At 40.8% G+C, this 144,179-nt stretch overlaps 3 protein-coding genes across 6 annotated transcripts; all 3 read right to left on the bottom strand.

Annotated features, from left to right (window-relative positions):
* Window positions 1–87,746: 87,746 nt before the first annotated feature.
* On the bottom strand, window positions 87,747–93,804 carry znf326 (zinc finger protein 326). 3 transcript variants are annotated; one of them, XM_017685617.2, is made up of 15 exons: window positions 93,647–93,804; window positions 93,120–93,423; window positions 92,957–93,035; window positions 92,807–92,853; window positions 92,134–92,221; window positions 91,709–92,051; window positions 91,400–91,565; window positions 91,245–91,261; window positions 91,086–91,131; window positions 90,754–90,832; window positions 89,776–89,923; window positions 89,604–89,694; window positions 88,672–88,802; window positions 88,476–88,571; window positions 87,747–88,393 (listed from the first exon to the last, which is right to left on the bottom strand). In XM_017685617.2, the coding sequence occupies exons 3-15, from the start codon at window positions 93,022–93,024 to the stop codon at window positions 88,289–88,291; spliced, it is 1,425 nt and encodes a 474-aa protein (XP_017541106.2). In that variant the 5' UTR covers window positions 93,025–93,035; window positions 93,120–93,423; window positions 93,647–93,804; the 3' UTR covers window positions 87,747–88,288. The 3 variants fall into 3 exon arrangements, with proteins under 3 accessions (XP_017541106.2, XP_017541105.2, XP_017541108.2); XM_017685616.2 differs by lacking the exon at window positions 93,647–93,804 and having other exon boundaries at window positions 93,120–93,439; XM_017685619.2 differs by lacking the exons at window positions 93,120–93,423; window positions 93,647–93,804 and having other exon boundaries at window positions 92,134–92,219; window positions 92,957–92,985.
* Window positions 93,805–98,156: 4,352 nt separating this feature from the next.
* Window positions 98,157–112,586, bottom strand: lrrc8db (leucine rich repeat containing 8 VRAC subunit Db). Of its 2 annotated transcripts, XM_017685620.2 has the most exons (3): window positions 112,568–112,586; window positions 112,205–112,288; window positions 98,157–103,322 (listed from the first exon to the last, which is right to left on the bottom strand). In XM_017685620.2, exon 3 carries the CDS (start codon window positions 103,318–103,320, stop codon window positions 100,807–100,809), a length of 2,514 nt encoding a protein of 837 aa, XP_017541109.2. In that variant the 5' UTR covers window positions 103,321–103,322; window positions 112,205–112,288; window positions 112,568–112,586; the 3' UTR covers window positions 98,157–100,806. The 2 variants fall into 2 exon arrangements, with proteins under 2 accessions (XP_017541109.2, XP_017541110.2); XM_017685621.2 differs by lacking the exons at window positions 112,205–112,288; window positions 112,568–112,586 and adding an exon at window positions 111,582–112,176.
* A 9,415-nt stretch (window positions 112,587–122,001) lies between these two features.
* On the bottom strand, window positions 122,002–136,085 carry lrrc8c (leucine rich repeat containing 8 VRAC subunit C). Its single transcript, XM_017685630.2, has 3 exons — window positions 135,661–136,085; window positions 132,081–132,222; window positions 122,002–125,816 (listed from the first exon to the last, which is right to left on the bottom strand). The coding sequence occupies exons 2-3, from the start codon at window positions 132,216–132,218 to the stop codon at window positions 123,561–123,563; spliced, it is 2,394 nt and encodes a 797-aa protein (XP_017541119.1). The 5' UTR covers window positions 132,219–132,222; window positions 135,661–136,085; the 3' UTR covers window positions 122,002–123,560.
* Between the last annotated feature and the right edge of the window lie 8,094 nt (window positions 136,086–144,179).

Genomic DNA, 144,179 nt, shown 5'->3' with positions numbered 1-144,179 from the left:
TGTGTAATAAAGTCCTAGACTAAAATATAATTACACTCATAGTTACCATGAACAGAGTAACTTAATCCACATCGTCTCTTAATTTGTGTCTAAAAAAATGTGCTCCTAATCCCACTCAATACATTTATAGCACAAAAATAAGACCAGTGGTCTAAGACAAGAACAAACGATGTAAGAACAAAACTTTAAACATCCCACACAATCAAAAGCCTACAACAGTGCTGTTCTAAACCTTTTTAGTATTTCAAACAAAGCATACACACCGTTTAAATCACTGTACTGCTCCAAAGTACTAAACGTAGCTCATCATCCTGAAGGCACTGCATAGAACGTACTCTATGCAGACCACAGCTGCAACTTTATCATTTGAATTTTTCAGATTAAATCTTTATGCCTCTAAATAAATGACTGAGGCTTAAGCAAGAATTAAGATTTCATTATGAAATAAATATTTATATTTATATTTATATATAAATATATAAAGCTGGGGAATCGGTCCATTTATGCTACTAAATAGCTACATTTGTCCTCTACCTCTTAAAACCAGGCTGTTTCTATTTTTAATTGGGACCACAAGTACAAAATACTCTATGGTGGAATCAGACTGAAATTGGGGTTTACATGCCATAAACGGGGCTTCAGATAGTCTGACAAAAGCAGATTTAGGATAAAGTGTAGGTGTAAAAAGATATGTCTGAAAATAGGTTTAAATGTTAGGGCTTTGAGCAGTATACATATCGATGTTGCTGGAAGAAAAGTTTGTATTTTTAATCCATTTTTTGATGTTTTTCAGTTTTTGACATAGTTTAAAAACGATTTACCCATTACATTGAAACAACCCAAAAAGTCTGGTTCCATTGACTTACATTAAAAGTAAAGTAGTTTTTTCCTTCCCCTCTAAAGTTACCATTTTGGAGATAGGAGGTTTTCATCTGACAACAGTGATATAATCTACAAAGCTGGAGTCAGTACATTACATTGGAATGCCTTGCACTTTAGTTAAACCAGCACCATATTGTTTCAGTATCACGCTGAACAGAACAAAGGATCAGTGCTGCATGGCGGCTACCACAGTCTACCTCTTTTGTAGATGCGGTAAGACTGCATCTCTTCTCTAGTGGCCTTCAACTTAAGTGACCTTGGCTTAGGGTCAGCCACATGATTTTGGTACGCCTCAATAAAATGTCCACCATCAATTATTTAACTCACCAATTGTTGCTCTTGACAAATATCTCCTGAAAAATAAATTATCTGAGGGTGCAGTCGCAGGGGGGAAAGCCTGTCTGGCTGTTGTCAGCTCAGGCTGATGGAGATGGAGGTTTCAGGTGTGTGTTACTACAGGCTACTAAAGCTTTATATTTCCACACAAGTGCAAAGCTTTGCCCCATTTCTACAGGTCCTACTGGATTTTAGAGAAGAAAGACTAGGGTTGTGTTAGAATTTTGGGAAACACCAATGCCCTGGGCACTAGGTCCCTCTGTAAGAAATATGCTGTAGCAGAGTACACCAGGGGGGTTATAGACATGCTATTATATTTAAGATATTGAAGTAGCTATGAGTACGCCATCCAAGTGAACTATAGGCTCTACCATGTCCAGAAACAGATCAGGACTTCATCTAAGGATAAGCAGCCATGTACCTAAACAGCATAGGGTATCATCAGCGCATTTAGCAGTTCATTGGTCAAGAAGCAACACTGGCAACAGAAATCAGGGTTAAAATGAAGTGAAGGCTAAGGACCCATAGATGGCATTGATGGCCTTCGTGATTTGGAGGACATCAACAGCTACAGCTCCTTCTTCCTGCTCTCAAAGCTCATGTTGGTCACGATCCAGGGGGGGAGAGCTGAGGTTTAAAAGGGCTATGCCGGATTTGAAGGCTCATTGCCACAGCAATACTGCTCACTGAGCTGTGACAGGACTGCAGGCAGAGAAATTATGAATTACTGCCCCAGTGACTTGCCTTCATGCCAGCAAAGATCTCTTTACTGCAGCTAAGAGATACACACTATATGTCCAAAATTATTCAGACACCCCTATTAATTAGTGAATTCAGCTCCATAGAAAAGCACTGCTAATAGAAAGGCATGCTCTGGAGCAGCCACACATGAGCCTTAGCCCACCATGCCAAATGTCGAGCATCACAGAGGGGCGTAAACCTGACCTCTCTGGATTGATAGAGGACCACCCAATGCCTTTGGGATGAGTGCCGTTTGTGATCAAGTGATCAAGGACGCATAATTTAACATTAGTACCTGGCCTCAGGAGTTGTCTTCTGGTAGTGGTCTTGTATGTAATTTTTTTTTCTCAAATCTATGTGTGCCATAATTGCTGGCACCCCTAGAAATTCTCATGAATTAAATCTAACTATTCATCTTTTCCCATTCATTTTTTATGTTTTGCAGGTCACCTGAGTTATTATTAACATTTAAATGGTCAGCCATGACTTCCTGTTTCAGTGGAGTATAAATATGAAGTGGCACAAAGCTCAAATTCCCTCACTCATCCACGACTATGAGGAAGGCCAGAGATTACAACAGCAATCTTTGACAAAAGGTTGTTAAGCTGCACAAATCAGGAAATGGCTAAAAGAAAATAGTCGAGCTGTTAAAAATGCCTATTTCCGCTCTCAGGGAAATAAATAAGAAGTCCAAAACAACTGGAGATGTTAAGAATCCGTCAGAAAGAGAACGTGTATCTGTGTTGATCCTGCACAGCATGAAGTGGATGGTACAAGTGGCAAAAGAATCTCCAAGGATCACAGCTGGCGAATAGCAGACATTAGTTAGGCCTTGTGGACAGAATATTTCACAAACTACAGTAAGACGCCACCCACCTGACCACAATTTGTTTGAGAGGGTTGCCGGAAGAAAGCCTCTGCTGTCAAGAAGCAACTAATTCAAGCCCCTATGGTTTGCCAGGTGCTTCTGAATCTTTAATTTAGTCTATAGTCTAAACTTTCGTTTAGACTAATTTTCATCTCTCAGATGAGATGAAAACAGGACTTTTTGCCCTCAAAGCAACAGGGTGGATTTAGTGTAGATACAAAGATAGCCACGCAGAAAAGTACCCCATCCCCACTATGAAAAATGCCGTTGAATCTGTGATGTTGTGAGGCTGTTTTTCTTCCAAAGGCCCTCAACAATTTATTCAGATACAAGGTATCACAGACTTCATTAAGTACCAGAAGAAATAAAATCAAAATATGATTGCTTCAGCCAGAAATCTTAAATTTTCCAGCATCCAAAGGAACCAAAGTACACCTTTAAATAGTTCACTGACCACAGTATCAACATTTTGCCACAGTCATCCCAGTCCCCCAACCTAAACCCCACAGAAAACTTATGGAATGAGCTGAAGAGGAGAGTCCACCAATGTGGTCCCTGGAATCTGATGGATCTGCAGAGATTCTGCAAGGAGAAATAGTGTCAGATCACTTGCCATGTGTTCTCTAATCTCATCAAGCATCACAGGAGAAGACTCAGAGCTGTGTCTTTCAAAGTATTAAATGAAGGGGTGGCAACAATTGTGGCAGATTTGAGAGAGAAAAAAAAAAAAAAAAAAAAATATATATATATATATATATATATATATATATATATATATATATATATACACAGACATATACACACACAGGGTGAGTCAAAAATCACAGGACAGGTTTTATTTTATACATTTTTTATTTTATTATCGACTTTTATCTCTGGGGTCATCTCAAACAAATTGTGTATGCTGAGAAAATCTGCAACAAACACCACCTTCAGCACCACATCGTGGAGGCTTGTGGCAGCATAAAAAATAAAATAAAACAAAACATTGTCCTGTGACTCCTGACTCACTCTTTATGTGTGTGTATATATATATATATATATATATATATATATGAAGTGCATTGTTGTGTCTCTTATTCTCTATTTAATAATTACATGACACATATCAAATTATTTTTTAAAATCCCTTATTTTATATCAAACAATGTTCAGTACAGCACAGAAAATTCATTTCTTTTAGCCAGTAGCCCTTGGGAGTGAAAAAACTCAGAATAGTAGAAAAAATGCTCAGAATAGTTGAATTTACAATGTCAGGTGGTACAACAAACTCAAGTTCAAGGACAAAGGTTTCTACGGTTTTCTAGTTACCTTTTTGATTTGAAATAAGAAAAGTCACGTGACACAATCAATAAGCTTAATGGTGCAGTTTTTAAATCTGAGGAGAGAATAAATACAAAAAAAACCCTGAACTGTCATGATACATATTAATTCTCAAGCAACCATCTGCATTCCCTGAAACCCTGCACACAATTCAACTGCAGCTGAAATGCACTTAACGCATTTCTGATCTTCTGCCTTTGTAGAAGCGCACTGCTTAACACCATGAGGTTATGTCTGTCCATCATGCTAACGAGAATACAGAAGCTCTATTGTGTGTCAGGAAAACAGCAATTTGCTGGTGCTGCTGGTGATGGTGCTGGTTTCCAGTCGCATCATATCACACATTACTCGCGTTGGTTTGCAAAAGCGCCTCAACAGCCACCAGCAATTCCCTGCTCATGTCATCTGCGAATCACAAATCGTAGCTTCTGACGCGAACCGCTGCACAGAAGCCAAGAGCCGAGGGGCTTTCGGCCGAAGCCGGCACCAGACTTAAAAGTGATGCGAAACAGGGTGCAAAGGGGGGCAGAATTTGCCTCCGAGCCTAAGACAGAGAGAGCTTCAATGGTATGAAAAAAAGAAAGGGAGGGAGGGTGTATAAGAGAGTGAAGCAGCATAAAAAGAAAAAAAAGCTAAGGCATGGCCAGCTTCTCCATCATTTCTTTTTAAAAGGTCAGGATTTTTGTAGGTAGAGCAGTGGATGAGTGGAGCGTTGCAGATGCGCTGAACAGCAGGGTATTTTCCGCTGCCATGACCAGCTAAGGAGGACTCCTTTAAAACACATCTGCCAGTAAACATTTTGGCCGAACTCCGGGTCATCTCCCCTGTCTGAGCAAAAGGCAGCCGAGCGTGAACATGTACCTGCACAAGGCCAGGCACCACGTGTCACCAGCTCAACCCGTCCATACCTTCTTATTTTGCTTTCCAGCTCTCAGCTAATCGGCAGGCCGATGTGCAGTCTTTAGCTCCTGTCTGCAGCTCTGCTCTGGTCAAACAGCTCCAGCGAGGCCAAAGAGAAAGAGCTTTTTCTGATGTACTTTCTCAGTACAGCTCTGCTCGTTCAAGTAACGTGTGATTAGGCCCAACTGTGGACTATGTGCAGAAATATTGTTAATATGTATGGATGGATTATATATATATATACAGCTTATGTTATGTAAAAATGTGATGTAAAATTTTTTTTATTTAGTTTATCTGACAAATTATATTTTTAAAAAGTAAGCATGTAAGTACGAATATGTCACACATCTGTCACATTTCATCGTTCATTTGACTAAACAAAAACAAACCTTGTTTTTTAAAAAGCTGACATTCCTTTAGCAGCTGATTTTAATGAGTATAAGGGGCCACTGACAAATTCTTACAGCGCATCGGCAGCGTAATGCTAGAAATAGTCACTTTGATGTTATCAACCCATTTAGTGCACACAGTCCAATAAAGGCAACATGCTGTGAAAAAAACATTTTCTAACAACTAAAGTTAAATTATTAGGATAATAGGACAGAAGTACAGCTAATAACTTAAACCATATTTTGAAGTGTTAAGTAACCCAAGTCTCTCTCAAAGGATTTAGTGATCATTTCACATTTCAGAAAGCTCACTGCAAAATATTCCGCCCCTTTGGGAGCCAAAACAGAGATTTTGATTTCTTTGTTGACAAACCATACAAACGAATCATTCAGAATTTACCGTGAAAAGGCCCTAAACACTCAACAAACACTCAAACTCTCAGCCTTGTGCTGGTTTCAGAAGATGTAGGCTAGTCTAGTCCTCGAATCACTGCTTGTGGCTTTATATAAGTAGTGAAGAGCGAGGAGTAAAAATGCGGCAAACTGATATCCATTATAAATAGAGGTAAATAGTGGATAAATATCCAGTTGAATCTGGTGAAATCATATCGCTGCGTTGAAATCTCAGAGGTCCATTTGGGAAAAGAGAGGAAAATGGAGGCAGAGAGAGAGAGAGAGAGAGAGAGAGGGAGGGAGAGAGAAGGAGAGAAAGCTCTCGGTTCCATCTGAGACTGTGGCTAAGTGCCTCTTTACCTCAGCCATTCACTTGAGAAAAAAGCAAAATGGCCTTTCGGCATTAAGGCTGGGGAAACAAAAATGCCTTCTAAACATTCCAGCATGCCTCCGACAAAGCTAGCAAGATAGCTTGAGAGTACAGCCTGCATGGTACATGTGCACAGGAGGGGAAAAAAAGCATCAAATGCTATTGAGTATGAAAGCTTCCCCTCTTCTCGGGCAGACGTGATAAAGAGGTTGTTCAGGCAGGCTTGGTAAGATTGAGCCAGGCGGGACAGATGTGCACTTGGTGATGAGTACCCCAGTTGAGGATGGTGAAACACCCGTGGGACTCATGCAAACATCTGGAAGGAATTGTCAGTGGGATTGATACGGGAGCCAAACTAATAAAAAATGAATTTATGGCACCACATTGTAAACAACACACAAGCTGACCCAAAGCCCTAAGCCCTCAAAGATAAAGTTTATCTATTTGATAAGTGTGTGTGTGTGTGTGTGTGTGTGTGTGTGTGTGTGTGTGTGTGTGTGTTTATTTGTAATTTATGTTTACAAGCTGAAAAGGACCATTTTCTCCATGTACAGTACTATCCACCATATATTTTATATCTAATCCAAATGCCCATGATGATAATTTACTTGGAGGAATAAGGAAGACGGAAGTGAAAGGTAAAAAAAACGTATTTAAAAATACAGAAATAATGCTCAACCAAAACTGTCACCCTATGATAAAAAGTACTCAAGGCTTTCATCTTAAAGAGATACTCCAAAAAATTAAGCTCCACTCCAACTCCACTTCAAAAAATAAAAAATAAATAAAAAATCCACTGTGAGACGACAACTCGCTGCCATGGGTCTGAAAGGATGTGAAGCTGTCAAGAAGTCATTACTGAAACAAAGACATTGACGAAATAGAAGAAAATGAGCAAATTAAATAAAGAAGCTGAGCTCAACATCACTGAATGTGTTTGGCATTACTTGGATCGTGAGAAGCAGAAAATGCAACCAACGTCCATCACTGAACATCAGACAACTCTGAAAAAATATCCCTGCAAAAAAAAACAAAAAAACAAAGAAAATCTCCAGAAAAGAATGGAAGCTGTAATAAAGGCAAACGACACGCACATTAAAACTGGACAAATATTGTCCTATATGTAGTTATCGAGGCTTATGCGTCATTTTCTGCTTAATTTTTTTCCCCCCTGATGCAGAAAAATGAGTTATTCTATATGCATAGTGTAATTAATCGAATTGTCAGGGGTGTAAATTGAATAAAAACACTATCATTCAGCAACGGAATGGAGAGTAATTACCTAAATTTTGCAAATGAGCTGCTAAGTGCCAAGATGCCATGGCAGATAAGGCTAAAGTGCTACTGCTGAAGCAGACACGACTGTATAGAGTCATCCATTAAACATAAATGCCCCCTAAAGCCACAAAAAGCTTAAATACGTGGGAGGGCTAAGGTCACAAGCTCCAGTGGGGTGGGGGGAATGGAAGATGCTTTTTTGCCCTGCACTCTTTTAATGCGCTGTGGCTCAACTTAAACATTGTTTAGAGCTCAATGCTTGCAGATCGGCCACACAGGGGAGAGCCTGAGGCTATTCCTATAATGAGCTTCAGAAAATGCCACATTTTCATTTTTTATTATGGGACCATTTTAGAGGGAGAAAACGAGAAACGTCTCAAGGGAAGGCATGGCAATCATTTGCACTTCTCAGCACTTAAAGGAATGCCCGATGTTTGTTGTTGTTTTTTTTTTACCTTGCACGTTTTATACATCCAAAAGCCAAATGATAGCTTTCAGAAATGAGATCGTGAGGGCTTGATCAATGCAAGCATAACAGAGAACTTGTTGATGGGCATCCTTCATGCTGTCTTTATATAGTGTTTACTCAGAATGATCTGTGGCAATTTCCTCTGCAGGATTTGGCCTGATCTTCCCTCTTTCTCCACTCATCCTATTGTTATGCTCTTCAGACTAATAAATACAGAGCTTTTTCCACACACATAGACACACATGCACGCAACACCCCTGAGACCTCTTCATTATGTGTCATTAAATGTTTTAAAGTTTGCATAATTGATCCTCCCAATAAGTCCTCATTGATTTATGGCAGTCTCGGTTGGAGAAGGTACTTTAAAAATTCATAGCAGCTGTATGTGTCTCTTCACAATCCATTAGCCTGCTCCCGGACCCCTCAGTCCTCCCATTGATTGACCTTGTACAGGGATTCTCTTAGACTGTGCATTTTTGTATTTGTGTTTTTTTTTTTCCTTTTCATTTTTCCGATAGTGTGGGAAGAGGTAGGTTTCAGCATTTTCCCCAAGCACAGTTTTGATTTTTCTTTCTCTTTTTCTTCTCTCTCTCTCTCTCTCTCTCTCTCTCCCTCTCTCCATCATTCCCAATCCTCCTCTTCCTCCCTCTCCCTATCTGACTAAATTGAAGTCCTTACTCTGAGACGATGAATAAATAAAGCTTGTTCCATAAACAGCTTTCCACTATTATTTAAGCTTCCAGGGACTCTCACTCTGACAGGCTCCTCTCCCTGCCATCAAATTCAAGTGTGTAAATTTTCTAAAAGGCTCTGAATGTTTAATGATGATTTCAGGGAATGATGGAGTAATAGCCGAATAGTGAAGCTATTAGTTTTAATATTTATATTGAGTGCTTTGAATCATTAATGTGACAGGATGTAGAATCAGAGCTGCGGGACATATGTGCTTTACAACTAAACCGCCACTTCATAGAAAATATTTGTTTTTTTTCCAAACATCAGGACCAAACAGTGGAGAATGGGACAAGCCAGCGGGAGGGGTAGGTTATTTTCTGTGATTTGTCAGCTCTTATCATTAATTTTAATACTGGAGGAAAAAAACCAGCCGTGGTTGTAGTACTGCGTACACTCATGAAAAGAGTTTACTAAAACAACCACAACTTCCTTTATTCCAGCACAAAACCCAGACACACAACACACCCTTATGTTTAGCCCAACAGCTTTCTGGACCTAAAGAAGCATGCTAATAATTGTCATAGTATATGTCCAGATATGCTGTTTCTAACACGCATATATTTGCATTAATTGTTAAGGACACTGGGCAAAACATTAAGCTTTAAACATAATTACAGCTCGACAAATATAGAATTCCCGCATTGCTGGCCTTGGTAAAACACATTTTGATCATTTTAATGTAAAAAGAGTGAATATTTTATCAGCTCCAGTGATATAATATTCATTTTTTGCAATAAACAGCACCAGTATGCCATGAAACAGACAAAATGACTAAATGCTTATTGTCATTTTGTGCCAAGCTTCAATATATCGTAGAGAAAAAAGGAACTAATACATCACGTAACCCTTGAAGAAAAATACAGCATATGAGAACTCTTACAGCTGCATGCGAAAGTTTGCGCACTCTAGATATATTAATGCATAGTTACTTTGTATTTAACAAAACTTAAAAACAGGAAACAAAATAGTAACCGTGGTATGTACAAAACTTTGGATACCCTTCCAGTTCTAGTCCCAGAGCTTAAGTAACTCATTAGGACTGGTTAGCAGGTCAAGAATTGTCATAAGATCTCCAAAGCATAATAAACTGTCTGACTCTTCAGACACTCAACAACACGTAGCTGGCTGAGGATCTGAAAATGAAGCTAAATGATGCCAACATCACAGCAATGATGCTACAAAAAGATATCAACTATCAACTGTCTACTGTCTCAAATGTCAATAAGAAATGGAGGTTAAGGTGAACTGTGGACGTCAAGATCTGGAAGACCTAGAAAATTCGGAAACAAGCTGTTGACTGATGAACTAAAAATGGCACACTCTGGCCTCAATCACCAAAGCTGTGTTTGGAGAAAAAAAGCAGCATTTAATGAAAAGAACACTTTGCCACCTGTTAAGGTAGGTGGACCTATATGCTTCGGGGCTATGTGGTAGGCAGGAACGCTGCACATGTAGACAGAAGAACAGACTCCACTGAATATCAGCAAATTCTGAAAGCAAATATTATAGAGTCGGTTAAGAAACTCAAGTCAAATTCTAGAACAGGACAATGATTTTAAAAAATAAATCAATCAATCAATATTAACCATGAACTACTTCAGGAAATGCAAGCTGAAGCTTTTGGAATTGCCTTGACTTGAACATCAGTGAAAACCTGTGGGGAAGATCTTAAACATTGTACATGCAAGATGCACCAAGAATATTGCAGAATTAGAAGCATTCTGTAAGGAAGCATGGATAAAAATTCCTGAAACAACAACAGAAAGACTCCTCAAAATAACATTCCTCATAAACAATAAAACATACCTTAAAATTAACCATGAATTGCCCTGACTTGAACATTTCTGAAGATCTGTGAGCAGATCTTAAACATACTGTGTATGCAAGACATCCCATAAATATTGCAGAACACTTCTGGTTCTAGGAGGAGTGAGAGGAAATCTGTAAAACAACAAGAGAAGGCTCCAAGTAAGCTATGAAATCTGCTTAAGGGGATGGTACTAAGTAGGGTGTCCAAACTTTTGCATATGCCACTATTACAATTTTTACCACTACCACCATTTATTTATTTATTTATGTTTTTTTCAGCTACTCAAATACGAAGTAACCGTGCAATAATTATTTTTTTCAAATAAGAATAAATAAAATAAATAAAAATGTAAACGTTAGTATTACTAATTTTCCTACTGTGGGAGGAACACAGGGCACCCAGAAACAGGGAAAAGATGCAAACTGCACACACCTGGTCATCTGTCCCAGAAACTGAACCCAGGCCCTCCTTGCTGTGAGACAACAGCAGCACCCCCTGTGCTACCCCTGCACGTTGCAGACTGTGGTTTGATCACTTGCCTGGGTCAGTACACTAATACTACCTTTGCCTACCTCTGTAAATGTAAACTATATGTTGCTCTGGATAAGGGTGTCTCAAAAATGTCATACATGTAACAAACAGAGAAAGTAGGGAAAGCGAGTTCCATATAGGAGGGAAGCTTTTAAAAACTTTTTTCATTCTTTATTGAGAAGTGACCTTGTGTGCGTGTTGGGGGTGTGGTAATGGCTGAAAACAGCAATATACATACATATATATATATATATAGGACAGGTCGCCAGTCCATCGCAGGGCAGACAGACAGACACAGACAGTCACTCACACCCGGGGGCAATTTAACACATCCACTTGGCCTGACTGCATGTCTTTGGACTGTGGGAGGAAACCGGAGAACCCGGAGGAAACCCACGCAGACACGGGGAGAACATGTAAACTCCACACAGAGAGGACCCCGGTCACCCGGCCGGGGAATCGAACCCAGGCCCTCCTCGCTATGAGGCAACAGTGCTACCGAAAATGTTCTATTTACTGGCTCCTGTTAAACTATGTTGCAACAAGGTCCCATGGAAAATTTCAGTGGGCTGTTGCAAACTATCCTCTCAGTCCAATTATCACTCACAATTGAAGTTATTAAATTATCAGTTTCTGTAGGTGCAACATAATCATGCTGAAAGTATGATTACAAGATGTCGAGATTGAGACAAAATCAAGACCGTTAGTTTAGAGTCTCAAGACTTCTTACAAACACCACAACACAAGCACACACACGCCAAAGACTCAAAACTCAACTTGAAAATTCTGAATATCTCCTATTTACCATATATGTATAATTCTATACCATGATACTCAGTAAAATCAGCTGAAGTTCAAACTCATGATGCAATTTAGTCTGCCATTAAGGCACTCCTGAAAACGGTAAACACAAATGTCATAAACCTAAGCCATTTCTTTACGTCCACATGTCGAAACTTAACCTGTTCATCCATCTTACAAAAACATTATGCTCTCTTATTTTTATAGCTGCACCCACTATATCATTTCACTTGATCCATCTCACTGTTATACCAATAACAGCGTTTTAATGCAATTCTGAAAACAGATGGGAAGGGGAGGGGGCGTTGACAAAGTAATTAAAGGAAAAAACGAACACACCACTCAACAGAATGACACAGAGTGGTTTCTATTATTCAGACATAGTTGTGGCACATTTTGTTTGTCAGAGCCTTCGGTGTGTTAAAAAGCTGGCACAAAAAGCCTAAAGGCCTGCGCTTTCTCCAGCTCTGTGGAACGCCCGACTTAAAGGCCATCTGACTCTTGTGGGTATCGGATAGTGTGCTCCTCAGGGGCTCAGGCTCTTTCATGCACATTTAGTGCACTTGACTCAACGTGGAGACACTCTTGGATGGAAAAGGCGTGTTTGGAGGACGCGGCTTGGACAATAAAGTGCTGCTCTGCCATTGTTTTTAGCCTCTGCTAAATGTCATCCTCCTCTCCTGAGCCTACCCAACCCACATCAGCCCAAGACCGCGTACACAGGAAGATGCGTCACCAGAAAAGTAGTTATTGTTGTTGTTGTTTTGTTTTTTTCTCTCTCCTGCCTCCCCTCCCTCCACCTAGGATGTGGGGGTAGGGAGCGTAGCACAAATGGAGCTGCTGGTCTGGCTGTCATGTGCACTCTAGCCAGGGCTGAGAGACAGAGCGAGGGATAGAGGGAGACAGCGGGTGAGAGAGAAGGTTGGATGGATTGAGTGCACAGTTTAGGAAGGCAGTGATTCAATCCATTTCTTTCTCTCTCCACTGGGGAGGCCTGAACCCCCACATGAGCTTCACCAGCCTTGCAATACTGTGCACTATGTTTCAGCAGATATATAACGATTTTGTACAATTGATTTTGTCAGGAATGTCCAAATGTGAAGTGAATTTGAGCATTTTCTTGAAATAAAAGTCTGAGGATGCACACAAACTGTCTGTAGTATACATTCTGTAAAGGACTAATATAGGTGCTGTAATATTCATCTTTACTTGCACTCTTCCCTAAAGATCCTGGCACTGGATGGTTCTTTAATGAACCATTTTTGCTAATGAGATGTATGTACCCCCAGACAGTCCAGACCAGTTTCCCAGACTCAGATTAAGCCTAAACCTAAATTAAAATCATTTTCAATGGTGATTCAACATTGGTTCTACAGTTTAGCTAAAAATCTAACAATACTATTAGTTAACTTTGTTTACTGATTATGCTTGCTGGCATTTCCCACCATAACATGACCACATATTTGAAAAAATACAGAATTACTCCAGCAAGAAAATCTTGCTTTGCCTCCTTTTTCAGGACTTTTCTATTCAGGGGACATAAACTTTTTCAACAGTGGAATTCTCCATGACATAAGATTAAATTGCCATGTCAAACATTTTGTAAAGTTTAGGCAGAATAAAATTTATATCAGTACCCAGTCATACTACATGATGATGGCTGTACCTATGAGGACACGGGAGCGCGGACCTCAGTTTCAGAAAGCTTTTTTCACTTTCCTCATTCATGAGATTAAACGTAGAAACGGCGGCATTATGATAACACAGTCTACTCAGGGGTGCAGCCACCGTGTCACAGGCTTACCCAGTCCAAAGGGGACAGAACATTGTTTATGCCACATTTCTGGGATGATGACATTTGTTTTGTTTTCTGTGTGCGCTGTCAGTGTATTATGGTCAATCAAAATCTGCCAAGCTCTCTGTTATTTTCTAAATCCTCCAATCACTGCTTAGCAACCTGTCATGTTTGTGGCCAGCGTTTGGACCTCTGAAGTTTCTGAAGTGTTACGAGATTCAACGCAGAAAAGGTGGTGAGCAGTGAAAGGTTCTCAACTGACCTCAGGACAGCTGTGGTTTGGCCCTAGACTTAACTGCCCACTCTGTTTATCTCTGTATGAGATGCTACGCTGCCCTGAGTGCCAGAGTAACTTTGAATTGATGAGATGCTCAGGTATGCAGCACACATGCTATAGGCGAACATATAACATCACTACACTAAATATATTATAACATATTTTACATATTATTTGCAGCACTCACAACGTTTCAAGCTAAATCATCCTTTCAATATGTATGTTTAACATGTGCTCTTTAGGAAAAGTGTAGAGAGGGGGGGGGGGGGGTTAATGAAATACAATCAATTTGAAGCTTTGAATCATTTGATTCAGACTAATTGTTAATTAAACAAACTTAAACAGGGTAACTGGAGTGAAATGAGTTTGTGGAACAGTAATAGCAGTTCATGGATAGGACAAATCAAAGGAAAAGGGGGAAAAAAGTTATGGATGGGTAAAAAGGAGCAATGAGTTTGTTAAAAAAAAAAAAACTAAAGGAGAAACTTACAGTTGGTGTAATTCTCATATCAATATGAGATATAAGTCACATTTCTGCAAAATGGACATCACTAAAATTCTGATCTTAGCTCTTACGACTAGTAAGTCAGAACGCAGTTTACACGGAAAAACTGACGTCTGACCTCTCGATATCACCAACTTTAACACTCTGACCTCAGAAAACACGACTGTAATATTACTTTAACATTAACATTACATTAATACAGAGCTTGTGTATTTTTGGACCTCTCTTCCATAAACATCCAGTTTTCCACACTTTAATTTTTTGCTTTTTTGTTTGTTTGTTTGTTTTTTTCTTTTTACATAAATAACAATAGTTAGCTGTCTGGCCAACTTATATTTTTAACAATATTTTGATTGTGTTTACATTTCAGCTATGCACATATTGTCGGTTGCCTGGTAACAAATCAACTTCAATCGAGTAGTTTTGGATTTCCTAACTTGAGATGTGATGCTGTAAGATAAAATTCCTAAATTACAAATAGATTTTCTTCTGTTATATGAATTTGCAATTGAAAAATCTTATTTTGATCTTGTTTCTGTAAAGTGAGGTGTCTGTAATGAGGCCCCAGGGCTGCAACCATCACACATTTTCAAATTTTCTATTGACCTACTGTCTTGAACATCCAAATATTCCATAAGAATGATGCATATCAATATTTGTAGCCCTACTAACATTATAATCACTGTTTGTTAATGCTATTAGCATTTCGGTAAACAAATAGTTAAACTGTTGTTAAGCTGTTATGTTTAACAGAATATTCATATTTTTCAGGGGCACTCATGCTTACTTACACACCAGGCCACATTTTACACGCATTATATCAGCATGGCTGCGTAATCAGAGTGCAGGTGCTAGACTGGCTTGCCTGCAGTTCAGACCTGCCTCCCATTGAAAATATGTGTCTTGTTAAGCTCAAAATACAGCAACGACAGCCCTGTATGGTTGCCCTGCTGAACACTTGTATAACAGAAAAATGGCAAGAAAAATCTCTTTCCAAACTGGATCAATTGGTACCTTCAGTCCCCGAATGATTATCATGTGCTGATAAAAGGAATTTTGATGTAACACAGTGATAAACATGCTCCTGTTCCCAGGCATCAATTTTTGGAATGAATATTTATTCACAAATAATAATGAAGCCCATCAGCTAAAACATCACCTATTGCGTTTTTGTACTTTTTCAATTTAATACAGGTCAAACAGAATTTACTACTTACTGCTTCCTTTTTATTTCACACTGGCCCAGCTTTTTTAGAATTGGCTTTGTAGTTTAACAATTTTATGTTTATCAGGCATTAATTGTGCTTGTCCTTATTTAGTTCGCTTTTTTCCTGAGAATATTGGGCCGGGTTTTATAGCTTTCTCCATGGATAGCTTGCTCCTTGGGACTGTGTCCTATTGCATATAACAGTCCGGTCATTAAGGAAGATTAAACTTTCACAGTGAACCTCTAAGACAGCGTTGCTCTGTCAGACACACAATCCAGTGCATGGCTTTAATTTACACAGAGGTGGCGTGACTAGGACAGATGCTGCGTATACACGTGTATAATCACACCACTCTGATTTGTTCCTCAATACATGAGAGGATGTTAACTTGGCCAAAGCAGAGTATTAAAAAGCAGCATTAGAAGGACTTTAGGGGCTTCTGGTAGTGCATGCCCAGGAATGATGATAGATCATATTAGTGTGTGGTACTGAATTGCAGAAGATGAATGAGGAGCATAACGGTTGCCTTTTCCTGGTGTCTGTCTCGTCACTTCTCTTTCTCTCTCCCACATTTTCAGCCTAATTGCTATGGAGGGCCTGCAGTCCACACAGAGACCCCCATACACACATGCAGACGCAAACTCCTTGTTCGGCCTTGCAGAATAAATCTCATCTTTCCCTTGCATGGGGTAGAATTTAAAGAGATGTATTATAATTTTATCACCTCCTGCCCCCCAGAAAGATACCGTGTATGATTCTTGCCCTCAACATGGGATGAAGTCTAATTACATATTCCACAGGGGGTCCCGTGGAGCCATCGACCTGCCGAGACAATTCCGACGCCATCAAAGAGCTTATCCCCTTCTTTGACTTTTTAAGTGGAATGAAGCGGTGAGCGTGGTTCGGCTTATGTATGCAGCACAAAGCATGTTTGGAAATTACACCTCAGATGCCAAATCTTTTACAGTTGGTGAATCCAATTTGATGGGATATGTGTACGGAATGAAATGACTGCACTGTTGCACTGCCCTGAGATACTGCTATTGCTTCCAACTGGAAAAAAAAAAAGAGATGGTGTTCATCCATAGACTAAAACCCAGGCTCACGGAGATAATACAGATCTAAGGCATATACATATGGGCCCTAAGCTTAACACACTACCTAGAATTGAAAAAAATGCTTTTAAATCCTTAAAGTCAACCTGAGTCAAAATGGACATTTTTACCTTGTTAGTTCATTTCCTTGGTTCTATTAAGCACAATCCTGCACGTCAGATCAGTGACGAGACAAAATTCTTGTTTCTCTGTAATCTTTCATTGATGTATAGTGACTGTTGCCCAGCTCTAAACACTTTCTGACGTTTGGCTGCGTCACCGCGTTCCAGTGGCCGAGAAAAAAACGATACTAACCAGTAATATCTTAGCATGGATTCCTTACACCTCCCCCTCCCAACCTGACCATCGCACAAGAGCACACATCACAGCCTCCCAGCTCCGGCTTCAAGCACATGTATGTCGGCAGAAAACTTTCTTTCTTCTCATCACTTTACTTTCTCACTCTTTTTAAACTGGTTGTAAAATTAATCACTTATGAGTTTCTGTTAGCTTACAGAGACGAACTGCGTTCATACTGACTTGTGTGAGCTGGTTCACATATCTGGCAGTATTTCCACTGCTTTCTGAAGGTTTCTGCCATGCTTCAAGGCAGCGAGGCTGTGAGACTGTGAGGCAGCAAGGTGGGTTAAGCTGATGAAGGTGCAATCTCTTGCTCACATGAAAGGTAATTACTCTTGCACATCGGTTTATTTTAACAATAACTTTACTCTTTTTTTCGCTGAAGACCTTTTCTCTTTGCTTTTACAATAAAAGTATAAGAAATGTGGATGCTAAAAGGCTAGCATGCCGCTCGCTACTAAATCTAATTTTCAACAAACAATGAATCGTGTTTCAGAAGCTACAGAAAATCAAAATATTTTACTACAAAATCTGTTTATTTTTATTTTTTGTCCCAGCTTTTCTGCAAAACACATGGATTGTCCTGACTGTCAGAGTCTGACTCCGCGTTCGTTCTGAGACGCCCGTTTTTCAACATTCAAATCCTGAAGATTAAAATCATGTACCACCCACAATGATTTGCTGCCGAGTAGCCCGTTTCACTCAGAAATATGTCACGTTAAGGAAGAACAATGTGTTCTGATTTCCGAATCACATTTACTTGAAATCAGATTAACTTTACAAAAGACTAACAGCACACTCCTCTGGCCCAAATGCAGGAGACACTAGCAACTAAAATAGATAGATAGATAGATAGATAAATAGATAGATAGATAGATAGATAGATAGATAGATAGATAGATAGATAGATAGATGGGCTGATGGATGGATGGATGGATGGATGGACGGACGGACGGACGGACGGACGGACAGAGAGAGAGAGAGAGAGAGAGAGAGAGAGAGAGAGATAGATAGATAGATAGATAGATAGATAGATAGATAGATAGATAGATAGATAGATAGATCTTCTGAAATCTCTTATTAGTTAGTTAAACAAAGAAAAGACTGAACACGCAATGCTTCAATATTAACTGTGTACTTTGTATATTTTTCAACCAAGAAACAAATGAATAGCACAAATCAGTCACATTATCTCTACACATCTCTAGTCATCTCTACACAAGACAATAATAAGTGCTTATCAGTTTGACCTACTCTCTGAATGAGCTTGCATGATCAAAAAATCACAATACATCCAACAGGAAGCCTAATGCATCTTTAATATAGTGTTAGGAATTAGAGTAACAGACTCTTTCGAAAAGCCTCTTTATGGCCAGATAGAGCAGCGGATTAAATGAGTTTGAGGGGCCATTAGCAACTTCTGAGAATGGACTGTCAGCAAAATGCTCGGTTCGATAATATTAAAGTTTACCCTCTTTATGAATTGCCATTGGCATTAAGTTAATGCATATTTAAATGTAAAATTCCTTTGTGTACTTACATTCTGTTTAACCCCTTACATACTATAACCTTTAAGTTAAGAAAAGCTCCATTAGTTTGCATTGAAGTCCCTATAGTTAATGAATAATAAGCCTTAGTATGAAACCAGCCTGGAATGTCAAGGGGTTAAAGTGATTTGTTATTCAAGAAGTCCATTTGGCTGATTCCACTGCGAATATAATCGACAGTGACAGCCCTATGTGGCAGTAATATATGCACTTCTGTAAAGGCGGTGACAAAATAATGCCTGTCACCGTCTTGTTGTCTCCTAAGGGTGGTATATATTAAGATTACCTATAGGAAGCACCATCTCCTGTGACTCTGCTGTGCCTTTCCTATCTCTGGGGTTCCCAATCACCTCTGTGTGTGACAGTGTATGTAAGTGTGTGCTCACAACAGGGACCCTCAACAAACACAGCACTGCTTAAGCAGCGATGTGTAAAGACACCAGAAACCCCCATGTGTCCTACGACACGCACCAGGAGCAACACAGGAAAGGCACTCTACAGCAGTGTTATGCTAAATAATCCCTCAATACAGTAATTACACGCTTTCAAATCACTGTTACAATGAAGCTAATTAGTGTATGGAGACTAACGCAAAACGGAACTGGAGCATGGACTCACTCACTTCAAAGGAAAGCTTGCCTACGTCCTCATCAACAGCAGCATGTGATGCCCAAGTCATTTTGACCTGGCCTGCACAGCAGAATATTTCAGGACAAAAGGAATTATGAACAATAGCAGCACTAATGATTGTTATCAATTATGTGTATGAAACAATGGCCTGGCCCTTGCCTTTTGTCCAACGTCACACTAGTCATAGGGCCATATGCATTTGCATACAATCAAATACAGCCATTTTAGGAACGAAATGTTCTCAGTTAATCTCATTCATATCAGGCAACACATCACATTTGTTAAAATAAGCCTACATATAGGCTTCTGTATGCCTTGATGCCATTAATGTCAAATATTTCTCACATGACTGGTATTACCCAACCTGGACCATTGAGGAGGTGAACCCATGAACCCGCTTAATAAAACATTAGCAAGGCTTTAAAGAAGGAGTCGAGTAGGGGGCTGGGGACAAGTTGTGACGGCAAAGCACCACCATCTCTCTCTCTAAGGCCCCAAGCCTCCCACCCCCTTACTATGACTCCCAGTCACATCACAGGGGGTCTTGGCCGCCTCATTAAAATCAAGCAGGTTTCATGTAAAGACCAGAGGAAGAGGTCCATTCCCTCACTCAAAGCCCGGCAGGCTCAAGGGAGATTCTTCTTTGAGTTTTTGCTGGTGAACGCATACTTGAACATCTTTAGACTGCCAAAATAATGAGTGTTTAATACTATCATGTTCCTAGGCCACAATGCATGAGATCTTGTTTCACACACAAACTCACAAACAGCTGCGTCTGTGCAACAGCAAAACTGAATCTGTCATTGATTTTGGAGCTAAAAATCGAAGTTCATCTGGTTTGATAACTGTGATGTCCTCATTTAGTGGCTGACAAGAGATTAACACACTTCTGTTTAATGAGGACCACGCACACTGCAGATTGGATTATCAAGGATTCACATCCAGTAATTGCTTTCCGAGGCATTCCAGCACACTCATACATCCCTCTTTTTTCCCCCTCTCTCAGCTTCAGAAAAAAAAAAAAAAAACATTCTCCTTTATCCCAGGGCAGAGAATAAATGCACTGAAGATATGCAGCTAAAATGCATAATTGGAGCTTGGCAAAGCATTTATTTATCGAACAATTTATTTTTGATGATATTTTAATAATTCACATGCTAGACTGTTTAAAGAGTGGAGGAAAAGCAAGCTCTTAGGCACATATTCTAAGCTGTCGCGTTTGCTCAGCTGTCTGCCTGTTTGTCGCGTGCATTTCATCTTTTCTCAGTCTTATTTACATTGGGCTTTGGCCGCCTTCCTAGTCATGTAGCAACGCGTCTATGGCTTTGCGGGGACAGAAGAGCTGTCAGTGTGTGGGTGTTGCAGCGTATCTCCAGCGCATGTGTGAGGAAACATCAGGCTGTGACAACCTCACCCTGAGAAGCAGACTCTCTATCTGGAATGGCTGGTGAACATATTTAAAGACTGGTAAATCTAGCCTTTATATCTACTAACCAAGCACTGCAAATTAACACTGACCACAAAACATGCTTCTAATAACCCATGTGATCGATCATTGGTACAAGACACAAACACAAAAAGGTGTTCTGAAAAAAGAGCTAACATGAAGTTAAAGGATTTGTTTACCTTCTCCTATTCAAGGCCATCTCCTGCAAGGGGGCAAAGGCAGAATAGGACTGAGAGAGGGCAATTAAGCTGCACCACACCTGCTGGTCTATGGCTGCAGTTCAAATAGGCCTGTGACACCAGAGAACAGACACGCCAGGCAAGTAGAAGAAGGACCAGACAGAAAAACAGCAACTCATGACAGGAATGAGCATTCAAACATTACAGCATCCTCCGCTCCCTTGGCCAGGCCCGATCACACATGCCCCAGGATGGAAACACCACCAGCCACTCAAACTGCCTGCCACAGAGGGATAATTAGGCACAGGACCACTCTTAGGACTCTCTCCTCTTCAGTATATCTAGCCCTCCGACCAGCTAACTCACCAGCCCTCACTTCCTACCTGTCACCAATTCCCAGGCATGATGAAAAGAGAGAACAGATTAAGAAAAAACAGAATACTGTGAGTGTTTCCATCCAGTTGCAGCACTAATGTCAAAGCAAAACAATGCCAAACTGATATCTGTGAAAACATGTAGACCTAAAGCACAGTGACGTGCAAAAGTCAAGAGGCAACCCTTCATTTATTGATTTCCAGTCAAAAGAGCCATTAAAGATGCACTTTGTAAGGTTTTTGTGGTTAAGTCAGGTGGAAATAAAAAGCCAAAATATGTGCCCATACAGCATGAAAATGAAGCTCTGGCCTTCAGATCTGAAAAAAATCCACAAGTGTTTCTGTCCATCCTTCTATTGTGAAAAGACAATTCAATGGGTCAAGGGAAAGGACAACATTCAAATCAGACAAAAAGACCGTAGGTCTTCTTAGAACAGTGAATTGGCTACCCAGAGCCCAGACATCACCATCATTGAATGTGTTTGGACAACTTGGATCAAATTCAACCAACTTCTAAGACTCAACTTTAAAGGCGTGGACAAACGTCCCTGCAGATTTCTCTGAAAAACTGAAAGTTTCCCTAAAAATGAAAGCTGTAATAAAGGCTGTAAAAAGTGTGGACCAAATAAATACTAAAAGGTACGGTATATTTAGCTGTTGATGCTTCTCTGTAATTGTCTGTTAAATGTCTTTTCTTTTTAATTAAAAAATGATAAATGAATAATGTGTTAACTGCTGCTTCGACTGGAAATGAAATAAATGAAGGTCAGTCTCTTCCTTTTGCACAGTACTGTAAGGCACCGTCCTTTTACAGTCGGCCAATCATTCATCCTATGGGGCGAACTCTGCACTGTAGCCATAGGCCTATAATGACATTACACGACTTACCACAGAGCCTGTGATAAAGAACAAGCAGTATTACCACACACACACACACACACACACACACACACACACACTTTAGCACATTTTAACAATCATAATAACAAATATAGAAATATCTGCCTTAAGCAATGCTGTTATTACTGATAGCAAACACACAATTACACACTGTAAAGCTATGATCACAAATATACTGTGTAGTAACTTTAAAATATACGAATTAATTCAATTGTTATGATTACAAAAGCGTGTCAGATAAAGTGCCAGTTTCCTTTAAAGTCAGGTTTGGCTTGTTAAAGCTTAGTCTGTCACATTTTCGGCTCTTTACTTGCATTTTGGCACAAAATTTCAGCAAGTTAATAAGTTAAAACAATGACTTCACGTAACCTCATCTGCATTTACAGTTTTACAACAACTGAAACATTTAAGGACATTTAAGGTGCACCACCCTTATGGAATTTGTCTACTCTCCTAATGGAGCTTCTGCGCATGGACAGTTGTCATGATGCTGTATTGTTGTGTTTGCAATAACAAATACAACATTATTAAAACTGTTTAGCGTCACGAACGACACAAGTGAAGCAACGGACTGCATCTCCCAGAATCCTCATGACTTTATCGCTTCCTACAAACCCTGATACACACACGGACTTCGTCTCCCAGAATACACAGGGAGATCAGCTGACTTCTGGTTTCCACACACGCTCCTATCAGCCTTCAGAATCACCTGAATTCTAACGTGTAACACCTGTTTCTACGCTCACATGAATCTATCAGTTTAGCTTATAAGCCTTTAACAGGGCTAATAAGGGCTTTAACAGTAGTTATTGTTTCAACTGCAAACAACTGAGCGTTCTTTCTGTTGTATTACCGTGCTTGACTTGTTTTCCTGTTTCTGACTCTGGTTTTTGATTTGCCCTTTGGACTGTTTGCCCTGGATCTCTGTTTTTTTGTGCTCTGACCTGATTTCTGACAGTGACTTTGGATTCCGACTTCATCATTAAAGCCTGCTTGTTTTCCTTTATCCACAATCTTAATTCTGTGAAATCATTACATTTACATTATGAAGATTTCTTTTTAAATAAATCCATATCGAAAATCGGTTAAAATTATTTATACTGTACTTTTAATTCGAATAAATACAAATAAACACAGATACATTACAAAAGAACAAGATTTTTTGGCTTTAAAAACATTATATTTATATATATATATATATATATATATATATATATATATATATATATACACATTTTTTTTATTTATTTTTTTTTTTTTTCATATACCAACAGCCAAAAATTTAACAATTCAGCAATTAATTAGGCAATATATTGTGCATTTTATACACACAAAAAATGTCTTTAGTTACATTTATAATCCCTCAATACCATCTGCTTAGCCAGATGAAGTCCTTGGTAGGCTGGCTGGCTAAGAAAACCTACCGCACAGCCATTTAACTGTGGAGAAATATACTGTAGCATTACTAGTGCGACGAATAAAAGTTCTTAAAAAGTTCTCCCTTCACATCAAGCTAAATCTATGCCTTTTCAGAAAATAAAGTCAGTTCTGCTACCGGTAATGCTGGTCTTAATACTAAACTAGCTTACTAAGACATTTGGGTACTGCCTCCCATGTAGCCTACAGCAAACTTTGGTTTCTAGGTTTGAATGAGTGCTGGCATCTTTATGTAGTTAGTCAGCATCTCTAAATTAGCCTACTGCAGCTTTCTCCCCTTTATGTTGACTCTATATCATGAGGACACTTGATTATGAGCCTGCAAGCAAAATCCAGCTCAATATAATTGCTGTGAATCAGACATGTAGCAGCACTAGATAGTGTCATCTTCCTGAGAAAGCCCTGAGATCATTTCTGCTCAATTACTGTGGAATGTCCTTTGTGGAAAGTATTTACAATACATGTGAGAAATCTGTAAATGAGTGGATATCAACGTTAGATACCTATGCGTGTGCGTTTCAGCAGTTCAGAAGAATATTATCGCATTTCCATATCGTTGCTGTCGGAAGAAAACCTTGTATCTCCATTTTTGGCATTTTTCAGTTTTTGACATAATTTGAAAGTATCTGTTACTCTTTACATTGTTTGTAAATTTTGTGATGAGAGGCCTAAAAGAAATGACCCAAAATGCCATGGGAAAAATTCTGGTTCCCTTGACTTACACTGAAAGTGAAGTATGTTTTTTCCTTCTCCTGTAAAGTTACTATTTTGGAGATACAAAGTTTTCTTCCGACAGCAGCGACATGCATCCTCATAAGTCTATAATGTTAAATGCAGATAATTGTATGTAAATAAGCAAGCACGTTCATTTTCATTTAATGAACAGCTGCAGAATAAACCCTTCCTGAAGTCAAGATATCAGGACCAGATGTGCAGTGTCAGAAAGTCATTATCATAGATGATAGTCTATTAATATTCAGAAAACAATGTGCCCAACATAAATGAGTCATCACCCTGTTTTTTTTCTTTTCTTTTTTTAAGCATCACGTGTCATTCTCCCCAGAAACCTGCCTTAGTTTTATATTTCACTTTTTTGGGCTTTATTGCCACCTATTTTAGTCTAAAATATTTCAACATCATTATGCATGCATCGTACAAGCAAGGGGAGACCTGGTTCTGCTCTGGTTTAAATTACGCCAATACATATGCTTGTTGCAGTGATATGGCATGAATAAAACATGGAGGATTTTCTCTGTGCTCTGGCAATGGAGCACGGCAGTAATATACACTGTATGGCAGAATCAGTGGAGGGCTATGGCACAACAAGAGGGCGTTTTGGCAGATTTACAGATCATCATCTATAATACATTGCAAGTTTTTCAACTATGCACAAAAGCCAGCTGTTCTTTTTATCAGTCAGGCTCTGTGTTGTAAACATGCTGGAAAGCGAGAGGGAGAAGGAGATGGGGGAAAAAATGGAAAAACAAAAAAACATTTTCTGTTATCAACACAATTTTGGAACCAACAACAAAAGGACTTATTCAGTTTCCGAACCACTTGAGCCGAGAAAATGCAGCTTCCATGAGGGCGGATCTATCATTTGGCTAATCCACAGTGGGCTGGTTCTTTCCAAGGCCCGGCCCCGCAGACTTCATCCATCTCCCCCCATAATACACCCCGGCAAACACTGGGTCAACAAGGGAATCCACTCTGGCTGTGTGTGCGCGCAAAAGTGCCGTTTCGGAGGTGTGTTTGAACACAGTCTTGGCGAATTGACAGTTCGCTCTCCCAAGGCAAAGAGAAACAGCTGTGGACATATGGATAGGAGGTGGAGGACGCTCCCGCCACAGACTGCACTGGGAAAAAGAGCCAGAGTAAGGAAAAGTAGGCTTTGGCTGTAGCAGTGATAGCCTGGATGGCTTCCACAAAGCCGGAGCGTTCAACATTTTATGATTGAGAATGTTTAAGAGCTGGACTGATGAAAGCCAGCACTGGGTGCCAGCTCTGATGCTTCAGCACCATGGATAAATGTGAGAGGGAGTGTGTGTGTGCGTGTGTATGCAGGGTGTGGGTGGGTAGGGGTGGGTGTAGGCACCAAGCCATGCTGATCCACCCCTGGGCATCGTTCACACAGGAGTCAAGAGAGAGACAGTGAGACCTGATAAATAAATCAACTTAAAGGCCTGCTGAGGGTTTGAGGCCTATTCCTCTTCATGAACTCCAGTTTTGAGATGGGCCGAGGAGAAGGGGGGGTGTTGGGGGAGCTGAGGGTGGAGCGGAGCTCAGAGAAAAAACGGACTCCTTCACGGCTTGAATCCCAGTAGGCATCAAGGACCAAAGACACCAAGTCTGTGATTCTTTCAAAAAATTAAATTTATTCACTTATCCAAAAGGCCTTGGCTCAAGATCCTCGTCATTTTCTTTAACATCCGAGATAAAAGTGTAAGGACTCTCCCATTGGCTTTCAATCAGCAGCTCTTTGAAAACTCATACTTAATGATTTGAGGTCTTTTAGAACTTACTTTGAGACAACACATTCTGAACTGCCCTTTTTTTCATGTGGAGATGAGAAGAAAGGGGATATCTGAAAACATCAGGGCGCTTTCAATTACCCTCGACTTTAGAGGCAGCGGCGGTTACTTGGACTTAATTGAATGAGACTGACTTTGCTCCAGAAGGTCCCTTTTCCATCTAATGTCCTCTGAAAACTTGTGCTGCTGTTGATAGTTAATCAATACAGATAAGGCATAATAAAAAGAAGTGTTTTGATTACAGGAATTGCAGACAATCGCAACATCACATGCACTGTGCCTTGGCTGGAAAATCAGGATGATGCAATGCCGTGTTGACTCGGGAAGTCTTGGTCTACTTGTTTATCTCTATGTGATCACGCTTAATCCGTGAACCGCCAAACACTTCAATGACAGGTTAAAAATCTTTCATGATCAAAACACTAAGCTGAAAACAACAAAGCAGACCAAATATCGCGAAAAGGAAATGAAAGCAATGAAAAGCTGTGATTCTTTCAATCCTCCTATGCTATTAACTGGCTAATTATAAAAGGTGATGCAATGAATGTACTTGATTCTGATGTGTACATTAATATATTTTAGATACTACATCAACACAATTTTGTGTTTCTGTTCACTTGTTTCATTATATTTTATTCATGTGGTCATGATGTACACATTCAAATTAAATCTAAGTCTAAGCTGACTAGTTTGACTCTGATGTCTAAGTCTGCTACAGTTTGGCGTCTCATCTGTATATGAAATATCTTCTCTGTTCGACAGGACTTGGGTCAAAATGACAATGTCGAAATATAAATCCGTTTTGACTTTGTGACTCAGACAAGAACGTGTGTAGACACTTTTGTGATTAATTCCAACTTCTGGTATTCCTAACAAGAGCGGTATTAAGCAAGGAGCAGGAGGAGGCCACCGTAACAGCATGTGCAGCAGCACAGCAAGCGGAGGTCAGCAAACCCCTTACAAGTGCAGTTCTGTCCAAAATAATGGAGGATGCTTAAAATATTTACACCAAGCTGTTCCAGCTGGGCAACTGGTAATGCCTTATGAGATCTGTCTAGTTATTACGCTATATTGGCGGCACACCGTGTTTTGCTTTGCATTCTCAAGGTGATGACGCCACAAATTGAACTGCGGGACTTCTATAAAAAAACATTTGCTGCTGTTGTATGTGAGAGGGGAGAAAAAATAAGAAAGACCCAGCCCTTCTGTAACACGCTCGCTGGATGCATTTCTAATGCAGCAACAATAGCTAGGCAATAGTTTTTGATTTCTTTAACAGCTGCTAATGTAGTTTCGCCTATGCAAGTGTCCAGGAGCAAGGCGTGAAATGAAACACTGCTTCTGCCTTTCTCTTGACCGTTTTTCTTTCTTCTTCTTTTTTTTTTTCTTTTCACTTGTGTCTGCTACGAAAGTCATTTACATCCCCCTGGGCTGTAAATGGGGGGTTGGGGGATGGGGAGTGTTGGGGAGCTCCTCCACTCATGCCCAAACACTCTTTCTTTATCTGTCCTGTTCTCTCTCTCTGCAACAAAAGCTTTAACCCCAGGTTAGATTTCCGTAAAGTGCTAGATCTCTGGCCCCCTTCCAAGGCCCTATTGTCAGAGGAGCTGCTACCAAACACATAGGAGTGCCTCTTCATCAATGTATTATTAACAAGCATGCTACAGTGTAATGCAGGCAAATGGCCTTCCTCTGAGGATGGACTTAAAAGAGCAGGCCAACAGAATAAGTGTGCAGATCTAAATGATTGTGCCTTCAGTAGCCAGAATAAAGAGGAGTGATCTGTCTTCAGTAGTCAAATATGATGAGTAACAGTCCTTCAAATAAGCCTGATAGAATGTGTATTATATGTCAGATTGCATCATTATGATCTTGCTAAGAACTCTTTGCTTTTACCTGACCCTTTATTCATTTCAGCATCCATGCAATTCCCATCCATAGACCACAGATTCATTCATAGTAGTTGGGTTATCATTCAGATGTTTCACAAAATTTTAGCAAAATTTTTGGGCTCTTAGTCATTCAGTGTAACCAAAGCTGTACTACAGTGGGGGCATTAGCTTAGAAAACCAGCTTAACACTACAGATCCAAACAGGTTTAATTTCAGCTTTCTTTCTCTCCAACACTGGCTGCTCGACTTGACTTCCTCAGGTTTGAGTCATTATCATCGAAACTGAACATGGTTGGCGAACTATATTGAGAATCCATGCCAAGCATAGTTTTTAGGTGATCCATGTCAAACCGTGTCCATATAGAAATGTTTACACTCCATGCTCAGAACCGTACACATGACGTCATCTATGCTCTGCTGCATCAATCACTACAGAGTTCCAAACTCTGGAAGCAACATCAGCACAACATCTGGGCGTCATTTCTGTGGCTGAGCAGCTGCACACAAGCCTAAGATCACTGTGCAATGCCAAGCTTTGGCTGGAGTGGTGTAAAGCACACTTCAACTGGACTCTGGAGTAGTTGAAATGTGTTCGCTGGAGTGATGGCTCATGCTTCACTATCTAGCAGTATGATGGACGAATCTGGGCTTGGCAGAGGCCAGGAGAGCGCTACCAAAATGCATTGTGACAAGAGTAAAGTTTGGTGGAGGAAGGATAAAGGTCTGACACTTTTTTTTACAGGGTTTGGACTTGGCCTCAAAGTTCAATACATGAGCATACAAATATATTTTAGACAATTTTATACTTCCAACTTTGTCAGAAGGCCCTTTCTTGTTCCATATTATAGGTGTGTTGGTCAATTGTTCATATACTTTTTATTGTATAGTCTACAATTAAACAGGGTGGTACAGCTTTTAAACAATGGAATTCCATGATTTTTCCCTGACATAAAGTGAAATTTTCATGCCAAATATTTATCATCGTGCTGGGCTTTGCATCATCTTTTCTGGTGTACTTTTCTGTTCAATATATTTAATAGATGAGAACCAAATGACTGTGAGCGACCTGTCAACTGACATCTGCACCAGGTGTAACACACCAGCAACAGAGAACAGATGTCATTTTGCTCATTACATTAATGTTCGTAATTTTAGAGCTTATGTTTTTGTTTTGACTCCTGCATCATCCAATATTCTCATGTGCAAATATCCATCCATTTCATTTGCAAAGTGTGCCTGAGCATTTCATCAAAGCACATGGTAGTGATTGGGTTGAGACCATTCCCTCTTTCATTACATTTAGTTACATGACACCAAATGCAGGGAGTTACCAATAACAAAGACATATTTATTTAGCCAGTGAAATGAGTTATCTAACTGTATAATATGAATGGGATTAGCTTTACAAGGAGAGAAGAAATAATGTACTTATTAGGCACTGATGTTTCTCAGAGATTTTAATCCTGTCCAGGTCTGCAATGTAAGTAACTTTTAAGGAACGTCTACAATATTTAGGAGATGGATATAGCAAGACACGGTTCAACTTTTGAGTACCCAGATATCAACACTGTGTGTATTTATTGACAGTGACTAAGCAGTAAGTTAACCATTCTTTAATGAAGCTGCAGCACTTGAGGTTTGATTAGCCAGCCATGGCACAGATCGAATGCCGTGACTCGCAGTAAAGAGACGAGATACGCTGGTCTCAGTGTAAGAAGCAGTAGTCGTGTGTTTTTCCCTGTTCATTCAGCTTGTTAATTTGAATGTTACAAAGTTTGCAATGCCCACCTCTGAATGGTACCCCTGGGCTAAATGAGATTTATATTAGTAAACGTTAGTAAAACTATTCTGCATCCAGCTGCATCAGTCCTGGCTCTAGCAGTGTTTTCTGTGATCTTCAGTGTTTTAAATGTGACGATGACTAACTGCAGGTTAACTACGGTTGGCGAAGCGGGTAACACCTCTGCCCTCTATGCTGTAGACTGGGGGTTTCATCCCCTACCTGGGTAAGCACCCTACATTATACCAACAAGAGTCCTTGGGCAAGACTCCAAACTCCACCTTCACCGATATGTGTAAAGCGATCAAGTTGCATGTCGCTCTGGAAAAGAACGTCTGCCAAAAGCTGTTAATGTAAGGTCCAGGAAATTCCTCCCCTTTTACAGTAAATTAGTAAAGACAGAGAAAGGACTAAATCAGACAAATAGAGAAAATAATAAATAAAAAATTTTCAAAATTAACAACCATTTAAGAAGCTGTCACATTTTTATGATCTATTTTGGCTAAAACAGCATCTATACTTAATAAGCTGCAATTCATCCTTGTACACATAACATCCACTTCTGAATGGATTCACACCTCCCTGCCCATCCCTGCCCTAAACTTGTGGCAGCATTTTCATTCCCTGTCTTGTTTTGATTTTCTCTTCTGACCTCCATTTTAGCGTGGACCTTCAGACCCGCCTGATGCCCCTGCTCTGTCCCCTTTATGTATATGCTTTTCTTCTCTCCTCACACATCTAATTGACTTCATGTCTGATCATGTAAAAGATGCTGTTCTCCACCTGCTCCACACTCTAACACCGAATCCTCTAGTGCTCTCACTCCATTAACGAAGAACAGCACTGAAGTTCTGCTCCCTGCTATTATACCAGGGACTGCTAAAATCTCATTTTCAACTCAATTTAACCTGCTATCCCTCAAGGGTGGTGTGATTATAGCAAAATCTCCTCTAAAACACAAATTAAGATAATTTTAGTAATATAACAGGCTTTCATCTCAGAGATGGAGAGATGTAGAGCCAGCCAAAGAAATGTCAATAGTTTTCTGTCTGTAAAAACATCGCCTGAGAGTTGATGTAATTAGAGAAAAATGGCCCAGAATTGTCAATAAACTTAACTGAACTTGACATTTTCAAATAGACTGGACTTTTATGATTGTTTGTTTGTGTCCAGTTGTGTCTGTCTGTCTGCCCTGCGATGGACTGGCGACCTGTCCAGGGTGTTTCCTGCCTTCTGCCCGATGACTGCTAGAAAAGGCCCCCCACCACATGACCCTGAGAGAGAAGCAGCTTAGAAAATGTGTGTGTGTGTGTGTGTGTGTGTGTGTGTTTGATTTGATGCAGAGTGTAAAACGAATTAGCTGTCCTTGGTATAACACACACACACACACACCTTCTAAGCCGCTTCTCCTTCTGGGTCGTGAGGGCCGCTGGAGCCCATTCCCACCTGTCATTGGACGAAAGACTCCTTGGTATAATATAAATATTAAATATTAGAAACAGACTAGAACTTGATTTTAGCAGCAGCTTATCATCTCATCACGATCTCTCAGTGCTATGGTGCTGTTGAGAAACTCAAGCCTGATGTCTCTTGAGTTTTTCATGCGAAGATCTGCTTTCTATTCCCAGCAACTCCTTCATGTCCCACTTACTACAAATCCTCCAAAAGGTGTGTGGATTCAGGATTTTGATTTTTTACTTATTAATGGGGGCTTTAATTCAGGCTTTTCAAGTAGGTATCCCATTTATGTTTAATAATTCAGTAACCTTTATGCAATTAGTTCAAGTGACCTAGATAACTGAGGCTGCAATTCAGTTTTTATAATGAATTATCTTTTCCTCTTCTCCGCTCCACTTCAAGAAATTAAAAATATCTTCTGTCAGAACACCAACTCCATTTCTATGCTCTCTCATTCACAGCACAGCTAATATGTCAGCGTTCGTAAATGTCCTTTCAGTGAGAATGGCCCAATTTAATTGTGAGCGAATACACATGTAAGTATAGACTAACATTTTGTTTCCGCTTATATTGTATTATGACAAAACTGCTATGTGTCCTTCACCCACAGTACATATCAGATTCAAACAGAACACTATGTCAGCACAGCGCAGCACTATGACAATAAGAAACTGCAGGTCCAATGGTGGGTTTAAAACTCCTAAATCCAGCGCCAATTTTGTAGACATTTGTGATGCACAATGGCGCTGGCTGGCAGTGTGTTTGCGGTGTTTCTTTCAAGCTTGCTCAGTTCCATCAGCCACACTGAAACGGCTCATTCATCTGCCATCCAAGCTGATCTTGTCTCTGGCTCTTGCTGTGGGCTCCCCTGAAGCAGATATATAGATCCTCTACAGAAACACTCTGGCTCGGTGTAATGATGCTCCAGTGCCAAGCTCAGTGTTACACTGACAGCCATGTCTGCAGATCGAGCTTATGTAACATAATACTGCTATAGGGCCCGATATGTCCAAGTTCTGCGCATTAGCGCTCACCTCAGTAACTTAGACTTAGGCAAGTAAAAGTACAAACGAGCCTAGCTTAACTGTACAGCACAGAGCGAGCCCACCATTGAAACTAAAGGAGAATTTAAAGAAGCTGTTCAGCAGTGTATGCATAATTAATTGAATCCTAATTTTTGTAAGCAGTCATGCATACTGTGGCTCCCCCAGCTAGTTAATCAGCAGATGCTCTTCATTAAATAAGGCACCAAAGCAGGTTATTTGAATCTTGGCTTACGTACACAATCATAGCCTTCAGAGACATGCTACACACAAGGTGGGGTAGGGTGAGGTGAAGTGGGGTGTTGGCTGGCGGGTGCTGTGGTTCCAGGGTCTCAGCAGGTCTCTGAGCCTGTTCATTCTCACCTCATTCACAGCTCATTCACACCTGCTGAAGCATCTGATTCCCATTAACACTGGGTCATGGTCTCCCTCAGAGCAAGCCGCATCACACCGATGCCCTCAATCTGCATGCAGGACAGCATCTCTGGCACTGTAACACCCAGCCATCACACTCAACAACAGGCCGAGGCATTACTGTAGTCGGAGGCTTTAAACAAATCTGAAACAAAAATGGGAAGCGTATCTGGATTAATGGTACTTAATGTACTTAATTCTGCTGATACGACAGCGATAATATTTGTTCTCAACGTGTTCTCATTTCTTGCAGCATTCACATTATCACGACAACAAGTTTTGCGTATGTCTTGGTCATTCACTTTTAATGGAACAATGGTGGGAAGTAACAAAAGTTCACGTTCATTGACCTGGAAATGCACAATCAAAGATGGTAGGTTATTTTTTGACATCCTGTCACAGAAGAATATCAAAAACGTGTAGTCGGTAATTCAGGTTTTCTTTCTAATCAGTTAAAATGTGTCTGAAATGTTTCCTCTAATGGGTGCTTTGCTGCTTTAAGTGCTGGAAAAGTCAGAATTAGAAAATGTGAAAAAAGCGTACAATGTAAACGTACCCTCAAAGACATAACATGGTCCCTCAGGTCAAACCGGGTACATGAGTTTTAAGAACTACATGAGTTTTATGAACTACATTCACTTTATCAGGGGAAGTGCATATTTGTACCTTTTCATATTTTTTTAGGTAAAACAGAAAACGGAAAGGCTGGGCAGGGTGTATGGAGGTGAATATGGTACGATTACTTTGCCTAAGTAAAGATACTGAAAACATACCACTAAGAGTACCACCACAGCGTTTGTACCCTAACTGGTGTACAGAGAAGCACAGCAAGCGGCTTGCATTTGCCGTGGTAGTGTGAATGCTGCTTAAGACTGCACAGCACCACAGTCATGTCAAAATCTCATGATTTTATTTTTGACACCATCCAAAACACCAGCTGCCTTTTACATAGTGTGAACATTTTGTGACGAAAAGACAGACAGAAATGGAAAAATTATCCCAAATTAAATCTTGTTACATTGACTCACATCACAGTTAAGAAAGCATTTTCCTTCTCCTGTGATGATACCTTTTCAGAAATACAAGATTTTCTTAGGACACAGAGTATGTAAGCCATCGATCTGCGCATGAGCTTACAAATGAGTTTAATATTTAACACTTACTGACGTTTTTAATCAGCCAAACAACCTCAGGTCATGGAAAGTAGCACTGAGCCCTTCTAGGTCAAGTTACTGTCTCAAGCAACACATTGAACAACATGTGTGCATTCTCAGCTTAGCATTAAATTTAGTCTGGCATTCTCTGCCACTTGAGAGACTTTAACGGTGCTTTGTGTAAAGACACTGGGCATGTCAAAAAGAGCCCCATATCTCCTCTGTAAACCGCAACAATGATGTAAAACAATCCCCAGTAATAAAAGCATCAATCAATGTTTTGCCAGCTCTAAAAATGCCTCAGAGAATCTGTGGGGTTCCCCATGGGTTTAGGAGAACACATTCTTTGGTGAACGAACGCGCCACAAATTTCACAGCCGTTCAGCTTGAGCTTGTACAGAAACCCATCATAACAGTGTGGCTGAGAGTGATAATCGCTAAGCGCCATTAGTTGAGAGGTTAAGCAGACAAGAGCGGTCCCTCTCTTCCCAAAGCTATCCCCAAAGGCAACACCACGTCCCAGGGTTCCCTTTGCCTCCTCCGTCTGCAGACTTCAACAGGAGACATCAGAACGCTGCACATCTTTGTGGCATCATCAGTGCAACTTCTCACAATATGTAAATACCATATATAAGCACAAGCTGAGATCTGTGCCTTCATCTATTATACATGAAGAAAGAAAAGAGCATGGAAATGGCTCCCTTTAACTATCAGTGCTGGGGTCTTTGTGCCTGTGACTTCAGATTCTATCCCACCACTCACAGCAGCTCAATGAGCCTCAGTGATGGGTTATTCATGCTAGTTGGTGCTGCATCACTGCACTAGCATCAAGTGGGACAACTAGTGAAACTGCCATGAGCAGTTATCTGTCTTTCATTGTTTCATTCATTCAATTACATTTGATTATTTGACATGATCACATCAAATACATTTAACACAAGCTGTAATTTAATTTTTGCAGCTACACTCTACAGCCAATCCAGCTAGAATTCAGCTATTCTAACCTCTTACGATCTCAGGCTTACTACAAACTAATTATTCAGTACCTACAGGGACATCAATGCAAACTGGTTGAGCTATTTTTATGTTATAGAAATGTGTAGTAGACTTTGCCATAGCCATTTCAGGGGTTAAGATGCTGACACACACGTTCAATGACTTACATACAGGTTGTATATCTCCATAGAAAAGCACTGCCAACAGAATGGGATGCTGCAGCAGCCACACATGCCCAATGCCAAGCGTCAACCAGGGCGGTATAAAGCTCCTCTGCATGTGGGGGGACTATATATTACTTTAAGTGGAGAATGCGACATAATCCAGGACTAGGCTTAACCCCTGTCTGAGAAACAGATCCATAGTATATATGTTTTAAAATGCCTACATATACACTGTCAACAATGACAGCTCATCAGCATCATTACTTGAAGCATGAACTGGTTTATTACCATTAAGCAAGAGTAATTACTCATATTTTAAATGACATGTCATTAGAGTATTATTTATTATTATTTATTATTATGAATAACACAGCCTTTCTTAATGGATGCTCATCCATCTATTAAGTTGGGAAAAAGCAATTACAACCTACTTACACTGCATCAAACTTGTCATGAGCCTATGTCATCAAGACATGTCAGTGAGCTTTTGTCACTTTTGAGAAAAGGGAATTAAACCTAATCAGATCATTCACCGCATATGAACAGCTGAAACACCCAAAAAATACTCTTATACTTTCATTATAGTCCATGTGATGTAGGCTATACAGGAATCTTACGCCAGCCGAGGATAATTGAGACACTGGTATTTGATGTTCTAACAGCCAGGGACAAAAGCATGGCTGTCTGCATGAAGTCACAATCAAAGGTTTTTTCATGTAGATGCGGCTTTGTCTAGAGCTGTGAGATCAATGACAGCTCAATTACCTTTAGACGACGACTGCTGGTGATGTTAATTATCAAGGGTTAACGCACATTCACAGGCTCATTGCAACATACTGTGACGCCTCAAATTTTCTGTACATCACATGGACAGAAACTGAGCTCTTTTCCCTCGATCCGCAAGCACTTGCGCTAAACACTGTGAAAAGCCAAATGCACAGATGCTTCTCATGGTGTATAAGTGTACCAAATCTATGATTTAGCTGGCAACGTCCCGACTCATCCCCCTGATTTTCTATGAAGACGCAAACTTCCTCAAGCACAGTGCTGCACTAGAGCTTTAATCAGGCCTGTAATTTTGGTCTGAACCCAAATACAACCTGAGAATTTTGTCAGAGCTCAACCTGGAAGCAGAGCATTGTGTTTTTAGCCCAAAAACAACCCACCCCCAACACAGATCTGTCAAAACCTGACCTGCAAAGAATCCTCCAAAACAATTAGACTGAAACTGACCCCAAGCCGCCCATCATCATCCAAAAAACAAATAAAATCTGACGGAACAGCACCAGTTGCTGTCCTGCAACAGTAACAGCCATTGTTAAATCTTGGATAAATAAAAGAGTTTAAAATATAAATATAAAGACTGATAACATTATCAGCTGTCCAAAATGGTTTACATTCTGATTTTTACCTTCAAATTTATTCACAAAGCAAAAAATCCCAACAAATCACAAAGTATAAATAATATTTTCCATAATTAGCTGTTCTCATGCTCCGTGGTGCTGATATAGCAAGATGTTCGCGTTTACCTGTTTAATCCTAAAATTTCTTTACCTAGAACACGTGACATACAACACACTAGACACACAACAGGTGTATCTTTGGCCAAATTCTATGTCCTTGTGGCTTCACTTACCTGTACAATTTGCAGTTTTTTTTCTGCCCATCTATTTTCTAGGCCTCAGTGCTACATTCTGCCAACAACACAAGGGGCTGACTGCAACATGTCAGGCTGAAAAACTGTTTTAAGACATTAAAAGCAGGAAGAAAAATAAAGTCAGGACTGAATCTAATGCCATGGTGAAATGCAAGATAAAAATCTGTTTCAAATAGGAGGTGGGCTGTGAGAACCTGCACATGAAGCTTGAACCCAACCAGAGCCTGACACATATCTGCAAAAAAAGATGCCCAACCTCAATGGGACAGAGAAATATTTTAAGCTTTATTCCACTCTAATGAGAAAGACATTCCAGAAATATGTATTTTCATATGATATTGTTGGTGAGACACGGCTCTCCCTAGCAGAAAGGACTTTTTTATCAGTTAATTGGTTTGATGAGTTCTGTTAGAGCCGGGATCCACTAAAATATGCGGGACGGGGCATCGTACTGACCGCAGGATAGGACACCACTGACATAGAACACATAAGCTTCTGTAAGACACACTATGTGGAGACAAAGTATAATGGCTGGTACTTTGTTCTGAAAAGTGCTGAGGACAAAGACAGAAAAAAGAGGAGATGGTAATCCTGCTGTACACACATACAGTACAATCCATTTGTTTATGTGTTTATTTATGTAAATACCGAGGAAGGGCTGCACTGGAGATAGGCTGACCCCACATCTGAGAGGGTCTGCATTTAATTCCTAGATCCCCATTGCAGTAGCTGATTGATTACAGTACACCAAGCCTTACAGCACATTTGCTCTAGGATGCAGAACCTCTCACTCATTACTGATGACTCTTCTTCAGATATGTGGCTATGAACACAGACTGATTAACTAAATATAAATATAAATAACCATGAATATTTGATCTATGCTCATGTTGAGATGATGCTCATCAGACAGTGAATGTTACCTGCAAGAGCTTAGCTTAAAGTGGTTCCCCTGCAAAAATATTGCTCATTCTAGTTCACTGAGCCCCCCAGCTGCCCTATAGACCCAAACGAACCTGGTGTCACGCATTAAAAGCCGCTTTTGTAGGAACTTTTATGTCCTGTGTCTGTGTGGCCTTTATCTTTTAGCCAGTCAAATTCCTCATTGGTTTATAAATTTATAGCAATATTAAAAGTAACTTTTAAGTAAACTCAGAGCAGACGCGGCGGCTGCACGCGCAACGCTGCCTTGCTCATTTACAAGCTACCGCTAACTCGCTACATTAGCCACTACCAAGCCAAGACAAATTGGCGGTTACCAAACGAGAAGAGACGAGACTTACAGCTCATTATCTGAGACTAGTTAGAGTTCAGGCCGCCTCGAACACATAAAGAAACTATTCTCGGTCTGTATTAACCTGCCTCATCATGGAACCGCGCAGCGCTACGTAGCTAGCATTAGCTATCCTGACTAAACTAGCTGAACCCAACCGCAGGCCACGAGCAGCTGACGTCAGGGCTGCCAGCCCGGGTCTACTCCGGCGCGCTCAGCCTCTCTTCAGAGCGACCCAGGGATCAACCGCGGACGTTTTCTGTTCCTCCCCAGCGCTCCAGCTTCCACGGAGTAGAAACACTCTGGATGGGCAGCGGTTTACTTTCCTGCCAGTAGCCACGTTTACATGCAGCCCGATAATCCGTTAATAATCCGACTAACAGCGCAATCGGAATAGAATACACCGATGTAAACACCTCAATCCGAATAGCCTAGTCCGATTGAGGCCATTCGGAATACAATTTCTATCCGATTGAAAGAGGTGGGTAAACCTCTAAATAATCCGTTAAATATTAGAATAATAGCCGTGTAAACGCCTGAATACGATCTAAATAATGTGTTAAATATTAGAATAATAGCCGTGTAAACGCCTGAATCCGATCTAAATAATGTGTTAAATATTAGAATAATAGCCGTGTAAATGCCTGAATCCGATCTAAATAATCAGTTAAATATTAGAACAATAGCAGTGTAAACGCCTGAATCCGATCTAAATAATGTGTTAAATATTAGAATAATAGCCGTGTAAACGCCTGAATCCGATCTAAATAATGTGTTAAATATTAGAATAATAGCCGTGTAAATGCCTGAATCCGATCTAAATAATCAGTTAAATATTAGAATAATAGCCGTGTAAACGCCTGAATCCGATCTAAATAATGTGTTAAATATTAGAATAATAGCCGTGTAAACGCCTGAATCCGATCTAAATAATGTGTTAAATATTAGAATAATAGCCGTGTAAACGCCTGAATCCGATCTAAATAATCAGTTAAATATTAGAATAATAGCCGTGTAAACGCCTGAATCCGATCTAAAATATCAGTTAAATATTAGAATAATAGCCGTGTAAACGCCTGAATCCGATCTAAAATATCAGTTAAATATTAGAATAATAGCCGTGTAAACGCCTGAATCCGATCTAAAATATCTGTTAAATATTAGAATAATAGCCGTGTAAACGCCTGAATCCGATCTAAAATATCAGTTAAATATTAGAATAATAGCCGTGTAAACGCCTGAATCCGATCTAAATAATGTGTTAAATATTAGAATAATAGCCGTGTAAATGCCTGAATCCGATCTAAATAATCAGTTAAATATTAGAATAATAGCCGTGTAAACGCCTGAATCCGATCTAAATAATGTGTTAAATATTAGAATAATAGCCATGTAAACGCCTGAATCCGATCTAAAATATCAGTTAAATATTAGAATAATAGCTGTGTAAACGCCTGAATCCGATCTAAAATATCAGTTAAATATTAGAATAATAGCCGTGTAAACGCCTGAATCCGATCTAAATAATCAGTTAAATATTAGAATAATAGCTGTGTAAACGCCTGAATCTGATCTAAATAATCAGTTAAATATTAGAATAATAGCCGTGTAAACGCCTGAATCCGATCTAAATAATCAGTTAAATATTAGAATAATAGCTGTGTAAACGCCTGAATCCGATCTAAAATATCAGTTAAATATTAGAATAATAGCCGTGTAAACGCCTGAATCCGATCTAAATAATCAGTTAAATATTAGAATAATAGCTGTGTAAACGCCTGAATCTGATCTAAATAATCAGTTAAATATTAGAATAATAGCCGTGTAAACGCCTGAATCCGATCTAAATAATCAGTTAAATATTAGAATAATAGCCGTGTAAACGCCTGAATCCGATCTAAAATATCTGTTAAATATTAGAATAATAGCCGTGTAAACGCCTGAATCCGATCTAAAATATCTGTTAAATATTAGAATAATAGCCGTGTAAACGCCTGAATCCGATCTAAAATATCTGTTAAATATTAGAATAATAGCCGTGTAAACGCCTGAATCCGATCTAAAATATCTGTTAAATATTAGAATAATAGCAGTGTAAACGCCTGAATCCGATGCGCGTCATTTCGCATCGGATTACTTGTATTGAGCATGTAAACAAAGATTGTCATCAGATTGCTGAGCGGAGTGAGAATAAACACCTCGGTCTGAATCTGAAATCCGATTGTTTTCAATTGATAAAAAACTTTGCATGTAAACACAGCCAGTGAAGGAGAGCGCGCTAGCTAGTCAGCCACTGCCGGTGCTTGTGTGTTGTAGCTCAGTGGGGGCGGGGCTGGTATCCATAGCAACAGTACATCAACTTCAGGCCCGTAAAAATACAGCAACTCCTGCTATGCGCGAGCTGACCGCAGGGCGCCCGAGTGTCAGAGAGCGGAGAAAGTCTTTACCAGAGGCGGACGAAGGACACAAACCATGTACCTGAGTTAAAGTAGAGACCCCCAGGGGAAAATATCACTCCAGTAAAAGTAGAAGTCCTTACTCTAGACCTCAACTCGAGTAAAAGTACTAAAGTATTTACCTTCAAATGTACTTAAGTATAAAGTAAAAGTACTAAAAGAGTAATTCTGGCTCTGATGTCCTGTTATCATTTTTATAACCAGACTGGCTTCATGAACTCATTTCAGGTGAAAGTCCTCCAGCGTCTCTCTTGGTAAACCAGTCTTTTAATAGAACGTCATTAATTAGTGACGCTGACGTCTATTAAAATGATCAGAAGCACAAAACACTGAAGGTAAACAGTTTCCATCAGGGAGAACCGAGTGGCTCTGAAATCACTTTTTACACACAAGCACAGTTTCAGTTTCAGATTTATTTACAACTTAGTTCCAAGTTTAAGTTGAATAAAAACTGGCTTTAAACTCAGGATCACAGATGAGCTCCTTTACTATGTTGATCTGTAGGCGTCTGTTCATAAACATAAACCAGCCCAAGCTCATTTACTATAAAATGAAATGGTGTTTGTAGAAATTCAGAAAAAAGCCGCGTCAGTCTCGACTGCATATGTGGACATATTTCTATATTGTGCTCTATTTACACAAAGTTAGGTTAGTTCATCATTTATGTTGAACAGACTCTCCCAAAGTTTTACGCTGCTGCGCTGACGTTGAACCGCGTGCTGCACTGGGTCGGTATGACCAACAGGTCAAAACCAGCTCTAAACAAAGTGACCGCTGGGCCCTGATTGGTGCTCTGGCTTTACGCTTCTTTCGTTTTGACATGTTACGTTTTTATACACACAGAAACCAAAAGGAACGACAGATTTCTCAAAATGTAGGAGGAAAAAGTCGGATATTAGACTCTGAAATGTAGTGGAGTGAAAGGAAAAAGTGGAGAAACTTCAGTACAGATACACCAAAAATACTAAAGTATAGAAACAAATTACATTTACTCAGTTACTGTCCACCTCTGGTCTTTACTAACCGCGCAGCAAACAGACGAGAACTGAAGGAAAATGAAAAGGTAGTTAAATAACAAGACTTGCTTAAAAACAGGCTGTTCTTACATTTTCACTGGGTAGCTTTTGGCCTATACCAACAACACACTTTTAACTGTGAAAACAGGATCAGTGTGCAAACTAGTACTCAACAAGTAATTAAGGAAATACATAAATAAATCTTCTTCTTCTTCTTTCGGCTGCTCCCTTTAGGGTCGCCACAGCGGATCATCTGCCTCCATCTTGCCCCATCTACTGCCTCCTCTACTTTCACACCAACCATCTCCATGTCCACCTTCACTACATCCATAAACCTTCTCTGAGGTCTACCTCTTCTCCTTCTACCCGGCAGCTCCATCTCCAACATTCTTTGCCCAATATATCCACTATTCCTCCTCAACACATGTCCAAACCAAATAAATAAATACATATATGAAGGGAAAAACACCAATAGGACCCCCAAACCACCCACCTTTGTCCCTGTCATAAGAGTAGCATGACCAGTACGAGAAAAAGAATGAGTTTCAAAATTTGATTCATTTGCGGCAACAAATTACCTCAGATCATTTGAGTACACTGAACTTTTCAAGCTTGGGGGGCTACGGCAAGGCTGGGGTACTGGAAGGCCACGTTCCTGTACAGTTTAATGATTCTTCTGCTCAGACACGCCTGATTCAACTCATTAGTTAATTGCCAGGTTCAGAAGTATTAGATAAGGCAAATCTCCAAACTGTGCTGAGCTCTAAACTCAGTTGCCCTCCTGTGGGCTTACCTAACAGTCTGGCCATAATCATCAAGGTATCAGTATAAAGGTGAGGAAAGACTGGCTGGGCCTGCTTTTCCTCTGCATGGTTGTAATGCTGTTTTACCCTGTTTTTCAGACAGGCTTCTGCTGTTATGTACCATATTTTGTCCCCACTTTTATTTGAAATGCCTCATTCTGTACCCACTTCAGCAAGTGGTTGGGGCAAAATATGAATAATTAATAATTGAGAAAAAAAACTACGGCATTTCAGAAAGTGGTCAGAACCTGACCCCAGTGTCCCTATCATAAATGACCCCTGTGTAAAATATAAGGGCACACTGGACTCCCATACTGCAGTCTTGTAATGTTACACTGACATACACTATTAAGCACCTGCACTCAAGCTATACAAAAGCTGCACAGTGCAGTTAAAATGCAGCCTGACATTTTTCCTGTGCTGCAAGTCTTGTTTAAGCAGCAGTCAGGTTGCTTAGTGCGGTCGGTATAATATCAGTAAGCAGAAGGCAGTATGAGGTTTTGTTCACAGCCTTCGTCCCGGTGAGGAGAATCATCAGGCTGTGTGTGAATGACAGGGTCGCGCACCCAGCCTTTTGCTGAATTAAGAGAGGATCGCCTCTGACGAGGCGCAATATTGAAATCCCCATTTGCATATGTGCGGGGATATTAAGAGGGATCAGCTTTAGGCAGCAAGACACAACAAGCGGAGTGAACGGAGCAGCATGGTTTAATATCACAAATTACTCCCAGGGAGTGACCCCTTCACTTGGAGCTTGATTAGAGAGCCTTAATTAGGAAGGATTCCCAACTCTCTCACCCGTCACTGGCTTGTTCTCCCTCTGTCTCTCTCCCTCACTCTCGCAGAGCTGGGAGTTTAGTCGCTGATTCAATATTTACCCTGCACTCCTGTGCTTGTACGAGTCAGGGGTGGGGGGGCGGTGGGGGGGGGGGCAGCAGGAGGGGGAGGGTGGAAAAATAAAATTAATCATAAAACCTGGTCTCCTCACGCAGGTGCAAACCAATTAACAAGCTGGCATTTAGAGCCGTTTTAATTAATATTTTGTCACAGATGAAATCGGATGTCTGACGTGTTTAAACGTTTTCTTGAGGAATAATCAAATAGTGAATTTTGTTCACATGGCTGAGGAAGATCACTGTCCACACGAGGCCTCCTTTCCTGTTCCTCAGGTAAAAATGGGGCCATATCATTGAAAACCCAATTTTTCATTTTTAAAAAAAAAAAATTTTTAAATAGGAGAGTTTGTTAACATCCTTAAAGTTTCAAAACGTACCATTGCCTTCACACTCCATACAATCTATATGAGGTAAGATGAAAAAACAGCTCATTTTGAATTCTTCATGGTTATGATGTCGCTTATCATTTACACCTTACTGCCCATTCACTCTCCAGCAGTTTAGCCCACTCATTCAGTGATAAGAAGTGTTGCTTCTGCAGATAGTCTGTACCAGACATATTGGAGTGGAAGATGTGGGAGCATCATCACAGCCTTCCAAAGGTTCCAGGCTTCCGAACAGTGTGTCTGAATTTATTTTCTCTGACATCCCTGAACATTTCAGTTCAAACTTAACAGCTCGTTCCATAGGCTATATTTCAACGTGGGCTGCATGTTGAACAAGATAAAACACAGATGCAGCCAGTTAGAACAGAGATCATTTACATCAGTCTTACATGCCCAGTAACAAAACAGCCTGTTTCAGGCTAACGGATAAAGAGAGGTTAGAAAATGGTCAAGAGAAAATGAATGATACATATAACTAGTGTTGTGGTCAAGATCACTAGAGGCGTGCCTGAATCAAGACCAAGATCTGAACACATCAAGTCCATGTCAAGACCACGACTTTCTAGTAGCTGAGTCAGAGTCAAGACCGAGACAAGATCTGGGCCAACATTTCTTTTTTCAGAATATAAAAAGGGCAGGGGAAAGGGGAAAATGAAATGTGTTTGTAGTTTATGGTACATTTATTATCATTAGTAAAATCTAATATAAAATATTATTAATTATTATGTTATAGCTTTAGTCCAACTTTGTAATTCTCGGAAGTCATATAATGGAAAATGGCTTTTCCCTGCCCCTTTTTCTCTAAAACTGATTCAGACTCATCAACTAAAGTCAACAGAATACAAACCAAACAACACACATCCATTTTTATTATTATGAAAACTTAGTCATAATAACATTCCGATCTGCCCTCAGGAGATGTTTGAAACCGATGTTTGGAACCAATGAACTGCAAAAAACAAATAATATCCGGTTAAGCCTTTATGGAAGGAATCAATTGGATGCTCAACCAGCCGTAAAGAGATTATATTAAAATGTGTAGAGAAAGGACCGTTTGATTCTCTTTGAAAATAGTGTTGATATTCAAATAATAGGAAAAAGTTTAGTTTCCAGTTACCTCAGAAGGAGGCACTGCACTCGAGTCCTCCCAACCCCAAGCCTGAGATAAAATCGAGTCAAAATAATGACAAGACCGAGACTCACAGCCAGCGCTGAATACTACCACACTACGTAAAACCTCCTATACATTATAAAGTAACGATATGGCTTTGTTTATATGCTTTACGTCACCTAAAAGCCACTTCACTCTTCTCGGACTAGATGCTCACGTTGGTCAAATGATTTTGTAGGCCCCTCTGCTCATTCAGGCCCTCAGCAGCCAAAGAGAAATCATACGCAAACGTGTGACCTGCAAGGAGGAGGGCCTACGCTGTGTCTTTTTTCACCTGCTGCATCTCTCTGGGGTCAAAGGTCAACTGTCACAGGGCCCAAGCAAGCTCCCCCAGGGCCATGCTGCCTGGAGAACTTCTCTTGAAGCCGAGACGCCTCTGCCCGGTTTCACAGCACAGCCCCAAACTGCCCCGGGGCATGAATGCATTTCTGTATTTATGGGGCCGCTGTTCCTGGGCTGGACACACAAGCCGCAATCCCCATCTCAGGAAGCCTCACTACTCCCTTTAGAAAGGAAACCACTGGGGTGCGCCCTCACAAGCCAGAGCATTATCAACATCCTGACCATCCGTGATAAACCCATCCTAAATATTGATAGGCGAGAAAAATATTCCTTCTGTGAGTCGGTCTCTCTCTACGCTTCATTATTTAGTAATGAGAGAAGCTTTAGGACAGCTATCTGCTGCTCATTGAGTCTTCTGGGGTTGGTGGGTGAGTGAGGTTTGCCACAGAAAAGCCACAAACGCTTCTCCCCCACTGTTAACCAGTAGTTCCACAAGAGGCTGCAGTGTCCACTCATCCGAAAAGAGGCTTAAGGCCCTATGATGAGGTCTCTGCTCCTGTCCCACTGCAGAGTTGAATCCATGCCTTAGCGTTTACAGTCAGTGAGCAGGTAGACCAGCCCTAGCATGAATAATGCACTAATTCTGCGATCTACTTACTCGAGACTAAGACTGTTTGCTCAATCCACGCTTGGAAACGTGGCGAAGAAAAACATATTAGCGAAAAATAAATGTCAGTAAGCGCTACGAAAGGCTGGCTAGGTGTGTTTCAGGCAAATTGGTTGTAATGAGTCAAGAGCCGGTGCTGGTTCACATATATTAAAACAGCAATCATTAGAGCGTTTGGGCTCAGGCTAATCCCGGTAATGACACGCTGGCGCCGCTGGGAATAAGAGAGGCAGCCCCAGATGTCAGGCTGTGGCTCGGCTCTCTCTTCCTCTCTTCCTCCCTCCACTCCTCCATCCCCCCCCCCCACTCTCTCCATTCCTCTCCCATGCAGCAGGGATTCTCCTGCACGGAGCAGCCACTTCAAATGCAAACGAGGGGACGCAATCACAGCAGACTACTAATGAGAATCACAGGAGAGAGAGAGAGAGAGAGAGAGGGTGAGAGAAGGAGGGAGGGGAGAGAGATGAATAAATAAAAAAAAAGAAGATCTGAACTGTAGATAAGAAACGGCAGCAGGAGCCCTGATGTCCCCAATTAGAAGAGATGTCACCCCCTGTCTGCTGTGCTGTACGAAAACCCTCGCTCCGTATTCTCCATCACACGGCTCCAACACTGTTAACATTTTAATGTCCTGGGCGTGCATGGGAACACTAATTACTTGGCCATTTGGCTGACTCCTGAATCCTCCAAATGGAAATCTGATCTCAGGCTTAGGAGAGTTACATTAAAAAATAATAAGTCATATTTACTGAACTAGCCAGTAGTCGCAGTCACGATTCAAGCAATTCACTCGCCTTACTGACTGTTAGGAACTGTTGCCATAAAAGGAAATGATTGTGTGAATTTTAACAAGGACATGATCCCTGGATTGTTTCCCTTTCTCCTCCGCTAACTCTTTTCTTCTAGCCTGCCCATCTAAAACCCACTGTTTTAGAGAGGCCATGGCACATTTAGATTTCATTACAGGTGCTTTAAATCTATGCAAATCCTCCCATTCCAGTCTTAACAGGCGAATCCAATCATTTAGAACAATCTCCCAAAACCATTTCAGCCAACATTAAAATTTATGGTCAGTTCTTTTTCTTTTTTTCTTTTTTGAAAAAGCATATCTGTGTCTGATAAAATCCAATCATCCTCAGCCATTTGCTTTCTCACTCCCTTTCTTTCCCTCGCCACCCTCTTGTTCTTTGTGACTCCTAGCCAGGAATAAAACATCTTGTTCTTCAGGAGGCCGCCTTGGCTGTGGCTCATAGGAAATTGCACAGAAATGAACATTCTTTGGTTTCACTGACTCCAAATTGACAACTTTCATCTCACGGACACCTCGGGCTGGTGCACTGTTCTGAGGGAGAAGTGAACCCAAAAACAAAAGGGTAAACCCATTTTGTTGTGCCTCTGTGTGTGAGCAGGCTAGAGATGTGCTGGCTTTTGGTAGCAATAACAGAAGAGGAAGCCTCAGATAAAGAGGAGAGATTATTTTTTTCTCTCCCCCCCGCACGCGGAGGCCGGAGCTGTGTGCGAGACGGAGGAGAAAGGGAGTGAATGTAATGGTTGAATTACCGCGTTCGGCCATGTATTATTAATGTTAACGTGATCAAGGCAGGTGGACGAGCCCAGGAGAGATATTGCTGCCTAATGAACACGGTGCGCTCTTCCTCGGCGGACGAGGCCTTGGCAGCTGTTACTGTTTCAGCGCGAGGTGTTAGCCGCTGCGCCCCACTACACCCCTATTTAATTTACAAATAATCTACAGCCGCTCATAATTGACACTGTTCTTCCAGCAGGGCCGGTGTCAGCACAGTGGTCATGCCTGCCTGCATTTTAAATTAAGAGGTAAAGGTGTTTGGTGGCCCCGAGATAATTGGCATGGTTTAAAATACCCATGAGACTGCCTTCTATAATAAACAAAATGGCCTAATATTTTGATACTGTGTTTTTGTTTATTTTAACACAAAATTTGGCTCTCTTTTGTCTGAAAGTCTCACGTTAAAATATTTACAGTCTCCTGTATATAATGGAAAGGAAAAAACGTTTACAGGTTGTAATTTCTCTTGAGATATGTTTGTTTGTCTGTCTAGGTTTATTTCTATCTCTCTATTTCTCTATCTCTCTATCTATCTATCCATACATTTATATGTTCGTTAAAAACATTTCAGTCCGTTTCGTTCCAGAGCAGGTCACATTCCTGTAGCGACCCGCAGAGAAAAGCATTTAGTGGGCACATAGAATGTGCACCAGCCACCTTATAAAGTGCTTGCACCTGTACAAAGGTATAAGATCCAGTCAAATAGTGTCAAAGACACCGGCCCCTTTTGAACTGAAGGCTTCCTCTGGAGCTTTGGCACTGTGCATTTTAGATGATGCCATCACTAAAAGGTTGGACCTCACACTGGGTGAGAGCGGAAAACAGGGGCCCCGAAGTTTACTCCGTCCTGTTAAGGAGCCGAAGACGCAAGAACTTTGGCCTGCTCAATAATTGATGCGTGGGCCGTGCACTATTTATAAAGCGTAAAAGGTATCTGTGAAAAAGTGCAGCGCAGCATCCTTTGTCACGGCCATGCACAAATGTTTAATATGAGCCTCCTCACACTACCTGCAGCAACTTACAGCAGCTTACATCATTGTTTTGGCTGTGTTAGAAACACACACACACTCACACACATCCTGGCAAGCGCGCACACACAAAGCCAAGACAGAAAGGCAAAGGGGTGTGTGTCCAGCACACTTCCATCTAGACTACATTTAGCCTAATAATGGCTATGAACACTTGAAACTGAGTTGCTCTGGCTGAGATGGGCCCTGTCTGTCTGCTTCTATATTTCCGCCAAAGGTCCAGAAGAGTGTGTTTTCAGGTCACATACTGCCCCCTAGTGCACAGAGAGGTAATTACAGGAGTAAATCTGTGCTTCTCACTGGGCCGTATGGCCGGGCTACCCTGAGGGAAATAGAGCCTTGATGGAGAGCTATCATGGCTTAAAGAAAACAAGGAAAAGGATGAGATGCCGCATCCTGCAGTCCAAACACAGTTTTGAAAAACGGTTTAAAATGAGCAAGAATGGACAGCTAATATTGTAGCACTCTTGTTGGCTCATCAAAGGGGAAGCAGGCCCAGTTTTCTGTTTGCCAGTATGTTCATGTGCATGTATGCGTATGTCTACCCCATTGTCCTTTTATGTGCGTCTGTAGATAAAAGCAAGCATTTATCACCGTTCATCAGAGAGCTTGTCAGTACTCCGAGTCTTAATTGCTTTACTTAAAGTTATTAGCATTCTGCCGCTGTAAGGTAATCAAACAGCGCTTGACACATTAAAGAAATAAAACACTCCTCAAGTGAGCTCAGTAAAAGAACAGCTGATCAAAAAAACAGCTTTCACGCACCTTCATCAGACTGTGTCTTTGAAATCGCTTCTTTCATTCATAACTTTAGTAAAATCCCACCGTGAGCGGAGTGCACAGAGGTGCAGGTAGGGAAATTTGACCGAAATCTCTCTCTCTCTGTCCTCCTCGATTTTCTAGCAGAGCTGCCGTTCATTAGCCTGTGTTTGCGGCTACTGATGCGCAAGGTGGAAAGGCGAATAGGTTGCTGGTTTAATAGGCAGCTCAGGCTATGTTTACCTGCAACATCTCCATACTGATGAGGAAGAGGACACTGGGTGTGATGTATAAGGTGAGGAGAGAGAGAGAAAGAAAGAGAGAACCTTACCTACATCCTGTCAAGCACATATACACTCCCACTCATGTTGATTTTCTCAGGCAGGTCTGACTGGGGTTAATCTAGTCCTCACAGCGTAGGTGAATCTGCAAAAGGTAGATTTGAGGCCTTGGCAGAGTAAAAGAAAGGAGGCCTCAACCTTATAGAACCACATCCGCACAGATAAAAGCCGGAAAAGGTGCTACTCTTCCACTTTTATGGAGTACTACGAATCCACACTTATTTATGGTCTTTCGGATTGAGAAAAACATTGGACTGGATTTTAGAGAGATAATGGAGTGTGAACCAGGTAATGTACTGCGATTGGTTTATTTGTAACTTCATTCACATAGAACCATAGAGTGAAACGAAATAGTGTGTCTTCAGGGCTTAAGAACCAAATATAACATGACAAGACACAGTACAAGACACAAGACAAGTATTCTAATAAGTATTCTAATAAGTATTCTAATTCATGATAGATTTAGAGCATACAATACAGTAATCTTTTGTATTAGCCAAGAAACAGCTCATAATCCTCCAGCCACTAGTTTCTATCAAATGTACTGTATTGCATCAGGTATAAAAACCAATTCTTCCAAGCGAAGAGGAGAGTAATTACAAGATCTTAGTGAATATCAGGTCAAACCACAACAGTTGAACTGCTCTGTTGCTGCCCGACTGATCATACATTGTTAAAAACCAAAATCAATGCCTTACCTTTGACAGGAATTAGAATGATTTGCAGTCAAGTCTCAAGCAGAGAGAGCGAGAAATCAAACAGACACCCTCGTTCACACAAACACACGGAGGATGAACTTATTATCTGCTCCACACGCACGCACACAATTCTGCCAACAAACGAAATGTCAGTTGATCCCTGTCATTATCTGACAATAAAAAGAAAATATGAAATATGGCAGGCAGGCTATAATGAATCGATGGCAGATTCAAGACAGATTTAAAGAAAGTGCAGCGAGCAACCTCTAATGTGTTACACTGCATCTGTTCTGTTGTTTGCACAATAGCTATGTTGATATTTACTTGCTTTTGCTCATGTTTTGTACCGACATGCCATGTAACCGGTGCATCTATTCCCCAGCTAAAGCAATTTTTACAAACACACTAGCTTGTGAATAAAACAGGCTTGTTTCTCCAGTCTGGTTCAGTCTATTATTCAAGGGCCTCTCCATTGCTTATGTATTGCGCGAGCTCAGTACCACAAATATCACAATATCACACATCCTTTGTCTGTTGGCCTGAGCAGATACAGCCGATACCAGCAATAAAAAGGCAGCGGAATACAGAAACTCCAATTGTCTGGGCTGCTCACAGGAATGATCCGACAGACGCAATGCAATCTTGATGTGATAACCAAAAAGTTAACTTTCTCAAGCAGCAGGATTAGTGTGTCAGGGCTTGGTGGGTGTGTGTGTGTGTGTGTGTGTGTGTTTACCGTGTGAACAGTCTATGAGGACTATGGAAGCATCAGCTGGAGGCTGTTTTGATCACACAGGTGAAGCGGCCTGCAGTGTCAATGTCAGAGCAAAGCTAACACCACCAAAACTGGCCGGAAAGAAAAAAGTTGAAAATATTAATTGTTTCTGCCTCACTAGATCTTGTGAGTAGTAAAAAAAATGCTCCAGGTTCAAATATTTGACAGGTTTGACAGGAATAATGAATCGGGGGATATATGTGCAATTAATTTGAATGAACGAATAAATATTTTAATTAATTATATACAGACAAATCACAGTTTTTTCCTTTACTTTTTAATGGATGCAACAGTCAAATAAACGTAGATCTTTTCACGTCTGTTCTGTGTTTACACAAATGAATAGCCATGGGAAAATAGTCAAATCCAAGTTGAAATCCATGGTCCAGATCTTGGTGAACTTGTTTGTCCTGTTATTTCTATCCCAACCAAAATGTACCGACAATTGCATAACCTGAACACTATACAGCCCTTCTCAAAAGATCTTCTAAGACTGTGGCAAATACAAGTCAAATGGAGTTAAGGAAAAGCTGAGGTTTCTTCTCCTTCCAATCTAACAGCCTATGAATTCCCATCTCTGCCTTCCATGTCCTGTGACAAAGTTTTCACAGTCCTCCCCACAACCCCATCTCCTCACTGTTCCTCAGTCCATATCAGTCCTACCACAGTTAAAAATGGGGGAGGGCTGGCCTCCTAGCTCCAGACAGAAGCTGCACAGCACTCCAGCCAAAGTTCTCAGAGTCACAGGCAATGAAAACATGTTAACTGCATTGTACAATACATCTGCGCCTAGCTGATTTAAACCAACAGCTACAACTGACACAGAGAAACAGCCCAAAACACAGTTAACGGATATGGTGTAGATTCTAGCAGATGTTTTGCTGTAAATCTAAAGCCTTTGGTGTTGCTGAACTAAAAAACTGGCCTGCGTGGTGTATCAATTTCTAACTTAGGCTTTCAGATTGGATTTATGTATCTCCAAAATTGTAATTTACAGGAGACGTTTTTTGGCCCATTCTTCATGAAACGTTCACAGAATCTAAAGAGCAGCTTCTGTGCTCAAATTAAAGCAAAACTAAAAAGAAATGAAGATATTTGGTTTGCTATAACTAAATTCTGCATGGTAACCGAGAAATTTCTACCATTCAGTTCCTAACAGAGATGTCAAAAAAGTCAAATTATGCCTTTGTCATTTCTCAGTGACTTGACTAGACAAGGCTGATCTAGGAGATCTTTTTTTCCCCAACCTGTACAGTAACCACATGCACAAATGAGAATTTTATTTTTATGTCTTTTGCACAACACGGTGTGTGGTAGAAGTTAAAGCTGTCAAAAACACCAGCAGATCAGCAAAGTCCACATTTGAGAAATCAGTCTACTAGTGAAAATTAGCAACAAAACACATGCGCTGTTACTTTTCATGAATCTTTCCATCATCATATTCCATCGTCGTGATATGACAAGAATCATGTCGACTAGAAGAGTGTAACGTAGTACCACACAACTAATAATTCTCCAGCAGCCTCTTTCTCTCAAATGTACTGTATTGCATCAGGTGTAAACAACATTTCTGCATGATATATAGAATTGTATGATATTAAATGGTAGAGAAAAGCAGTAGTTCAGATTGTGAATTGTATGGGTCCCTGATAGCAATGCAAATTAAAAGACCTGACACTTGTGGCACTTACCCAGTGCTACTTACTCGACATTGCTTATGTCAAGTGACTTTCCTGAAAGGGACTATATGCTACATTTCCCCCCTGAGGTCTACTTATGTCATTTGTGTGGATTTATGTACCAAAAACAGTCTTTTTTTTTTTTTTTTACAGGACCATTTCCAACCTCTCTTTATCCTTTAGAATTAAATACGCTGATTTTGTTACCATTAGAAGCAGATAAGAAAAATGAGCTCTGTTCTGATTGGCCGGCCTGTATTGTACTTCACTCTACTTCAGAAAGCAGAGCTGAAACACTCCTTATAACTTCAGTGGCCTAAGAACTGCTTGAAGCCTAAATGGAAGTATGTTTTTGGTGACATCAGTATGTTTCGAAATTGGAATAATGTTCCCAGACTGTATCAAACTCTTTTTTGTCAAATAGGAAGAGGATTCAGTTTCCCATGATATGGGCCTTTAACATCTATGAGTGTATAAATGCATAAGGTTTATATAAATACACATATATTGTTGTCGCCTGAATAGGAAAAAGGAATCAATCCTCAGCAACTCATGCTGAGTTACATTTGCCTCCATTTGCATTTTTCTTCTTGGGAACTGTTCTTTCATGCTAGGCCTGCATGTAATAAAGCCGTGCTTTACAAGACATGAGGAGGGGAGTCACTGTAAAGGAGGAGGGGGGGGGGGGGGGGGGGGGGTCTCCTCAGGTCTGTGCCACTCATTGCCCGGCTCTATTATCTTTTGGTGCACGGCGCAGCGTGCAGAAAGCTTCCACAACAGCCAGGACATGCCTAGTAATTGCTCTTCTTATCGAAACAAAAACAGGTAAAGAGATCCAAAACCCCCTAAAGACATCCCAACGCAAGCTGTTTAGCTCACTGCGACTTTTGTACACAAGCAGCAGAGAGGTTCCCCTCTGTTCAGGGGCAGGGTCGTCACAGAGACGGGGGGCTGTCTCCAACAAAACAGCTAATGCAGCTCGTAAAATCACCCTCCAATGTCTCCGCACTTCCCTCCCTAATCAATATCAAGAGCAACAGCAAAAAGGCAAAGGCGAGGGGCTGAGGTGGGGTGCAGGAAGGGAAGGGTGGGCGTGTGGTGGGGGGGGGGGGGGTGGTTCGAAGGAAAAGCAAACAAATGTGTGTTCTGTGGGGGGAGAGAATTAGCGCGCTATGTGGCTCCTATTCTCACCTGTCGTTATCCGCTTCAGCTCCTAATGAGCGCGCCTCTATTCCCGGTCACATCACATTTGTTTTATACGAGTCCCTTTGAACAGCTGGGAGATATTGAGCCCTCTTTGATCATGGAATCTTTCTGAATTCAAAAATAAGAAATGAGCATCTCCCTCCCTCTCTCCCTTTCTCTCTGTCTCTCTCTCTCTCTCTTGCTTAGCAGTCTCCTTCATTTCTCTGAATACTTTGTTTGTTTGTTTACCACACAAGGCCCACTGCCAGAATTTGCTGGAAAAGAGAGAGAGAGAGTGGGGGGGGGGATTAAATAAAGAAAGAAAGATAAAAAGGGAAATAAAGGAAGAAAGAAGGCTCAGGAGCCTTGCCGAAGCGGCAGCGTGGGTTGTGTAAATTTTCTTCATTAATGCTTATAAATTTAACAAAGAAAAAGAGACAGCTGGAAGAAAAAAAATAAAAGTGGAACATTGCCACAAGACGTTGTAGTTGCAGCAGCAGGGTTTCTTCTTCTTCTTCTTTTTTTTTTTTTGAAGGCAGTCATTTTCTAATGATGACCCTTGGCATGCTGTGGCACCTGGGAGTACCCCTAGTGTGAGGGAGGCTGATGAAAATTAGCCCATTCTCATTTCAAACAGAATATCAGCCCGGCCGTGATCACAGCACTGGGGCCCTCTTTCGCGGGGCCCACTGAGAGTATTGGAGTCCCCCTCCAAAACCTCCAGCCCACCCCTCGCTGGGCCAAGCCGCAGCTAAGTCTCCGAATACGAAAGTCTCCCCCCTCTCCACCTCCTCCCCTGGCCACCGTTGCGCCAACACACGGTGACACGAGCGAGGGACGAGAGGGGTCTGGATGTTCTCCGGCTGTTATTCACTGTTTAAAGATTTAAACCATCAGGGTATGATAGGTCCCTTTGATGTTTTCTAAGCACAGAGCTTGGGTACAGGAGAGGGAGAGGGAGAGAGATGGGCAAGAAAGTGAACGATGGAGAGAGTGAATGAGAGAAGCTATAGGAGAGATGGATGAATGAAAGAGAGAGATACAGAGAGAGTCATAGAGATGAAGGGTAGATGGGTGAACTAAGAAGTGGCTTTACGAGAAAGTAATCATCTTGCTTGGAGTCACAGTGAAGGAGAGAGGGAGAGAAGAGAGGGAGAAGGGGAAAAAAGGAGGAGTGGGTGGGGGGGTTGGAGGGGGGCAGGCAAGAGAAGCTCCATATCAGTGCAGCCACCCCAACAAAGGGAAGATAAAAGCGGAGAGGTTGAGGCAGGGGCCACGGCTGACTGTGAGCCACAGATTACTCTCTCTGAGACCACAACTTCTACTGCTTCTCCCACCACTCCTCAGTAAAAAAAAAAACTCGTTTTTTCTCTCGATCTCTCCCTCGTTCTGTCTTTTTTTTTTTTAATCCCTCTTTGACTTGGATACTCCTAGAAGAACAACAGACTAGCGTCCGAGGTCTCGGGGTACAAAAAGTCATTTTCGAAGAGTCTCTGATAACAAGCTGTACCTGACTTGGTTTGCTGATCAGGACAAAATACAAAGAGCAACTTCAGTGTACTGAGACCATTCGACTCCATGTAAGTCAGCCTGTTAGGATGTTCACTCCTTGCTTGTTTCCTCAAAAATAATTGGTAAGAAGGCATTTGGTTAAAAGCTACATTAAGCACACTCACTGTCCACTTCTATTAGAAACTTCTACCTTGTATTTCCACTCTCTGGTCTCTTTATGTGCTCCTCCTACCTTATAGGCCCACCACACTCACTGACCACTTCATTAGGTACCTTGTATTTCCGCTATTTGTCCGTTTTATCAGGTCTGGTTTGAGAACATGTTAGATAAGCGCATTTTGTAGTTCTACAGACTGTAGTCCATCTGTTTGTCTGCATAATTTGTTAGCCCCCTTTACCCTGTTCGTCAATGGCCTGGACCCCCACAGGACCCACCACTGGGCTGACATTATTTGAGTGCTGGATCATGCTTATGGTACGTCAGTAGGTGTTGTTCTGAGTGTATCAGGCACAGCAGTGTTCCTGTAGTTTTTAAACACTGTGTCTACTTACTGTCCACTCCATTAAATGCACCTACCTTGTTGGTCCACCTTCTAGATGTAAAGTCAGAAACAGTAGGTCATCTGTTGCTGCAGTTTGTTGAGGCTCTGTGGTCAGAAACAGTGCTCATGGCCCCACAGACGGTGCACATTTTTGCTCCAATCGAGCTCACAATGCATTGCTATTAAAAGGGAGCAAAAATGTGGACCGTATATGGGACCCTAAGGACGGGTTTGAGAACCTCTGGGTTACAGGTTGGGTTACACAAATTGTGCAGACTTTGCCCTTTTTGAAAAGTGTATAAGAATGAAAAGCACTCTCAAACAAAGGCAGCTGTCCAGAATATCTGACCAAGCACCTTTCCATTGTTTTTAAATTTTGTGGCCTGCCTTCTATAGGCAAGAAAGATGGGAACCAGCCTGAGCGAGGGGAACCCAGAAGATCTAAAAGCGTTTTAGTAACAATTAAAATATTCAGTGGTTTAATCACATCAAACGCAACAATCCCACTGTTGGATTTTCTTTTGATGGCACACAGCATAAAAAACGATCCGCTGTCACCAGGCAGGGCTCTCCGCCGGAGTAAAGCATCGTGGGTAAATGTGAGGTTACACATTTGACCAGAGGTTTTGTGGAATATTACTGCACTATTTTTCAAGTTAACTACACAAGCATCTTGAATAGCTGTGCTGGTTTCATACCTCCTGTTATCCAGTGTGTTCTACAGGTCCTATTAGTGCTGTGATGTCTGACGTTGCGGTTTGATAATCTCAACATTAAGCATGTTAAAAGGCCTCACAGTGCTCAGAGGCTCATGAGACCACTGCAAAGATGCTCATTTGAGTAATTACACTAGCAGGGAGTGGACGGGTTGTTTTTCAAACAAGTCTTTTAGTCAAATGTTTGTCTTATGGGAGTTGACAAAGAATATTTAATCTTCTCAACATTACAGAGGACAAAAGTGTATCAAACTGCCTAACGAGCATTTTTCTGACCCATTTTCCTGCAGCCTTTGTGCATGTTCATCAGGAAGATAATCGCAAGAGGGATTCCTGCGCCGTCTTTGGGATTAGTGGAGTCAGGCTTTTTGACATTCTGACAGCGCTCCATGGGGATCGATCCCCTTCAAGTGAAACCCTGCTTCTCTCCCAAACCCTGCCGTTCTGCTTTTGCTGCTTTGCTTTTTCATAGGCAGAGTTTTAATTTGCTGTTGGGCCTTTTAATTAAAGGCCACAGAAGAGAAAAAATCACTATGGCCTCAGGAGAATGCATTTATAGTTTTTTAACAGGAAAGTTGACTGTACATCACTGTGTCTCTCAAAGTGCAACTGGGTAATTAGTTCATTTTTGGTTCTTGAACTTTGACAGCATTCTCAGCCCGATTTCAACTTTTACAGCCAATCAGAAAGATGAGAAGATGTCTTGAGGAGTCTTAAGAAGAGGTCCCCTTTGCTTCAGAAACTAAACAAATTGTGAAGGCGCATGGTGGACCACTTGCACTCCTGAGGCTTAACGCTTGCTTTTTTTCTCTCACTTGTCAGCGTGTAGATTGTTTACATTGTCTTAAAGTGGTGTAAATTGAATTCGCGTGTCTGTTCCCGTCAGTGGCTACAAGTGTAAAGTGGTGTGTACAGAGGCATGTGCTCGGCCCCTATGGACTCCAGCTCTCCACACTTGCTCTTTTAAGCTCTGGATAATGTGAGGCTCTCCAGGGGAACGAACAATAATCAATAAGTCACACAAACCCTGGTAGCCATGGAAACGCTGTTAAATTCATTTCAGGTAAGAGCTAGTGGAGGTAGAAGAAGAAGAAAAAAAACCCAGGCTCCTGATACTGTTCCTTATTGGATCTTCAGCCGGCTAATATAATAATGGCAAAAACAAAAGAAGATACTCTACCATTCAAAAGTCTGGGATCAATTGCTGTCATTTGATTCAATAATAATTTATACAGTGTAGACTGAAATGCTATGAGCTAGACACCAGATGTTTTATTTAATATTGTCATCTTTTTGGAGAAGAGACATGTTATTGCAGGATCAATAATATACTGTAATTTTCTATTTACAATAATTCTTTGATGCATTTTATGCCTTGAGATTTCATCCCTGCTTTTCAAAAATGAGGCATTCAGCACCTTAACTTTATTATTAATTCAGGCTCAGTATAATAGATGTTTCTCAGTCATTAAGGAGTCACCTACAAAGCTGCACACTTAAAAAATTTGTTGAAATGTATGACATTTGTAATGTGGCCTCATATTAGAATCATTTAAATAGCTGGCTGCCAAAGTTTATGCACCCTAGCCAAATTAATATTTTGTTGATTCTTGAAGTGAAAAGAAGTATACAATATATATATATATATATATATATATAAGCATAACCTCTGCAGCAAACTATTTTAAAAAAAGAATAATTTTCTGCAAATATTAATGCACAGTTACTTTATATTTGATGACCCTGAAAATAGCAATTGTGGGATGTGCAAAAATTTTCTCTTTCAATTGCATCGTCTCAGAACTATCCTTAATTGACTCGTTAGGATTGGTTAGGCAGGTCAGGAATTGTCATTTGGAATTGTCGACTGATAACCCCGATATGTTCCCGAGCATAATAAATTCTCTGACTCTGACTCTTCAAACCTTGTGCTAACACTCAACAACCATGGATTCCTCTAAGCAGCTGCCGTATTAACTGAAAATTAAGCTAGTTTATGCCTACAAAATATGGGTAGGCTGTACAAAGATATTCCAACTGACAAGTTCCACTGTCTAAAATGTCATTAAGAAATGAAAGTTAAGTAGAACTGTGGAAAACCCCCATATAACAGAAATGGACCTGCAGGAAAATATAAGCTGACACTGGAGTGATGGTGCACTGATCTGCATGGAATAGTTATCAGAAAGAAACCTTATCTGTGACCTTCTCACCAAAGTCAACATCCGAAGTAAGCAAAACAACATCTAGTTAAGCCAGAGGCATTCTGGAAACAAGTGCTGTGAACTGATGAAGTAAAAATGGAAGTCTTTGGCCACAATCGCCAAAGTCATGTTTGGAGAAAAAGATGAGCAGCATTGATGAAAAGATCACCTTGCCAACTACTTTGTACATGCAGATTTTGGTTTCCTGAAGAGATGATCAGAACAAGCATTAAACCACACTGCAGGTTAGTAAATGTGTGTTTAACTTTACTTAGTATATTTTAAGAAACAATATAACATTTCAGATGATTCAGTGACACTCCTAGTGGACTATCAGACAGCTCTGTCATCCATAACTTTTAGCATCACACTGACCTCCAGTTGTATCAGAAGACATCCTCCTGTAATTGCTTGCCTTTGTCACATCAAACATTCACTATGAAGGGACAGTCCCAGTGCAATGTAACTTGAAGATGGGTGAATGGTCATTTTATTTGCATTGAGGTCATTTGCTATATTTGTTGAAAAAAGGCATCTTCAGAAGGGTCCATAAAATGTGACTCTCCTGTGTGGTCAAAGGCCTTGATCAAAAAAGGCATGGAAAAGGCCAGAGACGACGGCAGCAACCGCGGCACCAGAGGAGGCTGTTTGGCCGCTGAGCTATGACAAGTCCTCTGAGCCGGAGGAGTAGAAAGGTGCTGCATTGAGGTGAGCTAAGGATCAAATGACAGCACAGATGTGAAATCAAAGGGAACGCGGTGTGGTTAGGCACCTTTACCCATTTAGAGACAGGTGAGGAGGAAACGGAGGCTTTGACTGTGGATGTAATGGAGGGCCTGCTGAGGTCAGGAAGCAATCATCACCTCAACACCTACTCTCTCAGCATGAGGTGCTTCTCCACAGAGGCTAGACAGGAACTCAGCGATCTGTCCCGATAATGTGTACAGACAGAAAGGTAAGTCATGGCCCCTCTACTACCAGTGACAACGGGAAAAGACCCAAGAAAAGTGTTTTCACAAAAGCTTGAATGCGGCCCGTCAACAGGTTAGTGCTGTTCGCAAAACTCGGGCTAGGGTTGAAGACACAGTGGTAAAGAAAAACAAACACAGAGTCTCAAAAGTGTGTCATTTCTGCAAGACAAGAACACTGACATCCCATCGATCTGAGCAATGTTTGGGAGAAATGGTCTGCATGCCTGGCTTGGGTTCATTTGAATGTGAATTATGTTGAACCTCTGCATCGTGTAAGGGTTCTACACCACTTTAAGTTTAGGTTTTAACTTTAGTTTTTACCTAGAAATGTACATCAAAGCCAAAAACCATGAGGGGCCTGGTTTTTCTGCCTGGGCACCTCCATCCACCCCAATGGTATAATATTTTATAAATAAATGGAATTATCCTCTGTGAGTAGATAGCAAACATAATAATTTAAAGATGCTGTTAAAATCAATGCTGAGTGTTGAATAAATGACAGTAGAAACTGTCTGAGTAGCACTTTTTAAAGCAGTCTATTATTAACTTTCAATGTGCAAAATAAACAATTCAACAAAATTCAAAAATAAAAAAAATTCAAGTAAACAAACAAATAGCCTTAGTAGTCTATTACTACATTTTTTGAGGCTGCTAAGAAGTGACTGAAACAGCTCTGCCAAGAACTGTTTAAGGAAGTATATTAAGACACTATTTGGTTTAAGTTAGCTTGTGAAGCCTTACTGTACTGTAATGTTTTATAACATGCTATTTTCTGTTTATATCAAACTTAAATCAACATCTTTTGAGCTCACATAACTCGAGGGACAGAGAAATACACATTGCTGGCTGGGTCCAGCAGACAGCGCCTACATTTGACTGAGCTAATGAAGAGTAGCAGTGAGATTGATGGCCTTGCTGCCTCTTCCTGAGCCACAGTGGAGTGCTTGGCAGTGCAGGAGAGCGAATAGACCTCAGCAGTGCAGAACATGTCTCCGCTGCTTGAACAGTGACCCTGCCCTGCCCCGCCTTGTCCTCCTTTACTACGCATCTGCTGTGGAGTTGGACTAGCACCAACTCTCTGCATGCAGTGCTGATGTACAATGAGGCATGTTGGGATAGGTTTGGGCCAATGATCTAAAACCGGAATAGGAAAGTGTTCTTATTTGGTATAATTTCTGGACTCTATGACTACCTGTCTAATATGCTGTTGGTCCTCTGTGAGCTTTCAAAACAATTTCAGCAAGGTATGGACTTTACAAGACCTCTGAAGGGGCCCTGGCATGAAGACATTAGAAGTAGATCGTATGAATTGTGAGGTAGAGCTGCCACAGATCAGACTTGTTGTTCTAGCACACCTACAACTGCTAGATCATTGAGATCTTTTGGGCCAGGGCCAAGTTTAGGTAAGTGTCACATGTCAAATTGATGTCCACATGAATACCCAGACCCTGGATTTCCAAGCAGAACATTGCCCAGAGCATCACATTCCCTCCACCGGCTTATCTTCTTCCTAAAGTGCATCATGGACCATCACTTTCCCAGGTAAAATGCATACATGGGCCATCACTTTCACAGGTAAATAATGAACACGGCTGTCCATATCATATTAAAAAAACGGACTCATCGGACTAGACGACCTTTTCCGAGGTCCTCCATTGCTCCAAGGCCCAGCTAAGCTCACATGCCCATTGCAGGTGCTTTCACTGGTGGACATGTTTTAGCATGGGCAAACTGGCCAGTCTGCAGCGACACAGCCCTATATGCAGCAGGGTGCAATGCACTGTGTGTTTTGACACATTCCTCTTGTAACCATTAGTAAAAATTTCGGTGACTTGTGCCACAGCTCCTCAGCCAGTTTAGACCTGAAAGGGTAGCCTTTGTTACTATCATGCATCAATGAGCTTTGGGCGCCAGTTTGGTTTGTCCCTCCTTGGGTCACTGTCAGGTACTCATCACTGCTGACTGGGAGCACCTCACAAGCCTTGCCATTTCAGAGAATCTCCAACCCAATCATCTGGCCATAACAATTTGGCCCTACTCAGAGTCACTCAGGTCTTCACGCCTGCCCGTTTCCTCCGCACCCAACATGTCGAATACATGAGCCAATTGTTTGTTTGCCATCTAATATATCCTAGACTTTGACATGAGCCATTGAGCTTCATCTGTGAGTGGTCACAATGTTTTGTCTCGTCTGTGTAATTGTCTACAATTGTACATTTCTCCCTGTGTTATATACCGTTGTTTAAGACTGTATACACTTCATTTTACATGTGTGAGATTTCCCAGAGTGCGATTCTGAGTCAAATTAAAGGCCTTAGCATACATACAAGCACTAGAGAAATAACTCAATAGCTGATGCAATTGAATAACCAAATTTATACATAGGATATAAAGGAGAGAGTGCAGCCTTGACCATGATAAAACCAGCATTTACAATGGCTGATGCCTTAGACATTATTTTACCATAGCTTTAGCATAAGGTTTGGGTCAACATACTTTTTCAAGTCCATTTACTGTGGAGTGGTACAGTGTGTGCATGCTGCAAAGAAAGCAAATTTTTGGGATTTACCACTATTGTACTATCATTAACCTTATATATTGCTGTAGACATCGTAACCCTGGTACCCTTGTTCCACCATTGTAAAAAAATATGAGTTGGTAAGTTTTTTTATGACGAACCATTTCACATCAAACCACAATGAATGACTCAACAATGGAATTATTCAATAATTGTAAAACATCTGTCAAATTTGCCTTTAATGCCACATTATATAAGATTAACTCTGATTAGTATATTTAGAAGATGTTGACTAGCTCATACAGTACTTTGCATTACCTATTTGGGTGAACATATTGCTGTAAAACAGCTTGTTTTGTTTGTGCAGTCATTCCTTATGTTTTCTATCCACATCCGTCACGAGCCGAAAGTGCATGCACACACTCTCCACAGTAATCCTTCAGGTCGGCTTCCTTTGACATTGAAGAGCCATAGCGGTGATAACATTAAATGAGGTCCTCACAGGCAGGGAGCGCATATGCAGCGAGATGATTGAGCTGGCTGTAACAAGGCCTTGTGGCAAGGTCTCGTTAGATCCCCCCCTTCTGCACAGGCTTTGGGGACCTTTAAGCCTTTATATGTCATGCACTGCAAAATCAGGACCTGTGGGCAATGCCCTGAACTGTATTACATATCAAGTATGAATATACTCACTAAACACAGCAAACGCATATAGTAGCCAGCTTTCTGCATGGAAAATGTATCATTGTATAAAAGATACCTATGGACTCCACGGCGCTGTACCCCAGGGGACAGTACTTGTTCCTGGCGAAGGAAGCTTCAGCAGAAACATAGCAGCAGCTGAGTAATTCAGTGGTGTATCCTGAGCTTCTAGACATTTGTGCATGTCTATTTGATCAGTCCTGGACAAGGGAGAGGAAAAAAGGCGGGGTGGGAGGGGAGGGAGAAAAATGAATAAATATTGGATAAATGAATTTATTGTATAATGTGAGCAATCAAGTTCATTACAGGGGTATACAACTGTTAGAAGCCAATGTGACCATGAATTTTTCAGCACGAACACTTCTTCCTAAGTTTTTGCCTATAAATATTTCTGGAGGTCTTGGATGAATTTTTCATGGCTGAGCAGAGGAGATGAAAGAGGAGATGGTGGGATCAGGGGGACGAGAGCGCCGGGCTGCTGACACAAAGCAGAAAGCTGCCTCGCCTCCAATCTTTATCAATGACGTCCTCCGTGTCTTATTGCTGTAATTACCCTGCGCTTTGTCCCAGCCTGGCAGCTCATTACGCGGGACAGGGAGCAGGAGGGAGAGTCGGCCGCCCTGGACCGGAGGTGCTGAGGATGCCACAGTTTATTTATATTTATATTTTATTTGGCGCCAATTCCATAGCCACACCCCTGGCCTCTTTTACCAAAAGAGAAATGACACAAAACCGAGGTCAATCATGCTGCAGTAAGGTCAACAGAACCAGGAATAAAGTGAGTGGTACTGTAACATACTGCCACTATAACGGTAACATTACTTATTGATTCGTTTACAGCACCTGAATGTGTTGACTTGAGTACTAAGCTTTGGAATAGGGGTCTCAGTTCAAGAGCAAATTATTCAAAACAGACCTGTATTTGCAATACTAAAATACCTTGTTCAAGAATAAATTGAAGTTTAAGGCAGCAGTTCGGTTAGCACTGAGATTTAATGTGTGTGTACATAAAGCATGTAATAGTGTTAAAAAGCACACTCACTGGCATTGGTAATGTACATTAATCAAGACACTAGGGAAGCAATGTCTTGAGAAAGGTCTGGGGGAAGGTGAAAGCTGAATACATTAAATTCAGCCAAATTAGCACACAAAAACTATTTGAATTTTAAATTAGAGCTGTTTAAAAGTTTACTATTTTAATACATATTCAGGATACATGGGGGTTTGTAAACTCCTTAATATACCAACTGTGTACTTTTCTGAATTTTTAATGCAGGCAGTTTAATGAACTCTATACACTTTCTTAAAGGCAACTGCAGTAATCTTGATTAATGGTAGGAGTGCAGTAATGCACCTTGACTTTGTGGTATCACAGTGCAAAACTGTGACGAGAATGGACACTTTATTAATTAAGCCATCTAATGCAGCTGCATTGTTTGAACACCAAAGTTTACATACGATCAGCACCATCAACAGCTCACTCCAGCACTCCTTCCAGCTTTCAGTGGTACTTTTCATTAGTAAGTTGTGCAACAACATGATTACAACTGTCACTTTTCTCCATTTAAATTTTGTTGATAATGTGGTGAGAATAAGAAATCGTGTGCCCAGCATCATGAATCAAATCAGATCAAAGCGTGGGCTGAATGTATCATCACATCTCTAATTGATAGACTCCTTTTTAAGGCTGTCAAACTATTAAAATAATGAATCACATATGTTTGTGTAGTTTGTGCGTTATTTGCTCTAATTTGACCCTAAAAAAGATTTTCTGTTTTAAAAGCAGCGCATTTTGTTAAGCTTTGCAAAATAAGCTTAATCAGAACGCACTTATTACCTACAGCATTTCAACATGATTCTGAATGTGTGCATATGAAAATAAGGTGAACGCAGGTTCTAGTTTTCACCACTGACATTCAGTGAGAGCAAACATGGCTGCGTGTTCAACTACTCTGTGATGTAGACCTCTCTCATATGTCTTGTTTGGAGGGGAACTGGAGATTGGCACTTTTCTGCTGCGTTTGTTAGTTTGCTGCTCATTAACTTATCCAGTTTCGCCGCGAGGACTATCCAGTGGAACCTGCTGAAGAGCTAACGTTAGTTGTGTGCTTGGCTTGCGACTAATACATCAAAATTCTCAACATAATTTGGTCACATTTACTTAATACTTTGAAGACCATAAAATAGCCATACTGATATGTTGTTTGCAAATGTGTGTCTGTAATATTGCAGCTGTTTCCATCCACACAATCAGAGACTACCAAACCTCCTGTGCTTAATCGGCATCTCATCTTAGGTATGATATCACTTTCCCCTCCAGTGTTAATTACACCTTTTTACTAAAGTGTCCTGTCAGCAGGCTATATGTGTAACACTTGGAGTGGTTTTGCACGCAGGAATTAAATAATTTACTGTAACTTTCCCTACTACACTGTTTGATTGCCTATAAAACACATGGGTGCAGTTGTTTGCAAAAGTGTTTTTGGAAAGGTTGGACTGAATAACTAATAAGGTACATTTAAGAAGCGCTGTAATTACACAAGGTGCCAACCCCCCCATTCCCCCCCCCCCCACATGGTCTATGGCCCATGTGTCAAGGCCACAAGATACAATCCTTTCTGGCCTGCAAAAAGTACTTAAATATTTTATTAATATTAGCCCATTGCACACTCAGCACAATGCATTGCACTAAAGTCCACAGCATGCACTGCAATGCTATGTGCACTAAGACTCTCCCAACCCAACAACAATCTATTTGACAGTGGTTACACCTCAGATCTACACAATTTTACGCAATTCCACAACAGTTATTCACATTTCCTGCATTTCAGTTGCATTTCAATCAATATAAACACTTGCCATTAGCTCAGCAACACAGAAATTGAGCCCGAGTTTTAATGAACTTGCAGCAAAGATAGGATGTCAGGTGTCTAGCTCAAACCAGTAGGTAGGTTTAAAAGACTGAGCTCCTAAATTTTGAATATTTCAAGTATATATGTAATATTTCAAAGTCAACTACAAGTGCCTATATTTTACTGTTGAGGTTTTTGCATATTTTAAATAAACAAGTTCAAGTGGCCATTTCAGCTTATAGCACAACATTAATTAAGAATAAAATACAAAATATTTGGTCTTACTTTATTTCGATAGTCCACTATAGTCCACTATAATATACATTATCTACAGTTGTGCAAGTTGTTAACAAACTGTCTGCTGAAACTGAATGGATTGTAAACAGTGGTGGGGTTTTTTTGGACCAGGGAGAGGTTGGGTTTAGGTTTTGGGTTGAGGTTAAAGTTAGGGTTAGAATAAGAGCCAGGTTTACAGTTAAAGAAAATTATGTAAATGACATGTCTACAACTGGCGACCTGTCCAGGGTGTATCCTGCCTTCCGCCCAAAGACTGCTAGGATAGGCTCCAGCACCCCCCCCCCCCCCCTTCCCTTTTATTGATAAAAGATCGCTGTCGGTTCTTGATGTGCATACTGAAAAATTCCATGAATGACAGGGTAGGTTAAACCACTCAAACACAATCAAAACTCAGAAAATGCATTAGAGCCAGGCAAAAATGACCAATTTCTAAAGGAAGACTATGGGAAAAAGAGTATCTTTTAAATGATGCTATAATAGATTGTGCTTAATGACCGGGAACATCAACTAACAAGTTCAATTTTAATTTCAGGCTGACTTTTCATACATACCAAGCGAAAACAATAATGAATGTAATATGTAAATATGTAATAATGAAATTACATAATTAATGTTTCAGGCAAAATACAGGGAAAATATTGCCAAATACTGATATTAAGTCAATGTGTAATGAGCCTACGAAACAATGGAGTGCAGCTGGGAGTGTGATTTTGTGATCGTTCTCACATCACACTGCACCAAAGCATTGTTTTTTCCTATCATTTCGAGTCTGCGAGTATTACTATGCATACTGCTGAATTCCTTTATATTTGGGCCAATCAATGGGTTCACTTCAAAGTGGTGGGTAAATGCTTGAATCCAATTTGGATTGATCAGTTCTAATTCTACGCAATTAACATACACGCTGTTAACAAGTGAGTCCTCTGTACTCAATCTCAGAATCAAGTGAGTCGTCGATGAAGGCAGTGCTTTAAAACCTCATAGCAGCTTCCCCACGCCAGAGCGAGTTAAGACACCAGAAGAAGCGGAATGATCTGCGCTCTCTTTCTCGCCTCCTTGCTCTTTTCCACGTTTTGTCTGGCCCTCTATCTCTGCACAGCACCATCGCTTAGCTTCTAGGCCTCAGCGAGGCATGAGAGCGCTCGCATGCTTTACTGATAATAAATTTATAAACCAAACCTGGGAGGGAGGAGTATTAAACAAGTCGGCGAATAGCCGCAGTTCACTTTACCAAGCCGGCGTATCCTTTTCATCAACAAAAATAACTCTTCAAAGGCAGTAAAAGCATGCTTAGAAAGTAAAGGGCCATTTGAGCGGGCGTGCAGAGAATTGTAGAGGCGGGGGTGGAACAGAAATGATCCAGTTAGAGAGTAAGAAACATTCCCCCCAAACCTAAAAGCTAAATCAAGCCTTTGAAAAACATACAGGGCCTTTAATAATTCAGTCTTTGGTGGGATTGAGTAGCTTCTTTAGCGTAAAAATCTGCAATCTCCTGACATAAGATCAGTCCCCATGGGGCCTTCTCTCTAGCACTCTCCCTGAGCTTGAACTTCACAACCATGAGCTGTGTTCTCTCAGACAGGCTACAATAGCACCTGATAAAGCTCCGTTCAAAAGGGAAACTGACGACTACACTTGAAAATACTGATCATTCGGAGCTTAAGCTCTTTTCTTAATCTTTACTAATGGGCAAAAACAGGGTGGATACAGAAGAGGGTTCAAGATACTTTATGCTAGTACCAACAAATTAAGCAGAAAATTGAAAAACTAAGCAATTATTGTAGCTGACTAGCATCTTAACTGGGGTGGTAAACTAACACTGAGTTGTAAATATTTAACTAACTTTGCACCCTAAACACATTCATATTTCATGGCGTTTTTCATGCAGTTTATTCTCAAAGCAAAGTGTTGGACTGCATAATTATTTCAGTTTAGCATTTTCTTCCAACCTATTACTTACATAAATACAAGAATTTGAGTTATTGCTCCTCAGAGGGCTAATTTAAGAAAAACATGCATTAATTAGTATAACCTAGATGGAAAAGAAGAAATCCCTAAATACGCTGCTGCCAAACATCAAGGATCATCGCCTCCTTCAAAGGAAATTGGGACAATTATTGGAGGAAAAGGTGGTTATTATTTCATGCTTTCACACTCTGATTCTCCTCAGACTGGCAGGTAGCCCGCTCTTGTGCTTTTCTCAGGAGAATACGCCTACCGTTAATCAGAAACTACAGAGGATTAGGCTTCAGTGCGAAAGCAAGGTCAGGTAATACACTTGAAGCACCCACGTATTCACTGAGATACTAATTCAAGGCCAAACTTTTTGCTCCTTATCTAAAAGAAATCACAACCACATCAAAATGAAATGCTGCAAACTATTATATGAACAGAGCATACTGCCTAATTATGCAACTAAAGCATTGTCTCGCATCCTCTGCTTTCTTTCTTTAACTTTGTTTATTCATCTGTTCATTCTATGAGCCCCCTGTTAATGTACTGATAGACGCACTGTTAAATATTTCAGGGTCTGCTAAGTGTAAAATGGAAGTGTTTTTCCGCCAGACCTTTATTTGTTTATTTATTTATTTCTTGTCCTGTAACAAATGTATTGTGCGCTCTGGCTGGCCCGATCCATCACTCTTTGTCTGGCTTAGAAAAAAGCACTTTCCTAGAGCGTGCGTCTTATTCCAGCCAGCTCTACTCATCCTCCAGCACTCGAGAGACCAGGCTGATGGACACTTTGGTCAGCGCAGGAGAGGAGCAGGGGGACAAAGGAACGCTACAGCATGTTCACACAGACCCTGCAAGCAACCCACCCCAACCAAAAAAAATCCACTTATGCACTCGCAGTCCTGTCCAACTTCCTCTGTGGACCACCAGTCCATCCCCCATGTCTCACAGGAGAGAGCAGTTCCTTATGATAACCTGTACACCCCCTTATTTTCCTCAGACCAAAGACAGGTCATCCAACATTCTGCTGTGATGTACAATTATGATGCAGAAGGACAGAGGACTGAAATCTTTGGCCATTTGCAGTGAAGGTGTAAAGCAAATCTTTACAGAGGAGACATTAAGCACATCTGTGAAAAAAATAATGCTTAATTCATGTTAACTTGATGAATGTGCACTGTTTCCACATTAATAGCGTATCCTTTTTTAACAGAATTTATAAAATCAGTCGCCCTTGACAATGGGTTCAATTTCACGATGAATGTATAATTCAAGTATAAATGGTCCTAAACAGCTTGGGAAAAAAATCTCACTCCATTAACTTACATTAAAAACATTAGAAGTTAAGAAGGTTACAGCACCAGCATCAACAAGTTTGCTTTTGATACTACAGTCATTGGACTGATCACTGGTAGGGATGAGACAGCGTACAGGAAGGAGGTGGCTGAGCTGGTGGCCTGGTGTTATGACAACAATCTTTCCTTGAATGCAGACAAGACTGATGACTGTTGAATCAAGGAGGAAGCAGGAGCTGCACACACCACTGTACATAGGTGAGACTGGGGTGGAGAGGGTGAAAACCTTCAAATTCCTCGGCATCCACATCAGTGAGGATCTCACCTGGTCTCACGACACACTCCTCGTCATCAGGAAGTCCCAGCAGCCACTCTACTTTCTGAGAAGACTGAGGAAATTTGACATGCCAGGCAAACTTCTCAGCACCTTCTACAGGAGTATAATCAAAAGTGTTCTTACCAGCTCCATCACGGGCTGGTATGGAAACTGCACTGCTCAGGACAGAAAGGCTCTCCAGCGTGTGATCAAAACTGCACAGTCCATCTCAGGAGCAGCCTTCCCCTCACTACAGGACATTTATCATGCCTGGGTCATCAGGAGGGCCCACAACATCATCAGGGACAGTACACACCCCCAGCAGATGCTACAGGAGTGTGAAGTCCAGAACTACAAGACTGACCAACAGTTTCTATTCACAGGCCATCAGGCTGGTGAACACCTCACTCACTACCTCTTCCCCTCTGCCATTCTGAACTGGTTTAACTTCTGGTCAACCCTGCACTCAACAACTGCACCTTACCTACACTGTACTGCTGCTGTTAGAACACTACTGTTTACATCTGTTACTGCACAGAACACTACTGTTTACATCTATTACTGCACAGAACACTACTGTTTACATCTGTTATCGCACAGAACACTACTGTTTACATCTGTTACTGCACAGAACACTACTGTTTACATCTATTACTGCACAGAACGCTACTGTTTACATCTGTTACTGCACAGAACACTACTGTTTACATCTATTACTGCACAGAACACTACTGTTTACATCTGTTACTGCACAGAACACTACTGTTTACATTTATTACTGCACAGAACACTACTGTTTACATCTGTTACTGCACTGAACACTACTGTTTACATCTGTTACTGCACAGAACGCTACTGTTTACATCTGTTACTGCACAGAACGCTACTGTTTACATCTATTACTGCACAGAAAACTACTGTTTACATCTGTTATCGCACAGAACACTACTGTTCACATCTGTTACAGCACAGAACGCTACTGTTTACATCTGTTACTGCACAGAACACTACTGTTTACATTTATTACTGCACAGAACAATACTGTTTACATCTGTTACTGCACAGAACGCTACTGTTTACATCTGTTACTGCACAGAACACTACTGTTTACATCTATTACTGCACAGAAAACTACTGTTTACATCTATTACTGCACAGAAAACTTCTGTTTACATCTGTTACTGCACAGAACGGTACTGTTTATATCTGTTATTGCACAGATCACTACTGTTTACATCTGTTATTGCACAGATCACTACTGTTTACATCTGTTACTGCACAGAAAACTACTGTTTACATCTGTTACTGCACAGAACACTACTGTTTACATCTGTTACTGCACAGAACGCTACTGTTTAAATCTGTTACTGCACAGAACGCTACTGTTTACATCTGTTACTGCACAGAACAGTACTGTTTACATTTATTACTGCACAGAACAATACTGTTTACATCTGTTACTGCACAGAACGCTACTGTTTACATCTGTTACTGCACAGAACACTACTGTTTACATTTATTACTGCACAGAACAATACTGTTTACATCTGTTACTGCACAGAACGCTACTGTTTACATCTGTTACTGCACAGAACACTACTGTTTACATCTATTACTGCACAGAAAACTACTGTTTACATCTATTACTGCACAGAAAACTTCTGTTTACATCTGTTACTGCACAGAACGGTACTGTTTATATCTGTTATTGCACAGATCACTACTGTTTACATCTGTTATTGCACAGATCACTACTGTTTACATCTGTTACTGCACAGAAAACTACTGTTTACATCTGTTACTGCACTGAACACTACTGTTTACATCTATTACTGCACAGAACGCTACTGTTTACATCTGTTACTGCACAGAACACTACTGTTTACATTTATTACTGCACAAAACACTACTGTTTACATCTGTTACTGCACAGAACGGTACTGTGTATATCTGTTACTGCACAGGTCACTACTGTTTACATCTGTTACTGCAAAGAATGCTACTGTTTACATCTGTTACTGCACAGAACACTACTGTTTACATCTGTTACTGCACAGAACGCTACTGTTTACATCTGTTACTGCACAGAACACTACTGTTTACATCTGTTACTGCACAGAACACTACTGTTTACATCTGTTACTGCACAGATCACTACTGTTTACATCTGTTACTGCACAGAACGCTACTGTTTACATCTATTACTGCACAGATCACTACTGTTTACATCTGTTACTGCACAGAACACTACTGTTTACATCTGTTACTGCAGAGATCACTACTGTTTACATCTGTTACTGCACAGAACAGTACTGTTTACATCTATTACTGCACAGAACACTACTGTTTACATCTATTACTGCACAGAACACTACTGTTTACATCTGTTACTGCACAGAACACTACTGTTTACATCTGTTACTGCACAGAACACTACTGTTTACATCTGTTACTGCACAGAACACTACTGTTTACATCTGTTACTGCACAGAACGCTACTGTTTACATCTGTTACTGCACAGAAAACTACTGTTTACATCTGTTAGCGCACAGAACACTACTGTTTACATCTATTACTTCACAGAACACTACTGTTTACATCTATTACTGCACAGAAAACTACTGTTTACATCTGTTACTGCACAGAACACTACTGTTTACATCTATTACTGCACAGAACACTACTGTTTACATCTATTACTGCACAGAACACTACTGTTTACATCTGTTACTGCACAGAACGCTACTGTTTACGTCTGTTACTGCACAGAACGCTACTGTTTACATCTGTTACTGCACAGAACACTACTGTTTACATTTATTACTGCACAGAACACTACTGTTTACATTTATTACTGCACAGAACGCTACTGTTTACATCTGTTACTGCACAGAACACTACTGTTTACATCTGTTACTGCACAGAACGCTACTGTTTACATCTGTTACTGCACAGAACGCTACTGTTTACATCTATTACTGCACAGAACACTACTGTTTACATCTGTTACTGCACAGAACGGTACTGTTTATACCTGTTACTGCACAGAACACTACTGTTTACGTCTGTTACTGCACAGAACACTACTGTTTACATCTGTTACTGCACAGAACACTACTGTTTACATCTGTTACTGCACAGAACGGTACTGTTTACATCTGTTACTGCAAAGAACGCTACTGTTTACATCTATTACTGCACAGCACGCTACTGTTTACATCTGTTACTGCACAGAACACTACTGTTTACATCTATTACTGCACAGAACACTACTGTTTACATCTGTTACTGCACAGAACACTACTGTTTACATCTATTACTGCACAGAACACTACTGTTTACATCTATTACTGCACAGCACGCTACTGTTTACATCTGTTACTGCACAGAACACTACTGTTTACATCTATTACTGCACAGAACGCTACTGTTTACATCTGTTACTGCACAGAACACTACTGTTTACATCTGTTACTGCACAGAACACTACTGTTTACATCTATTACTGCACAGAACACCACTGTTTACATCTATTACTGCACAGAACACTACTGTTTACATCTGTTACTGCACAGAACACTACTGTTTACATCTATTACTGCACAGAAAACTACTTTTACTGCACCGAACGGTACTATTTACATCTGTTACTGCACAGAATGCTACTGTTTACATCTGTTACTGCACAGAACACTACTGTTTACATCTGTTACTGCACAGAACACTACTGTTTACATCTGTTACTGCACAGAACACTACTGTTTACATCTATTACTGCACAGAACGCTACTGTTTACATCTGTTACTGCACAGAACACTACTGTTCACATCTATTACTGCACAGAACACTACTGTTTACATCTATTACTGCACAGAACACCACTGTTTACATCTATTACTGCACAGAACACTACTGTTTACGTCTGTTACTGCACAGACCACTACTGTTTACATCTGTTACTGCACAGAACACTGCTGTTTACATCTGTTACTGCACAGAACGCTACTGTTTACATCTGTTACTGCACAGAACGCTACTGTTTACATCTGTTACTGCACAGAACACTACTGTTTACATCTGTTACAGCACAGAACACTACTGTTTACATCTGTTACTGCACAGAACACTACTGTTTACATCTATTACTGCACAGAACGCTACTGTTTACATCTGTTACTGCACAGAACACTACTGTTTACGTCTGTTACTGCACAGAACACTACTGTTTACATCTGTTACTGCACAGAACGCTACTGTTTACATCTGTTACTGCACAGAACACTACTGTTTACATCTGTTACAGCACAGAACACTACTGTTTACATTTATTACTGCACAGAACGCTACTGTTTACATCTGTTACTGCACAGATCACTACTGTTTACATTTATTACTGCACAGAACGCTACTGTTTACATCTGTTACTGCACAGATCACTACTGTTTACATTTATTACTGCACAGAACGCTACTGTTTACATCTGTTACTGCACAGAACACTACTGTTTACATCTGTTACTGCACAGAACACTACTGTTTACATCTGTTACTGCAGAGATCACTACTGTTTACATCTGTTACTGCACAGAACACTACTGTTTACATCTATTACTGCACAGAACACTACTGTTTACATCTATTACTGCACAGAACACTACTGTTTACATCTGTTACTGCACAGAACACTACTGTTTACATCTATTACTGCACAGAACACTACTGTTTACATCTGTTACTGCACAGAACACTACTGTTTACATCTGTTACTGCACAGAACGCTACTGTTTACATCTGTTACTGCACAGAAAACTACTGTTTACATCTGTTACTGCACAGAACACTACTGTTTACATCTATTACTGCACAGAACACTACTGTTTACATCTATTACTTCACAGAACACTACTGTTTACATCTGTTACTGCACAGAACGCTACTGTTTACGTCTGTTACTGCACAGAACGCTACTGTTTACATCTGTTACTGCACAGAACACTACTGTTTACATTTATTACTGCACAGAACACTACTGTTTACATTTATTACTGCACAGAACGCTACTGTTTACATCTGTTACTGCACAGAACACCACTGTTTACATCTATTACTGCACAGAACACTACTATTTACATCTGTTACTGCACAGAACGGTACTGTTTATACCTGTTACTGCACAGAACACTACTGTTTACGTCTGTTACTGCACAGAACACTACTGTTTACATCTGTTACTGCACAGAACACTACTGTTTACATCTGTTACTGCACAGAACGGTACTGTTTACATCTGTTACTGCAAAGAACGCTACTGTTTACATCTATTACTGCACAGCACGCTACTGTTTACATCTGTTACTGCACAGAACACTACTGTTTACATCTATTACTGCACAGAACACTACTGTTTACATCTGTTACTGCACAGAACACTACTGTTTACATCTATTACTGCACAGAACACTACTGTTTACATCTGTTACTGCACAGAACACTACTGTTTACATCTATTACTGCACAGAAAACTACTTTTACTGCACCGAACGGTACTATTTACATCTGTTACTGCACAGAATGCTACTGTTTACATCTGTTACTGCACAGAACACTACTGTTTACATCTGTTACTGCACAGAACACTACTGTTTACATCTATTACTGCACAGAACGCTACTGTTTACATCTGTTACTGCACAGAACACTACTGTTTACATCTATTACTGCACAGAACACTACTGTTTACATCTATTACTGCACAGAACACCACTGTTTACATCTATTACTGCACAGAACACTACTGTTTACGTCTGTTACTGCACAGACCACTACTGTTTACATCTGTTACTGCACAGAACACTGCTGTTTACATCTGTTACTGCACAGAACGCTACTGTTTACATCTGTTACTGCACAGAACGCTACTGTTTACATCTGTTACTGCACAGAACACTACTGTTTACATCTGTTACAGCACAGAACACTACTGTTTACATCTGTTACTGCACAGAACACTACTGTTTACATCTATTACTGCACAGAACGCTACTGTTTACATCTGTTACTGCACAGAACACTACTGTTTACGTCTGTTACTGCACAGAACACTACTGTTTACATCTGTTACTGCACAGAACGCTACTGTTTACATCTGTTACTGCACAGAACACTACTGTTTACATCTGTTACAGCACAGAACACTACTGTTTACATTTATTACTGCACAGAACGCTACTGTTTACATCTGTTACTGCACAGATCACTACTGTTTACATTTATTACTGCACAGAACGCTACTGTTTACATCTGTTACTGCACAGATCACTACTGTTTACATTTATTACTGCACAGAACGCTACTGTTTACATCTGTTACTGCACAGAACACTACTGTTTACATCTGTTACTGCACAGAACACTACTGTTTACATCTGTTACTGCAGAGATCACTACTGTTTACATCTGTTACTGCACAGAACACTACTGTTTACATCTATTACTGCACAGAACACTACTGTTTACATCTATTACTGCACAGAACACTACTGTTTACATCTGTTACTGCACAGAACACTACTGTTTACATCTGTTACTGCACAGAACACTACTGTTTACATCTGTTACTGCACAGAACGCTACTGTTTACATCTGTTACTGCACAGAAAACTACTGTTTACATCTGTTAGCGCACAGAACACTACTGTTTACATCTATTAGTTCACAGAACACTACTGTTTACATCTATTACTGCACATAAAAAAACTATTGTTTACATCTGTTACTGCACAGAACACTACTGTTTACATCTATTACTGCACAGAACACTACTGTTTACATCTGTTACTGCACAGAACACTACTGTTTACATCTGTTACTGCACAGAACACCACTGTTTACATCTATTACTGCACAGAACACTACTGTTTACATTTATTACTGCACAGAACGCTACTGTTTACATCTGTTACTGCACAGAACACCACTGTTTACATCTATTACTGCACAGAACACTACTGTTTACATCTGTTACTGCACAGAACGGTACTGTTTATACCTGTTACTGCACAGAACACTACTGTTTACGTCTGTTACTGCACAGAACACTACTGTTTACATCTGTTACTGCACAGAACACTACTGTTTACATCTGTTACTGCACAGAACGGTACTGTTTACATCTGTTACTGCAAAGAACGCTACTGTTTACATCTATTACTGCACAGCACGCTACTGTTTACATCTGTTACTGCACAGAACACTACTGTTTACATCTATTACTGCACAGAACACTACTGTTTACATCTGTTACTGCACAGAACACTACTGTTTACATCTATTACTGCACAGAACACTACTGTTTACATCTATTACTGCACAGAACGCTACTGTTTACATCTGTTACTGCACAGAACACTACTGTTTACATCTATTACTGCACAGAACACTACTGTTTACATCTGTTACTGCACAGAACACTACTGTTTACATCTATTACTGCACAGAACGCTACTGTTTACATCTGTTACTGCACAGAACACTACTGTTTACATCTATTACTGCACAGAACACTACTGTTTACATCTATTACTGCACAGAACACCACTGTTTACATCTATTACTGCACAGAACACTACTGTTTACGTCTGTTACTGCACAGACCACTACTGTTTACATCTGTTACTGCACAGAACACTGCTGTTTACATCTGTTACTGCACAGAACGCTACTGTTTACATCTGTTACTGCACAGAACGCTACTGTTTACATCTGTTACTGCACAGAACACTACTGTTTACATCTGTTACAGCACAGAACACTACTGTTTACATCTGTTACTGCACAGAACACTACTGTTTACATCTATTACTGCACAGAACGCTACTGTTTACATCTGTTACTGCACAGAACACTACTGTTTACGTCTGTTACTGCACAGAACACTACTGTTTACATCTGTTACTGCACAGAACGCTACTGTTTACATCTGTTACTGCACAGAACACTACTGTTTACATCTGTTACAGCACAGAACACTACTGTTTACATTTATTACTGCACAGAACGCTACTGTTTACATCTGTTACTGCACAGATCACTACTGTTTACATTTATTACTGCACAGAACGCTACTGTTTACATCTGTTACTGCACAGAACACTACTGTTTACATCTGTTACTGCACAGAACACTACTGTTTACATCTGTTACTGCACAGAACACTACTGTTTACATATGTTACTGCACAGAACGGTACTGTTTACATCTGTTACTGCACAGAACACTACTGTTTACATCTATTACTGCACAGAACGCTACTGTTTACATCTGTTACTGCACAGAAAACTACTGTTTACATCTGTTACTGCACAGAACGCTACTGTTTACATCTGTTACTGCACAGAACACCACTGTTTACATCTATTACTGCACAGAACGCTACTGTTTACATCTGTTACTGCACAGAACACCACTGTTTACATCTATTACTGCACAGAACGCTACTGTTTACATCTGTTACTGCACAGAATGCTACTGTTTACATCTATTACTGCACAGAACGCTACTGTTTACATCTGTTACTGCACAGAACACCACTGTTTACATCTATTACTGCACAGAACACTACTGTTTACATCTGTTACTGCACAGAACACTACTGTTTACATCTGTTACTGCACAGAACACTACTGTTTACATCTATTACTGCACAGAACACTACTGTTTACATCTGTTACTGCACAGAACACTACTGTTTACATCTGTTACTGCAGAGAACACTACTGTTTACATCTGTTACTGCAAAGAACGCTACTGTTTACATCTGTTACTGCAGAGAACACTACTGTTTACATCTGTTACTGCACAGAACACTACTGTTTACATCTGTTACTGCACAGAACACTACTGTTTACATCTGTTACTGCAGAGAACGCTACTGTTTACATCTGTTACTGCAAAGAACGCTACTGTTTACATCTGTTACTGCACAGAACACTACTGTTTACATCTGTTACTGCACAGAACACTACTGTTTACATCTGTTACTGCAGAGAACGCTACTGTTTACATCTGTTACTGCAAAGAACGCTACTGTTTACATCTGTTACTGCACAGAACACTACTGTTTACATCTATTACTGCACAGAACGCTACTGTTTACATCTGTTACTTGCAACATGCACTTTTTGAACCGCTGCTCTACATATTTGCACATATGCATGTGTACCTTTAAGTTTCTTTCAACTTTGCACATGAAACTGTACTTTTTACTATTATTTAACTATTGTTTTTAGTGTTATTCTTTTTTTTTCTATTTTTTTTTTATTCTAAGATCATAGTAATATTATATTTGGTGAATGGAGGAACAGCCAAGTAAAAATGTCACTGTACAGTGCCTGTTTCTGCTGTGCATATGACAAAACTCTTGAATCTGACTCTTTTTCTACAGAGCCCCTAATGCTACATGGTGACTAATTTGTAATAATGCACGGTCACAGATCAATAAATTGAGTCCCCAAATTAATATATCGAGGCCACAAGTTAATACATCCAGTATCTCCTGGACATGCGACCTCAATATGTTCATTTGTGTCCAGATAAACATACTGGGTGGCCTAGATGTAGTAATTCATGGCCATGACTTATTGAACATACCTTGCGTGTCTGAAAAGTAATATATAACACCAACACAGTTATGCCAAAAGCAAGTAAAGAGAAAAGTTCACATTGTACTGATGTGTTGTTTATCATGTGGGAGCACTGCTCACATTTGAATCAAGCCAGTTCAGCGTAACTGAGGCCTAATCAGCGAGAGGCAAGAGTTAGCAAGAAGGCTACACTCTTAAGAGAGGAATTAAAAGATTATAAAAAGAGCACAGCCGAGGTTTATGTGAGGTGTTTTGTTCAACTGGGGTTGGGGTTTGAAAAAAAAGAGAGAGAAGAGAAGAAAAGCGGTACAAAAAGAAATATATGTAGCGCATAAAAATGATCTTTCAGTGGGAACGCGTTAGCAGAAAGAGCTCGCTTAGCCGCGCTAATGCTCATTAAGCGGAGACCGTGTGACCGCGTCGGGGCGTTTGGAGCAGCCGAGCTGCCGCAGCCTGTTCAAGCTGAGGCATCGCTGCAGATTCGCTCTGACAAAGAGAGATTTGATTTCTAAAACGCTCTCTCGTCTTTCGCTACACAAAGAAGCCGCCGGGGAGAGAGGGGAGCTACCGCTGGAGAGGGAAGTGGGCTGGAAGGCAAATCTAGGTGATGTGTATGTTCTTAGAGTGCCCCTGGGTCTATCTTGGGTAGGTAGGATCTGACAAAGATCTGTAAGGAGGGAAAAAAATCCTCCACTCTGCTCAAGCATGGGAAATTAAGCCCGGCTAAAGATTCTCTCTTAAAGCACATTCCCAACTCTCTCTCTCTCTCTCTCTCTCTCTCTCTCTCTCTCTCCTCTTTTCTCTCTTTCTCATCTCCTTCTCTCTTCTCTCCTCCACAGTGGCAGGAGAAATTACGGATTGTACCATTAGATAAACTCCCAGCAGCAGCTCCTGTTAGAGCTGAAGGTCCTGGCGCAGTCCCAGCCTCTCCTCCCCCGAGTCTTCTTTCAAAGGGAAGCTCCAGCGCAGCCTCGAGGGGATGTTTAACTGATTGCAAGGACGAGTATTTAGAGAAACTTCTGTGGGAATTCAACAAGTTGGCCGCTGTCAGGAGCCGAATTTAACTGTCAGGTAGCATTATGTTTCGGAGCTGCCTGATAGGAAGTAATGACCGATCTTGGTGGGCTCAATTTCCCACCAACAAACACGGCGTCGCCGGTGAAAAAGGAGCGCGAGCGCGAGGGGGCCACGAGGGGGGCTCCCCGGCATCTCACAAACACAAACCAGCCGCGAGCTTCATTTGAATTTGAAACACTGCGGCTAAGTGATTTAAATGGGAAGATTATCAAAGATTATAGCTGCGATGGAAATGCGATTCCCTGTTTTTCCTCTCAGTATCAAACAGGGATGGAGGGAGGAGGGCAGACTGGGGTGGGTTTTTTTTTAAGGAGAGCTAATGAATTATTAAAGATTGTCAGATGTGGGTAATAAAGTACGTAATGAACCATTAGTGAGTTTGAAATTATATATATATATATACCCTTATATATATCCTCCTCCAGGATAATGGACTAATAAGTGAGGGGGATCATTTTACAGAAGGGCATTGATTGGACATGACTGACCGTGACCCCAAGCTTCCACCATTGTAGTGACAGTATTCGATGGACTGAGGACTGAAGTGATTGAGGTGTCACTGAAGGCATCAGAGCTGCTGAGAGGAAAACTGATTAGTGCCTTACAAAAGAGAGCGGTTAGGTGTCAGCTGACATCAAAGGATGAAAACACAGTTGACGTTGCAACGAAGCCTTGAATATGGTCGGGCACGCTTTTATCTGCTGAGTGGTGCAAAGTTATACAGGGGCGCCCTCTTCTGTTCACTTGCGGGACTGCGTGGTTGATCTCTTGTTCTGTGGAACTTCATCAACTGATCCAGGCCTAAGCATTCAATTAATTTTCCTTGTAGTCACACTTGCTACTACTCGCCAAGAAGCAAAGAAAGATCTCTGAAGCAGAGGTCAGAGCATCCTTGAGACTGGAGTAGACGAGCTGATATCGGCTCCCACGTTCCATAATTCAGCGAGTTTATGCCCTGAATAATTCATCCGCAAAAATGTGAAAGTTTAAGAAGCCGTGATGCAGCGTCTGAAAGTTATTTTGCGAGAAGAAGTCGTGTCTGCGGGGTGCCCTTCTGGTGTGTAATTGTGGCGTGTTATTCTGGCCTTTTCTCACACGGTTTCTTGGCTGCCGATTTTCTCTCGGCCCCTCCGCAGTGCTGACCTTCTGAGAGGCAGCTGTGTGGTTAAAGCAGCCCATTTTCAAGGCTCTTGCAGCTCAAATCAAAACTCCATTATAGATTTTACCTCAGGGAGAACCCAGGGCCTTGAGAGGCTCTTCGCAATTTTACCTGTGGAAAAAGCTAAAAGGACGGGTGGTTCTCCAGAGGGGCTGCTGGTGGTGGTGTGGAGGGAGTGAAAGTGCCAGGTGTGTACCGCAGGACTCTGGCATCATATTCATGTGGCAGGCTGCTGGTGGTGTTGGAGGGGGGGCAAAGCTGATCGAAAATGGAGCTTTAGAAAGGCTCTGACACCTCGAGCAACAGGGCCAGCACCTCAGGGAGGCAACATGGAGCATTCTCTGAGGCTGTACTAAAGGCAGAGATTGAGTGGTAGTGCATGTAAAGGAGGAAGAGGAGGAACTACCGGGAAAACAGAGACAGGAGAGACAGGCCTCTGAAGAATAAATGTAACAGTTATTAAAGAACAACGGCCCCTCACTGTAGCGGTCTTCCCTTGAACCATGTGTACTAACAAGCCAGGCGGGGGCCAGAGACACAGCCAGATCCTATCAGGACATCTGTCACTTTGTGGTGACAGCCTCCTTTAATAAGTGACAAGGCCTCGATGCCTGTGGGTGCAGGAGGAGCGAGCCCGGCCTGACTGTGAGCGGTAGCGCGGGCCAATGCGTCTGTCAAAGTCGAGCAACGGATGCCCTTTTTAAAACAACTTGTCCCAATTACGGCCACTCAGTGCCCAATCGGTGCCCGGGAACGCTTGAGCCGGGCCATCACACATCAAAGCTGCCAAGATATAATGCCCGCGTGAGGTTCATGTGGCAATTAGTGGACCTCATAGAGCTGCGTTTCATCACCAAATGTTTTCAAAATATGTCTTAATTTGAGGACGGGTGGGGTTTCACACAGGAGTGCATGTGTGTGAATCTCAGAGTGAGAGAGCGATAGAGAGAGAGAGAGAGAGAGAGAGAGAGAGAGAGAGAGAGAGAGAGAGAGAGATGCCCTAAAGAAATCATTAAAGCGTAATTACTGCTCATCATCTGTGCAAGTGCTTACAAAGTGCCAATGCTGGATCTCAGCTCCTCTCCTCTGGGCAACACACACACTCACACACACACACATACACACACCAGTTAGCAGATCTCATGAAAATGCAGGCCATCCCATATTCCATTTAATGCCCTACTAAAACCGGAGCATTTGCAGCACCAGTTTCCAGAAAGGAAAAACATTTTTACAATGTCTGCTTACTCAAAAAAGCATTTTTACATGGTGGCTCAGAAATAATCTATTTGTTCTCTCTTCCAGGCAGTGATGAACCATGACCATCAGAGCTAGGCCATTTATTTGGGCAATAAATATTAAAATGTGGTCTGAAAATGAGGGGAAATAAAACATCTTAACAATAATGTTCATTTCCGCTAGCGTCCCTATGGAATTCTAATATGTGAGTGCTAAGCTAACAGCAATTCGTATGAGCGTTTTTTGGCCAGATATACGAAGCTTGTAAAATAATTCAATGTTTAATGTGTTATTTGAAGCTTGTAACAAACATATTACCATATTTTTACCTTGTGGAAGTTTTACAATGAAGCTTTCATTAAAGAGCCCTGTCACAGAGCTGCTGCTGTTTTCTAGTACTAGCAACTGACTGAAACCTATTCCTGCATATTCATGGTCAGTGAAGTATCTAGAACTTCCAGAAGGCCTAGAGAGATATTTTTTTCTCACAAAATTGCCCACTGGAAATCAAAATTTCAGTTAGTCTTCTACTTAATGTGGTGCTGTGCAGATCTCCACCAGACTCGGTGTGGTGCATTGCGGTTAGATTATTGCGTTGGCAAGTTGCACAAATAAATGTCCATAGGTGCACCGCTCAAATATGTCGTTATAATCTCATGGGAGCAAGGCAGTTGTGGTTTTCAGATCCAGGCGCTACAGTTGCTCACCATCCGACTGCGCAAGCTTGATGACGACAGAGGTCAGTCCACATTGGCTAGAAGCGCAGCTGATAACAATTTGGTCACAAACTGTGGTGAATACAGGATGTAGTCTATTAAAATGTTTACCATTTGCCACTATTTTTACAGTGAAATTCAAATGTTAATTCTTCAAATACATTTTAAATCTGATATAAGAAGGCCGTAAGAGCTGCCGTGTCTTCCGTGCTCCTCCAACTGCCACCGGCTAATCTCACTGACCACCAAGGCAAAACGCAGTTCATCTTGAAACAAGCCCACTAGGACTTCAGTTCAGTGCCTGAAGTTTAACCTACCTATACAATGTTGAGAAACAAGTCACGATTGGACAGTTTTCTGTTTGGCATTTCAATAATTTAATCCATTACAATGACATAAGAGTGTTAGTGCAATACATGTAAAATATGAAAACAACAAACATTTTGATCATATTAAATAAAAATACAGTTTTTTATTTCACAAAAATGATGAGGCCTTTATCTGAAGGACTAGAAAACCCTGAGGGTTTCCTGCTTCTTTCAAGAGATTTCACCCGCACTACATAGTATCATATGAGTGAAAGCAATTTCAGTTACAAGGTTTTTACTGTATCCTTCCAAATGAACAGCCGATGCTCTGATCATGACAAAAATTGTGTATGGTAGTGATTTTTTTAAGCAAGGCCTATAACGTCTGTTTTTAATCTATCAAATGCCAGAGGCTGAAGTCAGCATGATTTCATCACCCTGGGCTTGCATTTTAAGGCCTGTTGACTGCTGGGAACTTTGATTATTGTTCCAGTGAATTCATGAGGCACGATCTTGTCCCAGAACACAGGTGCACTGTCACTGTAAGCCTTCTGACAAGCATGTGCACTTGACATGGAGCTCCTGTCTCATTAGAGAAAGCTGCAAGAACCACAGAGATGGCAGCCGTCTCAAACAGGACACTGGATATCAGTGGGCAGGCACTGGGTAAGGGGGCATCCTGATGCAAAGGAAATAATGATGTGTTCTCTACGATGGAGGCAACTTGACTCCTCTGTGTGATGGGATTGCCATAACGGGCCTCTATGAGGCATGATAGGCATCACCCAGAAAGCCTTTAGACAATGAGACATCTCTGACTCAGACACACTAGGTGTGTCTCATTCAAGACTGTTACTAGGTAAGACGCGTCCTTAGCAGCAGCAGTCTAAGAAGGAACCTTCTGAGAACGAAAACAAAACGGGACAGGGCATGCAACATTTGCATTATGGCATGAAACATGGAATGTATTTTTGATAGGTGGGCCCAGGCATAAATATACACATACACAACAATCTTATAAATGTTCAAGTAAGCATTGTGTATTCTAAGCCTCTATAAGAAAGTTTTTTCTTCTATTTCTGCATAAATAACTCATTAAGATGTAAACAAATTAATTCAGAGTGTTCTAATGTGAAATAAGATGTTCTAATGCAGTGGAGTCCAATCTTATTCTGACTGAGAGTGAATGATGTGTGCTCTTCTGGTTTGGAGCAAAGGCCTGTACCCACACTGGCCCTTTGTGGATAAGATTGGACATCTCCGTTCTGGAGAAACTTACAGAGTCTAAAATCTACCTTACTGAAATATGTATTACGTGAAATTGTTTATGAATATGCTGCCGGATATTGGAATCATTGTTTTATTATAAGGTTTTGGCCTTATTTTTAACATCCACTCATGGCAGAGAGGTACATGCAGGGTGCTGTAAGGCAAAATAGTACCCAAAGAAAACTGTTTTTCAGATATAGCAGTATTTTACCATTATCAACATTACTTATAAAAACCTCAGAAAACCATATAGGGTCACTGGTCTGATTGGAATGTACATGAATGGCTGTATTTGTGTTACAGACGTCACAACTTCTGGTTCCTGTCACCACCGCTGTAAAGAACAGCGTGTCCATAAATGTTTCTCTACAAAGCACAGTTTCATCAAACTTGTGTGGCCACAACTTAGGAAGGCATGGGAATGAGATAATTAAGCTGTAAGCCAGGAGTGTTCAATGAAAAGCCACAAAGGTTCCTGGTGTGGCTGCCGGTTTTCAGTGCAACGAAGCAGGAGAGCACTTGACTGATTAGATGAGTGGAATCAGGTGGGCTCTTTTATTTGATTTGAAAACCTGCGCCCACCGTAGCTCTTTGTGGATAAGATTGGACACCCCTGCTATAAGCTGTGATTTATTAAGGCATTATTAGAAATTAAGCCTTGACCACAGCCTTATTAAGCTGTGGTCAAGGCTTAATTTTCTTGTTCCCACACCATAACTATGTTATTTTGTAACTGGTTGCAGTGAGCAACCTGATCTGTTAAATGCAAATTTGCAATTGCATTATTGTACGTATATTATTAGATATTATATACTGTTCAGACGTTTGCGTGTATGAATACATTTTTCTTTGGTAGAGTTTTGATGCAGACAAATCTTTATCAAGGGCATGCTGGAAGGATTTTGATTACATCACCCACATAAATTTCATTTGAAATGAAGACACTATTGTGACTGGTTGGATTAAATGTGTTAAGCCAGGGGTGTCCTGTCTTATTTGTAAATGGGGCCACTATGGCTCCAGGTTACCGTTCCAAACAAGCAGGAGCACACATGATCAGTTAAAGTCTGAGACCAACTCAGTAAACAAGAAGAATCTAGGATGCTCCAGCTTGTTTGGAATGAAAACATGCTGCCACACCAGCCCTTTGCAGATAGGAACGGATGTCCCTGCATTAAGCAGAAAGAAGGCAGTGGTGGGCGACAGCAAACAAAACTCCTGCACTTCAAGAACACTATGCAGCTTGTGGCCATAGATGTCTTAAACACTGCTGTAAAGAGAAGAATAAACCAGCCTGACCTCAAATGCAAACCACTGGTAAGTCGCAATAATAGAAGTCAGACCAGAGCTTGCCAAATGGTCATATTGAGTGTGGATGTCTGGAACAAGTCATATAGAGAGATGAGATTAAGATAAACCGCAACAAAGTGATGGATAGAGGTAATGTGGAGGAATGCTCCCGATCCATGGCAAATCACCTCATCTGCAAAACGTATCATGGGCCTGTAGGGCTGTCAATAAGCTCACTGACCTCAGGAAGTGGCAGCAGCTGCAACTCCGCAGGGTATGTAAGTGTAGAGGCACTGACTAGGTAATGAGGCAATGACCCCTACTAAAGCTATAGAGTTTCTTAGGGCCAGTAGGCAGTCACCTGACCTGGAGCACCTATGGGTGGACATCAGGCATGCATGACAAGACCTGCAGACAAACCCTAAACATGGTTTTATTGAACATTGTCAATGTGTCCAAAGTTATGTGGTCTTCTGATTGTTTAGGACTGTCATTTTGTGCTTACTATTGATCAAGCTGTTTCATATCCCAGCTTTGAATCACTGAAGCATTAATTCTCTTTCATTCTTGGACACAAAGTATGATTCTGGTGGGGATTTTGAAGAATGTGTTTTAGGCTGCACAGATATTCAGGTGATTCCTGATATAGATGTAAATCATCTTATGCTGTTTAAAAGAAAGGTTAATCAAAACATTCACATGTAGTTCAGCCCAAATATCAGCCAAGGCATGTTTTTTGGCCAATTTTTCCCCCTACCATTTGACCTTCCCTAGAAAAGAAACACTTTAGAAACCGGAAAGAAAGAAACTTTAGAAATCTATCAGAATTTTAAATCAACTTTTCTTAATTTTAAATCTGTGTAACATACAGAGCCAAAACAAAGTGGTGCACTCTGTACTTGGCAACTACACTGTACTCAAACCATCCATCCATCCTTAACTTCAAATCAGCATAGAAAGAGTCAAACAATTCTTTCATAGTAGAGATGTGTGGTACATCATGAGGACAGTTAAGTAGATTTACACAGTACAGTACCTGCCAATAGCGGGGATATAGCAGATGCGTTTCTCACTCAAAAACAATTATCCTCTGATCGCCCCATAAGGAAATCACATCTAAGCAGCTTCTTCTTCTGGGGCACGGGGGTTGCTGGAGCCTACCCCAGCTGTCATCGGGCGGAAGGCAGGATGCACCCTGGACAGGTCGCCAACACATCACAGGCCAGACAAACATTCACTCACAATGTCCAAGTGGCTCAACTGCATGTCTTTGGACTGTGGTAGGAAACCTGAGAACCCGGAAGAAACCCACACAGACACAGGGAGAACATGCAAACTCCACACAGAAAGGGCCCTGGGCACCGGGCTGGGGAATTGAACCCAGGCACTACCCACCGCCACTGTGCCACCATAAGGAATCATAATTTTCCAAATAACTACATGGATGTGCAACTAGCCAAAATGGTCACAACAGCATCAATAAGATATGCAAACTATAAGATATGGTGTAGATGGTGGCATCTTTTTAATCAGCACTGCATTCTATGACATTCAGGAGTTACTGACAGGATCTCCCCACACACCCACACAAATATATAAGAAAGGAGTTTTAGAAGAGCAAGGAACAGTGTGAAATAAGTACCAGCTTAAAGCAGGAGTCTCAAAGTAATTACTGCCTTAAGTTGTAGGACAACATATTTTTGTACATAATTTAATTGCAATCTTACAACAGCCATAGTCATCCAATACCAGATACTAGTCAACAGAAACCATCTGTATCTCATAATTTAATCACTATGCACTGTGAGCCTGCCATCACACTGTAAACGAAAACATTACATTGACTAGAGAGGCACCATCATCTCCAAACACAAAAAGCAACAAACCAAACCAGCGACGAGTGAAAACATTTCCTCACTTAGAGAAGAGTTCCTCGAAAACAATCGGACAGCTTTCAAGACCTGCACATGGGATCACTGTTCATTACATCATAGCACATGGATAGAGAACTGCACGTCTACATCAAACTCCAGTTCTTCATTTTCAGTCACTACTGTCCACCTTGTCCTCATGTTCATCAGGCCTCTCCTGTTCAGAGGAATCTGAACTTGTATCTTCTTTGGCATCATTGACAAACGGGTCTTCTCCCTGCAAACGATATGAAATGAACATACTTAAACAACAGTGTGTGATGCGATAACCTAATTTTTGAATATGAATTCATATTTACCTTTATATATTTCTCATAGCGCACTTTAACACTGTTGTTGTTTATTATAGCTTTGGCTGTAAGAACGCTCTCCCTTTTCAGCTGCTCTTTGTACACCTTTAGAAGAGACACGAAGAAAGCAACGTTCATCCAACAAATTCACTGAAGCCTTTTTGGGCTTTTGCCGTTTTTACAGAACAGTGAAGAGGGTCTGTACCACTCTGCTTTTTAAGTGTACAGGAGAACAGAGATGCTTCTGTACAGAAGTGAAGAATGCAGGAATGTGCATATCGCAGGCCATACAGTGCACCACCTCCACCTTCCTCATGTAGTCATCCTCAGTCACCCCTGTTAACAACAGGTAAAGAAATGACATTAGTAAATGAAAGGGGGAAACAGACTCCATCTGAATTCAGCCCTGAAGGAAGTGCGAATCATATCAGAACCATTCAGTCATGCCTGTGTACCATGCAAAGTTCTTTTACACCAATCAGTGTAATCAGCAAGTAAGTGCAGTAATAAGCTGTTGGCTTTGTTCTATACTCCAGTACACTGGATATAAACCATTACACCTCCCCTAAATATTATTAACTAGTCAAGACAGTCAACCAACTTGACTGTTTATAATGGGAAGAAAACCCATTTGGTGATATTTATGGATCACAGCTTTAGGCAGATATCAACTGTAAACGATCTGCAAGTATGTTACAGATGTCCAATCACTTATGGTCCCCTGAAATGGGGATGAGGGGAGCCATGTACAAAAACGGCTGCATTGTTTCCTATGGTTCAACCAATATAATTCTAATCTCAAATTAAAACTCGAGTCACTGAATTTATGGACTGTACTGTGTGTATTTATTCTGCTAGAACACGACCTCCGTGTTACATTTTGAATAATTTTGGATAAGGTTCAATGTAACAGACACCTCCGTGACCAGCCATTCATCAACAATATGCCAAGCTCAACAGGAAAAACGTATGAAGCTGCATGAGCGCCATCGGAAAAGCAAGTTCCTTCATCCACAATGCATACAGTATTATGAAAATGATACACCACTACACACAAACATGGCCCTCCTATAATACCACTATTAGAAACAAAGAACTAATTTAACAGTGATTAAGGAAAACAAAGAAAGGCCATACCTTCCATAACCTTCTGGTTCGTTTTCTGGTCAGAGGTGTGTAAACTGCATAAAGCGGACACTGTTTTACGAAACTTGTGCACCATACAATCCTTTAACACAAAAATGGAAAAATTAACATGACCTCACACCGGTGACCTCAAGAGACTTCAAAAGCAAACTTGCAGACTTACATGGAGAAAACTAATGACCCGGTCATCAAACTTGGCGTGCCGTCGAATATAGTCTAGAGTTTCACGGTGATACGTGCCTCCAAAGTGCTTCTCGATATCTTGGCCATCATATGTTCGAAACTTACAAAACGCACATGTGAAAGCCAGTCTAAAGAGATGAGAGACGGAATAATGGCCCATTGTAAACAGTGGAGGGAGACTGAAGTGAAGGCATTTAAGCAATAAGCCATGTGCTTTACAGTAATTTCATCACAGGTGTGTTCTTGGGCACGATGCAAAGAAGGGCAAAACTCCCTTCTGTTATGAAATCGCTGTAGTTCAGTCTCGAGTGACATTTCTTGGTGGAATTTCAATCATTTTTTTAGAAAAAGCATGGTAGATCCTGTAGACTGTGATACTGTTGCCAAGCAACCATAGACTGCTAAATGAGAAGAACGTTTGGTCACCCATCACTGGGCTGTTTCATGAACTTCAACTTTGTCATATAATAATGAACATAACAGCATTGTTAAATGTAAAAACCTTCGCTTTAAGTACTTTGTCACCAAATTTCCACCTTGAGTCTCATTCAGCACAGAGCTAAAGGCACCTCTCCTCCCACACTGGGACTGAATCACTTGAAGGCAGCTCAATCAGATTTTAGCACTGTTTTTTTTAAGAAAGTGATAATATTTTTACATCACACTGATACCTGGTTTCTATTTGAAGCCATAGAGGAGATTATCATTTCTTCAGTCTCATGGGAAGACCAAAAAAAAAAAAAGATAAAAGCTCCTAATACATTTTGTTATTTGTCCAACAGTTGTCAAGAGTGACTTCAATCACTTTCATAGACACCCCCCCCCCAGGAATGACCGATGTGCTCTCTAGTGGTTCAAAAACATAATGGCAACTTTCACAGCCACGTCTGAGCTTTCACTAACTAGCAAACACAGAAATCATTTCACAAGCGTCCTGCTGAGATGCACCCAACGTCACCTGTGCTTTTCCCCATATTTCTCGCGGTTCTTCTCTCGTCTGCGTCTTCGCTTCTCTCTGACTCGAACCTTCTTGTCCTCTGAGGATTTAAAAAAAAAAAAAAAAAAAAAAAAAGTGGTAAACTATCAAACTAATTTTTTCTTAAAAACTCAAGAAGTTGATCAAATCAGTCGTGTCCCCACTGTTTTACATAAAATGTGTACTCTTAATTAAAAGACATGTGCTTGACATTATATGAAAGAACCCCAAAGAGCTTCTACTTCAGCTCATGCAACTGTTACACCTCTGAACTCTACAATAAACAGAGTTAGAGCCAAGCAGCGAGTACATACCACCTTCTGTGCTCAGGTCCTTTCCATCAGAAGAAATATGACTGTGCTTTTCATAAAAAAAATAAATAAATAAAATAAATAAATGGAATTAAAAAAATAATACATATGTAGTTTGTCTTTTTGAAACTGAAATACAGGTAAAAGCAGTCATCGTCTCACCTGCGTCAAATTCAGTGCTGGGGATGACAAAGAAACAAATGCTAATTTAACACTGAACACTGTAGCGAAGATCCTGTTTTCAATAACTTCAAATTGAGAAAAGCATAACACTAAAATTAAGAGAACCATTACATTTTTTTTCCTTGCAGACACACCTGCAGCAATTCCCATGTTAGGAGTCGTTCTGACAACCTTCGGCTTCTTGACAAACTTGCTTGGATACACTGGTGCCATCATCTTTCGCTTGGTCCCGCGGAACACTGGTACTGGCACGTTAGACTGGGCGTTGTGTACGCTGCCAGCACCCCTCAGCCCGCAAAACTGATAGACAGATGTGTGTACATTCGTCAAAAACAAACATGGAAATAATCATAAAACAATCCAAAGTGTCTTGTTAGATTGTGAAGTCATCAATTTAGCACAAACTATAGTCGAAGTGTCAGACGATTTCCTTTTGTACTTACACCTCTGCTTTTCGCTCTGCATTCTGCTGCGGTATCTCCTCCTCTCGCTCCACGCATGTGCTCAATGTACACAGACATGGCTCTGCCCCGGGAGCCAATGGGTGCAGGCCTTGTGTATGTGGTGGGAAAGGATGTCGAAGGGGCAGAAAAATCATTAAAGGAGGAATATTCACTTCGGCCGCTGTCTGACAGTGGCGACCTGGACCTTGCAGAAGACTTTCGATTAGGCAAACGCCAACCTAGCATCATGTCATCTGTCCAGGCAGCAGAGTACACATCATATCCACCGTTTTCATGTTCATTATTAGGGGTCACACAATCAAAAGACTCATAGGCACTGTATCTGGTAAGAGATTACAACGAACAGTCAGCGAATTGCAGTCTTCCCAAAACTCATTCAGAAGTTCAGAACGAGTCCACCTCACCCGGTGGAGCTGTCGGTCTCAAAGGTTTCAAAGGAGTCTGAAGATCTAGATGGAAACAACCTAAACTCTGGCCAACTGCAGGACTTCTCTAAGAGGAAAGAAAGGGTACGCACTAAAAGAAGGTTCTGCAATGGATCTTCAGGAAGATCGGTTCATGACTTCTAATTCGAACCATTTGATGCTTAAATGATTATTTGCATAGTAAAACAGCTCTTTAGACTGATGAATATGCTCTATATAGTTCTACATAGAACCTTTTTAAAACACCTCTATATAGCACCAAAAAGGGCTCTGCTATTATTACAAGGTCAAGACTGGAACAATAAAAGAACCCTTTTTTGGTGTTATATAGAACCATACACAGCACATTCTCCATCAATCTGAAGAACCATTTCACAAAACGAAGAGCCATTTAAGAATGCATATAGAGCCACTGCTTTTAACAAGGAACCCATGAAGAACCATTTAAGAACGCATATAGAGCCACTGCTTTTAACAAGGAACCCATGAGGAACCCTTTAAGAACACATATAGAGCCACTGCTTTTAATAAGGAACCCATGAAGAACCATTTAAGAGTGCATATAGAGCCAATGCTTTTAATTAAGAACCCATGAAGAACCATTTTTGTGTATACCTCACAGTTTGTGAAAAAGGAAGAGAAGGTGTTTTACCTGCATTCTCAGATGCTGGCATTAATGACAGATCTGCATCTGCAAAACTTCAAGATTTCAAGCACGTCATTACACATTCAGACCATTAGAACATCTCATACCAAGGCTTGGAGTCAGCCACGCTCAAAACACGAGACATGCAGGACCTACTTTTCAAAAACACCACACGACCTTGGAGCATGTTCAGAGAACCTTTCTCTTGAACCTTCAGAAGTCATCGTGCTGAAGCCTTGGGTTAAAGGAGAACAAGAACTACTGCGTTATGGTGATTCTAGCTGGCGGCCTCCATAAAAAGGGTGGGCCAGTTTCTTACCCAGGGGCCTGCAGTCTAAGACGGGTCAGGGAGTAATCACTGTTAACATACGACCCCTCGGACTTCGTTAACAAAACCACAAAGCACAACTAAACGAAGGACGGCGGATATGATCAACAGGCCCTGAACGAAGAGCTGAACGAAGCAGTTAGCTTTGTCTCAGTTCCACAGCTGAGCAGAATCTCTGACGGCCTTCTGATTAGCTGACTGACATCAGCTGTGAACGCGGAGACGCCAGGAGGGCTCTTTCTCTCAGAGCGCGCGGGCCTGGCGCAGGACTCCCGGCTAAGGCTGCGCCCCGAACCTAAAGAGCGGGTCAGAAACACCGCAGCGGGTCAACCACCAACAGAAGTCCATTCACCGTATAAATGGAATTGGAAGTAAACGCATTATAGATCACTACAAATAATAAATGTCTCTGGACATTTTGGATAGCAGATAAAATGACATCTGGTTCCGAGCTCAACGGTTTCGGCCCTCTAGAAAAACGCGCTTCAGCCCAGCCCACTCTGGATGATTCTGCTCACATCACGAAGTGATTTAGTCACTTTGTTCCCCTTTACTGGTGGCACCCTAGTTGACCACTAATTAGACGGGCAGTGTGTGGTTCTGGACGCGGCTGCACGACCTGGTAATAACCGCCTTGTTGCGTTGATGCTTGCGGTTTGTTTCCCGCTGCGAAAAGTGATGGTTTGTCACGTGATTAACGCCGCCTACGTCATGAAGGGAAAGAGTGACCTGAGGCCTGGAGGGGTCCTCAAAGGCCACTCGTTCCCAGGTCAGAGCATTGTCCCCATTCTTCACACATACCACCGCAATAACTCCTGTCTGCAGTCCCGCCTTCTTAAAGCTCAGGATGTGATGATTATTCAAAATCATTTCACAAATCAACTTAAAATACCAGCAAAGTCCTTTTTCCTGCACGTGTCAGCCAGTTAGAGAATAGCCTGATTAGTTTTGACCGCTGCCACTGGCGTTAAACATGTAGAGCCAATATATAGAACTAAGTCTATACACACACACACACACACACACACACACACACACACACACATATCTATATCTATCTATCTGTCTGTCTGTCTGGATGGATGGATGGATGGATGGATGGATGTATATAAACATATATCAGTCATTTCTGAAGGGCATTGGATCGTTTAACAGCTGCTGCTTTGGCTAAAAGGTTTTGTGTTCCAGAAAAGCAGCTGTGTGGTCACTGGTGTCGGACAGTGTCGTTGGAGTTACAGTTCTCTGTTCTCTGAGAGTTTTTTTGTGAAGTAAAAGAGTCTTTGGGTCTGTGTTATGGCTTTTTCAAACCCATATTGATAATAAAACAATGCTGTATTTTTGTTACAAGGACTTTTTAACCAAACAATAAAAAATGAGTCTTTTTTATTTCCAACATTTACTTTTTCAGAAAATAGCAACGTTCAGTGTGATAACAGTGGCATACGTGCTTAAATCTTGATTTTTTTTAATCAGATATATGAAACATAAAACGCACATATTAAAGTGTTAAAACTCAACATTGATAAAAATCTGATACAGTGTTTATGTTTTAAGAATTTACACATTTAATTAAAAAAATAAAATAATTCCAAATGCCACCCTGTCTGGAGAATAACCCAGGATGGAAAACTGGAATACGATTTAGAATGAAAATCTGACTGAAGATTATTTGTATATTTACAGAAGCAATAGCAGTCAAACAAGGTTGTTCTGTATTCTGGAAGTTATTTTAGGGCTTTTTTTTGTGGAGAAAACCTTATGTGAAATCTGCAGATGAGAATTATGTAAAATTAAATATTGGTTTATAAACCCTCAACGACAAGTTAAGTTTTGTTGATCTGTATAAAATATCCAGGACTAACGGTAATAGTTTACATCTGTGTAAAATGTACTGGTAGCGGTAATGACATTGTTGTACCGCAAGAGGGCGCACATGCATTTAATTACAGGGACCATGGCTGCGATACATGGAAGCCGAATGGAGTCTAATGGCTGCCCTGCACCATCTAAACACAGACAGCAGAGGAGTCAGGGGCTGCTTGATAATCAGTTATCAACCTTAGTGTTTCTGTAAGGAACGTCCCAAGCAAATATTTCAGTGGTCATTTGATTCTACTTTTATGGTATTCTCATGCATGGGTCAGATGCTTAACCTCGTTATAATAAATCACTAGGCGTGTTTTTCTGGCAGCCTAGTTAGTTACTGATAAATCTCAACAAACCTTCAGTTACACCCATGTACAACTTATTATTGAGCTCTTTTTTTAATTGTCAGCGTAGACGACCACCAAGCTTCTGCCTGTTGAGGCATAAAATTAGCTGATTACTCCCTCCATGCCTGCAAAGGGAGCATGATGATTTCAACAGTTATTTAAAGAGACACGGAAGAACTAAAAATAGTTGAAATGGTGAGTCGAAAGTGGTCAAAATCTAAATACATTCTATTTTATTCTGAATTCTCTTCTTCTTCTTATGATTTTGTTGGTAGTGGACCGGACTCAGTCAGTGTGAATCAGAAATCATGGGTAAATATTATTGGTTAATATTATTTTGCACAGTGATGTAAACAAAAACGAGAAGATGTTTTCGAGGTGGGCAAAAGTTACAACACTTCAGTTAAAGTTTGTGGTAAATCACATACTTTCTTTCTGAAATGGTCAGTTATGATGAACCGTTTTAATATGACCAGGGACATAACCTAATAAGGCAGAAAGGTCACTTTTGATTTCAGATCATGGAGGAAGCATTTAATAACACCATTGTTTTATATTCAGTGTGTTCTGATGTGAAATGCTGGTTTCTGAAGAAACTTACTGTGTCAGAATTGTTCACAGTGATGGTGATGGGAACCTGTCCAGGGTGTTTCCTGCCTTCCGCCCGATGACCGCTGGGATAGGCTCCAGCACCCCCCCCCCCTCGACCCTGAGGGAGAAGCAGCTTAGTAAATGTGTGTGTGTGTGTGTGTGTGTGTGTGTGTGTGTGTATCTGTGACGTACACATCGTGACCACGGGTTCTTAACACCTCCTCTGTGAAGAAAAACTCTTGGTAAGTTCTACATTGAACCATTTTAAACTTTATCCAGAGTGTGAATTCTCTGAATTATCTAGAAATTTAGAAAAATTGATGGAATTCCCCTTAAAGAGTTACCATGAGGGTCAAATCAGAGTGATGGAATAAACAGCACATATTAAACCAGGGTGATCAATATCCGTCATCCTGAAGCCAAGATGGAAACTGTTGGGATATTCAGTGGTGTCAGTGTTGCTATGGCAGCAGCTGTATTGGCCTGCTCTCTTTCAAAAAACCAAAGGCACACAATGCGTTTCTCCCAAACTGGCCTGTATTTATTGACCACTTGCATTTTAAAAATGATTGATTTTGACTTCTCAGTGTGGTTTGTCCACTTTTCTATAATAATGTCTTTTATAGGTTTGGTTCTATAGGTGTGGGTTTGACTGAGATGAACCCATTGTATGTCATGAAGGTCATAAACTCAGATTAGTTTAGGTCTACATGCTTTTCTGCCACCAACCTTTCAGTATACACTTGTTTTTTCACTGAGAGGAACTTCCGTCCTTTCATAACCAGCGCACAGGCAAAAAGGCTCTTGGGAAAGTGTGGCTCCATGCCTGCAACAAGTGTTTTCTTCACTGAATTCACTTATTTGATTTGGTTTCCACACACTGTATGATGGCATTCCCACATGCATGTGCAAACTGTGGTATACAAGTAAATACTCCACTATGAGCAGGTGTGTAGGGCTCATATTGGAAATGACCTTTACTTATGGGTGGAGCTATTGATTCTGGGGCTCTAAGCAGAAGACTAGAGTGGAGTGCCAGGATGCACATTTCTAAATGATTTGATGCTCTGGGCTCCTGAGTGTCACGACTGTCTACACTGCAGAAAAAACATCACGGAAAGTGAAACCATCATAAACGTACGATGAATGTAATGAGCAGTGATATATGTAACATGATCCCATTTCATTTTGACAGAAGTGATTAGTAATTTGTGCGATTTTGAGTAATTACCTGAACACTGGAGCTATCTACTCTAACATCAGCATTATGTACAGTCTGCTCAGCCTGTGCGGCATTCTGTTCTGACTGAAACGGAAAGTTAGCTCCGGGAGTGAAGCGATTTTTTGCTTTCCTCCCTCTTTTTGCCTTTCTCTGCTAGACTTTATCTGATTTTTTCCCCCTCAGAAGTTATGAAAATATCATTTGTTTTAAAATGTGTGTGTATGTAGGGGAGTAGGGTATTCATACTGTACAAATACAGTATGCCTGAATTGTATTTTCATAGAGGCCTCAGGTGATGGGGATCCTAGGCAGCTGGCTACCTTTGCCTAGTACAGAGACCGCGCCTGCCTTTACTCACCTCATCTTCTATAATCTAATGCTGATTAGTTAACAGTAGCTTAAGCAATGGCTCTATTTAGAACTGAGCATACTATTTCATGCTTAAATGGTTCTTCAAATTGATGAAGAATGTGTTTGTATATGGTCTTATACAGCACCAGAAGGGGTTCTGCAATTGATACAATGCCAAGAACCCTTTTTGGTGCTATATAGAACCATATTCAACAATCTGAAGAACTATTTAAGCATGAAATGGTTCTATGTAGAACTAATGGTTCTTCTTTAAGAGTTTATGTGGTAGAACACTTTTGTGAGGATCTTGACTGCATTCAGCCACAAAAGCTTTAGTGAGGTCGGGTATGTTGGATTATTGGTTCTGGATCACAGACGCCACTCCAGCACATCCTAAAGGTTTTCTAATGATGAGGAAGCATAACAGGTTCATTTTGGAAGTGTTTCTCCACATGTACTAGATAAATAAGAAGACATAGCATCTTTAAGAATGTGCAGTTTTATTAGACCAAAACCATGGAAGAGACAGTTATTCAAAATATTCTGAGGGATTTTGCCTTCATTTAGGAAAATATCATTTCAATCTTTTTCTTTTTTGAGATGGTTCTGCAGAATTTTCTTGCCAAGTGATTTTACATGAACTTGGTGTTATTCTCTGATCTCAATTGATTTCATTTCGTGATTGTGTTTTAGTTCCAAGAGGAAAAATCGAAGCGATCGCGGTTCTCCTGAAGCCCACTGTGATGGCATGTGAAAACAAACGCATGGAGAGGAGCTGCATCATTAGGCGCATGCAGTTTAGAGGAATTTGGCGATGCAAAGTGATACTTCAATAACTGACCATCAATTTGGAGCCTCTTATATGATTTATTTGAGTGGTAAATTCAGTGCCAGGTGAATATTGTGTGTACCATGATATTGCTTTTCAGTTTTACCAAGTTTTCAGAAATATAGCTCAATAATGGAAAAGAGCATTATAGTCATGATATAATGGCAATAACATAGCTGCGTTCATTAGACAGTTTTAATTCTTTTCACTCTTTTTGTGCACTTTACTCGTGGTATCCAGGTGAATAAATCAATAAATAAGTTTTTATAGGATTAAATTACAGAGTACTGTGTAATTTTAAACAAGCAGGAGACAACACTCCAATCAAAACAAGCTATTTCAGGTTTGTAAGACATTCTGTTAGCTTAGAGAAGCAGAATGAGTTCCTTAACTTCATTAAATTTAATCTGATACGATATATTCAGAAAATATAATATTGAGTTTAGTCTGTACTGCCCAGGACTAGTCTTGGAACATCTACAGGAGACATGTTCTAGTAATGATAAGAATATAAAAAGATAGGGCTTTGGTGCTGCATTGATTCTGCTTTTGGGTTCCTCTTTGAAGGTCCACCTTGCTGAAAATGGATACTGTTGTAATCTGGAGTACTGTTTATATATGCATTGAGGCTTTTTTACATTCAGGCTTCTGATATTAAATAAGGAAACTCATTGATTACTCATTGCATTATTTAAAGGGGCTGACAACTCAAACGTATTAAAAATATCAGTGATATTATAGACATAACTTGATTATCATCACCTAAAATTAGATTTGAAAAACAAACAAACAAAAAAAAGCCTAAACTCCATAATGACTGACAGCAGTGTGGCCATGGAGATCCAAACAACCCCACACATTGCAATAAACCACAAGAGGCCATGCATTACAGTGATATTACTGTGGTTAGTTTTTTTTCTGCTTCAGGCACAAAACTAGAAAGAACCTACCCAAATTCAGGCAGGCCCAACTACAGAGATTTGTGGTTTTTGCCAAATAGCCAAGAAAAAAAAATCAGTACCAACTCTGATTGGTATCACCTACTTCTAAAACGGTCCCGCCCAACTGAAATCCAACTGCTGAAACACAAAAACGCAAGAATCTACATTGAAGTGACCAACAATGTTCTTTATTTGACAGTTAATAGGAAATTCATGCAGGATCATAAAGAGATTAAGGAAATAGGTTGACAGCCCCTTTAAAAAAAAGTGTTTGTTTTTCTAGTAAGAATCCCACACTTGTGAAAATCTAATATGTTGTAAATGAAATAATGTGTTACTAGCTTGGAGCAGGATTTCCTCTTGAGGAATAACAACTAGCTGATATGACGTAAACAGAACAATACAGTTTACAAAGCGGCATAGCGAAAGAGCAGAGTTTAACAATAATTAACAGCAACTGAAAATGTAGATTTGTTAACAGTAGTTGCAATCTGGAAGTAGTAAGCCTCAAACTTTTCCAGTAGATATTAAAGTGTGTGTGTGGGGGGGGTGTTTCTATTAATTTCAGTATCAGAAACCTTGACAACAACCTGAATCTTGCAGGATCATCTCCAAAAACTGACTGCATAGACCCGCATGCATGTGATATTCTCTAAACGTAGTGTTTATAAAATGCCTGTTGACTGAAGAATGAAACTGTTTTTTAAGGAAGGAGTTTATAAAGCATAGGTTTTTTGATTTCCAACCAGTACAGTATACAATGAATACCTTTTTAGTAGATTTTTAGAATTCATACTGGCTAATATGGCAGTAGAAGGATATTTATTAGGACAATAAAATGGAGTTCCGAAAGACCTTATAAGTTGTGTGTTACTTGTGTTATACACAAATAATTGTTGAATCGTATAACAAATTTTGCTTCCCTGGTTTGTGACTTGAGATCCATGAATCAATACAATTGGTAACCGCGCCTGTTGTACTGTGTGGACACCAGCTAGCTAAAATACAAAACGTGAATACAAAAAAATGACAGACTACAGAAAGATTAGCAAGTGTGCACAGCATGTTGCTAAGATACAAGGAAACACAAAAATGTTAGCATTCTATCAGGATGTACCTCTATACTGAAATATAATGAAACAAGGAACATAGAAACCCAAAATAAAGAGCAAAAACAACGGTATACGAAAATATTGCAAACTGTGCTTCCAAACTTGTGAGAAATTCCCTGCCATCTTTCACACTTTGTCTTCTTCAATTTCCTGTCAAATCAATAAGCATAAATCAGTCAATCAAATACTTCCTACTGGCCTTCGTGTTCAGCTGTTTTCAGAAACCGCAGAATTGACTCACAGTAAATATGCTTGTTAATTGTAAAGGAATCCATTTGGTACTCAGCCAAACCTCTACCATCTGCATGGAAAGCATTGTGCCCTCTTGTTTAGTCCCAGTCCGTATCAATTACAAGATATTGGGTAAAAGAGGACTAGAGCAAAGTGTAGGTCTAGTTAAATCGCTCTCTAATCCATTCTTAGATTCCATTAGCAAAGGTAACATTGGTTTCCTGATTTATGCTCTCTTTGACCTCAGAGGGCAGAGAGTCAAACAGGTGGTCTTCTACGACAAGACAATTTCGACGCAGGAGTCGGCACTGGCCAAGCTGGGTTGGGAGGCGGTCCAGACAGTTTCCTTTCAATTCCAGATGTGTCATCTGCACCAACTGGCCGATTTTCTCCGGCAGGGAAGAGATACAGTTGTGCCCGAGGCAAAGGGTACGCAGCTTTGTGCACTTGAACAGCTGCTTGGGCACCACCTCCACTTTATTTCCTGTGATGGCAAAATGCTGGAGGTTCTGGAGGAACCCAATCTCTAGTGGGATCACCACAATGGAGTTGTGACTTAAGTCCAAATATCTTAGCTTAAGCAGATTAAACAAAGGGGCAGGCAAGGACTCTAATTTATTGTGTGACAGATAGAGAGACTCCAGGTTCTTTACATGGCTTATCGACTGTGGAATAGTGATTATCTTATTGTGCCACAGTTTGAGGCAGGTAAGCCTTTTGAGGTGTTGAAAGCTGATGACCTCCTCGATGGTGCGAATATTGTTCGATTTCAGGTCCAACTCCTGTAGATTGGTCAAGCTAAAAATGGCATGCGGTATCCTTTCCAGTTCACAATTATGCAGCTCAAGATCAGAAAGGTTCATCATCTTTTTCAAACTATTCAAAACCAAGAGTTTAGTACCATCATTGTGTACCACAAGTTTGACCAGATGAGGAGCCAAGTCTGTTATGTTTGTCGGGATCTTCGTAAGGTTGCTCTTCAGATGTAGAACTTTCAGATGCCTCAGATCCCTGAGGGATTCCAAACCAATCATTTTGTTATTTTCTGAGTTCAGGTTTCCCACCAAGTAGAGCTCCCTCAGGTTCTTTAACAAATAAACCCATGTGGGGATCTCTGCGACGTCCGTAAACTTAACGTGAAGGCACCGTAGGTGGTCGCGGAGGAAACTGAATGCGGTCTGCTCCACTTTAGCAGGGCAGTGATAAAAATGCAGCTCCTGGAGGTTGATCATCTGGGAGATTTTCGCCGTTATCCGTGCTTCAGGGATTAGTTCCAGCTTCAGTATCTCCAGGTCAGTGAGCTCAAACACTGCATCAGGAACACCTGAGAGCATAAACAGATGGAGCTCTAACTTGTCCTGCGAATTGCGTGTCACATGCTGCCGCAATTTCTCAAACGTCCACTCATGATTCAAGCTAATTTCCCGCAGCTTGTTCTCGCTGACTTCAGAGAGAAAGACACCAAAGCGTTTCGAGTACAACTGGTCATACTGATCTACCATATGCAAGAGGAAAGCAAAGTCATTCTTTACATCTGGAATGTCACTAAAGCTGCTCTCTTCTCTTACTTTCTCAAATGAGTACTCCTTAAGGGGCCGCCTGAATAGCCAGAAAAGCGTGTGAATGCATACCAATCCATAAACACAAATGAGAGCAATATAGCTAATAAGCAGCTTTTTCAACATGAAAGCCATGTTGTGAGTGCACTTAAATTTGATGTAGCCAGTTAAATGCTTTATGTTGGGTTCACAGTCATGGTCAAACTGAATGGAGGCAACAAATGTCGAGGTGTAACACAGAATCAGAATGAACTTGAATGTCTTTATTACTGTTTGTGCAACATAGAGTTTGTAGATCAGGTCACTGTCCTCGACATGTGCACGGAACTTCCTCACCTTCTCAAAAAGGGCCTTTGCCTGCTCACCATCTTTCTTATCTAGTATCGTCATGCTTGGGACTTCAATCACAGGCTTCTCTGTAGAGAACTTAACGCTGGATTTTGCGAGCATTGGTGTGGATTGATTTGGACTTCCCTCTTCACTACTGGTGGAGAAATGCTTTGGTAATGAAGGAGCTCCAGTCAGTCTCTGCTTATTCTCTTCAGAGTCTTCGCAAGCTGTCTCGGACAGTGCTTTAGTGGTCCAAGGGGACTCGAAACATTTCCCTAAAATAGAAACAAAATGCTCAATTTTTGAACTCGTCTTTGGATACTTAAACCAGAAGTTGCTGCTGACCATGAGCACAATAGTGTGGATAAGCGCAAGATATGGAAAGTACTTCGAATACCAGGGGAGAGCAACATGGTAGCACATCTGGTTGACAAAGACATACTGCTGAAAGTCCAAATTTGTTTTCACGCCTGTTGGTTGAGGCTGTCCGATAGCAGCTGAGTGGGGGAAGGGGACAACTGTTTCAGGTTGGTCTTTGCTTGTAGGTGCAGCTGTTAACGTGACTTGGTTTCCTCTTGTCCCGATGCCAGATGCTGTTCCTGGTGGCCTCTGTGTTGTGGAGGAGTCCTGCCACGAATCCAGAACAGGCAAGCAAACTACCTGGTCTTTGGTTAGCTGCATTGTCCCAGCAAATATTGCTACCATGAGCATGACGATGCCCAAATAATCCATAAACACATCCCACCATGGTTTCAGTATTCGATAGGTCGGCTGGATGTCGTTCAGAGAGGCAACTTCTGTGAGGGTAAACATTCCTATGGGAAAGGATGAAAAACATAATTGATTAGCATGATCAATTACCATAATCATGGATTAGCTTTCTAAATAATAGTGCTTGGTAGTTACATGATATTAATATGACTAATAACTAATATAATAATAGTTCTTGGAAGTTACATTATTTGAGAACCTCTGTGTGAATGGCAGTTGGCAGTAGCCTGACAGCAACCTGGCTTGGTAGCACTGAACAAAGCACCGCATGGTCAACTCAATAGTTGAAACTGTATCAATATCAAAAACGGTTCTTCACAACTTTTTGTTTTGCTCAAGAAAGAAATGAAAACTGAAAAGCCAGGTCAAAGTTACATCTGTGTGTCATATCCGGTATGACAGATTATGCAAAGTAAGGTTTGCCTGTTACTAGCCAACATATCAGCATCACACATGTGTGAAGTTGGCCCAGTAGCTATGTCTGACTATAACAACACATTTTACATTAAGTTTTTAGATTTTTTTTTTTTTTAAACGTGATGCACATTGGGGTATAGGGCTGAATGATGAATCGCTTTTATACTGAAATCGTACTCTAGAAGAGGCCCATTCAATTTTCAGCGTTATCTTAATTTCATGTGGGGAAAATTTAACCTAATAACACAGACGTTGTGAACAGGCATTATTATATTAGTTTAGTTCAGTGAAGTTCAGTTCTTTTTGGCCTCAACAAAAAAGGCCTTTTGGTAGTGCCATTACCAAACTTGGCCCCGTCATCCTCACCACTGAATTATTCACTACAAATCAAATCCACCATACAAGCAAGCCTATGATTGAAACATGGAAGCTGGATCCAGCCTGCAGGAGCTGATAACTGCTACCCCCTGAAAGAAATAAAGGCATAGAAGGCAAGGACCAAAACCAAACTACACACAGAAAAAGTACATTATTCCCACATAAATATATCAACACAGATTTGGCTTTCACTTTACTTACTTTAGGCAAAGGTGTTTGTCATTTAATATTCATGTCAAATTCATGTGCACATTTAAATCAATTCAGTGCCTTTTTTCCAGCACAGACAGGGGACCTGCCCAGAAACGAATATTCAGGCTGCACATTTATGACAACTTAAGTTTGTACAAAACCTAAATAAACATGTTGTCTAGCAGATTGGGCTGATTTTCCAGCCAGTTGTGAGTATGCAGTTCTTCTGTTATTAACTCTCTATTATTGTACTCCATGCACAGCTCCCTGCTGCCCATCCCACTGGTCTTCTTCTCTAATGATAACAAATGGTTACGATAAAATTGTTATAAAGGAGACAGCAGGCTGTCATGTCTCTGGCCAGTATCAGTTTCCAGGAGAGTTTTCCATCCTCCAAGTGCTTAACCATTACCCCGTCAGTAAACACACTACATACATCTTCTTGATTACATTTCCAATATGACATGCGGGGAAAACACAACAGTGTTTCAGAAGTAGACCACAGCCAAAAATAACGTTTTGCTTTAATACTGAGTTACAGGAATGGCTGTGATTTGCTTCCATCAACACCTCTAGGTCTTCAACAGGAAAATTTCAATTTCAAGTGTGACTAATGGCTGAGCCTCTTTCTTATGTAAAAATCATACCGTGAAACAATAGTGAGTCGTCATTTAAAGGCATTTGCTACAGGGGCAAAGATCTTCTACTTTCTCTGTTAAAACGAGTCAATAAATAAATTGGTCCAGACTTGCGCTCATTACATTACATGAAACTGTTTCCTGGATAACCAGACACAAGACAACAAGCAGCTTTAAACAAGGTTTTAAGATGTATTAACCAAACTCATTAAACTCATTGTAGAGCTGGAAAAGAAAAGAGGAAAATACCACGCTCAGAATTAGGTGTCCTGCATATTTCCCCCTCACTAAGACCTACTGAGGTATAAGTTGAGACTTGTTTTACATGGAGGAGTCACATTCTTTCCCTTCTTTGCACTAACTGTTCAAGTCAGAACTTTGTTCCTCGCATTTGTCCTCAACTCAAGTCTTATCCCTCCTTTGAAAAGACTTAAGTTGGCTTTGATGTTAGCCTATCAGCCATAAAGACAGGAAGCGGTATGTAAGATAATAGACACTTGGAAAGCTGTAGGAATATTCTGAATTAAATCACATTTGAATGGCGTTACTTTGCAGACCTCAACTAGGCCTCACGGCCAAACGACAGTGTAACCAAGAAGATACCACAGAAAGGAAGAGGACATACAAGCTCACAAAATGGTATAATCAAGCGTGTCATGGGAGAACTTTAATGAAGAGGGGTTAAGCCAACACTTTGTCCCTAATGGTGTATCAACTAATCTGTAATTAAATGGAATTATGTTAATACAACACACAAAGGCATGTTTGGCCTAGTCAAAGTAGTATAAATAGCAACAAGTAGAATCACCATCAAGGTGTCATTATCCTCATTGTGATTTCTATTTTGTTAATTACCGTAGCTGAACGATCGAGAGAGGGAAGAGTTCTCTCCTCAAGGACGAGCTGAAGGACATTTGTGTTTGAACAAGGTCCTCAGGATTCAAAACAAAGGAGAAAGGAAAGTGGAAACAAACACCAGCCTGTCTTCTGCAGAACTCATCACCCCTCTGTTACCAGACGGCTAATAAAAACCTTTGAGGTTCATGCAAAAACAAAGGCTATCGTAAAAATCTTAATAGCACTGTAGAACATAACAACTAGCCAGACTGTACATGAAATTAAGCCTGTCACTTCATCTCTATTGCTTCGACACAAGCAAAGCAAAGCTTGGGAATGTGACTTTAGAGATCTGTCTGATTCCGTAGGTTTTCCCACTGTTTACACAACACCGCTTGCTCATTATCGTTCCCATCTACTGCGAGATGCATTTAGTGGGCATGAACAGACTGTGCAGAAAGGTCAAGAAAGCTTGTTAAAAGCAGGATCGGTTACTTTAAAATAGCTTTTATACTGCGCCCTATACGGGTGCATTAACAGAGCTTACCGCATGATGTCAAGAAATGGGCCGCATTAACAATTTAATATAGATGCGCACAGTCATTACGCTTAGATTATGGCTTCACTAATTAACATGCTTTTGGCCTTTGCTACCATTACTTAAACAGCCACTTTTTTCAATAGTAAAATAAACCAATACAAGAAGAAGCAGTAAATATTTTACATTAATTGGACCAAATATTGAATTAGCATTCCAACCGTAGCATAGCAAACCACTATTTGTTGTGTTATGAAGGGGTTCTGTTGCGCATTACATCCCTCGGCTTCACAGGTTTCACAGACTTCAGAATTTTATATTGTTTTCATGGTTTTTTTCAGTGTTGTTTCACTACAGTACCCAGCACGCATTATTCAGATACACCGTACATCCAGGGAACTCCTGTCTCCTCAACCAGTTCAACCCATCCGAATACATGCTTCCAAATACATGATCAGAAGGAGGTTGTCCTAGATATCAACCTGGACGATCTCGCTCCAGAGACCACAGCGGCACCAATCTAGGATGCAAGCAATATTTACAACAGACGTACCGATGGTTACATTTTTCATTTTAGAGTGTTTGCTTAGGGAGATTATATAATAGGTCCTGCATACTAAATATATGGAAAAAAGGTTTTCGTTAATTTGCTAATAAGAAAGAGATTGTGCACTTCACAGTATGAAACACGAATCTCTATGTTGATGAAATGCAATATCCGTCCACATTTTCTGGGTTGCTAATGTTATCAGTGCTCATTCTATTCTTCCCCCTCAAAACTCTTCTGTATATCAATGCACACTAATACTCTCTTTGCACACTGCTCCATCCATAGTCTAGCCATTTACTGACATTTTCTCCTCTCAAATGTGCTAGACACACACATTTTCAACTGAAAGAGAACATTCAATTGCCTCTTTCCACCGCACAAACGCCACTTACTTCAGCATTTGTTAAGCATTTGCTGGATCCCAGATTGTATCTGCTGTATTAATGCATTCGCATGCAAACACAGGGGGGCCTAATGTGACTGTGGTTAATGCACCCAGATTAGTCATGTGAGACGTGACGTCACTCTTTCCAACCCCGGCAGTTTCAGAAGCAACGGCGGAAACGAAGAGTACGACTTTAAAGAAGCAAACAGCAACCTGCATCTGTTTTCATTTAAGAGGAAGTGAACTTTCAGAGCAGCCCTTTTACATAAGCGTCCCCGTATGACCAGATTGGTCAAGTTTAGAAACAGTCCCACTGGGCATCCGAGAAAAAGCCTGAGGAGTGTGTAAGATGCTAATTCTCCCTTACACATGACATTTTACTGCTAATTTTAGGGCAGTTTCTGTTTGTTTGTCAACATGAAAAAAACAAAAAATAAAACAAAATACAAAAAGTGCCATAACTTTATAGGTTTTTCCTTCCAATATGTTAAATTCAACTGTAACTGGGTGTTACACTGTACAGAATGTGTAGAGGATGTGGTCACTTATTTATACTTAGAAATAAATAGTCATTTGACCAGTGCCACCAAAACTTAGCTGCCTCTACTCAACAGCAGCTTCTGTTTCTAATTTACGAGAGATCACCCTGTCATAAATAATGCAAACAAGAGAAACTCTGCGGTTTTCTGATTCATTCATAATATGATTCTGGTCTGATTTTAGCTTTCAAACTGTTTTCTGAACACGTGATAGAAATAATTAGACGTGCTGTAACTACAGCTGTTATAGATTTGTCCTCTTGACTTTTTGTGAGGAGTCTGAAAATAAATGTTGCAGAGCTCCTGACATACTCACTTTACTTTGACATAATCTTTTCTATTAATGACCATATGTGCAATATAGAGTGCAATATTCTAAAACACGCTTAACGTTGGGCTTTTAAAAAATTATTATGAGTACGCCATGTAGTTTTTTAAAAATAATTATTTATTATGGCAGTTATTGTCACTACTTTCTTATATACAATGCAAAAGACAATCCTTCAGTTATTATATTTCCAGTCAAAAAAGCCAGTAGGAAGTACAGGTTCTCATTTATCAGGAGATATTTCTGAGAAGATGACATATAAGATAATCCACTTGCATAACGAAAGGGAGAAGTCAGGGAAATAAGTGATAATCAGGTGTTTTCAAAACTGGAGTTCAAAAAAAAAGACAAAATAACATGCAATAACTGATGGACCACTAAAACGGTCACCATCAGGTAGGAGTACTTAAAGCTTTCATCTTATAGGAGATAGGAAATTACAGGAGAAAAAAAAAGCTCTGCTCTTGCCTCAGATCTGAAAAAATCCACAGCGGACAAGAAGCCATTACTGAGAAAATCAAACAGACACAGATGTTACGTTTCGTAATTGAGTCTTCTGTATAATTTCCTGTAAAATATATTATTATATTTTATTTTTTCTTTATATCGCATGGAAGTTATACAGGGAGATTCACTCGAAAGAGGCCCTGGATATTCTGTAATAACTCACAGCAGGTTGAAGCAATCTGAACGAAACAACGTGCAATGTGCTGATCAGTTTATGGAGCTTTGAACAAGCCGGGATGCCCCTGTGTCGGTGTGATGACTTGAAGGACTTGAAGACTTGAAGGAAAACATCCAACGTGGACATCCAACCCGTTGGATGCGAACATGGAGCGCCGTATTGAAATGTGTCTGGCAGAAACTGGAGATCACTTCACTTCATGTAATGCAATCAGTTACACGTCTTAATATGTAGCGTGCTTCTTTGGTTCAGATTGCTTCATTCTAACAGGAGTTACAACAGAATAATCAGGGACTCTTTCGAGTGAATCTCCCTGTAGCTGTGAAACATTTGGGGATCTGGAGACCTCTCTGGTGTAAATGTGTAGCTGCATGGCGTGTGCGGAAAAAGTTTTTTTGATGTTGGTCGATGCTTCAGACTCCTATGAGCAGACGAGCCTGATGATTGTGAGCACGACGAAAGAGTATTCAAAGAGAACTTGGTCAAAACTTGCTGAAGAATGTGTCCTCTGAAGATGCGAGTGAATTATCCACCATTGTCCTCATACCTTCATCAGTATGTTGATTTATTGAGCAGGACCTTCTTTCTGAGCCTGTGCATGTGACGTTAATGCATAAGATGTGTGGTATTGTCAAATAAATTACCCCAAAATCTAACCCAACACCTCTGAGTTTAAAATTTTATTCCAGTCTATAGTGGCAGATGCACAACAGTGCATGAACCCCATATTTTAGCCTGTTCTTTTTTCTCTGGAATCAATATTTTTTGGTGCCCTCTGTTTGTCATGGCCAATTCCTACCTGCTACCCAGATCTCCCCATCACGCAATGCTACCAAGCTAAGAGGGTAAGGGCTAGTAAGAGTTTCCATCAATATATATATATAATATAAGCAACAGTGTCTTTTTTTTTCTATCTGCTGTAAATACAGGCTTCTAACAGCTTTATATGCTTGGAGGAAAACGCTGACTGCCAATTCTGTTACACAGCTAATGGCTTGATGCTCTATTGAGAAACATCAAGCAGACATTCCTGAATTCTGTGTCTGAGAAAATCACAGGAAATGTGATGCAGTCAGACAAATGACTAGACTGTCCACTGATGTATTCACTCCCATCTTGAGTCCTGTCATAATCTAAATAAGCAGCACAAACATCATCACAATATAACATTTTGTCGCTATCTTGTATCCATAGTTAACAAGCTTGCTGGTCCTGCCATCACCCATGTTCCTAAAAATGATGAGCTACTAAATGGAAAAAAAGGGTAAAAACAGCTCCTTTAGTGTGTCTAGCACTGTACAGCAGACAATTACCACAGTAATGTTCACATATCATTACACTTAGGGATGACAGTCACTGTATCCTTAAAAATGGGAACAACTGAAAACAGCCATCAATAAATACATCCATCACAAAGATCATCGAGACTGCAGCCTGTTATCAGTAAATAACTCTAATCTCACCAGTTCAGGCATGCAGGGAAGACTGAGAGGACCCAGGTGCATCAAGCGCAACCTCCTCTCATCGAGCAACCTTCTGTAAATGCCTTTAACGTTTCATAGTGTTGGGTACAGTGGTGTTGTAACCACACTTGAGTAATGCACAACCCAGGAGTAGCTACCTTCACGGTCAGCCTTGCTTAACCTCAGCCTGTTTTTTTCCCCCTCGTTCACTCTCTCTCTTAACTAGGTCACAGGCTGCACCGGGCATTCTGATTCGCTGGGACTTGTACAGCAGTTGTAAATGGCACATATGGTAACCAATCACAGCTCTTCATGTACACGCAAGCCGATTAAATCAGCACCCGGCCCACCTTAAGTGTCCCAATGAGGAATGTAGATACTCGGAGGTGGAAGCTGATTTGTCAGGACAGCCCTGAGCACAAGCCCTCTGGCGTAGGTCAGATGAAAGTGGTGTCTGAGCAGGATGATTCCAACTTCTAAAGACACAAGACAGCTCAAAGCTCAAAGCTCACGCTTGCCGAAGCCCATTGCTGGAAAACTTCCAGTAATTATGCCTGTAAATCCTGACTGTTACATCTAGGAATAGACCTTATTTTTAATGAGAGTGGATAAATCTACAGGCTAAATTAAATGCATACAAGCAGTCCTACAAAGGACCAGTTAGCTATCTTACCTAAACCTCCCCAATCAATGGGAGTCATCACAAGATATCTACAAATTAACTTGCACATAACTCCTTACACTTATATCTGCCAGTATACCGTGCCATACTCCAACTATCCAAATCAGACAGAGTAGGACGGCAACAAGCTGGAACTGGAAACTCGTAGGTGGTGCCGCATACTCCTGGGAAGAAAAAGACTTTCTGGAATGATTAAAACCAAAACAGATTTTACGTTTGGGATGACCCACCAACCCTGGTAAATATGTTCATTGCTTCCCTGTCTGACTGACCACCTGTGCTTCCATCGAAACTGTGTGGGAGCCATGCTGAGAGGCATCCAGGTGTTCTGTACCACAGTCCAGCTTTACCATCCACACCACGGCTCTAGCACCACAGTGACGTTGAAAGATGATGAACTGTAGGATATTACATAGTAAACATGGCAAGAGCACGGTGTAGAAAGATTTAAAGGTTCTTTAGTAAAGACAATGGTTCTATACAGAACTACGAACACTTGCTTTGATGGGTGAAATCTTCACACGTTCTCCATCAATCTGAACAGGCCAAGCACGCAAATGGCTCTCGGAGTGTTCGTGGTCCTGGAACTCCTGCCTTACTAAAAGAACCGCTGAAGAACCTCAATCAAACACTGGGGGGTTTGCTAAAGTGCTATAAAATGGCATACTTACTGCATCATACGACATTACCATCCACTATCCCACTATTTCCCAGAGCCAAGCAAGGCTCTCCCGATGAAGAGGTAACAGAAAAGCATCCAGCTGCTCTGGACAGCCTGCTAATCACCCAGCGCCTCGCTGCGTGACCACAGGACTCCTCGTTTCAGTTCGTGGCGAGCTGAGAGCAGCACGCCATGGTCCGCACTGGGCTGACAGGCGGACTTGAAGGCCACACGACTGCAACAGACTAACGAAGAAAACGCACCATGAGCGTCCTCCGTGCCCGCGAGGACAATCTGAGCGTCCTCTCAGTGAGATGATGAAACACGCAGCGGTCTAACGTTCAACACCGTCCACGCGCCGTCCTTCCCTTCCCTTCCCTTCCCAGACGTCCTCGTTTTATAGGCTCGGGAAACGAGTGGAAACCGACAGCTGCTCGCTCTGATAAAAACGACAATAGGCTCATTTATATTTCGCCGCACTGTGAGTCCCACAGTCCCCCTCTGTTTCCCTCCTGTAGTCTCAGTACCCTGTGCGCGGCAGCGCTAACCAGTCTGCACCAGTTCTTCTCAGCACCGCGTCTCATCCAGCCCCCCGCTTTAACCACGCCGTTTCCCCGAGCAGGAGATACGTACCTCAATCCAGTGTGGTCATTTTAACACGACCAGCTCCTCCACAGCTCCACGAGCTCCAGGCAGCGAGGGAAGGGAGAGCTCTGCCTGAAAGAAGGATGTTTTATCGTCAGAAGCAGGAAGCGTGGAAGGGGCGGCTCTTAAGTTTCTAAGACCCGGTACACCAAGACTCCCCGGGCTAATCACATAAACCCCCCTGCTGCGACTCGGCCGACAGCGCAGACCGTTTAACTGCTGACTGCTGACCACAAAGTGAATCCTAGCCCGAAGCGTAAGGACAATACAGCACATTCACCCCGTTTACAGTAAGAGGACCGGCAGGCCGGCTTATCAACAGCACACCCACCTGGGAGTAAGAGGACTTACCTTCAGTGGACCAGCAAATAAATCAGTACCCCTGCAGCCTCGCGTCCAGACACGGCTTCTCTTCGGCCTCGAACCCTGCTCGTATGAAAAGTCCCTGCTTTGGGCCAGCCGGCCATATGGCGTCCAGAAGATTAAGGACACTTTTCTGCCCAGTTGGCCGAGCAGGCTCAGTGTTAGCCAGGCTCCAAACTGTACTTACACAAAACATCATCTTACTCTAATAAAACTGGGAAGTATGGGGCCAAAATATACTTGTTCAAAAGGCCAAAGGGATCTACATTTAAACACCCAGGCCTCTAATTATGAACCAGTTATTTTTCAATAAGACGTGGCCTCCATATATCCGCTTGTGACCTTTCGTGACCTTAATATTTTAACTCCTGGCCTCATCTTATTATTTCATGACCTCAATATATTAACTTGTGGTCTCTATATCTTAATTTATAACCTTATATATTAACTTGTGACCTCAGTATATTAATTTGAGATCCCAATATATTAATTCATGGCCTCAATATATTAACCCGGGGCCTTAATACATTCATTTGCAACCTCAATATATTAACCGTATTAAAAAAGAATCACCACGTCAGCTTAGAGCTGCGTTCACTACAGGTTACACACGAGCCTAATGGTTAGAAACGTAGCCGGACACTACTGTGTAAGGTAACCTGCAACACGTGCATGTGTTCAGCTGTAAAAAGTGCTTAGTTAGTGTGAGAAATGATTACAGCGGACTCGTTTTTGATAGCTCATTTTACCATCAGATAGCCCAGCTCACATAGCGGCTCAGCCGAGTTGACCCGGCACACGTTCACTTGGCTGTCTGCGGAGTAAAAGCCAAATGGTAGCAAGATATGCGAATTATTAAACGCAGCATCATTACTGATTGGTAACTATCGTGATGGCAGATGATCACTTTGAAAGTGTAAGTGATGCTTTATTAATGAAGGCTTCCATAATTGGGGGGTGACCCCTGACCACCCCTTGACCATGCCTCTGGACAGTATGAGTACTTGGGTTGTTTGATTCTAGAAATTCTGAATCAGATTCCAGTTGATGGGAATCAAATCAATAAAGTCAATTCCAAGAGTTGATCCCACAATATTTGTTTGATTTTTGACTCTGGAAATCCACTTTCGCTTGTACTGGGAAGTACTGATAAAACGCAGCACCACCGTGTTTTCAGAGTATAACATGGTATACGATGGTATAAGTTGGCATTGTGAAAACCCCCACAAAAAATGATATAAATAAAAACATTTATTATAAATATATGAATACATGAATGCCATGCTGGTTTAGCCAGTAGCATCCAAACCTTGCATCTCAAATGATAACTTTACAAGAGAAGAAAAAAACTTATTTTATTTTTAATGTAAGAACTGTAATGTAAAAACTTTTTTTCCAAGTCATTTTGGGTCTTTTCTTTTAGTTCATTCATTATGAAATTTACATACAACATAAAGGGTGACAGGCTTTTTCAAATTATGTCAAAAAATGAAAAACTGGTTATATGCTGGTTTTGCTGGGCTGTTTTTTGTGGCAGTGTAATTCACAGGAATAATCGACTACCAAAATATTAGTTCTTTGTTATTCTAATCCAATTATTTAACTGGATTTTAGCAAACCAACTGGAAGAGCCAGCACTTGCTAAATGAACTGAGGAGAGCTAAACTAATGCTTCCCGATTCTCCTGTCAGCTCTTTCAAATGGGTAGATCTTTTAGCCCTGGCAATGCCGCGTGATTTTGAGCAACATTTTTTTTTTGTACATTTTGCTTTGTTTTCCACTTTGTCCAAACTAAAATACAGCCGGTCTATGAAATGTGTGCTGTGGAAGGAGACGTTTTTCATACAGGCTGCCTGAACAGTTTCAGCAGAACATCTCAGGTTTCAGGTGAAAACTGAACGTCACCATGGAATCAAAAACAAAACTTTGAAGTCAATGCAATTCTCAAATTTCTGGAATTTACACTTTTTGGGAAAACAAATGAACAAAGTTGTGGGCAGTGTTAATTCACAGAGATATGAATTTGGTTGGGTATCTCTTTTAAAAAAAAAATCAATTAAAATCCACTGGAATTTCACTGACTGGCAAAGAAAAACAGGAAAAGGAAAATCTCGAGGCCTTAAGGTCTGAATGTTCTCTTGGAAGTGTAAAAGAGTAAAAGTGCAAGCATTCAATTTCAATGATGCTTCAGTAAAAGTACAAATCTTCCCAAAACACACTTAACAAAGTGCAATCACTTAAGTATACTCCAACCTTTGGGAAGAACAGGCTACTACACGCTACAGTAGCCTCAGTTTGAAGTGGTCAGCTCGGTGGAAGTTTTGTGAGGCCTTACAATTGAGAGATACACAAAAGACAATGGACAAACAAAGCCTCCAGGCTTATGGTCCAAGGGGTTTGAGAAGAATACAGTCTGACAAGGTGAATCTCACATTCCAGCCTCCAAATCTGCACCGCCTGCAAAACCCTGGGCGCATAGGGAGACATCTTGGCATTTGAGTCGGTGCCTGTGCAGTAAGAAGGGGCAGGTTTGAGCCAGTTCTAACTAGATGAAATAAAAGTGATCTAGCTGTAGTGTCAGGCCCTTGGGGAAATGAGATGCGCGAGTGTCTGTGTTTTCAAAGGCAACACAAAGGAGGTTTGGCAAGAGAGTGGGGAACATCTTTTAGGTACACTGTGTGCAGTGAATGCTTAACTTTGAGGGAATGCAGTTCTGTATGGTTATCTTCACTGACAGAAGCTTGGATGCGTAGTTTATGAACACTAAAGTAGACTGTAAAGCCAAGTACTATAATCCCCCCCACAGTTCAGCTGATATGAACCCATACTACCAGTGATACCACTCTGAACAATGTCATTTGTTAAGTGAGCTTTGAGATTTGACATTTGAACAATGGTCTATTTACATATGATAAGAACTGATGAAGCTTGCTTGATAAAGCTGTTTCACAGATGATAAACTTTGAACTTGATCATGAAAACAAATAACTAGCAGCCAGGAAAAAAAAAAAATATAGACATAGACTTGCTGTCTGTTCAATGTCAGATGTGCACAACCCTATTTAATGAAGCATGACTGAGGCTGGCAAACCTCAGAGCTTTGAGCTAGAGCACTTCTGCCTTTCTGAAGGTTAAGTGGTAGGTCACCTCTCACACTTCAGTGAGAGCCACATCATCAAGTTCAACCGCACCATCCTTTAAAGCCATCTGGCCATGTCTACAGAGGAAGCTGTACTGGGAAGTACTGCTAAAATTCAATATTAGTGTTTTCTGAATATAGCTTGGTATATGATGTTGCTTAACCCCTTAAATGGCTTTAAGTTTTAAGCCGGGATTTTAAGGGGTTATGTTAGCAGTAATAAAGTTGACAAACCTATACTTCCTGAGCGCCGGTACTCCATGCTCAAAGAAGGGGTTATGAATCTGGTGTGGCTCGTTTTGACTGAGCGTTTTTGCTTTATCTTTTAAAATCAAACAAAAGGAGACCTTTAACAGTATTATTGAAGTTAACCAGACAAAAATACACATTTCCAGAAACCATGTACAAACCTCAATTCTATAAAAAAGTGGGACAGTATGTGAAATGTAAATAAAAGCCATGTTAATCCACTTCACAAACTTTATAAAGACTTGCTCTTTAATAGGTCACCCTCTCAACTTCATTGGGCCTCATTCACCAACCGTTCTTAAGAAGAAATTTCTTCTTAAAACCCAGCTACGTAATATTCATGAAGATTGACACTGTCTTCTTTCATCAGAACAAATCCTAATTAAAAAACCTATCTACACACATTCAAGAGTGGAAAGGAGTGAACAGTTCTGCGCTTTAAGAACGCATCATGAATCTGGCAGACTTTTTCTTAGGACCTTTCTCAAGAACACATTTAAGCAAAACACTTAAGAAGATTTTGGTGAACGAGGCTCATTTTTTTTTTTTGTTGCATGTACAATGCCATTTTGAAAGTGATGCCTGCCACATGCGACAGGAACAATTTAAGGCTATGAACATTTTTAAATGTTCTAACATGAGCCTGCAATTTCCCTCTGGGATCAATAAGGGATTCTGATTCTGAAACATCTTGAACATGTGATGCAGTATAAAAGGTCTATAAGCAAGAATGGGTCAAGGCTCGCCAAAAGTTTAAGAACAACTTTTCTCGATGAGCAGCTGCAAGGATTTTAGGTATTCCACCTTCTATATTGCAGAACATCACTATACCATTCTGGGAATCTGCAGAAATCTCTGGGCGTGAAGGGCAAGGTCAAAACCACGACCGAATGCCAGTGAGCTTTAACTCATCAGGTGGCACTGCATTAAAAGCATGCTTCTGTGACAGATTGTTTATGAAAATACTGGCTGTGTTCTCCAAGCCAAAGAAGTAAGGGACCATCCAGATTGTTACTTGTTAAGTTCAAGAGCCAGGGTCTGTCATGGCATGAGTAACCTGCACATCTGTTAAGGCATCAACACTGAAAGAAACACATTTTGGAGCAGCATATGCTGCCTTCTAGACGACATATTGTTCAGAGACGTTCATGCTGATTTAAACATGAAAGTGCCAAGCTACATTCTGCATGTGCTACAACAGCACCAGACCAGTGTCCTACTGAAAATGCGTAGCACATTATACAGTACAAAATATGATAAAAGCCCTGTACAGGTGCATAGCTGAAGACTTCAAGAAGAGAAGAAAGGTGAAAAATTCTGCTTCCAAAGCTGGATGCCTTGGAGCCGTCAGTCTCCAAACGAATATTGATGTTAAAAGGAAAAGTGATAACAAAAAAACGTGCTCCTGTCCCAGCTTTTTTTTTTTTCTTTCTTCAGTTCATTGAAACTAATGATAAATCACCGCTTCCTGTTTTATCAGCATTTCATGCACTGTCCCAAATTTCTGGATTTATTGAATATTTTGTTAAGTATTTTAATTGGACTTTCAAAACAATCTGAAGCATCTATCAAATTACATGCATGGCAGATAAAGAAGTTGTTGCATCATTTCTGCTGCCGCTAAAAGTGAACACTGTCATGGGACACCAATACCACTATAGATGACATACTGGCCATACTGCCCAGCACTGGAGTCCACTGCAGAATGATGCAGAGCCAGTAGACCTCTAAATAATGCACAGACTAAAGCTCTTTTCCTCAGCTGCACTCACACCCATCACATACACACTCATAAAACACAGGCAGGAACTAGAAATTACTAAAGGGGGAGTGAGGCTACATTCGTTTAATATGTGGGGCCTATTTCCAAGAAAGATAACTCAGAATACAAGTATGCTCTTGCAAATCTCTCAGAAATGGGCAGTAATGAACTACACACCTATTGTGTTAGCACTGTTATAACACCTTTGGGTCAGGCCACCAGATACACATCTCTGACACAATCTGTGTAATTGGAGCACATCTCCTTAAAAACCGAGCATGTAACCTGTATTAAGAAAGACAATACTCTGATATCTAACAACACATCGCTGCTGTTGGAACAAAACTGAAAAATGATAGAGATTTGAGGTTATCGTAGTTTGAAAATGCCTCTTGCACTTTACACTGTGTGTCATTTTCATGATGAATGGACCAAAAGAAATGACAGAAAATTAATTCTGGTTCCATTGACTTGTATTAAAAGTAGAGTAGGTTTTATCCTTCTCTTGTAAAGTTACCATTCTGGAGGTGCACGGTTTTGTTCTGACAACAGATATGTGCATACAACAATAATAATTATAATAATAATAATAATAATAATAATAATAATAATAATAATAATAAATATATATATATATATATATATATATATATATATATATATATATATAAAGCTTTTTTCTGCCACCAAAGCAAATCTCACACATAATGTAATGTCCTGTAATGAAGTTTCCTTTGATATGAAGCATACTTCTGTATGATCCAGAGTTTGCGATGTTTGTGAGTTTCTGAGCGTGCTCTCAGCTAAGCATGTTGGCAATGTTAGTCATGTTAGGTCATTGGGCATGAACGTTCAGCTGCTATTGACTCAAATCTCTAAATCGTCGCCCTTCATAGCTGCGTGTTCATGAGTCAAACAGGCGCGTCCCAGTACAAATATAGCATGTGTCCAGGGACCTGGAGACCTGCCAAAAAAGGACCAAGACAACATTAAATGAAGTTGTCTGTCTGCATTTGACTTGTCCACACTCGCATGCACAACTATACCCACACAAATAAATGACATGCAGGATTTCATTTTATACACCAGAAGCTGAAGTTAGACCTAGGCTGATCTCCATCTCCATCAGATCCTGTCTGAAAAAGAAAAAATCCTGCTGTGGTTTTGGGCGTTTTATTAAATCTCTGCATGACTCTGCAAAACGTTAATCTGAACGAGCATCTGCTGTAATTTTAGCCATAATCAGATTTAAGAGATCAAATACTGTTTTCTGATGAATGTTGTGTTCAATAAAACAAACAAACAAACAAACAAAAAAAGTAGACAGAAGATTTTGTATTTGTATCCCCGTGTATGAGAACTGGATAGATAGAAACAGCACCAGTCCAGCACCACGGATCAATATCGGAGCAGACAGCAGAAGAACTGGATCAAATATCATAGGGAAATTTTTCTTTTATCCAATTCCATAACTGATTTATCCTGAAACATCACGTCACATGACATTGAGTGTTGGGATGTGTATTAGTGTGTTTAGCTGTGTATTTCTTTCTGTGGGACAGTAGTCGTGAACATAATATCTTACATTTAAGATTAAGATTAAGATTAAGATTAAGAGACCCTTATTAGTCCCACAATGGGGAAATTTCACCTCCGCATTTAACCCATCTGTGAAGTGAAACACCACATACACTCTAGTGAGCACACACACACACACTAGGGGGCAGTGAGCACACTTGCCCAGAGCGGTGGGCAGCCCAATCCGCAGCGCCCGGGGAGCAATTTAGACACCCATCTTAAGTTTCAAATTAGCTTCAATTTAGTGTTTAGCAGTTCATCAGGGTATTAAGAGTAAGAACTGTATCCACATCGGAAAAGAAGTGATATTGGGCCGTCTCTGGATTCTACACATTTATGTACTGCAACTGTTTTACCCCATTTAAAACACATACCAGAAATGCTAAAATACAGCACTTAATTTTGATATTTCTGTCAGAAACGAACATCAATATTTCCGCATCAATCCATTCCTAGTGCAGGGCTGCTGTAAGCTCAGCGGCGCTGAGAAAATCAATACCACATACATCTTGAAACAGATGCAGGGAGTCGTAATCATACATGTTGACACAGATGTCTGGCTGCTGTGCAATTCTGGGGAAATGTGTTGTGAAAGTTAAAAAGAGGCAGCTAGCGCTCTCCAGAGGCACAACTTCTTACATCAGCACGGTAGAAAAACACACACAGTATCAGAAGCCCATGCAGACTCTTCATCCTCCACAAAACTCTTACAGCTGCTTCCTGTACTTTCAGACCCCCCCGGGACCCTCCACTCACACTCTCTGCTAGGCTTTCAGGGTGTTGTGGTGCGTGTGGTGTGGAGAGGTGAAGACAGGGTGTTGAAGTGAGCCAAGCGTTTCAAATCACACCACTCACACACTTGCCACCATCTTGCTATGGCCCTCACAAACAATTCTCTGACCTCACACTAATCTGGTATGATTACAGCTCTTTATGTAAGACTTTAAAACAGGAAATATCAAACTTCACAATTATTTAGTTCCATCTGACTGGTTTGGTACGATTCAATATTATTTTTAATACACAACTGTGACTGGAAGAACTAATGAGATATATAGTAAATAAATACTGGGGAAGAGAAAATCAATACATGTAGCTATTCTAAAGGTAGGCTTCTATATAATTAGTATATATAATAAGTACTGTAATACTGTATTCACTAAATATTGGAATATATAAACAGCTTATATTTAGAATTTATTTTCACATTGGAAAACAGCCAGTTTTTTTGTGTCCAAATAAATAAATAAATAAACAAACAAACATTCTAACATCCATGCATCACAATACATCGAGGCATTTGTAGACCCAGAGTGATCAGTACCTATTTCAAACGATCAAAAACAAATTCAGAAATCAGGTCAAAATTCAGGCCATACATTTTTTTTTTTTTTAAATACAAGGCATGGTTTGCTCCTCATCCTCCTCCACACTCCAAATGCCCCACAAAGTCAATAAGTCACATAGTGAAGGAAGCATAAAGCAGCACGCTGCAGCTAAAATAATGTATTTATTCTTCTTTCAATCCAGTGACAATAGTGTAATTTTCAGGAAAACCCATGACTGTGGCGAATCCTGTACGGTCAATGAAGCAGCAGCTGAAATGACCAACACTTCATGAGTTTCTCACGCACTGCTATGCTTTCTAAACTGCGCCACACCACCACCACCACACGGAGAGACCAGCCGGATTAAAGCATTACAGGACTGCTGTCGGACACCATTACTGATACTCCATACTCCCAGAAGCCCTTATGCAGAATTCTTTCTGTCAGCACAAAAATAGCCTCTTGATTTCAGCAGCTGATACTGTCAGTCCTGACCTTCTAAAAGCGTTGCAGGATGTGTTAAAATCGCATGACACTGGTATTGCACCGGCTTTTGCACTTGATGTGAATGATTCTTATCTGACATGACAGGAGAGGTTAAGAAGCAGCCTGTATGGAAACGGCACCTGCCTGATTATTGTTTGCCTGACGAGAAATTGCCCACCAGGCGTGATCACAGCGCACAGAGAATAATTAGCACATACGTGACTGCAGGGGAAATGCACATGGAACACACTTGAAATGGCACGACGCCACTATTTCTTTTCTAGTACTGACCCTGAAACTCTGAGTATCAGCTGATAAATACCTCTCACTCTTTAGTGTGAAGCACCTCCACAAAGCTCCCATAGTAGAAACTCACTTTACCCTACAGTCACATGCAAAAGTCTGAACACTTCCAGTCAAATTACGTTCAATTTTCTAAGGAAAATAAAGTTAATGCATTATCTACAGAGAACACACAAAAATGCCATTTTCTACACGTTAAAGCACAAATTCCAGTTGTGTAGAACATATTTGACAAAAACAAAAATAAAATGTGCCATCATTTTTTTTCTCCTAATATGTTAAAGTCATACACAGTAATTGTGAACAAAATGTGCAGAAGTGTGTTTTCTGTAGAGGACGTGTTCACTTACGTCCACTCAGAAAATCAAAAAACCTGTTAATTGACCAAGGATGTCCATTACAGAGCAAGATCAGATTCATTCTTTTATTTCCCTCCAATATCCAAATGAACATTTTCAAACCTGATCAGTGCAAATCTCTACACCTGCCTCACCAATATGCATAATTTACCCCACAATGCAGGATTAGTTAACAGGGACAGAAAAAATAAGACAAAGTAAACACACGTTGAAACCAATCACAATACTCTTTAGCATGTACTTTTTTATTCTGTGTGTTTACCAGGTGTTTTTGCACAAAAAGAGTTCAAACGGCTTATATAAAATGTACAGCATAATTTTGCTAAGGCAATTAAGGGCATAAGAAAGTCCAAGTTTAATGCTTCATATTTTGTAGGCACAGTTTCTAAAAACCACAGTAATATACATGGCATCTTTCTAAAAAAAGCATAAAAATGGAAGAAAGAAAAAAAGACTATGTTAAATAAAACAAAATCCTTCTTTGGATATAACTGGTTGGCCTTGTACAGGCCGAGATACAGACTTGAGAGAAAAGCAATAGTGAAGAAGCTGCTACAGAAGACAGTTTTTCAATCCAAACCAGCAAAAAAATAAAACTACAATAACAAAGTGGCTTTGTGAAATGTGTCATTGAACAGCTTAAAGTAGCACTTGTGTAGCGTTAAGAGGTATAAGAGGTATATTTTGACGCATTTCCATTCAGCTTGCAAGGACCAACCAACACCTGCTTCGTCATCAGTTACATTCTACAACAGTGAAGCCAAAAGAAAAGACAATACAGAGATTACCTGAGAACATGTAAGTTACCAATGGCTCCATCACTCCCTCTTAATCTGTACACCTCTATAATCTCCAAAGACTTCATGTATGAAACTAGCAAGCAGGCTATGTAGAAAGCACTTTGATAAACCACTACAATATATGAACACTACTACAGTTCTAATACAGTTTCGGCACTCAATTCATAGTACACATACCATTGCTAAACATGCTAAATATGATGCACCGTCGATGGAATGTGGAAATTTCCAGTGAAAACTGTGTTACAACAGTCTGTCATGGCATGTCGGACCACAGGCTTGGTTCTCACAGTCTCTCAGGACTTTTCCAATAAACTTAATGACTTACTGAAATGGCTAATTGGTTTAGCTTGAATGACTAAGAGAATTAGACATTTAGCTTTATGGGGCACAAAAAGGCGAGACGCGACAGCTTTGGTTTAAACACAACATACGACCACTGCACAGAAACCCCCTGACCGCGATCTTAAACAGAGTGCCAAGATCTGTTTGGTACACTGCTTTTCCAATGGCTAAACAGTGATGTCATTCTACTCGATCTGTAAAACCTTCACGAACAATGAAATCGACATAAATCAGAAATGGAATACATGCAAATCATACATAAATGACTTTAACTACACATTAACACCGCTGCTAATCTACTCTTTGGAAAGTTGGAGAGCACTACAAAAAAATAAGGTTCTAATATACATGATCAGCGTTTGTATGTCATGAACGTTTGTAATGATCTACATTACTTTAAAAGTATAATACAAGGCTGTACCCTACATTATTAATAGAAATCCTACACTGAGGAGACTTTAATCTATCATTAAGATACTTTCAAAGATTCAATCAAATATCTAAGCATTTAAATGCAAGTACTCACCCGTAAATGTCAACAATGAGCATGGGGTGGAGCACTTGAGTTCAATTAAAAAGCATTAGTAATGCTGCCTTTTACATGTGAGGCATTTTACCAAAGTTGAGATGCATCACTCTGCTTTCATCTGATCCCTGACATCTGAAGGCAACGTGTCAAAGAGTGCATCCTCTATCACAAGGCCATTGCGCTTCAAGGCACGACAATAGCCCAGCTCAGCTGGCAAAACCTCAAAATGATTGCCCTTTAACTCCAAATGCGTCAGTGAAACCAGGAAGGAAATCTTTGGCGAGAGCACAGAAAGTGCGTTCCTCCCGAGCTTGAGGGTTTTCAGTTTCTTGCAGAAGAACAGTTCATCTGGGATGTTCTCGAGTTTGTTACAAGATACCGAGAAGTATTGAAGGCTCTGGAGAACACCCACCTCTGGGGGAATTAAGCGAATGTCATTGTAAGACAGATCAAGATAGCGCAGCTTGTTGCAGAGAAATAAGTGAGAGGGCAAAACCTCAATCTTGTTGTGGCTGAAATAGAGGCGCTCCAGGCTGCCCAGCTTCTTGATGTGCTCAGGGATGTGAGTGATCCCATTGTGCCATAGCTTGAGGCACGTGAGTTTACGGAGGTGCTGGAAACTGATGATCTCCTCAATGGAACGCAGGTTGTTCTCCTTAAGATCCAGCTCCTGCAGGTGAGCAAGACTGAAGATGGCATGTGGTATGCGTTCCAGATCACAATGCACCAACTCCAGCTCTGTAAGATGCACCATTTTCTTAAGGTTGTTCAACATGACCAACTTGGTGCCGTCGTTGTGCACGTACAGTCGCTGCAGGTGGCTCGACACGTCCACAATAGACTGGGGGATCTTGGTCAGGTTGCTTTTGAGTGTCAAGGTCTTGAGTGACTTGAGTTCCCTTAAAGAGTCCAGAGTTATGTTTTTTGATGCATCAGGACTCAGAGAGCCGGTTAAATTGAGTTCCTCCAAGTTCCGAAGACCATACAACCATAATGGCAGCTCCCGGCCATCATCAAACTTCACACGCAAAACCTTAAGGTTCTCTTTAAGGAACGTGAGGGCTGCCGTGTGGATTTTGAGGGCGCACTGGTACAAAGAAAGCTCCTGAAGATCCTCAAGCTGGGAAACAGCTGGTGGGATAGTGATATTATTAATAATCTCCAGTTTCAAGGACTGTAGCTCAGTTACCTCAAAGACTGTATCTGGAAGTCCTGAGAGCATGAAGAGCTGAAGCTCCAAACGGTCATTAGCATTGGTTTGCAATCTCTGGCGAAGCTTATCCACCGTCCACTCGTGGTTCAGATTGAGCTGTTTCAGCTTGTTTTCGCTTACCTCAGAGAGAAATACAGCAAACCTCTTGGAATACAGTGGATCATACTGATCAATCATGTGCAACATGAAGGCAAAGTCATTTTTTACATCTGGGATGTCATCAATTCCAGTCTCCTGCCTCACATATTCAAAAGAGTACTCCTTCAGAGAACAACAGACAAGCCAGTAGGATGTATAAAGGCATGTTAATCCATAGACAACTACAAGACACAAGTAACAGTAGCAGAGTTTAGAGAAGAGATGGGCCATTGTGTGATTGCACTTAAAGTTTTGGTAGCCTATCATATTCTCTCCTTTATCCACTTCACATTTCACTGTAATTTGGACCTCAGAGACCAGGACACTGTTGTACACAAGGATGAGAATAAACTTGAGCACTTTGAGGACAGTTTGACGAACGTACATCAGACGCAACAAATCCCCTTCCTCCACATGAAGCCGGAATTTTTTTACTTTTTCAAACAATGCTTTAGCCTGCTCTCCTTCTTTCTTATCGAGTACACTTGCTGTGGATTTATCTGCGACGATCTTTTCAGGAATAGATCTGAGCGACTGGGTCTTCTCCAGGTTGCCTTCAACAGCAGAGGCATCAAGGTTTAATCTACTGGCACTGCTCTTTTTGTGGTCTTTCTCCTCTGGATTCTCTCCCGATACCTCAGACAGAGCCCTTGTAGTCCAGGGAGAATCAAAACATTTGCCCAATATGGAAATGAAGTGCTCAATTTTTGAGCTTGAGCCAGGAAACTTGAACCAGAAATTGCTGCACACCATGAACACAATGGTGTGTATTAGCACCAGGTAAGGGAAGTACTTGGCATACCAGTGCAAAGCTTTTTCATAGCACATCTGGTTTACAAAGCTGTATTGTTGCAGATCCAAGTTGGTTTTCAGTCCCTTCATCTCACGGGCCACAGGCACTGAGGAAACAGGTGGAGGACTGGCTAACTCTGTCTGATTTGAAAAAGGCACTGTTTGGTTCAGGGAAGGCATCCTCTCAGGAAGACATATGATTTTGTCCTGCATTACCTGCAGGGGTAAAGGAAAAAGCAACATCAACATTAAGACAAGCAGGACTTCATTCCAATTAGTGATGCAAATAATGAAAAATTCTTTTGACTAATAACCAACAGACTTTAGTCATCAATTAACTGTTGATGCTACACTATGATTTAAAGACCTCTCTGGCGGAAATGTGCAATTGCACACAACAACAGAAGAAAATTCCTCTGTCCTCTGAGGACAGGAGTGAAATATCTATTGTAATAGTATCTTCATCAATACAAGGATGGTTTTGCAATTGAGATCTACACATCGAGCTGGATCTTCTTTTTGAGCCTGTACATAGGATATGCAAAGATGCATGACGTGGTCAAAAAACCTCCATCAAAATTCGAGCCAAAGCTTCTGACTTTTAAAGCATTATTTCAGGCTTTACAGGGAGGTTTTTGCATGTTTTTTCCTCCTTACTCATTAATGTGTCTCATTTTTAACACAAAATCTTACACAGTGCAGCTTTAACAGACAAGCCTAAAATCAAGGAGGTAACCCATCACAACGTCAATTATACAACCGAAGCTTCCACGTTGAAAAGCTGACTGAGCTTCGTCAACGCCATTGTAATACTTGATACATACTCAGAAAAGCATGTGTGTATATCAACTGAATTCTGTATTAATGCATCCTTCTCTATAATTCTGAACACCAATGTGATTTACTCATGCTACCATCACACTTTCTCTGAAAGAACATGGAACAAAGTGTCTCAACAGCTGCAGAGGTTTGCTGCCGATATGCTACATGATTCGGTTTTATTATATCATCTGAACAGAACCATTTTTAGCTGTGCGCTTCATTTTGGGGCCTATTTCATGTAACCACTTGCCTATTGTGCCCTCCCGTGTTCAGTTCAAATATATATATTTATTTATTTTAAGACACTCAGCCACTTCACTGGCAATCCAAAAAGAAACCTTGTGTTTAAGATTAAACAGTAACACAATCCAAAATGGGTGTAAATGAGTGCCATGATAAAAACAGCACATTAGATAGCAGAATTCAATAGGAATCACATTACTGTAAACAGGATAGGATGGTAGATTTCTATTTCTATGCACTGACATCAGTGTGACTCAGACAGGAAATGAGAGATTATTGCTCTGACTCCAGCAGACTCCAGAGGGAGACATGTTCACTTAAATGCATTTGAAGAAAAATGCACTGTCAAAATGTCAACTTTCTTCATATGAATAACAACTCACTCAGAACTACTGTAAGAAACCACTAAAGGGATTTTAATGCAGATGAATCACCATGTCTAACACTGTCTATGTAACTCATGCCATAAATACTGAAGGCTCTTTTTTCCCTTTCTGTGTAAAGCCTTGTGTCTGGTAGTTTAATTGCCTCTGGTTTGTGTGGGAGATGAGGCCCTGTCTGGGGTTCGCTCCAAACTGAAGGACAACATCAGCTGGAGGACAGACAAAGCCACCGAGCGACACAGAACAAGAAAATCGAATTGCCAGGCTGCTGAGTAAAGCCTCAGAGGAAAGATCAGCAGCATCGTACACAGCATGCTTCTGTTCTACATGCATTAGAGCTTCAGCCCTAAAGGACCAATAAAATCTGCATTATGCACCCCAGTATCACATACTCAGCCTCCCTCTAGCCAAACATCCACATTTGGCATAGGGGCATGTTTATCTCCTCTCTATTCATAACAAGGAATAGAATTAATTAGAGCGGTAATGACTGACTTCACTGGTTCAAGCTTCATGACGCAAGTACATCATCAAGATGATTTTGAGTCATTGTTTATAAGCTAATGTGCACTGATTTTAAAGCACCAGGGAGCGGGGTGTCTATTCCCACCCAAACGATCCAGATCCTGTCACTGTGTTTGTTTAATCTAAAAATAATTAGGATTATATACAGGAATTTGCACAGAGGAACAGGCAGAGCTGTGAGGAACTCCTCCCACTACAGCTGGTGATGGGGGGTGAGGAGGCAGACTGTAGAAGTCACTCAGGCTTTACGAGGAGGGCAGGGCCTAATGGGGAGGACGAGGAGGGGCTGTGTTGTGTTTGTATGAGCCTGCTGGAATTTCTACCCTTTTCCGTAGGCAAACTAACACTCCACAATTAAGCACGCTTTTGGCAACAGTGGCCCATCTGTACATGACTGGAGTTTTAGTGATCAAACTGCAGAGCACAACTGTTTATTTTCCACTGTTTATTCATGAACAAAGCTGTACCGTTCTGTCGGTGGTTATTTTGGAAAGACTCCATTCTGAACAGAATTCTCTGAATTCCTATCATTCAATAAATATGTGCGATATGGAGAAAGGCCATAACATGGTTGGGTGCTTAAGTTAAGTGTTATATAGGCCTATGTTGCCAATCAGGGCTGGGCAACATGGTTAAAATAGTACAGCTTGATTTTTCAGGCTGTTGGCAATAAACAATAAATCTAGACATTCAAGTCTTTCCAATTGACTATTTGGACTAAACAAAATGTATTAAATGCAATGAGATTTTGAAGTAAAAAAAATGTTGGCAAATAGATTCAAAATGCTAAACAGCAAAAAGAAATTAAATACTAACAAACACAGAAATATTTATTTTTTCCATTAACGGTATATAGTCAAATACAAAAGTCAACCACAGTCAAATAACATGGTTTGCTGTGTGATTCCAAGTGGGGGAAAAAAGTTAACATATCCTACAAATATAAACATTGCATTTTTTCAGCAAATTTTAGAGCACAGTTTCTTTTTATTGGGTATGAGAGAAATAATACAGAAAATATTACTTTTGTACATGCCACACTTTGTATGTTTTCCCAACCAACTTCTCATTCATCTTCTTATTCAGAGCAGTAGACAAATGCATACATGACAGACAAATGCAGAGATAGGAGTCTTCCCTTCCCTGAAATCTGACCTGCTCTATGCAGCCTACTGGGGTTATCCACTGCACTGTCCTTTTACTTGAGCTCAGGGCTCTGAAAAGGTTCAAGGAATGAAAGTGAAAACTGGAAACGAATAGTATTTTAACAACACAATGAAACTGTAATGATCCTTAACTGTTCCAAAACAAATATTCATTGGAAATCTCTCAAATGTTTAGATCAACATGCGTCAAATGACTTCATTCAGCACATTTTACAAGATTTATGCACGCATGTGGTATTTTTGTGCTTAGGCTGTAGATTAACTTGACAATTGTGACATACAAATAGACATCAGCTCACTGCTTTGTGAAATCTGTGAAACCACATCAGAGGAAGGTGTTGGAGCAGAGTGTCACCAAGCCAAGTTGGTTTTAGCTTAGCTTTTAGCTTGACCAGGCTAACTGGTCACATTCTTATTCCTTTTTTTTATTATTTTTAATTAAATGAATTAAGTTTTGAGTTTTATTCAATAGAGCTCCTGCACTGACTGGCCTAATATACAGACTTAATTTTCTCTGCCTATTTTAAATCTCCCGAGACACTTTTCACTATTCACCTACACTTAGCTCTCAGCTGCAGTGCGATGGCTGCGCACAGCTAAGCAAAAGTTCTTGGAACTTCGAAAGAAGAATTTCTGTACTTCATCAAGTAAAGGATGAAAAGGATCTTCTTGCCTCTCCGATGGGATCAACACAGGCAATTACCACCAGGTTGGATGGCAGTATGACAGACCAGGTCGAGGATCCCTGGCCTTTGGTAGGGGCTGAACCCAAAGCTAGGGAGGTCTGCTGCCAATGGTGGTATGCATGGTGGCAGGCACTCTATCCGCCACCCGGCACCATGAAAAGTCCAGCTAAGTAACAGGTTCTCCATGCTGGAAGAGCTAGAAGACACCACTCGTTCCTCTCCTCTCCACTTCACAGACAAGGAACCAGTAGCACTGCACGCAAGCCCTCCAGCCATTCACTTTCCTCCAGATACGTCCTGGAACCGAACTGGGCAGCGGACCCGCCACTCCACCTCTCAGCCAGAGGCTGTGACACATCCCTCACACCAAGTCCCTAAGCTGGATCGAGCTAGGCAGCAGAAAAGTTGCTCCCCTTGCATGCCTCCGCTACACAACCATCCCACCGAGCAACTTCCCTGGTCCTTAAGAGACAGCCTGCCACGCAGCCCCCACTCCAGACTCCACCACTAGACTCTACTGGGCAGCAGGAGCACCACTCCCCACCTCTGGATATTGCTGCACAGTCTGCTTGCCATCACCCACTGCAGAATGCCAAACAACAGACTTATCGACGTTCTGCTCGTCAGGATCCTCTCAGAAAACCGACCCACCACCCCTCACCAACTACTTTATTAGTAGGTAACTATCATCAGAAACATTAAACCACACACCCATTGTGTGTGAGCTCAAACTTCACATCTTTATTACTGTGAATATTACTGCCCTGAGAGGATCCAGCACTGAGCGATTCACAGAGTACAGGTTTCTTGGTATGTGGCTAGATGAGAAGCTTACATTTAAATCTCATATTAATAAACGTGTCAGTAAGTGCAGACAGAGGATCGGATTCCTTTATCGAAATTAATCTCGTCTAATCTCGTCTTGTGTATGCCAGAGAAAGAGTCATGGAGGTAACCTCAGTACTGGACTATGGTGATGTAGCTTACAGACATGTGTCCGTCAGTACCCTTAAACCACTAGGCTCAATCCATCACTCCGCCTTGTGATTAATTACTGGCAACCTTTACAACGCTCACCACTGCAGACTGAACAATAAAAGATGCCTGTTCCTCTTATGTTTATTGATAAAATCACTCTCTGGCCATATTCCTATTTACATCTCATTTGTGATCTCGATAAATAACAGCAATTTTCAGACCCACTCTAGTGACAGGATAACCAGTCAGGTGCTTACAGCTTTACTGAACTGGGAAAATCTGCTACAGTGAGCTGGAATGTACTACAAGAGTCTCTACAACTTGGCTCACTGGAATCGCTCATCTAAATCTAATGTCTAACCATCTTCAGACAGCCTGTCGCCGTTTTGAGTTTAACTTTTCATTTCTCCTTTCTATTTCATTTTATTATTTTTAATTTACTTTTTTCATCCAAATAATTGTATTTTCTGAATATTACTGTTATTTATTTTATTACCTTTTATAATCCTTTTAGTTTGCCCATTTATCCATTCATGCTGAAATCTTACTCATTGGTTTATTATCTTGGTTGTATTTTACATTTATATTCAAATCTTAATCGTTCTCTTGAATCTTCTGCCATCTATCTTGTCTGGTCTTTCTATTAACCTGTTGAAGCAGTTTTCTTCATTTTAGTTTATAGCAATTAAATTCCATTTTAATTTCCTTTACAATCTCTTTAATGTTGCAAATACTCTGCTACACTGAAAATGCATTTCCAAGTGAAAGCCAAGGTTGATTGAATGTCCTCCAAGCTTTTCTGTAAACCGTCATGTCACTTTGTTTGCATCACATCATGATGCAAAAAACCATTTAGCCAGCTTACATGCATTTTTAATGCGAGGGGGAGGATAACCAAGTCTGACAACATGTAAAATTGCATTCAGATGTCCAAGTTATGGGCTATTTCACAGCTATTTAGTTGCGCAATTTATTGATTCAGAAAGAATAAAATTCCATAGTCTGTGTGTGGACAGATCCAGTAACTTTCCAAACCAATTCTTATTATATTATCCTTACGTACAACCTATGTAAAAAGAACAGAATTAAGCACTTTTTCATTTAGTTCTAGCTGGTTTCAGAATGTTATGTTTGGGTTGGAATGCAGAAACAAATGTTAAATACTGGTTATGCTCAAGACTAAATAAATGATTTTATTTTATTTCTGAAACCTGCTTGAGGTGCCTTACATAATTGCTTAAGATTTCCATTTTATAACGAGGCTTATCCAGCATTGCGTGACAGTCACAGACTTGACATGAAAGTCAACTACACATATAAGTTCAGTGTTTTGTTGACAATTTATTTTTCTCTCACAAATATTTTAAACACTGCTCAATATGGCCACATCCTGGCAACCCTGATATCTCGGAAGGCTGCAACATGCAAATGTGTCCCCTAACTGAATTTCTCACTATGTGCTATGAGCATCCTGACCAATCAGAGGTTCAGACGAGTGGGAGAGTTCTCTGAGCGTTCTGATGAATGAAGGTATTCGTTTATTTATAATTGTATGTCAAACAATAAACAATCAAAACATGACACTGACATATCACAACTTTAGTATTTTGGACCAACAATGCACTCCCTATCCAAATTCTGGGAAGAAATGCACAGAAGAACAAGTTTGGCACCAACCTGAAGGGTACATCCAAACACACCGATCATAAGCATGACCACAGAGAGGTATTCTGCAAACACATCCCACCATGGCTTAAGGACTCGGAAAGCTGGCTGCTGTTCCGAGAACTGACGGAATTCTGTCACTGGAATCATATTCCTGCAAAGACACAATGAGGAAACATGAGCTCCACTAAGCAGAATGTGAACTTCTACATCAATGCTTGTAGTTTGACTCTCACACTCACGCTGCTCTCTTGACCAGAGCAAATGGTGCACAAGAAGCTGTTTGTCATATCTAAGGCGTATCATGTGTAACGTAATTACAACAGGAAGGGTGCACAGAATAGCAATGCCCTGAGAATAACTGCCCTTCGGCTGTCCTTGTGGCATTGCAAATCCATTGTACTGAAACATTCCCTTTGTGGTCTGCATTTTACAGGTCTTTCCTACTGACCACCTGCAATGTCACAAAATAAAGCCAAACCATAACAGTGGTTTCCTCACCATTAACTTTAGGTACAATTTATCTGTGCATATCCACTGCAATGCAACTTGCTGGTTTTGTCAGAGACCACCCTCCATTTATTTAATTTCCTGTCAAAATGGCATCAAGTACAGGTTATCCATTTCTCAGGAGATATTTCTGAGGAGATCAGATAAAATTATCCACTTGATGGGGGAAGTCAAAGGAAAAAATGAGTGGAAAAAACTATAATAAAATAAAATAAATAAATAAAATAAATAACAACACTTCCAAAAGTTAGAAAACCTTTTAAATGAAATACAGAAACAATCGTTCAAAACCTGGTAGACCACCAAAACTGACACCCTCAGATAAACAGATTTAGTGGTAAGAGAAAGTCAAACTCCACTCGTGTCAGATCTCCAAAAAAAATCCACAGCTTTCTGTCCACCCTTCTTTGAAAAACTTAAAAGCAAGTCTCCTTAAAAAGGAAGCTGCAATAAAGGCAACTTGCAGACACAATAAATACTTCGTTTTGTCACAACATTTAGTCGCTGAGGCTTCTGTGCTCTCCGTGATTTTTTTTTAATCATTTGTATCTAGTGGCCGCTCTGACTGGAATTTAAATAAATGAAGGGAGGACTCTGACCACTTCTGACTGCACAGGACTACATTTGAGTTGCAATTTCAGTCTGTAACCCATCATACTCAATCACATTAGCAAGTTTGTAATAAGGACCGTCTCTGCCAGTAAATGTGTGATCAAAATTGATAGCTGACATAAACTTGATACGATCTGAAGCTGAATTATACTCCTACTATAAGTGACTCTTGCGAGTGGAACTTCAGATACATTACAGATACATCCCCTCTTATGATAACAACGCATATCCCCTTTGGTTTGATTAATTATTGATCTTATGATATACAGCACTCCGTTCTTGGCAGTTGATCCAGAAAACCATTTCATGGTTCATGGGCCTTACAGCTGCCTAACACAACATACCAAAGCGGCCAGACTCCGAGACAGAAAAATGTGGTGGGGATCACTGAACACATCGGAGAGAAAGGCAGTGTTAGGGCTCAAAAGACCACAATGACTCATCAAGTACTCACTGCTTACTTCCTCCTAGTCAACTTCAGAGAGTACTACGGCATCTCCAACATAATGCTGACAACTTCCCACGTGCATGCTGCTTAATGATGCAATTCTCCGGCAATCGTTTAAAAATGACACAGGAAAATACAATCGTGAGAGTTTCGCGTCAGCCAGCTATTTAAAATCACTAACATTTCCATCTGGACAAATTCTCAATGTTAAATTTCAAGTTTCTAAAATAGCAGAATATTCATTGATAAGTAAGAATGATCTCAATTAAGATCACCGTTCGATTTATTACCAACAACTGAAACTGACACTTGCACCAAACAGGCATCTTTAAAATGTAACCCTCCCTTTATATATTTAGCCCATGAATCTGACGGCCTTGAACTCCAACCTCCAAGCTTTGGACGTTCTGTGGGAAAGCCTTTCTGTTTAGCGCCGCTTCCACATAAACATAGTTGGTCTTTTACAAACACATGGATATACAACCGCATATATTTATATCCTGTTTGGTCAAATGTTGCTAAACAGCTTGGTAAGACACTAAATTACTCATTGGACAGTGACAAGTGAAGCAATAAGACTGAACAACAGTGTCTGAACAGAATGCGTCCGAGAAGGTCGTCCCATTAATTAGTCTTGTGTAGTTATACAGTCGTCTTGGGTAAAAGCCAGCGTATTCTTCTCTTAAACACGTTTCAAAAGTGCCTGAAAAATATTTGGACATCTGAGCACACCATCTGCACTAGATCAAGTACCGAGGGCCCGGAAAAGTGTTTTATTTTAACACGCATTGAGAATCAAGGCACCCTGTGTCTGTATATGATGTCCTTTTACTCAGCATTGTGCACTATTTTAAAAAAACACATGTATTCCACCACACGCTCCACACGTGTGAGTCAGGACACCGTGTTTGTGCGAGTCTAGCCAACAGCATTAATAACAGTAATTCCCATGTGGAACTTAATATTCGCCCTCTTTTCACGTCGGTCACCGCAATATAATTACAGTAAAGACCACTGATGCCGTGCTGGCGTGAGAGCATCTAATGAGCGAAAACGCTGGCCGGCCTAGTGGAAAAAAACACGGGGCGCTGATAAGAGAGGAAGCAATGTTCGTAAGGGTGGAGTGAAGGCTGTTTACACGTTTTGGGTGAGCTAAATGTTTGACCCTCAAAACTTCAGGCAAACTGCATTTCCTAAGAGAGCTGCTGGAGTTATTCAGAGCTGGAGTCTATGGAGAAATGGTGGGACTGCTGTCCTATGAGATCAGACCCTCCTTGAGCATCTGGGACCTTGGAAAGCTTTATACTCCTTTATTCTCCTCCTGGCTCCTTCCTGCCAGGAAATGGGGCTATTCTCATACATGGTGGTGGAAAAAAAAAACAGAAAGAAAGACAATGTTTGTCTGAATCACCTCCAGTCTCCAGGATGCAGAGTTCTGCTGGAGATGGACCTTTTAAAACAAAGCAAAAGAACAAGAGGCTCAACACCTCTTTAGCTTGAAGTGACTGAGCCCAGATTGTCTTCTAGGCACGCGCTGTTTACACAGTTCAAGCTTCTGCAGACACTCCACTCGCACTCAGGAGAGGTCTCACCATCAGAATCTGAGGCCTGAGCGCGTCTCAGGGAGGCGAGAAGAGCCTTTTTGGGTCGGGATCCACATTTCTAACAGCTTCCACTGCAGTCTGTAGTATCCTGAGTCAGGATAACGCCCGACTGCCTCCAGCACAGTAAGCACTAATTATACTCTGGCGCACTATAAAACCGCTAAACGGTTCCGGCCTGGGCACCGTTTCTCTCTAAAACGCGCTCTCGTTTTACATTTATCAGCTTTATTCAGACTAAAAGCGCGACTACGTGGCGAAAACGGAGCGGGAACAAACAAGCCGCCGGTTTCCGACAACAGCACGAGCACGTTCTCTTATGAATGAGCCGCACTTTACGCACGAAGGGGGGAGGAAAGTTAAGACGTATTAGACTATTAAACTGTAGCAGCAGCGAAAACTGAGGTAAAGTTGAACTTACGTGTGAGGAACGAGCCGTCGGCAGGTTATTCACCTACGGAGAAAGAGCTCAGCGGCGGGTGGTGGGCGCTAAGCACTAAGCACTAAGCGAGGAGGGCGGGCTGCATGTTCTGTCCTTGGCGCTGCTGCTGCGCTCGGGTCCCTCCTGCCCTCTCTCTCCTCTCTCTCCCCTCTCTCTCCCCTCTCCTCTCTCTCTCCTCTATCCACTCACTCCTTACTCCTCCTCCTCCTCCGGCGGCGGCTGCTGCTGCTGCAGGAGCACAAAGGCTGCACTGAGTGACGCCGCAGGCGGGGCGGAGGCTTCCACGGCTGTGCCACCAACACAGCACACACACTGGGGGCCGGAGCCGGAGCTGGAGCTTATTTTTAAGTCTTAAGTTAAAGGCAGCTCGGCTGGGACAATGTCGGCTGGTTCCAGCCCTTCTGAGGGAGACAAATTGTTTGCTTGCGTCACTCGCAGGCATTATGGGTATTTTCGTCTTTCAATACGGGTTTAATATGGGCTACGGGAAGGGAGCACGTGGGTGGAAATGAGGGTCTGGAGATAGTATGGAAAAAGGAAGGAAAAAAAAAAAACAACAGCAGGCGGGATGGCCGAGAGCTGGATACACCCGGCCTGAACATGAGGTTCAGATCGCAAGTCCCCGTGAAGCTCAAAGGACGCTGGCAGGCTCAGGTTTACTGCACCAATGGCCGTACCCCGCGAGGAAAACCCCAGCACGGAGGTCCTGAGGGGCCCTACCTTTCTGGAGTGTTCTCTTAAGATCAAATAAATCGTGATCTCAGGTTAACACGCCAGTGCAGATGTTTTCTCGAGATACCTTATTCGTCTTGTGAACTCAAGATGTATAGTTTTCTTGATAATCTTGAGATCATGAGAAAAATAAGTTGCGAAATCAAAAACAACTTCTGTTGTCTTGAGCTCTCAAGACAATTAAGTCTTGATCGCAGGATAACAGTCCAGAAAATTATAACTCATGGCCTCGCTTTACTTCCGTACTGGTCAGCAGCAAAAGCAGCATATGTTGTGTTTTGGATGCTGGTGGGCTGGGGTGACCATCTAAACCAGCATTAGACCAGCATGGAGTTCAAGTGCCCTTTGTCTCCATAGCATGTTTCACAGATTATCAGGTTGGAACCAGGAGAGTTGGCTGTGCCATCTGGCTCGTGTTTGCTCGTATGTTCCCTCTCTGTTCCCTGGAAGCTTTCTTTGGTGCTGGAACACCTGGTTTGACCTAAAATGCAAAGGAGTAAGGTCTGTCAAATGGAGAACAGAGAACAGTAATCTGTGAGGAACCGTTTAAAAAGGTTCTCATTAAGTGAATACTTAATGCTCATTAAGTGAATACTGGAAAGAGTAAAGACAAAGTGTGGAAGAAAGTTTTAATCATCTTTTCTTCATGATCATTCTTTTATTCACCAAAAATTGAAGTATAAATGTGTGATTGATCTTTGGTTATGAAAAATAGAAGAAGCTGAGTTTAAGGACAGCGTGATGAACTATATTTGCGTCCTTTTCTTGTATACATGTAAGTGTTACTGTAGTGTTTCTTTATGTGTAGTGGGTAGAAGTCTACAATCTTTTCTCTGACAACTTGGACATGAAGTGTGCTAATCTGTCTCTGTGACTGAAACCAGCTGTTGTATACAGTTGAGTTAGTGCGAGTGTTTAAATGTTTATAAAAAGGGACAATGCAGTCCATGACTCAGTCAGTAATAAGGGTAACACTTTATTTGAAGGCTACCTACATAAGGGCTTCATGACGCATTCATAAGCACTGAATAATGTGTTTATGAAGCACTACTTGAACATTTATTAAGTGCTTATGTCGGTTCTCGCAACCTGACATAAGATGTTTTATGAAATAAATGACATTGTACTGACATAATAAGAATAAACGTTGAACATATTTACAGCACTAAACAAATTTCAACCCTATACATAATTGCATCAATCATCTTATCCACGCCATGGAGGGAAGAGGGGGTGGTTTCCAGGCATATTTAACCTGATATCAGTACAATGTCGTCTTAAGAATGCTGACATATATAGTTATGTATAGTGTTTTAAATATGTAAATATGTTCAACGTCTATTCTTATTATGTCAGTACAATGTCATTTATTTCATAAAACATCTTATGTCAGGTTGCGAGAACCGACATAAGCACTTAATAAATGTTCAAGTAGTGCTTCATAAACGCATTATTCAGTGCTTATGAATGCGTCATGAAGCCCTTATGTAGGTAGCCTTCAAATAAAGTGTTACCGTAAGAAGGAACCCAAACATGACCCGGTCAGAACCATAGCCCAGTCTTAACTCATCCATATATACAAATATACAAAACCCCCTTTCCAAAAAAGTTGGGAAGCTGTGCAAAATATAAATAAAAACAGATTGTAATGATATGCAAATCATGTAAACTATATTTAAAGGAAAATGCTAAAGCAACATATAAAATGGTATTGTTTTTTGAAAAAATTTAATTTGACACCAACAGCACATTCCAAAAAAGTTGGGACGGGGGCATGTTAACTACTATGCTTCATCACCTGCTCTTTTAACAACAATCTCTAAGCATTTGGGACCTGCGGAGACCGAATCCTTTGTCATATTTTTCATTTCATAATGCACCAAATGTCTGTACTGTACGCAGGCCAGTGTAGCACCCAGACTCTGAATATATAGCAATCCTGTTGTAATACATGCAGAATGTGGTTATACATTGTCTTGCTGAAATAAACAAGGCCTTCCCTGAAAAAGTCGTTTTCTGGATGGCAGCATATGTTGCCAAAACATGTGTATATCATTCAGCCTTATTGGTGCCTTCACATGCGTGCAGGTCACACATGCCATATGCACTTATGCCCCCTATACCATCATGAATACTGGCTTTTGAACTGTGCACTGATAAGAAGCTGGTCTTTAGCCCAGAGAACGCAGTGCCCCTGATTTCCAAAAATAATTTCAAATGTTGATTCCTCCACCTCCCCTCAGTCCATTTTAAATGAGCTCAAACCCAGAGAAGGGGACAGCATTCCTGGATCCTGTTTATGTGCAGTTTCTTCTTTGCATTTTTGAGTTTTAGCTTACATTTGTGGATGCAGTGATGCACTGTTTTCTCAGACAGTGGTTTTCAGAAATGTTTCTGAGCCCATGCAATGATTTCCACCACAGAATCATGTCCGTTTTTAATGCAGTGTAAAATAACAAGTTCTTTCTGCACCAAAAGTAATGCCGATTACTGCTGAAAAGTGCAGGTAAAGGTTTTTGAGAGCAACAGAATATTTTTTGGACCATCTCACATAGACTGCATATCCATCTAATTCCAGCTATTTCTGTGACACAGAATGAGCTCTGTCTCTAATTCTAAGAGGGTTATATATTTCAAATATTCATCAGTGATTGGTTGATTAATCTTTGTTAAAAGAAGTTTGAGGAAGTCCAATGAAGTTTGAGCCCTTTCAGGAATTTTATTCTGTGCCAGTAGATGTAGTTCAGTTCAATGTGTTTGTCATGTTGCTAAAAAAATAAAAGCAAAAATGTCATTTTAAAGGGTTGTCGTGAATTTTAGTGAGTAAGGCAGATAACTTGTTGTGACATCCAGACTATTTACAGCACAGGAAAAGCTGATGATACAGTTACTGCATGGAAAAAGTTGGGTACATTCCTGATGAAGTTATGACCAAGCTGAAGTTGCTGCAGTGTTTCTAAAAAGCTTTTGTAAATTAGCTTGTATATGATACTGTTGTATTTGAGTTTTTGATGAAAAAGCCTTGGAAGGTCTTGTAAAGTGATTATTTCTTCTTTTTTCCCAGCTGTTTTATTTTAGGGTCCCACAAGCTAGGAGCTGGCTTTGCAAAGTACGGTTCAAAAACTCCACGCAAGTTAGATGTGACATTCCAGTTCATCACAAAGGTGTTGAGTGAGGTTGAGATCAGGGCTCTGTGCAGGCCACTGGAGTTGCTCCACACTAATCTTGCCAATCCATGCCTTTATGGATCTCACTTTGTGCACAGGGGTACAATCATACTGGAACAGGATAGGCCCTCTGCCAAACTGCCACAAAATTAGAGACATTTATCAAATCAAATCAAATCAAATTTATTTGTATAGCGCTTTTTACAACGGATGTTGTCACAAAGCAGCTTTACAGGATTTCAGAAAAGACAAAGTTTCCACAGGACTGAAAGAATGTACAGAATGTACAGAAACCCCCCAGTGGGCAAGCCAGGGGCAACAGTGGCAAGGAAAAACTCCCTCAGAACTGAGGAAGAAACCTTGGGAGGAACCAGGCTCACCAGGGGGGACCCATCCTCCTCTGGTCAAACTACCTACAAGTGATTATACTACTAATATTAACAGCAGTAATATTGATATTAGGAATATCTAGGAGTCTATGAGAACATCAGGGTAGGGTGGGCAGCTCATCCAAGGTGGTTGGTGGTAGGCGTGGACAGCTGGTCTGAAGTGGGTAGCAGGGGGGCTCGGCAGTCAGTCGTCCTTCAGTGTCCAGCCGGACATGTGGGCAGTTGTATACTCGGAAAAAAAGCAGGTAAATGGGATTAGTTTTGTTCTATCCGTTTGTATATAAACAGGGAATGTAAACATTTACAGAGTGTGGCTAACGACTCCGGCAGATCTGACTATGACAGCTTAACTAAAAGGAGAGAACCGGAAGGACACACAGACACGGCAGCACTCTGAGACAGTTCGGCATCCCTCCACTCCACCGTCCACAAACTTGAGTGACCGCGTGCGAGCAGCGGGACGACAGCACCAGTGTCTCAGTTTACTATAATTCCCTGTGTCCATGGACCCCTGGATCTGCTGCCTTTATCTAGGGGGGAACATTACCTACCAAAAGCTAAACTGAACAAGTGTGTTTTCAGCCTAGTCTTAAAGATTGAGACTGTGTCTGAGTCCCGAACAGTTTCTGGAAGATCATTCCAGAGTTTGGGGGCTTTATAAGAAAAAGCTCTTCCCCCAGCTGAAACCTTCTGAATTCTAGGAACTATTAATAAGCCAGCGCTCTGGGATCTGAGTGGTCATGATGGCTCATAATGAGAAATAAGGTCTTGCAGGTATTCAGGAGCAAGACCATGTAGGGCTTTATAATTCAGTAAAAGTATTTTATAATCAATACGGAATTTAATAGGTAGCCAATGAAGTGATGATAGCACTGGACTAATATGCTCAAATTTTCTAGTTTTAGTGCTTTTTTAACATTTAACAGCTGAAGATTTCTTTGTATGCTGTAACATTAACATTACCCTTCACTGCAACTACGGGGTGAAGAGCTAATCCTGAAAAACAGCCCCAAACCGTTATCTCTCCTTTACCGAACTTTACTGTCCAATAGGTAATGTTCTCCTGGCAATCTGACTCTTCAATCTGAGTGCCAGTCAGAGTAGTATTACCACTCCAGAGAACATGTTTCCACTGCTCCTGAGTTCAGTGCTTTACACCACTCCAGCTGACACTTGGCATTGCACATAGAGATCTTAGGCTTTTGTGCAGCCACTCAGTCATGGAAATCCATTTCATGAAGCTCCTGATGCACAATTTTTGTGATGATGCTGCTTCTAGAAGCAGATTGGAACTCTGTAGGGAATGTTGCATCAGAAAACAGGCAGTTTATATGAGCTTCGGGACTTGGCAGACCTGCTTGCATGGTCTGCTTTGAGTTTGCATGATCTGAGTTTGCAGCTGAGCTGTTGTTGCTCCTACATGCTTCCTTTTCATAATAATAGCACTTAAAGTTAACTGGGGCAGATCTAGCATGGCAGAAATTTCATAAACTGATGTGTGGCAATAGTGGCATCCTAAAGTGCCATGTTTAAAGTCATTGAGCTTTTCAGTGTGATCCATTCAACTGAAAATGTGTCTATTGAGATAATGTGCATGGCTATGTGCTTGATTTTATACAGGTGTTATCAATGTGTGGCTGAAACACCTGAACTCAATCATTGGGAGGGGTGCCACATACTTTTGGCCATACAGTATTAATAGGGATACTGCTGCAAGTCGAGCTTGAAGATGGCAAAAGCTGGCTGGATGGTGATTCTGTATTGTTGTTTATGTAAGCGCCGTTATGGCTAAAAGCGTTTCTACACAGCTTATCTGATTTAATCAGACATGGCACACATACGATCTTCAGCAGAGAAACCTGCAACGTCCCTCCAAGCATTCCCCTCATAAACATCATAATGGATAGACAGTGGCAGAACATGTCCCACCAGGGCTGGAAAACATGGTAGAGAGAGATGGCCTGCTGGCAAAACTCTTCTAAAAGTGTTTCAGCAGCCTAATGAAAATAAAGAAAGTGATTTTAGGGTAACAGTAGCACAAGACTACATAGTAAAGCTGTTAGGTTTAAATATAAATAAATATAATATATAAATATGAAACAAAATTAGAAAACAGCATGTTACATTTTTCCTGTGTTTTTATAGACATGTACAGTGTGAGGAGACAAATATTCAGACACTTTTTCATGTATTTTGACCTGGTGGCACGGTGGGTAGCGCTGTCGCCTCACAGCGAGGAGGGCCTGGGTTCGATTCTCCAGCCGGGTGACCAGGGTCCTCTCTGTGAGGACTTTGCATGTTCTCCCCGTGTCTGTGTGGGTTTTCTCTAGGTTCTCTGGTTTCCTCCCACAGTCCAAAGACATGCAGTCAGGCCAATTGGACATGCTTAATTGCCCCGGTGTGAGTGTGTGTGCCTGTCTGTCTGCCCTGCAATGGACTGGCGACCTGTCCAGGGTGTATCCTGCCTTCTGCCCGATGACTGCTGGGCTCCAGCACCCCCCGCGACCCTGAGGGAGAAGCAGCTTAGAAAGTGTGTGTGTGTTGACTTTGTGCTTATAAATAGGAGCTAAAATGTATATATAGTAACTGTATATAGTATTCATATGCATAAATAAATATGTCACAAAATTAAAACAATAAGAAAAAAATTCATAAGCCACAAATTATTAACTTAACTAAATTATTATTAATTATTAAGCCTACAGTTCATGTTCAGTATAAGAAGTTATTATGTTTTTACAGTATTGAGGTTCTATTTTAGCCCACCCCTCCTGGCAAACCATCTGCAATTCCACTAGGTTGTGAGGGTCTCAGTGAAGGACATCGAGGAATTTCAAAATCCCCCTTTATTTTATATGACATTCAAGTCAGATCAGCTAAGCCATGCAAGCAGTTTCACCTTCTTTAGAAACCAGCCTTGGGAAATTTTGGCTGTGTGTTCGTGGTAGTTGTTTTGTTGAAACGTCCATCTTCTCCCCTTTCTTCTCCTCTAATATGTCCTGGTGCTTCAGTACATTCATGTTTGCCTTGATGACTTTTAATGCCCCATAACTGTTTGCAGAGAAGCAACCCCATATCATGATGTTCTCACCTTCGCACTCCACTGCTTCGATATAATGTTCTTAAAATCATACATGCAATCCTTCTTTCTCTAAAAGTGACAAGCTGAGTTAAGAGGTCTGTCTGTATTTGTTTTGTCTGTCCGGAGAATATTGTGCCAAAAGAGCTCTGATTTATCAAATGCCCCTGTGCAAATTGTAGACATTCATCTCTGTACTTATTTTCTAAATGTTTCTCTGCATACTTTGTTACTCATTTTTCTCCAGCAGCACTGTAGTGTCTGATCCACCTGTGCTAGTGTAATACACACTAATACACCAGCATCAGTGTCAATGTAGTGCTGAGAATGGTCCACCACCCACATAATAACAAAGAGAAACAGATGGACTACAGTCTGTAACTGTGGAACTCGAAAGTGCTCCTATATGGAAAGTGGAGCTGATAAAATGGACAAAGAGAGTAGACAGGTAGAAAGGTAGGTGTACGTAATGAAGTGGCCAGTTTGTGTATATGTATATTTTGAAACAGTGTCATATTACTTTTTTTCCTGACACAGGAAACGTACATGTTCTACAGACTGAAGATCCACAGCATAACGTGCTTATGAATGCACATTTTAAAAAAATGAATATTTCTAAGTACAAAGTCAAAAGACTATGTGTATAATTTAAAGTGGATATATGCACTTATATATTGCATTTGGCTGACGTTCTTATCCAGAGCGACTTACAGTTTGATCATAGTTACACAGGTAGGCCAAGGTGGTGTTAGAAGTCTTGCCCGAGGACTCTTATTGGTATAGTGTAGGGTGCTTACCCAGGTGGGGATTGATCCCCAGTCTACAGCGTAGAAGGCAGAGGGGTTAACCACTACACTATCCAACCTATTGCAAGTATATTGAATTAAAGTGTCTGTGTACGTTTACCTCCTTACTTTGTTTGTTTATGAATAACAGCAATTTTCACATCTAGTTCTACCACAGTGCGTAAATGGTTTGCCAAATCTTCTCCTGCCCTGCTCCTTGTTTTACAGTGCATTTAAGGGTAATATGAGTACTGCATCAGCTTAGCTTGAATAATGTTGACATCTAAATGAGTATGAAGGTTCTTTGATGTTCTGCTGAATTATTTAGATTGTGCCGCATTTGCAT

This window comes from Pygocentrus nattereri, chromosome 26 (assembly GCF_015220715.1).
Source record: "Pygocentrus nattereri isolate fPygNat1 chromosome 26, fPygNat1.pri, whole genome shotgun sequence".
Taxonomy (NCBI): Eukaryota; Metazoa; Chordata; class Actinopteri; order Characiformes; family Serrasalmidae; genus Pygocentrus; species Pygocentrus nattereri.
Note: the sequence above shows the minus strand (reverse complement) of the source record. Positions and strands in the feature narration are given on the sequence as shown.

Coding starts and splice junctions, on each gene's coding strand:
- znf326 (XM_017685617.2), bottom strand. CDS start 93,024: ATGACTTCTGAAGGTTCAAGAGAAAGGTTCTCTGAACATGCTCCAAGG. Junction 91,566..91,708: donor GCAGAGCGAAAAGCAGAGGT/GTAAGTACAAAA, acceptor TCTGTCTATCAG/TTTTGCGGGCTGAGGGGTGC. Junction 88,572..88,671: donor TACACTTAAAAAGCAGAGTG/GTACAGACCCTC, acceptor TCTCTTCTAAAG/GTGTACAAAGAGCAGCTGAA.
- lrrc8c (XM_017685630.2), bottom strand. CDS start 132,218: ATGATTCCAGTGACAGAATTCCGTCAGTTCTCGGAACAGCAGCCAGCT. Junction 125,817..132,080: donor TGTTTGGATGTACCCTTCAG/GTTGGTGCCAAA, acceptor TTACCCCTGCAG/GTAATGCAGGACAAAATCAT.
- lrrc8db (XM_017685620.2), bottom strand. CDS start 103,320: ATGTTTACCCTCACAGAAGTTGCCTCTCTGAACGACATCCAGCCGACC.